Source organism: Prionailurus bengalensis, chromosome B2, assembly GCF_016509475.1.
Source record: "Prionailurus bengalensis isolate Pbe53 chromosome B2, Fcat_Pben_1.1_paternal_pri, whole genome shotgun sequence".
In the NCBI taxonomy this organism is placed as follows: domain Eukaryota; kingdom Metazoa; phylum Chordata; class Mammalia; order Carnivora; family Felidae; genus Prionailurus; species Prionailurus bengalensis.
Genome location: NC_057349.1, coordinates 17,947,799 through 18,091,309, shown reverse-complemented (window position 1 = coordinate 18,091,309; position 143,511 = coordinate 17,947,799). Strand labels below are relative to the sequence as shown.

General features: G+C 41.8%; 4 protein-coding genes across 9 annotated transcripts; 2 read left to right on the top strand and 2 right to left on the bottom strand.

Annotated features, from left to right (window-relative positions):
* Positions 1–15,996: 15,996 nt before the first annotated feature.
* On the bottom strand, positions 15,997–29,277 carry CB2H6orf52 (chromosome B2 C6orf52 homolog). The gene is made up of 4 exons (XM_043593133.1): positions 29,185–29,277; positions 24,150–24,581; positions 19,767–19,812; positions 15,997–16,351 (listed from the first exon to the last, which is right to left on the bottom strand). The coding sequence occupies exons 1-4, from the start codon at positions 29,275–29,277 to the stop codon at positions 16,203–16,205; spliced, it is 720 nt and encodes a 239-aa protein (XP_043449068.1). The 3' UTR covers positions 15,997–16,202.
* A 241-nt stretch (positions 29,278–29,518) lies between these two features.
* Positions 29,519–44,476, top strand: PAK1IP1 (PAK1 interacting protein 1). Its single transcript, XM_043590837.1, has 10 exons — positions 29,519–29,704; positions 32,200–32,365; positions 35,921–36,041; positions 36,117–36,191; positions 36,725–36,777; positions 37,182–37,327; positions 37,422–37,519; positions 39,866–39,965; positions 40,965–41,084; positions 41,468–44,476. Exons 1-10 carry the CDS (start codon positions 29,621–29,623, stop codon positions 41,666–41,668), a joined length of 1,164 nt encoding a protein of 387 aa, XP_043446772.1. The 5' UTR covers positions 29,519–29,620; the 3' UTR covers positions 41,669–44,476.
* Positions 44,477–49,518: 5,042 nt separating this feature from the next.
* Positions 49,519–56,857, top strand: LOC122489244 (transmembrane protein 14C). Its single transcript, XM_043590835.1, has 6 exons — positions 49,519–49,634; positions 50,628–50,695; positions 51,014–51,090; positions 51,941–52,042; positions 55,360–55,447; positions 56,360–56,857. Exons 2-6 carry the CDS (start codon positions 50,673–50,675, stop codon positions 56,412–56,414), a joined length of 345 nt encoding a protein of 114 aa, XP_043446770.1. The 5' UTR covers positions 49,519–49,634; positions 50,628–50,672; the 3' UTR covers positions 56,415–56,857.
* A 16,564-nt stretch (positions 56,858–73,421) lies between these two features.
* Positions 73,422–128,926, bottom strand: MAK (male germ cell associated kinase). Of its 6 annotated transcripts, none has more exons than XM_043590830.1 (16): positions 128,818–128,926; positions 122,176–122,500; positions 114,329–114,383; positions 113,541–113,662; positions 108,758–108,837; positions 105,795–105,927; positions 102,148–102,319; positions 101,004–101,171; positions 96,804–97,109; positions 92,451–92,623; positions 89,336–89,484; positions 84,148–84,279; positions 81,443–81,517; positions 78,733–78,852; positions 77,392–77,421; positions 73,422–74,977 (listed from the first exon to the last, which is right to left on the bottom strand). In XM_043590830.1, the coding sequence occupies exons 2-16, from the start codon at positions 122,274–122,276 to the stop codon at positions 74,823–74,825; spliced, it is 1,971 nt and encodes a 656-aa protein (XP_043446765.1). In that variant the 5' UTR covers positions 122,277–122,500; positions 128,818–128,926; the 3' UTR covers positions 73,422–74,822. The 6 variants fall into 6 exon arrangements, with proteins under 6 accessions (XP_043446765.1, XP_043446764.1, XP_043446766.1 ...); XM_043590829.1 differs by lacking the exon at positions 128,818–128,926 and adding an exon at positions 128,656–128,809; XM_043590831.1 differs by lacking the exons at positions 77,392–77,421; positions 128,818–128,926 and adding an exon at positions 128,656–128,809.
* Between the last annotated feature and the right edge of the window lie 14,585 nt (positions 128,927–143,511).

The window sequence follows — 143,511 nt, the reverse complement described above, 5'->3', positions numbered from 1 at the left end:
GCCGCATATAATGGCCAGTGGGTACATGAAAAGACACTCAACATCACTGCCCCTCAGGGCAATGCAAATCAAAACCACAATGGGATATCACCTCCCACCTGTCAGAATGGCTATTATGAGAAAGAAGAGCTTAGTGCTGGGGAGGATGTGGAGAAAAGGAAACCCATCTACACTGCTGATGGGAATGTAAATCTGTTCAACCATTATGGAAATCAATATGGAGGTTCTTCAAAAAATTAAAAATAGATCTACCATATGATCCAGGAATTCCACGTCTGGGTATACGTTCAGAAGCAATGAAAACGGGGCATCAGAGAGATATCTGCCCTCCCATGTTTACGGTAGCATTATTCATAGTAGCTAAGATATGGAAACAACCTAAGCGTTCATTGATGGATGAATAGATAATGAAGATGTGACGTATGTAGCCTAAGAATCTGCCCAAAAAAAAAAAAAAACCTTTTTGGATCCATAGGCAACATCAGTAATTTGTTGGATATAAAAGCATTACGTGTAAGTGAATGGTGTTCATATATACAAGCAAAGAATATTCAGAGCAATGATAAAACGCTAAGGCATTAAGGATAAATCTAACAAAAAATGTGCAAGGCCTTAATAGATAAATTTATACATTTTATTGAAAACTTTATATTTTAAAATTTTATTTAGTTATCTTGAGAGGGGAGAGGGATTAGGGGAGGGACAGAGAGAGGGAGAGAGAGAACCCAACCGGGGCTCAAACCCACAAGCTGCAAGATCATGACCTGAGCCAAAACCAAAAGTCGGACACTCAACCAACTGAGCCACCCAGGTGTGCCACATTTTATTAAAAACTTTAAAATGGAGTGATACACAATTTTCATGGATTGAAAGACTCCATATTTTAAGTATGGCAACTCTCCCCGATTAATTTCTAAATTCTATGCAGTTCCAATAAAAACCACAGCAGGATTCTTTTTTAAATTTTTTAAAATATTTATTTATTATTGAAAGAGAGAGTCAGAGCGTGAGCGGGGGGGGGGGGGGGGGGGGGGGGGGGGCGCAGACACAGAATCCGAAGCAGGCTCCAGGCTCTGAGCTGTCAGCACAGAGCCAGATGCGGGGCTCGAACTCACAAACTGTGAGATCAAGACCCGAGCTAAAGTCGGACACTTAACCCACAGAGCCACCTAGACAGACACCCCACAGTGGCATTCTTATCAGAACTTTGAAGCTGTCCCTGGTATTAATTTGCAACTAGAAGAACCCCAAACTGGATGTCTGTATTTTAGTTCTATTTTAGTTGTCTTTTCTTTACTAACTGCTTTTCTTAGGTGTTAGTGCTTCTGTTTATTCAATCTGGGGATTCTCCTTTGTGTGTCTGTTTTAATTTTTTTTGATATTCGTTAGTATGTCTGCTTCTTTATTTTTAAGATTTCTTGTTCTCCTGCCTCCTACTCCCCCTAAGCACCACGGGTTATTCAAATACAGCACAACTTCCTTTTCCCGGACATTTACACCAAAGGCCAACAAACTTTTTCCGTAAAGTTGCCGATAGTAAATATTTTAGGCTTTGCAGGCTGGATATGGTCTCTGCCATGTATTCTTTGCTTTAAAAAAAAAAAAAAAAGTTTTAAATATAAAAACGTAAAATGTAAAAAAACCAAAAAAACAAAAAAACAAAACCACCATAGTGAGCTCACAGCAAATACAAGATAGCCCCAGGAGAGTTTGGTCATGGACCATGGTTTGCTGACTCTTTTTCCGATTGTCCCCTCGTTCCTCCAACCTGAGGCAAATGCCTCTTTCCCGTTGCTTACCATAGGTGGAAGGTGAAAGAGAGGACTTCTCAGTTTCCTCAAAATTTAGTTTTCCAGCCAGTGACACTGACATTTGCCCAGAGCCCTACCTTCTTCCTCTTGGGCACTCCTGCTGTTTCTGTGCCTGGCCGTCCCAGGACCCTTCCTACCCCGACCAGAACGCATGGCTTCTATAAGCTTTGAACACGATTTACTGCTCTCTGTCTTCCAGAGGACGCCCTGATGTTACTCCTATTGTTTTCCAGTGTTGTCAATAACTGATTAAGTCTAAAAGTATGGGTCTTTTCTAAGAAAGAGAGAGATCTTTTCTGTCATGGGTAGGATTCAGGGCGGGAGGGGAGTGTCTGCAATGTTTAACCAATCTCTACTATTTTCTAGGAACATTTTCTTCCCAATTGCCCCGAGCCTCAAAGCAGTGTCCTCAACAGCGACTTAGACTTAACTGTGAGTGTAACTAATTTCTCTGGTATTTTTCCTTATATGCTATTTCTCTCTTATTTTTTCAAGTGGATTAATCTCTTTACTTTTAGTAATCTCTATGCCCAAGCTGGGGCTTGAACTCACGACCCTGAGACCAAGAATTGCATGCTCCTCTGGCTGGGCCAGTCAGGGCCCCCATTTTTGTCTTAGATTAATGTTTTATTGAATTGGAGTATATCCTTGGATAACTTTTAAATAAAGGTTCTGAAAGTGGTATAAACTATCTGAGTTACTGGGCTGATTTCACTCTTGAATGATAGATTAGTTGCATAGATAATTCTGAATTTAAAATAATTTCCCTTGGAGCTTTGCTTTGATCACCTTCAGCAGCAAGTGTCAATAAAGAGGAATGTGTTACCTATGAGACCTTTATCTTTATAGGTAATCTATCCTCTCTCCTTCTCTATATAGGATCTTTTAGGATTTGGGGGCACCTGGGTGGCTGAGTCAGCTGAGCGTCCAACTTCAGCTCAAGTCATGATCTCATGGTTCGTGGGTTTGAGCCTGGCGTGGGGCTCCATGCTGACAGCTCAGAGCCTGGAGACTGCTTCCGATTCTGTGTCTCCCTCTCTCTCTGCCCCTTGCCGGCTCGTGCTCTGTCTGTTTCTCTCTCTCTCTCTCTCTCTCTCTCTCTCTCTCAAAAATAAATAAACATTAAAAAAAAAAAAGAATCTTTTGGATTTTGCCTTTGACCAGGAAGGTATAAAATATCGTTAGGAAATGACTTCATTTGTGTTAATGATGTGAGGCGAGAGTCTGAATTCAATTTTTTACATGTAGATATTAGGTTATTCTAGTATCATTTGTAAAAAAAAAAAAAAAAAGATTATTCCAGGGTGCCTGGGTGGCACAGTTGGTTAAGCGTCTGACTCTGCCTCAGGCCACAGTCTCGTGGTTTGTGGGTTCGAGCCCCGCGTTGGGCTCTGTGCCGACAGCTCAGAGCCCGGTGCCTGCTTCGGATTCTGTGTCTCCCCCTCTCTCTCTGCTCCTCCCCTGCTCATGCTCTGTCTCTCAATAATAAATAACTATTAAAAGAACATTTTTAAAAATTAAATAAAACAAGATTATTGCTTCCTATCAAATTTTCACGGCAACCTCGTTGGAAATTAAATGACCACAATTATAAGGGTTGATTTCCAGACTGGCGATTCTTTTCTGTTGATCTGTCTGCTCTGGGACACTGCCACATAGTCTTGATTACTATCACTTTGTAGTAACTTTTGAAATAGGAAGTATAAGTCCTCTAATTTTTTTTCTTTTTCAAGATTGTGTTGGCTGTTCTGAAGTCATTGGCTTCTTAGGCTCAATCTACTCCTTTCTTTCTGTCCTTGAACTAAACATAATTAAAGACCTTTCTGGTTTTTTTTCAAATGTTTACAAGCCTTAGTTCATTCAGGATCACAATTTGTTTTCCAAGTGCTTACATGGGCTCACACAATTCATTTTTATTTGCATGTCCTTCTATAGCTATCATTTTTAAAAAATATTTGTACGCTTATTTATTCATTTTGAGACGGAGAGAACATGAGTGGGGGAGCACCAGAGAGAGAGGGAGACAGAGAATCCCAACCAGGCTCCACGCTGACAGCGATGTGGGGCTCAAACTCACGAAACTGTGAGATCATGACCTGAGCCGAAATCCAGAGTCGGACACTTAACTGAGTGAGCCACCCAGGCACCCCTATATCTATCATTTTAGAACCAGGATCATCAAATGGTCTTCATATAAGTTTAATAAGCTACTTCTCACTTTTCTTCACGGGAGCGTTTCATGGCTGTGTTGTCCGATTTTTGTTCTTTACAACTTCCCCTCTCCTTTTGAATCATCTTTCCTTGGAGAGCTTCCGGTGATAAAATTAGATGCTTCTATTTTTTTTTTTCCTGAACTTTCTGAAATTTTATATCCTAAAGTCGTGCCCCAGGGTTCTTTCCTTCATTGTCATGGGCCGCTGTTTGCTAAAAGGCCCCTGACTCTGCATGTTCCTGGTCATGCTTATGAGAATTCTCTCTCCTGTAACCCGTGGCCTAGAAAACAGACACAGGACAGTCGGTTATGAAGCCCAGATCTAGGCCCTTCCATTCTGGTAATGGTGGACACAAATGGTGACCACAAATGGAGGAGCCAATAAGAGACAAACTAATTTCATCTTCCCTAGACCTGGGGGCTGTGTAGCCTAGGGAGCTTTCAGAAAGACCAGGAATTCCTTCACCGACAGTGGTAACATGCAGGGACTAAATGTAGAAATGCTGTCAATAGCCTTCCTTCTAGTCAAACGTTAGTAAATTATCACAACACACCAGATACCATGATACAAATTCCCTCTTCTTCAAGGTCTTGGACTCCTTTACACACCATCTGCTGAATACTCTTTTTTTTTTTTTTTTTTAATCAGAGCCGAGGCCGACCAAATGGTTATCTTGGAACTGATCAGAGGGCTGGGCAATCTCTGAGTTACCGGGAACCTACTGATTCCATCCCAACTTTATGTGACTTCCTAAAAAGATGGACGTTAGTACATCTTACTTGGCTAAGTGAACTGCCTTCGAAATAAAAAGAGAGTTTGCAAAGTTGGCCAAATTAGCAAACTGAAACATAAGAAATTCACTTGCTTTCTTGGACTATTTCTAAGAAACATAATGGGGGACGGTCTTCCTAACCTGAAGTGTCCGTAAATAATCGGAACACGAAATGTTCACTATAAAAGGCAAGGTGGGAGGGGCACCTGGGTGGCTCAGTCATTAAGCATCTGACTCTTGATTCAGCTCAGGTCATGAGCTGAACCCACGGGTTCGTGGGATTGAGCCCCGCATCCAGTTCCCTGCTGACAGTGCAGAGCCTGCTCAGGATTCTCTCTCTACCTCACTCTCTGTTTCTCCCCCCCCAAAAAATAAATGAATAAACTTAAAAAAAAAAGGCAAAGTGGGAAAAGTAGTTTCAGCATATGTGACTGACAAAGATTTAATATTCTCTGTTTATGTGAAGAGGGCAGTTATGAATCAATGAGAGGACTGTCTCCATGGAAAATTGCACAAATGACATCAACAGGCAGTTTCCCAAAGAAGAGGAGGGTGTGAGGGGAGTTGAGTCCAGACCACTCCACAGATGCTGCCATGGAAATAACCAGGAGAGAGGAAGGAGACGGTCAAGTGGCAGATTTAGTATTTATGTGTGAAACTCTCTAGTTAAAAGGGAACCTGACAGGACCCAATCTCCCCAACTCCTTCTTTGTCTTCGAAAGATGATGTGTTTCCAGTTTGGGTGGGGGGAGTATTGTTGGGATCATTTCTTTTCCTCTACAGAATAAGCGTGTATGACATGTATTATAAGAATTCATCGAGATGTAGGGTTTTTTGTACCTCAGCAATTCTTAGATTATGTATGGTCCCTGGAGAAGCATCAGCACCACCTGGGAACTTGCTGGAAATGCAAATTCTCAGGTTCGAGCCTAGATTTATACAATCAGAAGCCCTAAGGGGTATGAGGAAAGTCATGTGTGTTTAATTCGCTGGCCAGGTGATATTCTGATGCATGTTCACCTTCGAGAACTGCTGTCATTGCTAAAATCTTCCTTTATTGTTTCATGAGAAATCCAACTAAGTGGCTTAAGTGTTTGAATCCCTGTTGTATATATTGTCATATTTATTAAAATGCTAATGACATATTACATTTAAAAAAATGAAATCTCGGGGCACCTGGGTGACTCCGTTGGTTAAGCATCTGCCCTTTGATTTCGGCTCAGGTCATGATCTCATAGTTCATGAGTTCAAGCCCTGCATCAGGCTCCATGCCTGCTTGGGATTCTCTCTCTCCCTCTGTCTCTGCCCCACCCTCACTTGTACTCGTGCACGTACACTCTGTCTCTCTCTCAAAATAAAGAAATAAACTTTAAAAAATAATAAAAAATGAAATCTCTAATGTATTAAATTTCCATATCTCCTTAAGTAAAAGATGAACAGAGGTGGACCAGGAAGAGAGTGGTTCTGGGTTAGTTGGTTTGTCTGCTTTTTTTTTTTTCTTTTAAAGTTTATTTATTTATTTTTTTTAATTTTTCTTTAATGTTTTATTTATTTTTAGTATATGTGCTGCCGAAGCGAGCACAATGTTTTATTTATTTTTAAGACAGAGAGAGAGAGCATGAGTGGGGATGGGGCAGAGAGAGAGAGAGAGACACAGAATCGGAAGCAGGCTCCAGGCTCCGAGCCGTCAGCACAGAGCCCGAAGTGGGGCTTGAACTCACAAACTATGAGATCACGACCTGAGCCGAAGTCAGACGCTCAACCGACTGAGCCACCCAGGTGCCCCTAAGGTTTATTTATTTATTTATTTTGAGAGAGCACACGTGCTAGCGGGCAGAGGGGCAGAGGGGCAGAGAGGGAGAGGGAGAGAGAGAATCCCAAGCAGGTCCTGGGCTGTCGGTGCAGAGCCTGACTTTGGGCTCGATCCCATGAACCCTGAGATCATGACCTGATCTGAAACCAAGAGTTGGACGCTTAAGCAACCGAGCCACACAGGCGCCCCACAGGGGATGTAAAGGCGTTTAGAATGATAGACTCTAGCTAGAATAATTGTCTGGGTCACAGAGCAAGTGGTCAAGAATGAACAGCTCTGAAAACATGCCAGCAGATCCGCAGTAACTATTTCATCTTAGAGATTTATTTATGTTTTTTTAATATAATTTATTGTCAAATTGGCTAACCAACAGCGAGTACAGTGGGCTCTTGGTTTGGGGGGTAGATTCTCGTGATTCATCACTTACATACAACACCCAGGGCTCATCCCAACAAGTGCCCATCCCCCATTTTCCCCTCTCTTATCTTAGAGCTTTAGAGTTTTAGGCTCTCGGGATCTTTGGAAATCCTCTAAACTTCCTCATTTTATCGATTTGGAAACCAAGAGCCTAAATGACTTGCGGTGAGAGGCAGAACCAGGAACAGAACGTGGCCATCCTAACTTGGAGTGTAGGATTTTGTCACTATAACGTGCTTCCCCTAAAATCTAGGGTTTTTTTGTAGTAATAACAACATAAACCCCAGAAATCCCTTGTACTAGGAGATCGCTGTAAATGCTAAATTTGACGAGCCTTCTCCACTCATGTACATGTTTGTTTGATGCAGGACCATTTATAAAATTCTTTGGTATATATAGTCTTCTCTGCTTGGGCATCCCCCTTAATGGCTATACAAATAGGAAAATGATCTCCTATTTGTGAAACACAATAGAGGTCCTCTCTGGTTTTGTTCTCAGTCACGTTCAAAGGAACAGTCTGTGGAAAGCCCTTCCTCCCTACACCCTTCCCCTTCCTCTCTGTGCCAGAACCCAATAACTCATTTTTCTCAGTCAGTGGTTTTCACAGCTGGGTGACAAAGTCTCACTGGTCCTTGGCAAAATAAGAAGAAAAACAAAGCGTAGCAAGTGTTTTCTAAAGCTGGATTTCTTAGGTTTAAAGTGCTGTCCTTTTTTGAAAGTAAGTTCTTCCTCTTTTGTTTTGACATTCAGATGCCATATTTAAAAATGAAATGATGGGAGTGGATGATGGAAATCACTAAAATAATAAAACCAAGAGTTGGCCATTATATACAGATTTCACTTAAAAATTTTTGTTCTGATCCATGAAATCAAAATGTCTGTGAGAACAACATCTCCAGCCATTGGTCCTTTAAAAGTACTTCTTAAAATAAAATAAAATAAAATAACATTAAATTAAATTAAATTAAATTTAAAAATTAAATTAAATTAAATTAAAAAATAAAATAAAATAAAATAAAATAATCTGTGATGAAAAGCCAGTTTTTTTCGCTCCAATCAGTTGCGGAGCGATGTCTTTGTAAAAGATAATGAATAAGTTATTAGAAATGCTGCAGCAATATTAGATTGCTATAAAACTTTCTGTACCTGCTCAGTTTCTGGGTTAATCTTGCTGCAGATCGGCGAGGAGTTGGAGGACCAGCACAGGTCAGCAGAACACATTTTCAGTACACTAAATGTTTAATTTACAGCATAACACTCTTTACAACACCAGGCCCTGCAAAGGTGTGATGGGTAAAGGGGTTCTACGGTCCAATCCATTCAGGAAACGCTCAGAGCCTTTCACCTGCTGATATGCGGAGTAATATTACAGTATTTCTTGAACTTATCTGGCCACAGAACTACCACTCCCTTCTTTGGTAGTTCATCTTTTTTTTTCTTTTAAGGTTTTATTTTTAAGCAGTCTACACCTAACGTGGGGCTCAACTCACAACCCTGAGATCCAGAGCCACGTACACCACCAACTGAGCCAGCCAGATGCCTCAAGTAACTTTTTAATGTCTTTCTCTGAACTCTGGCGTTCCATAGATCACAGTTTGGGAAATAGCGCTCTGGAACATAGCATATGCCTGTCACTTGGAGGAGACAACTCATGTCACCTTCCTCATGCTAACTTTCCATTTGGGGCTCCGAAATGAGCCGTACCGGAAACGTGTGGATGTTTTGGTGTGCCCACACTTCTTCCCATGACTGCACCTCATTAAGAAGCAAAATTAATCCAGTGTTTTCCACTCCCTGTGCCAACTGATATCACTTGTGAACCTTGTTTCACTTCTATTACTACACCTGCTGTTCCAGTGAAACTCCTGAGCCTTGATAACCTTTCCCCTTTCTCTTAGCCCAACCAGTTCCTTCCTGTAGCCATTTTCCCTCATGCTTTTCTGTTGTGCCCGTGAATTCCCCACTTGGTTGTCAGGCAAAGCCATCTTCAGCCTTTAAATTCTTCCTTTACACTGTTGCCAGAGTCTTTTTAAAAGCCCCAAATCCCGGCTCAGGTCACGATCTCACGGTTCGTGAGTTCGAGCCCCGCGTCAGGCTCTGGGCTGATGGCTCAGAGCCTGGAGCCTGCTTCAGATTCTGTGTCTCCCTCTCTCTCTGCCCCTCCCCCGTTCATGCTCTGTCTCTCTCTGTCTCAAAAATAAACATTAAAAAAATTAAAAAAAAAAAAAGCCCCAAATCCAAGCATGGCATGCCTCTGCTTCCAATGCTTCCCTACCTTCTCGTTAGAGTCCTTTGACAAGGGACAAGAGCATCTGAGCCCCATGCCTCCCAACTCTGGACTATCTCCGCCTGCCATTGTGTGGTCAGAACCTGGGAGCCCTTCAGGTGAGTTTCACCGCAGGGTAGGATGGCAGCTAAAGGAGTAAGAGAGATGAAAAAAGGCTAGAGGAGCACAGGACATTTTGAGATCAGACTTCCCAAGGGGCTAGCAGCATCACCTCTGGGATACCCTAGGTTTCTGTCAAGGTGGACAGTTGTGGGGAGGAAGAGAGCAATGGATGGCTTCTAAAGTTCTTCCAAAGTTCTACCTTGGACAGAGGAGGTACTTGACAAGAAGGGACTACAAGAAGAAGAGTAGCTTCTTTGGAAAGGATGTAATGACCTCAGATCCACTGGGAGAAGGGAAGCCCTTCACTTCCAAAACTTCCAACTATACACACGGCATAACTATTGTGCCGTCATAAAGCACGGTCGTAGGGGCCACAAAGCCACTGACAACTTTAAGGAAGTCCCCTCACAATGAACATCGAATCACCCAAACCCTTGCTTCCTGAACTATACAAAGATGGTTAGTTGAAACTAAGGTACAATCTGAGACAATAGAAAACAAAATAAGATCGACTACCTCCCATCAAGATTTATTTCTACACCTTGATCCCATTAGAACTCCCACAGCACTCTGTACATCTCTGGGGCATGCATTACATTTTATCTTATATTTTAGCCGTTTGGGAAGTTTCTTCAGCTGATGAGCCTTTCCAGGTATGATCAGATGCCTGGTTCATCTTGCAAATCTAAAGTATAATGTATAATAATACGTGCTTATCGAATAAATTAGTGCTATAAATTTCTACGACTTCTCAATTTGAAACTTCCGTTCTCCACAGAATTCTATTTCAGATTCACCCCTGCTGCTCACACAAACAAATGCAGTTGATAGATTCACTTGCAATGACCTGTTCATTGAAAATGAAGAAAAAGCATATCTTGTATAATAAATTTACTCATTTTAGCAAGTCCAAAGAATCTAAAATGCCTTCTTTTTCAGAAATGTAAGATGTTTTTGTTTTGGTTACCATTTTACTGTGTGTGTCTTGATGTTGTGTTCATGCATGGTCACTGTTACCAAGATATGAGTGTCTACGGACCTGTGACTTAAAGTGGATCTGTAAATCTTCCAGCAAGTTTGCTAACAAGTTTGGATTGGAGTCATAGCCATAGGAATGCCTAGAAGTGAGGATTCAAGAGAGAGCCCTAAATCAAGTTGAAGTCCCAGTGGAGCCAGATTGGTATTTGCTCCCAAATTATGAGCTACTTTTTCAAAAATTTATTTCTTTAAATTCCAGGTAGTTAACATACAGTGTAGCATTGGTTTCAGGAGTAGAACCCAGTGATTCATCGCTTACGTATAACACCCAGTGCTCAGCCCAACAAGTGCCCTCCTTAATGCCCACCACCCATTTAGCCCATCCCCCCACAAACCTCCCCTCCAGCAACCCTCAGTTTGTTCTCTGTATTTAAGGTTTGCTTGCCTCTCTCTTTTTATCTTATTTTTTCCTTCCCTTTCCCTGGGTTCCTCTGTTTTGTTTCTTTTTTTTTTTTTTTAATTTTTTAACGTTTATTTATTTTTTCAGAAACAGAGACAGAGCATTAGCAGGGGAGGGGCAGAGACAGAGGGAGACACAGAATCCGAAGCAGGCTCCAGGCTCTGAGCTGTCAGCATAGAGCCTGACTTGGGGCTCAAACCCACGAACCGCGAGATCATGACTTAGGCCAAAGTCGGACGCCCAACTGACTGAGCCACCCAGGTGCCCCGCATCTGTTTTGTTTCTTAAAGAATATGCTACAAATAATAATATACAGTAAAACCTTGAATTGTGAGTAACTTGTTCTGTGAGCACTCTGCAAGACAAACATTTCTAACAAATTTTAACTTGATAAATGAGCGATGTCTTGCTAAATGAGTAGTACATGATGCCGGGTGTCACATGATCACAATGTTTCTTGAAATTCGCTTTGATATACAAGTGCTTTAGATTACAAGCATGTTTCCCGAATGAATTATGCTCGCAAACCAAGGTTTTACTATATTGCAATTAGAAACAGTAATCTCATTTTGGAATATGTGCTCTATTTTCATCATAGATCTTGCCTACGACACATTGCAGACCTGTGGCCAGCCTGTGAACTTGCAGTAACAATATCTTCAAGGTCACTCCCAAGGCAGGTAACATTACAACAAATTTCAATCTTCTGCACTTGGTACCTAGTCACAAGTGGCTTCTTCCTAGTGTTTAACTATAAATCTAACCCATTTAACCAAAGTCATTATGTATTTTGTGGGTTGTCCCAGTGAAGGAGATAAAATTGGGTGCCTTTTCCCATCTTCATGAGAGGAGGATCCAACTATTTCATACATGGATAGAAAGTCATCGTAAAGCAAAGCAGATCTTTCTGGTTGTGTCAAAAATCACTAGGTGACTGGATAGTCATAGAAGTACAGGCCAAGATGGGGCGCCTGGGTGGCTCAGTCGGTTGAGTGACCGACTTCGGCTCAGGTCATGGTCTCACAGATTGTGAGTTCGAGCCCCACATTAGGCTCTGTGCTAATAGCTCAGAGCCTAGAGCCTGCTTCCGATTCTGTGTCTCCCTCTCTCTCTGCCCCTTCCCCGCTCATGCTCTATCTCTCTCTGTCTCAGAAATAAACATAAAAAAATTTTTAAAAAGAAGTATAGGCCAAGAGCCTTGTTATCCTAGGAGAAAGGTCCTAGGAGAATTTTGAGAGCTTTGTGAAAATTGGTCTTACTTCTTAGCAGAAGAATTGGTCACCAGGAAGAAAGAAGACAGTGGAACTGGCCCTTGAGGTGGTGATCCTCTGGGTCCTTCCATGGCCAGATGGCATTTGGGGAGTGTGCTAGTGAGCTGAGAACACTGATGGCCAAGAGCCCTATTACTCGGAGCTCAGACCAATTTCTCCCAAGTGTCGTCATAAGAGAATGTAATTCCTAGACACTGCTTTGCCTTCAAAACCTGGGACATTCATATCAGCATTATTTGCAATGGCTGAAAGGTGGAAGCAAACCAAGAACGTCCACTGACGGATGAAGGGAGAAACAAACTGTGGTGTATACGTACAATGGAATATTGCACAGCCATAAAAAAGGATGAGATCTTGCCATTTGCAACAACGTGGATGAACCTCGAGGGCATTATGCTAAGGAAAATAAGCCAGATACAAAAGGTCACGTATTATATGATTCCATTTATATGAAATAGCCAGAATAGGCAAATCCATAGAGACACAAAGTAGAATGGTGGTTGCCAGGAGTGGAGAAGCAAGAATTGTGGATGTAGTATTGACATACTGAGTTTTAAGTTTTGCAGGTTGAAAAGAGTTCTGGAGACCAATGGTGGTAATGGTAGTGTGTCAAGGTGAATGTACTTAATATCACCTAATTGCACAGTTAAAAATGAGTATGACAGGGGCGCCTGGGTGGCTTAGTCGGTTGGGCGGCCGACTTCGGCTCAGGTCATGATCTCGCGGTCTGTGAGTTCGAGCCCCACGTCGGGCTCTGTGCTGACAGCTCAGAGCCTGGAGTTTGTTTTGGATTCTGTATCTCCCTCTCTCTGACCCTCCCCCATTCATGCTCTGTCTCTCTCTCTATCTCAAAAATAAATAAACGTTAAAAAAAATTTTTTTTAATGAGTATGACAGTAAATTTTACGTTATGTGTATTTTACCACCCCCCCCCCCAAAAAAGAAGAAAATTAAACCTGCTGCAAAAAGTGTTCTGTTCCAGCACCTGTGAGGGCAGCCACTGCAGAGAGGTCAGTTCCCACCCCCCAACCTGGGCCAGATCTTCACTAGAGCAGGTGGGAGCTTTGCCACCCCGTAACCCCAGTCTCTACCTTTCTCTAGAGCTGAAAGCCCAAAACTTACCCTCCAGTAACAGCAGTAAATTCATGAAGCCATCCATCTCCCCTCTCCCATGTCTAAATCCCTCCATGGGAAGTGCATGAGTGTAAGCACCGTTTGATTGAATGTGACGTTTCTTAACATGGGTAAAAGAACAATCCTTTACACATCGGGTCGTTTCAGCACGCCTGTCGGCACACAAGGTGAGTAATCAAGTAAGCGGGAAGATGCACTTAATGTGAAGCTCAAAAGAAAGGTCTGTGCTGCAAACATATGTGTGGGCTTCTGGTACAGGAAGTGGATGAACACATCCTGAGAAAAATGTAGACAGAGCATGTGTCCTGGGAGGTTGTTAACTAGCAGAATGGAAATAGAGACCGCCACCCAAGTCTTTCTAACCTGCCCACATGGGATGACCAAATTAAGAACTTGATTAAATTCAGACACTTTGGGTTGCAATGAAGGAAGCTGAACAAACAAGGGAATTGCATCGGACATGTAGGGATTCCTGAAAACAATAGTGTGCAAAAAAGAAAAGTGAGAGAATACACAGCACCTGACTCTCTCCTGCTAGCCCTTCTATCTGCTTCTCTCTGTAAATTCACCATATCCCACAGTAGGAGACATTGCTACAGCAGCTCCTGGGCCCTATCTCTCCTAACTTCACCACCAGAGAAGGACTGTCTTCAGAAATTCGAGGAAAGATCTGATGGATTGAACAGGGTCGTGAGATCACTCTGGCCAATCAGCTGAGGCAGGTACTGTGGCTTAGGCTGCATTGGAGCCCAGGGATAGAACACTCATCAGTTGTGATCAAAAGGAAGGGTCACCAAGGACAGGAAAGACGTCACCAGAATCCCAAGATTTGAGTCAGAAAAAGATTTCCGAGAAAAGATAAGTTGACTGACAAAACCAAGTGCCGACTGTACAACATGCAGATTATTGAGTCAGAAGCCTGTTTATAGAAGGTACAGTGGAGAAAGGAGGTAGTGAGGCCAGCCACATCCCCTCTCCCTCGGGTTCTGAAGACAGATCACATCTCAGTAATTACGGGACTCCTGCTGGGCTGTGGCTTCTGCTGCTGAAACCCTAACGGAGTTCACTCAGGGAAAGCCGAAGCATTCCATTAGGTCTCAAAGCACCCCACAACGATCAGTGTATACCGCCAGATGCCCACCCCCTAGTCAGCTCTCAGCACCTCCTCCCTCTTGCATCACAAGAAGGAGCCTAATCTTCCCAGTCCCCATCTCCATGAAGGCTACTTAATGAGAGGCAAGGGTCTGTAGGTCCACACAATCCTAACCTTGCCTCATCAGACACTGGGGATTCCATCCCACTGGCCCCCTGGTTTTCTTTTTCTTCCTAGAGCAAAACATAGCAGCACCAGAAATTAAGACATTTTTCCAAGCAGTCATCTCTAAGAATGGAGCACAAGTTTCCATCTTTGGTTTTCTTACCTCTCTACTTGTAGCACGGAAATATCGCCTACCCTTGCTCTCAGGGGCTCATCTGCTTGGACACAATAACCACAAACAGAACTGCAAAGTCCACTGTTGATTACCTATGGCCCACACTGATCCACAAAATAGGCCCAATGGGGGTTATCACAACCAGTTAGATGACTGACTGTTAACCCCCAGCAGAAGGACTGAACAGGTCTGACCACACCAACCAGTGACTGATGATCACTGTTTACCCAGAACTTTAGTAGACGCATCTAACTACACCAACCTCTGGTATTTATGTAAACAATGTTGATGCTCTGTGAAGAGCTTTTTGTTCCTCTCTCTCTCTTTTAGAATTAGAGCTCCTGCCCCTTTTTGAGGTTGGAATTTGTTCCAATTGGCAGAAATCGTTGCGTTTCACACTCCCTTTGCCACTGTCTGGTTACAATCACGAGAGGGGTCCTTTGCTGCTCACACTACACTTTGTCCCCATCATTGCTAATTTGAAAATTCGGAAGAATCTGTTCATCTCCAAAGGAGGTGTCAGGCCGTTCTTGCTTTCTCTGCCCCACGACCCAGCATTTGCTACCTCCCAAGTTACCCTCATTCCACTTGGTATTAGAGAATGTAAAGACATCCTCGTGCTTGGGCTGGATGTTTATCCTTTCACAGGATTAATAGTGACCACCAGAAGGAAAGCAGTGGCAGTCTGGACTATTCCAGCCACAGGACGGGAGACTGTTCACCATATGCATTTATGCTGATGCTTTCATTTTATCTTTCACTATCTTCTTCTAAATCTAGATCTTCTGAATCAAATGTCACCAACTTCTGCATGTCATAATATATATTGCCCCACCAAACCGAGCTTCAATTACAGAGCAGCCCCCAAATTTTCAAGCATAACCATTCTCCTGCTAACTTCTGGCCATCAATTGCCATCAAGCCAGATTATGGGATTCCACACTCTTTACCCATTTACACATCTATCCACTAATGCCCCAACCAGAGGCTCACCTCTTATTAAACCTATTTTAAAATGTCATTTAAAAAAAAAAAGTTTATTTATTTTGGGAGAGAGAGAGTGAGAGAGGGAAGAGAGAATCCTAAGCAGGCTCCATGCTGCCAGTGCAGAGCCCAATGTGGGACTCGAACTCATGAACTGTGAGACTGTGACCTGAGCTGAATTCAAGAGTCAGTTTCTTAACTGACTGAGCCACCCAGGGGCTCCAAACCTATTTTCAAATGTCTTACAGTGCAGCTTACTCTACCATGATAGTTATGTGACCTCTTCTGGCATTTATTTAATATAACGCACTTCCAGAAATGGACATGCTGGTAAAGTTTATTTACATTACATTCTATCATGTCAGTCACATTTAAGTCCTGGAGATTTGTATTTACATATAGCATCGAGTACATTCCTGGCAGATTTCTTTTTGTCTTAGCAAAACAAAAACAAAAGCAAACAAACAAACAAAAACCCCAACAAAACAAGATGCAATTGACCTGACAGTTGGGTAGCTTCATGAGCATCATGCTTCTTTGGGGGTCTCATCTGGGATTTTAGAATGAACCGTATCCAAAGGCTGCCAGTGGCAACTCATGAGAGAGTCATAGAGTTCCTCACTTTTTACCATAAACTCCTTGTTCAGTTCTTCAATATTCAAATGAAGATCTGGATCTGCAGAAGCCAATAACGCATATGGAAAAAAAAAAGTGTTACAGGACACATATTAGAAATGGCTTGAAATGAGAGTTTCATAAAAACATCAGCAGGAAAATATTGCAGACGTTTCACGTTAGAGTTTTTAAACTGCGCGTTTCCTTTCAAGAAGATTTGAAAATACAAATGGGAGCTGGGAAAGTAGCATGACCAGGCTCAACCAGCATCCCTGTGGTGGAAGAGATGGAGAAAATGGACGGATAAAGAGATGTTTTGGAGATGGATGGACAGTATTTGGAAATGGGTTCAATTTGGGGCAAAAGAGAAAGGGAGGGTCAAGGATGAGCCCTAAGTTTCCAGCACGAGCACCTGGGTGGACAGGACACCAGCCAGCCAGGACTAAATCCCCAGAACGGGGCTTTGAAACAATAAACATGTTGCTTTATTTGCTTAATTAGCAGATTGACGTAAGTGAATAAATTGTTTATAGCAGCCCATTCAGAAACAGAGGGGGGCACAGGCTTCCTTCTCTGAAACCTGGAACCCTATGGTGAGGTGGTATTAAGTTACCATGAAAGTGTCAGACCTAGATATTCATTCCAAGTTGTCAGGTTTCCAAGGTGCTGAATGCCATCCGTTTTTTCCTCTCCTTGTACTGAATGTAATTGAAGCAGCCCTTGCTGTGTTCCTCTGTAATGTTTGCAAGCCTTAGCTCATTCAGGACCATAATTTTTACTTCCTAATACTCATAAGGGACCTCACTATTCATTTGTATTTGTATGCCTGTCCTGGACTGAATATTTGTGCCCCCTAAAATTCATGGAGACACTTACTTCCAATGCGATGGTATTTTGGAGATGAGGCCTTTGGGAGATAATCAGGGCTGGATGAGGTCATAAGGGTTGGGCCCTAGTCTGATGGGATTAGTGCCCTTATAAGAAAGGACACCAGTGATGATGTTCTATGTTTCCCCCACCATATGAGGACATAATGAGAAGGAAGGTGGCCATCTGCAAGCCAGGAAGAGAGCCCTCACCAGGCACTGAAGCAGCTAGTACCTTGATATTGGACTTCTCAGTGTCCAGAACTATGAAAAATAAATTTGTTATTCAAGCCACCCCGTCTGTGGTATTTTGTTACAGCAGCCTGAGCTGAATAACATCCTTCTGTGATTTTTTTTAGAACCAAGATTATCAACCGTCATCATAGGCCTAAAGCATCATATAAGTTTCATGAACTACTTCCCACTTTTCTTCCCTGGAGTCATTCGTGACTGTGTTGTCTGATTTTTATTGTTTAGAGCTTCCCCTCCCTTTTTATCTTTCCTTTGAGAGCATCTGGTCATAAAATTAGATTTTTTTTTTCCTGAGCTTTCTGAAATTCTCTTAAGGTCATGCCCCAGGGTTCTTTCCTTCACTGTTATGGGCAGGTGTTTGTGAAAAGGCTCCTGACTTAGGTTCCTGGTCACAGGAAAGGTGTCAGGCCCACATCCATATAAGTACTGCCTGTCCTCTAACCTGTGGCCTAGAAACAGACACAGTATGGTCAGCTATGAACCCCAGATTAATGATTTAGGTCCTTCCAGTGACATTGACCCTAGTGGTAGAAGAAGCCCATAAAAGACAAACGAATACATCTTCCCTAAGCCTGGTGGACCTCTAGACCAAGCTAATCCAGCAGCCCCTATCCACATGTGGTTATTGAGCACTGGAAATGAGGTTAGTCCTTATCAGAGAGGTGATGTAAATATGCACTGCATTGCAAAAACTTGGTATTAAGCTTTTTAAATTCCTGGGGTGCCTGGGTGACTCAGTCGGTTGAGCATCCGACTTTGGCTCAGGTCATAATCTCACAGTCCGTGAGTTCAAGCCCTGCATCAGGCTCTGTGCCGACAGCTCAGAGCCTGGAGCCGCCTTTGGATTCTGTGTCTCCTTCTCTCTCTGCCCCTCCCCCACTTGTGCTCTGTCTCCCTCTGTCTCTCAAAAATAAACAAATGTAAAAAAAATAAATTAATTAAAAAAAAAGATTTTTTAAATTCCACTTATTTTTATATTAATTACATGTTTAAATGTAACCTAATATACCTGAAATATTTCAAGCATTGAAATTAATTTCATGTTCCTTTTTAGTTGTTTTTTTTTAATTTGGCTACTAGAAAATTTAAAACTCTCTATGTGGTTGGATTTGTGTTTAAATCACATTTGCCCTGGACAGAACTCCCCCCACTCTACGAAGAGCTTATACTAACCACCAAAATTGCTATTATCTGCCAGATGAAGTTAAGACACTTAAAAACAGTTTAGAGCTATTGTCACACTTTGTAGGAGGTTCGTTTTCACATCCCATTCCACAGATGGGGCCCTGATGTCCTAGAGGGGAATTTGCCTGGAATTACAGAGCTTGTCAGGGAGATTTGAACCCAGGCCGTCTGCATCCAGAAAGCACACTTATTGTGGGTCTTTCTCTGTCATTTTTATACCGTCCGCAGGACTGGAGAAGGCAGGGAGAATGGATTCAGGCTTTAACCAGAATGAAATTCCCCTGAGAGATGGAATGCGTACCTTTTATTCACATTTCAATCAAATGTATTTGGATAAAACTAGAACTCCCCCATAGCATTTAAAGATTTCTTTTAAACATCAGTTTCATTTCATTTGAACACTGAGCACCTGTTGACTTGCTGACTTTGTATTAGTCACTGGGACTACAAAGACAGCTGTTCTCACCTTTGATGCAGTCACGAGGCAGTGGGGGGGGATTGGTCTTGTGGGGGTCCCCTGGGGGTGGAGGAACCCACCAGACGGCCATGTGATAACACAGGCAGGTGGTAAGAAACTGGCAAAGGTGTTCTCTCTGAGAGTCTCTTCTATTTTTCTTGCCTGTAACTTAAGTAAAACAAGCCACACATTTTCTCCCCTTCCTCGATTAATAATAGGGTCCTGCTCTGGGCATTTCGTGCCCCTGCACGTTCTTTCTTTCAAAATAGATCAGGAACTACAAGGAGCACTGCGTAACCCTACAGATTGGGCCTGTGAGGTCCCCCAGGAACCAATAACCCTGAGGGAAATTAGGAAGCCAAAGTCACAGTGATCACCTCCTACTTCTCCCCTTAAAAATCAAAATTAAAGCATTACTAATCCCAAAGTTTAAATTTATGGAGGAAACTGATCTTAAAAACAATTTATTGTCTTTTTATTGTTTGGAAATGTCCCCATTTCCTAGTCCTTCAGAAAGACCCAAACAGGTGGTTTAGCTCAAGCTTCCCACAGAAACAATTTCCAAAAACCAGATGAACTGCTGAAGAAAATGGCTTACGCAACCTACGTAGGAATTTTCCAGTAGAATCTCTCGGTTTCGAGCCAGTTGAGTAATGAGTAACCTTGGGAATGGATTAGTTTTGTTTTCAACCATGGCAACACAGGGTTTACGTTACCTTCCAGTGGGTTTTCATCTTGCTTTTCTGCCAGAGCCGTGCTTTCCTACAAAGAAATCAGTATGTTAAGAAAAAAAATATTTACTATCAACACACGCTTTTAAAGAAAACACTGTCAAAAATAATATCTAAGACACTGAACTCCCTTTAGATCAAATTTGTTTTGAACTTTGATTTGAAGAATCTTTAAGTAATAATGACCACAGCTATGAAATAGGTAATCTGAGTCAACAGATGAAAAGTCACAAAGGAGGAGCATTCCCTGAAGCTTCTGGAACTAACTGGCATCCTAGGGCCTGGGCTAGGAACTAGACACCAGGGACCCTGGCATCCAGACTCCACGGTCCCTGCACTAAATGCCCAACTCTCTGTCTGGACCTCTGCCCCTATTTCCAGATGATGACTTGTAAAATCTTCACGAGCACATTCTCCCTAGAGCCTTCTAATCACACCCGGACCCCACAGCTCAGCTAAGGGCCAGGACAATAGGTGCTTAAGCAGATAACAGAGACTATAGAAGAGCTAACCAGTCAATGAGAGAAGTAAATTCGAGAAGCACTCCCCAAATAAAACTTGTTTGGTTAACCCAGACCCTATTGGCTCTCCTGGGACAGGGTAAGTTTCTATGACTCCTCTCCATAGGCACCTGTTGGGGAGTATTTCTGTTAAAGATGTACAGCTGTTCTGAGGAACCAAGCCATCCAGGAATAGCCCAGGTAGCTCCTGGGACCCAATGAACTTCATGAAGCCTCCCTTGCTAAGAAGAACAAGTTTATACTGAAAACCAAAGAGCCACTGTCTCTTCTTTTCAATCTGTCAGAAAGCATCCCTCCCTTTCACTCTGAAATAGGTCCTGGTTTGGAAAATAAATTATGTAGTTACCATAAGTTTCATCTCACCATTGGTGTATTTTTTCCTATTTAGAAACAGCTAAGACAGCCAGAATCTGGGCTTAAAGGAGGCCTTTCTCATAACACAATGCCCGAGTAACCTCGCATTTCCTCCTTTGCAACATGTGCTCAGGTAACTGTGGATCTCACCTGACCAGGATGCAGGGAGCAGGTGCTCCATGGAGACAGAGCATTCTCTCTGGTGTGAGGGTCACCTGGGCAGTAAGTACCTGCTGTTCTTGAAGAAGGGCACATCTAGTAACTTTTGCAAGTGGTTTTGCTAGTGTTCTGCTAGCAGAGTGCTAACTCTGCTGGTGGGAGTGTGGGACCATTGTGCTGAAGGAGCCCAAAGACCTGAGAGTCATTTTGAACACATCCACTCCCTCTGATCTAAAGACACAATGTCAAAACGCACAGGGCTCTTGGGAGGCTAACCTCTTACCCTGGAGACACAAGCATTAAGAACACCAGCGTGCCCCAGAGGGGGAAATGGACAATAGAGCTGGGACATCTGGCAGAGGTCATCCTTTCTTAGGCAAGAATAAAGCGAGGGCACTCGGGAGTGAAAGAGGCCCACGGCAAAGCCTCACCGTTGTGAATACTGCTGAACAGCTTCATAACTGGGGACTCCCGCCAGGAAAGCAGGCAGGTGGCACAAGTGTGCTAACCACAGCCACGAAAGTGGATAGATTTCTAATTCTTGACACTGTGTGTTAAGAAAGGAAGGAGGGAAGAAAGAAAAGAAATAAAGAAAGAGAAATAAACTGCATGTTACGATTATAATTTGACAGGAGAGTGGGATGAAAATCCCAGCAGGTGTCAACAAAAACAAGAAAGGGTCAGGGGACAAGGAGACAAAAATGGTTAATTTCTTTTAAAAATTTTATTTATTTATGGGGCACCTGGGTGGCTCAGTGGGTTAAGCATCTGACTCTTGATTTCAGCTTGGGTCATGATCTCAGGGTTCGGGGATTTGAGCCCCGAGTCGAGCTCTGTGTTAACGGCACAGCGCCTGCCTGGGATTCTCTCTGTCCCTCTCTCTCTGCCCCTCTTCTGCTTGCCTGATTTCTGTCTCTCAAAATAAATAAATAAACATTAAAAATGTTTTTATTTATTTATGTTTCTTTGTTCCTTTGGTGGTGTTGTTTCTTACTATCTTTTCTTTCTTTGGTGTTAATTTTGTTTTCTCATGAGTGGGCAGAAATCAAGAAATACTTTCATTTTTGAAGTTGATAATGCAGTCAAACCTATACTTCTCTATTTAAAGATAAGGGTAACCACAGGAAGACACAGAGACTATCTCCCAAACTAGCGAAAAAGAGAAGGGGTAGAAGAAAAAAATGTGCTAAAACCTCAGGTAATATAGCAAAATTTTCTTTTTAAGTGATGCAACATCAAACATCTGCTAACAGGGTAAAACCTGACCTGGGTTTAAAAAGAAAAAAAAAAACAAGAAATATAACAAGATATTTTATATAGAAGAAGGCATGCCTAAAACAGACTTGAAAAATTGAAAATGAAAGTTTGGGGAAAAAAAAAAAGAAGATACCAAGCAAATGTAAGTTCTAAAAACTGAGGGTTGAAATATTAAATCCAACTCTGGGTTTAAGGTACAGGCCATCCCATGAGGAACACTAGGAAGCAAACTGCAGAGAACACTAACACTTTGACTGCTCAGTGCTAATTTCCATAATAGGCAAGCATCTGCACAGTCAGATAAAAGGGGGTATAACTAACAGAAAGAGAAGTAGACAAAGAACATCGATGAGGTCACAGAACGCAGGTATCATCAGGCAACAGCTTAAAAGGTATTTGCCCTCAGTGATAGGCAAACGCCTTCCACACCTGTCACGTTGGTAAATTGCACACGGAGAGGCAAGCACACTCACAACAGCAATGAGAAGTGTAAACGTAGGCAGGCTTTTTGGTGAGTAATTCGCGATCTGAAATTTTCAATGTTATATCCTTTAATCCCGACCTTCTACTTCCGGCAATCTATCCTTAGGCAAAGAACACTCTGACAAATGCTTGGAGATCGGTAAACGTTTGTTGAAGTGCTAAGAACATTTAAAATGTTAGCCCTCAACGGATGAGCTAATATCACAGCTCGTCCAAATGGGCAACTTTTAAAGAAAGCTCTTTCAAAGGGGGGACATCTCGGGGAGGCTGGGTGGCTCAGTTGGTTAAATGTCTGAGTCTTGACTTCCACTCACGTCACAATCTCATGGTTCTTGAGTTCGAGACCCTCACCGGGCTCTGTGCTGTCAGTGTGCCTCTGTCCCTCTCTCTCTGTTCCTCCCCTGCTTGCGCGCATTTGTGCACTTGTGCGTGCGCGCTCTTTCTCTCTCAAAAATAAACATTCAAAAAAAAAAATTAAAGGGGAACATCTGCTAATGCCACCTGCCAGCAGAAGCAAGGAGTAAACCAGTATGTACTACACAAGCTCATTCTTGTTCAATTCTCCGCAAACAGAAATAAAGCCCAATCACCCTGATTTAGCAAGAGTAGAAGGGAAAAATCTAGAGGACATAGGTGCCCTTGAACAGGGGTTTCTTCTAACTGGGGAGGAAATGGGGAAGAGGAAAGGGACAAGGACGGGGGAAGCTTTCTCTTATTCTAACACAGAAATCTGTGCCATTTCAGAAATAGCTCGCATTAGTAACCAAAACATTAGAACAGTTCTTTTTAATTTTTTTAAAATGCTTATTTAATCTTGAGAGAGAGAGAGGCAGAGTATGAGTGGGGAAAGGGCAGAGAGAGAGAGAGAGAGAGAGAGAGAGAGAGAGAGAGAGAGAATCTGAAGCAGGCCCCAGGCATGGAGCTGTCAGCACAGAGCCCCTAATTCACGAGCTGTGAGACCATGACCTGAACCGAAGTCAGGCGTTTAACTGACTGAGCCACACAGATGCCCCTGGAACAGCTCTTAAAAGCATGTTCATGTTTTCTGCTATTACAAAACAAAAAACTACCTCTAGTCCTATTTTAAGTGTTTAAGAGTAAAATCAAGGGGCACCTGGGTGGCTCGGTGGGTTAAGCCTCTGACTTTGGCTCCGCTCATGGTCTCACAGTTCATGAGTTCGAGCCCCACGTCCGGCTCTGTGCTGACAGCTCAGAGCCTGGAGCCTGCTTCGGATTCTGTGTCTCCCTCTCTCTCTGCCCCTCCCCCAACTCACACTCTGTTTCTCTTCTCTCTCTCTCAAAAATAAACATTTTTTTTTTTTAAAAAAGAGTAAAATCAAATGAGTGGTAATCTAAAATTTAGCAGTAAGAATTTAAGCACGGACTTCATCAGCCTATTAATTTTGTTTTTGGAAGACAGTGATGACTTAAATTGTGGGCAAGTCATCAGCTTTTCCTCTCTGGCATTAAAATGGGGAGCAAAAGCCATGGCTGTGGGAATTTGAATGAGAGCATCCGGAGGTGTGAAGGTAGGAAAAAGATACTTCCATGCTGGGCTAACGGACGACACAGGATTCATTTCAGGGAGGGGTACCTTAGGTGTGACCAGACTTGCAGCTGGGCGTCCGGAGGTCTCACGCACAGAAAGGTTGTGTCCATCTCTCTCTGCTGCACAGCCGTAGTCATAGCCAGAGAGGGAGTAACCGCTGTGCTGCTGCTCAAACCAGCTGCCCGATTGGTAACCCAGGCAGGGCTGGAACACAGGCTTCCCCCTAATGAGCGGAGGGGAGACAAGAATGACATCACCAAGCAAGGTAGAATCACTCAAAACTCTTTCTTCTTTCTCAGGAGGCTGTGGTAAAGATGATTTCTGCGTTAACTGTTTAAGGACACCAATTTCCAAAGCGATGGTTTGGAAATTGCCAAAAAGCACGGAAGAAACAGAGCATGGACGCCCTTCATTTTCACTGGGAGTAGGACAGACCAGCTCACCTTTGCCAGTGCCAGTAATAAGTACTTGGTTGAGCTATGCCACAGCCTGCAAAACTCTCCTGCCCAGCCATTTATCCAGAAACTTCGCAAAAAGAGACCAGGTATCCACAGTTTTTATTCGGGAGGCAATAACTCCAGCTCTGGGGGCTAAAGCCTCTCACCCAGCAAATCTCTCTCTGGACTGCCAGAGAGAGCAATTAACATAGGAGCAGTTCCTGCTGGGTGATGAATTGCTTGACTTTTGTTACAATGGGGTTAAGGCATGGGTGGGGTAGGAGTCTATAGGGGTCACCTGGGGGGACCTTCTGCACGCTAGCAGCTGACTCTCCCAGCTCCAGGCCCAGAGGAAGGCAGCTGAAAGCCAGCGGGGACACAGAGGAGTGCGTGTCCAGCAACTGTGAAACCCACTGAAGTCTCCATCCCACCCTCTACAATTATTGAGTCATTTTTAACAACGAAAACCATAAAAGAAATACCACACGTTGATGTTTCCCTCCTCAGTTCACTTACCTGCTAACTATTGGAAGCAGCAATTAGTGGACTTTTTTTTTTAATAGCTCTTGCAGGTTGAAATCATTACCCCGACCAACCGGTGGAAAGAAGTCCTAGAAGGAGCACGCGCGCACGCACGCACGCGCGCGCGCACACACACACACACACACACACACACACACACACACACACACACACACACACTAACCTACCCTCTTAATGTGGGTACAGGAAAACATTTTAAAGAAATAATACTGTGGCTCAAAATTATTTAAAAACACCAAATGCAGCATGCCTTCCCAAATTTCAATGTGCATATGAATCACCTCGGCACGTTGTTTAAAACGTAGGTTCTGATTCCATAGGTTTGGATTAGAGCCTCACTCAGATTCTGCCTAAGTAGCCAGCCTACACAGTGTCCAAATGTGAGAAGGTAACTTTTGAGTCCAAATAGGGGCACTTCGGGTCTGGCCATTTCCCTGCAGCTTGTTAATAAGTGCTTGATGTAGTCTATATTTGCCGGTGTTGTAAAAAATAATAATCATGAATTCAAATCATTCAGTTATTCACCCATTATTTACTGAACAGCTACTTGTGCAAAGCAGGGTGATAGAGTGGGGCCTACACTCCAGATGTCCCCATGGTTCCTGGGAGAGGTTACTGATTAGTAGCTCTGCCTCACCTTGCTGGGTGCCAGCCACTATTCAGTTTCCTTTTCTTCCTTAATAACAAATCTCAGGGGCACCTGGGGGGCTCAGTCAGTTAAGCGTCCGACTTCAGCTCAGGTCATGATCTCATGGTTCGTGGGTTCGAGCCCCGTGTCAAGCTCTGTGCTGACCGCTCACAGCCTAGAGCCTGCTTCGGATTCTGTGTCTCCCTGTCTCTCAAAAATGAATAACGTCAAATAAAAATTTAGGGGGGAAATAACAGCACCCTGATTTTTTTGGGGGGCAGAGATAGGCCTCACTAAAAGACATTTCCTAGTTCCCCAAGCGCAGGTAGATGTGGCCGAGCGGCCAAAGTCTGGCTAATAAGATGTAAATAGAACTATTATAAGAGGATTGAGGACAGCTGTGTGGGCCAAGGGTGTTTGCTTAACTGGAAGGAGGCGTGTGGTACTCCACCCTTTCTCCGGACCTAGTGCTAGGATTAGAGATATGATGGCTGGAACCCAAACGCTGCACCTATTTTGGCCTATGAGGTGACATAAAAGGGGAAGCCATACACCGGAATATAGGATCTGAAAGAGAGAATGTGTCTGGGTGCCTGATGACTGAGGACTCCTTGTACCAGCACTAGATTGTCTCCCTCCAGATTTCTTTTACTTACGAGATAAATGTCTTGTTTAAGCCACGGCTGATTTAGGTTACTGTATGAAGTTAAACACAATTCCTAACTGCTAGAGCAGCTTAGCCTTCAAATAAAACCTATCTGTTGAGGATTCTTTTTGTAAAACTTTCATCAGTGTTTTGTTCCTTCTCTTTAGAGCTGGATTTTGTAAAAGGAAAATCAGAATGTTGCCTATAAATGGGTGAGCGATAAAGCCATCGCTGGAAAAGAAAGCAGAAGTTAGACGTTTATAATAAGGTGGTTACAGAGGCTGGGGAAGGGAGAAGTTAATGACGCGTGTCTGAATCCCCCAGCAGCGTGGCAGGACCTGGGGACAGAGGACCAGGAGCAAAGCTCCAGAGAAGATGGACACTCAGGGGCTTTGTTGATGACAGGGACAAGGAAGGGTTCACAAATGCTGTTTCGCTCTTTAAAAGCCCCAAAGGCCAACTCCTCATATTTCACCTGTCTTATTCCCGTGAAGCAGGTGAAGCAAATTTATACCAGGACAGACAATTGGCCAGTGTCCAGGGGGACGTAGCCCACTCTCGGCTTCTACGTGCAAAGGAGACAAAAAGTCCTCTGGGAATATGCACATGTACCTCTGTAGTCCTAAAAATTAAGACTTGCTACCTGCCACAGTGAGAAAGTGGGGGGGCGGGGAGGGGTAATTGAGGAGAAATATGAGACTCTCATATTTCTAACATGGCTGATCTTTCTCTGCTGTATCTTGCTTTTTAGCACAGCATGTCCACCTTACTACCCACCCCCCCCCACCAAAAAAACTTTCTTCAGCAAACCAAACAAAGCCAGGCACTCCATAAATATTTGTTGAATGAATGAATAAATCAACACACAGCTCAAGTGTAAAAAGCTTTTTGATCAATAATTTAAAAGCAAAACTAAAAAAAAAAATCCTGTTGTGCTCTAGTGTTAATGAACTCTTAACAGTTGGTTGTTTCTTGGCAACTGCAGTTTTCACAAGAAGAGGATTAAATGGTTTTTTGCATCCTGTGTTTGGAAAGAGACCAGGAGGTTTGCAGGAAGTATGCTCAGTTCGAATCTAGTTGAACAAGTATGTAATTTTGTATTGTTTTTCTTTAGACAGTGAAAAACTGCTTTATTTTTCTTCTTTGTTAAAGAGAAAGTTTGAGCCCAAGGAAATGTAAAAAGTAGCAGCATTATAGGTCTACTGTCCCTTAGCTGGGTGGTTTTGAGTTACCTTTCTAGACCTATTTCACATTTATAACCTCAGACTGGATTAGTGCATTAAAACAATTTTTTTTAATGTTTACTTTTGACAGAGAGAGAGAGAGAGAGAGAGAGAGAGACAGAGTGTGAGCAGGGGAGGGGCAGAGGGAGAGCGAGACACAGGATCCAAAGCAGGCTCCAGGCTCCGAACTGTTAGCACAGGGCCTGACGCAGGGCTCGAACCCACAGACTACGAGATCATGACCTGAGCCGGTCAGAAGCTCAACCGCTCAACTGACTGAGCCACCAAGGTGCCCCAGGATTAGTGCATTTTAACTTTAGAGGCACTAATCCTTTTGAAAATGTAATTAAATTTTATCAATGCTCTCCTTCAAAAATGTACATAAACAATTGTGCATCTAATTTCAAGGGCTGGAGAGCCCTCAGAACTTATCCATAAACTGCCCTAGAGCGGGATCACCTGGATAAATGCTTCTCTATGGTCTTCTGAGCTCGAGAATCGGTTCCGACGATTTCTAACAGTTTTCAAGATAAAACATGAGACTTCAAAGAAATGTCCTATTCACTCATTCTTTGTCCCATGCCCAGCCAACATCCATTGCACCTATTCACACCCCCCTCACTTTGGTAGGTCTCTGGTGGACACAGGAAAGAGATGGTAAATAGGAAAATAACTTAAATAGTAAGATAACCTGACTTTTTTTTTTTTTTAACATAATGAAGATAACCAGCACGAGGCGAAGGAATTAGTTTAAAACAGTGAATGACAACATGTGTTTCCGAGACAGAGGGTTAGTTTGACGACAGCATTTTCAGTGCCTGGGGAGCGCTTACACGTGGAGTCGCTAAAGCCTGCAGAAGACAAAGCCTTCCCTGAGTTGCAATGACACCCAAAGCATTCAAAGAGTAATCATTTCTACAAGACCCAAACCAGCGGAAATTAAAACAAACACGAGTTAGACACGTAGCGACAGTTCAGAATACCAGAGAAACACATAGTCTTGAAAACAAAAGGGTCAAAGTGCTGATCCTGTAGGATCCTGTAGGATCAGCACTAAAGCGGGGGTTGAAGAACTGACGCCGAGGATGCCATCCGAATTGCTGCTTGTCAAATTCACCTGCCTTCGCCTTTATGAGACTAATTATGACGCTTCAGGATTTACTCCGATTTGTGCAAAGCTGTCATTTCAACAGACCTCTGAATCTCCACACGTTATGAGAATTGCAAATGCTAATTAAGGTGATCTTGGCTTTCATGCATGTTTCATGTGGTCCCTAAACTGCGGGGCGGGGGGTGGTCAAAGTGAAATGGGAGATCTCCTTTTGGTACATTCACCTACAATGACTGCGGACTTCGTCCTCAAGCAGCTCGTGTTATCACTTCAGGTAAAGCGTCCTCCTCCCTCCCTGGGATGTGCCGCGACGCTGGCCAATGTGACCCCGAAGTCAGACAAACCAATCAAGCTAGAAGGAAAGGTGTGCGGCCTGCTTTAGAAGCCGCTAACCATGAATGCCGACCCCTCTCTGCCCTGTCACGAGAGAACGTGAGAGACAAACGCTTGCTTATGCTGCCTGCGCAAAAAGGAAACCCAATTCCTGCCCACCGTCTGACAGCCCACAGCACAGCGGGCTCGGCACTCAGCACGCGACACCGCCAGGGGCCCCGCCCAGACCGGAAGAGGTCCAGCCCTGTTCATGACGTCACGGAAATAAGGGGCTTCCGCAGAGGATGTCCCGCCCCATTCCCCTTTAGACCTGCCTACCTCACAGCCACCTAGAATATGCCTGCTTGCCCCCAACATTTTTCTCCTCGCCGTGAGAACTTCCTCGTGTGACATCCTTTCTTTTTTTCCTTTTGGAAGTTCCGCGTGATCTTTGAGCTCTGAAACCGCTTCCACGGAGGCAGGCGCCCTAAAGGCAGCCCTGCGCCCATGACGTAATTTGAGCGCCGACGCAGGAAGGACCCTACTTGCTCTGGCATCCGCTTTCGTCACTGTCTCAGCTGAGCGGCGCTGGTTGAAGGAGCACGTGTACTGCTGAATGGAGCTGGTCGCTGGTTGTTACGAACAGGTCCTTTTTGGGTTCGCAGTACGCCCCGAGCCAGCTGCAGGCGGCGACCACGAGGTAAGAGTGCGCTCCGGGAGGGACCGCGGGAGGAGGGGCGCGGGAAGGTCTGGTCGGGTTCCCGCACGGCCGTGGTAAGCACATCATCACAGGTAAACACACTGATCTCTTAGGGATTAATTGATGAATCAAACTCAAACGTATAATTTAGCTTTTTAAAACCTGGAGTAGGCATTCTCGTAAAACGAGATCATGTTTGTTGGGTTTAGTAGACATTCTGGCCACGGTGCAGGAAGGAAGCTGGCAAATGAGTCCGTTGACAGCCGGTGTACGCGTTCAGGATTTAAAGAAAGAACAGTTCGCTTTTACTGAGTTTTTGTCCTTGAATTTGACAAAATGTTAGATCTGGGTCGGGTTAAACCTCTCGTTGATAGTGTCTCCAGTTCATTCAGTGTTTTTGAACCCTTACCACGGAGCCGTTAATTGGTAGTGGAGGTGCAAAGAAGCCAAAGGAATGGGTACAGCGCTAGAGAGCTTGCCGACATAAGGGCAAAGGAGACAAATGCGTGGAGGGAAATTACAACAAAATAGAAGTATTTTTACTGGATGTGTGAGCAGAAAGGTTAAGTAAATTGCCGTTAGTCAAACAGATAGGACATACCCAGGATTAGAAATAAGATCTCTTAACTTTTAATCCAGTAGTATTTTTCCCTAAGCAAACCTAAGTATCTCCTAGAAACCCATTCTTTTCAGTACTTCTTTGTGAAAAAGCCAAGGTGTCAGTCTTGAATTAACCAGAAAACTGGAGGGATATAACTTGAATAATTACTTTGTCTCCTCCTGCTTATTAATCTTTTTGGCTGGAAGGTGCCATCTCTTGAATCTTTTTTTTTTTTTTTAATTTTTTTTTCCACGTTTTTATCTATTTTTGGGACAGAGAGAGACAGAGCATGAACGGGGGAGGGGCAGAGAGAGGGGGAGACACAGAATCGGAAACAGGCTCCAGGCTCCGAGCCATCAGCCCAGAGCCTGACGCGGGGCTTGAACTCACGGACCGCGAGATCGTGACCTGGCTGAAGTCGGACGCTTAACCGACTGCGCCACCCAGGCGCCCCTCATCTCTTGAATCTTAAAGATGATGCTATTGTGTTCTCTTTGTAATAAAGTCACTACATTGTTCCAGACACGTAGTGGTCTTCCCAGCAGCCTCCTGAGGCAAATACAGTTATCCCCATGTTACAGATAAGGAGCCTGAAGTTGAGATAGGTTAAGTGACCTGCGCAGTGCCACACAACTAATATTGGGAGACCTGGGACTCAAGTCCCTAGGTGTCTCTGAAACATGAAGCTCTTATACTACCCGCTGCTGCTTCTAAACCGAGACAGACCAGAGCTCAGATAATCAACATTCTTTCTGTAAAGTGCACAAGCAAAGATTGTCTTTGATTTATGGTCATAGCAGCCCCTCAGGAATATTGTGCCTTTACTCAAAAGAGGCTCCCTTGGTCCTGATTGATGGAAGGACTGTCTGATGCTGTAGTTATTTAGAAATTAATTTGCAATGACACATCTTAAGTGTGTTCAAAGAAATCTGATGGATTCTTCTTCTTCCGTGGTTTGTTTGATTTGCTAATACTCCTTTTTTAAAAAAACTTTTAATGTTTATTTTTGAGAGAGACAGAGTGCAAGTGGGGGAGGGGCAGAGAGAGAGGGAGACAAGAATCCGAAGCAGGCTCCAGGCTCTGAGCTGTCAGCACAAAGCCCGATGTGGGACTCGAACCCACGAACCGCGAGATCATGACCTGAACCGAAGTCGGACACTTAACTGACTGAGCCACCCAGGTGCCCCAATTTGCTAATACTTCTTGATGCGTCTCCCTCAGTTTGAGGTGTGTGTGTGTATTCAGCTCTCTTATTCCTTGCACTCAACCATTTCACTTATTTGGTCCAAAAGTTGCATATCAATAAGCATAGAGTTCTTGAGATCTCATCATTGGTCATTCTCTAGGGCTTATTTTAGTACTAATGGAGACACAGTGTTTATCCTGTTTATTTTTCTTCATAAGACTTGTCATTTATACTCCTCTCTATGTGATACCGTATTTATTTACAGTTTGTCTCTCCCACAGGGATGGCAGTTACATTAGAATTACGGCTTTCTTCACTGTTACATATCAACTGTCCAAAATGATGCCAAGCACATAGTAGTCATTTAGTATTTGAACGAATAAATTCAAATCAAATCTGAACATTTGAATGAATGAATAGTGAAGTCTCACATATAAGTACATATATGAAGGAGTTAAGGATTGGAATAGGACCTTAAAGTAATCCGGGCTCCATAATTGTTTTGGAGTCTTGATTGCCTTCCTGTCTCCTTGCTGCCTGCCTTTTTTAATTCTCAGGGTCTTTGTTTTTCTTAGTCTGCTATCCTTGCATAGTTTTTTCTCAATTTGTAAGTATCCACTGGTAGTTTTCATGGATTGTGGAACCACTTATGTGTTTCTGGAGAACTGTGATGTGATTGTGACACTGATTGCGTGTTTTACTCTTCAGCAAAAATGGACTCCTGTGGCTGACTTCACTCACCATGCCCACACTGCCTCCTTGTCAGCAGTGGCTGTAAATAGTCGTTTTGTAGTCACTGGGAGCAAAGATGAAACAATTCACATATATGACATGAAAAAGAAGGTAGACCATGGGGCTCTAGTGCATCACAACGGTAAGAAAATTATATCCTTTAAGACAATGGTGAGGCGTCATTACTTGACAATTTGACTTGAGTTGAACAATTCATTAAGTGCCTATTACATAGTAGATTCTGTGCTAGGAAATACAGAAATGAAAAAAAACATGTCTTTTGTTTTTAAGTTCTTCACGGTCCATATTGAGAGACAGAAGGGGGGCACTTAACTGCATCTGGAGGGAGTGGGAGGAAGCAGAAAGTTCCCTAAAATGACATCTGACTGAATTATCTTAGAAGAGAAGTGCCAGTTGTTAGCCAGGTGAAGTTTTCAAGGTGGGAGAGAGGACATCCCAGGCAGAGCAGGAAGTGCACGGAGCACAGTAGCAGCCTCATGCTGATGGCTGACTTCGTTGAGGGAGTACCACGTACCCAGCAGTTTGCCAGTAAGGTACAGTTGCATCTTCGGCTTCCTAGAAGAGAAAACCAAGACTCAGGATGTTTTGTGAGTTGCCCATAGTCACAAAACAGTGGAACTGGAACTCAGACCTAGGTCTGAGCCCATGTCGTTAACCACTGGGTGCATGGGGACCTGCAAGCAAGTCGGTATTATGAGAAGGTTAGAACAGAGGTTAAGGTGATTGGGGAATTAGACAGGCCACGTCCTGGATGGTCCTTGAGAAGAAGAGGTTAGGGATTGAATGGTAGGGAGGGGCGGTGTGGGCTTGAGGAAAGTGCTGGCACCTGGCATACAAGAGAGATGTTGACCAAGGACAAGCAGAAGGACTAGTGAGAGTCTGCCTGATTGAAGTTGGAGGCTGTGGCCCGAGTAACATCCGTTTGCACTAAGCTCCAGACATTTTTGTGGGGAGCAGAAAGTTACCCGGTACCCATGCAACAGAAGGATTGATTTACAAAGGATTTTGATGAAAGATGGTTTAAGTTGTCAGTCTAGAGAAAATGGGGTGTTAAGGGCCTGCAGATCTCTGAAATAAAAAAGCAGGTGGAGTGAATGAAGGGGGCAAGAAGGGGCTGGTGAAAGGTGAGGTTGCAGGCAGGGAAGAGATTCTTCAAGAGTTGTAATGTGGAGCAACTCTAGGTGGTAACATGTCCTGGGTGTAGGTGCGAGGGACTGAACTAGAGAGGAAGCAAAGGTCACTGGAGGGGAGGTCAGGGCCTGGTGATTCTCCAGTCATGCTTGGGTTTTCCACACTGATGGTGAAGTTGTCCAGGATAGTGGTAGGATTTAGGAATAGGAAGACTGAATAGGTGTGTGTTTTTCCAGTATTGAACATTATTCTGTTTTTATTGTATTTTCCCAAGGCACAAAGAATGAGGTTTAACACGTGTTCCAGAAGGGAAATGGAAAGGAAGAACTCAAAATAGTAGAATCAGATATGTGCTTAGTTTGGGAAAGCTCTGCTCAGGTTGTTGATTTCCTGCTATTAAAGGGAGATAAGACAGCTACGCACTGGTTTCTAGCAGTAATTTAGAGAGTTCAGTGTCTTTCTCAGATGGTCCTTAGCTACTTTGACAAGTTTTTGCTTTTCAAGAGAAGCTAGACTTTGAGTGAGTTCAACATATGTTCTTTTTCCATTCTGCCTCCTATTCCCAGTTCCTACAAGAAAGTCCTCTCTCCCTTAGGTGTGGAAGAAATAATTTAAATCAATCTGGTCTGCCTAAAGCCATTGGTACAGGTGTTGCACAATAAGGATGGGACTTACTTAGAAGGAGTTTGGATGCGGGTGCAGTATGGTTCCTAACTTCCTTCATTCTTTGTATAACTCCTGTTTATCTAACAGTTGGTAATAGATCTTTACCAAGGTAGGAAATAAGTTGATAGAAAAGAAAACGGGCAAAAGTGGCTAAAGACTCCCACTTTGATAAAGTTGTATGTTACCCCAATATATTTGGGGATGGGGCTGGGCGGTGTGCAAAATTATATTCATCAGAGATCTTTTAATCTTTCCATATAAAGGACAAAGTAAAGGACTCACCAGGAGGTGGCAGGTGAACAACAGTGACCCAAGGGTTCATATTCTTATTTGAAAAGGACAAGATAGTAAATATTTAGGCTCTGCGGCCATATGGTCTCTGTTTTGATTGCTCAGCTCTGCTGTTGCAGTGCAGAAAACAGCCATAGACATTTGGGAACTGAACAAGCAAGTCTGTGTTCTGGAAAACTGCATTTATCAAAACAGGCCACCAGTCAGATTTAACTTAGAAACAGTAGTTTGTTGACCACTGAGCTATAGGAAGAGTAAGCTGATGGACACAAGCTTTAAAGGATAGGGAGTTTTATTTGAGGGTCAGGGTATCATACGTTGTCCATATACAGGGACTGCTTTTGGGGGTCAGAAGAATGCTGGGTTCCTCTATCACCTTAACCTCCTTCCAGCAAGGTTAATATTTGAGGCCATAGAACATGTTTGTCTCTATCTCAAGAGCTGTAGAAGAAATTCATGGGAGATTCAGATTTTAATTTTTGGGCAGAGGGGAGTGGAGTTGTTTGTGAAGAAGTTGAAAAGCTGTAGGAAAATTTGTGAACCATGCAAAGGAGATTACAGAAGGCATAGTTGAACAGTAGAACAGTTTATAAAATTGTTTTAATAAATTCTTTGTGTTTTAAGATTTTAAAAAATTTTTAGTTATTTTTTTTAAAGATTTTATTTTTAAGTAATCTCTAAACCCATTGTGGGGGCTCAAACAACCCCGAGATCAAGAGTCATCTGCTCTACCAACTAAGCCAACCAGGCGCCCCTGTAATAAATTCTTAGGACAGTGAATGAAAACTGTAGAAATCAAATAGAAAACAGCTCTGGAGTGATAATAATTGGATTGTGGATGATTGGGTAGCTAACTAACTGATTAGAAAGTAATAATCATTCCTCTCTTCTCTTTCAATAAAGAAAGAAAGGGAGGGAGCCAGGGTGCCTGGGTGGCCTCCAACTCTTGATTTTGGCTCAGGTCAAGATCCCAGGTCCTGGGATTCAGCTGTATTAAGTGTGGAGCCTGCTTGATGCTCCTCTCTCCCACTTGTGTTCTCTCTCTCCCTCTCCCTCTCCCTCTCCCTCTCCCTCTCCCTCTCCCTCTCCCTCTCCCTCTCCCTCTCCCTCTCTCTCTCCCCCCACCTCTCCCCCTCTCTCTCTTAAAAACACACACACACACACACACACAATGCAAAAACAAAAACCAAAACAAAGAAAAGGGAAAGGAAAGGAAGAAGTCATATGGTTGTATATCTTGGTTTGTTCCCCAAATTAGCTGGTTTATTAGTTGGTTTTTTTGACTTCTGCTCAAATAATCCTAGCCAGCCATCTCCTAAATTTATGATTCTGGACCCATAGAGCAAGTAAATGAACCGATTAGCTCTAGTCTGTATCTACAACTAGAGAAATTCTGTTGAAAGTATTTGCACAGCCTTGAAATTGTATGTTCTGATATGAAAAAATTAATTTCTTCACCTAAGACTTTAAGGTTTATTTCACTAATGCTGACGTTAGATTTTTACCTACCACAGCATAGCCTTCAAACCAGAAATGGAGTTTGCATTCAAAGTGAACATTAAGTTGGTCTATTTCGGTTTTTCCACAGGCACGATAACTTGCCTGAAATTCTATGGCAACAGGCACTTAATCAGTGGGGCAGAAGATGGAGTCATTTGTGTCTGGGATGCAAAGAAATGGGAGTGCCTGAAGTCCATTAAAGCTCATAAGTGAGTCTAGCCCTTTCCCATTGGTGGTCTCCAGGTACCAGTCAAGTTGGGGGCTAACTGTTGGTTTCCTTGTAGAGGACACGTGACCTTCCTTTCTATTCACCCATCTGGCAAGTTGGCCCTGTCTGTGGGTACGGATAAGACATTGAGGTAAGTCATTAATGCCAAGAGCATCTTTTCTCAGTTGTGGTCTTTGTTCTCCAAGTACAACAGCAGGAACCTAACCATCAGGGTATTTTTTACTACAATAATTAGATACACTTCTGTCTTGTGTCCTGGCTGTCAGCTACTTAGAGATACTGCAGTACAAGGAAAAGCTGAAAGCCAGTGAACCTTTTCATGACGGTAGAGGAAAAAAAGGACAGACTCTGTGTTCAGACATACACATTACATCCCAGTCATTCATTCGGAGTTGGGAAGCAAAGAGGATGGTCCTATAAAGCAATGTTTTAAGAGGTGAAACCTTTTGAAAATATATTAAACATTTTAAGTAGATGAAAGGGGTGTGGGAATGGATGCATTAATCTTGTTTAATGGTAAATATTTCCAGTGTTGTTGTAAGAAACATGACAGTTCCAAATAGCGGCATCTGTAGTAAATTGTCATTTGAGTAAGTGTTCATTACGCTTACCTTTACACCTAGTAAAAGTTACCATGCCATAAGTGAGCTTCCTGTTTTGCAGAACATGGAATCTTGTGGAAGGAAGATCAGCATTCATAAAAAACATAAAGCAAAGTGAGTACTTTTATTTGGAATGTTTTTTATAACTTGATGGAATATGAATGTAGACACACGCATTCTTGTGTGCGTGCGTGCTCACCTTTCTTTCCCCTGCATGATGGTGGTTACCTCCTAGAGCAATGCTTTGGGTTACTTTTCCCATTTTCTTTTTTTTCCCATTTTAGATTGGGATTCTTGTTGTGACTGTGTCACCTACCAGCTCTCCAACCTTTGATGATTCTTTAATCCAGTTTATTTTCTAAACCTTAACTTGCAAAATATGCATCAAAATTTCTTATGAAGGGTAAATAGGACAGTGGATGTGAAATGCATGGTATAGCTATTTGCTATTTTTGTTATTACTCTGATCATTGTTTATGAAATAAAAAAAGCTTTTTTTTTTTTTTTTTAACTTGCAGATGCTCACATAGTGGAATGGTCCCCAAGAGGAGAGAAATACGTAGTTGTTATGCTGAATAAAATAGATATCTATCAACTTGACACTGCATCCGTTAGTGGCACCATCACAAATGAAAAGAGAATATCTTCTGTTACGTTTCTTTCAGTAAGTGATGAGAAATCAGTGGTGGAATCTTAGTGTATATGATGATGGTTGCAATTGTTGATGACATTCCGGGTATTCTTTTTCTCTCTTCTAGGAGTCTGTCCTTGCAGTGGCTGGAGATGAAGAAGTTGTAAGGTTTTTTGACTGTGATTCACTGATGTGTCTCTGTGAATTTAAAGCTCATGATAACAGGTATTTTTTTTCCCTTGCCAGTCTCTATGTGTATGTGTGTATGTAAGTGTAGAGTCTCCAGTAAGTGTCACGTATGCAATAGTTTCATAAGGTAGGGTGCATTCCTACATATATATGATTTCTGGAGTCTGAGAGGATGGTAGAAATGTCTTGGCCTTAGTGCAAAAGTAGGGAAGTTGTCATCAGGACTAGTGATTTGCACAAGATGTTTTTCCAATAATACTAGGCTTGGGGCCTAAAATCAGTCATATTTGAAGAGGAACAAAAAAAAACGATCTTGAGCTTTGCCAGGATCTCTCTTGTCCTTTTATTTTATTCCTCTTTTCCACTTCTCCCTGTGCACACTACTTGTTTTTCCTGCAGGAGAAATATGTGACAGCAATGACTTCTGTTTTATGCCAGTCTTTCTTACCTGTCACTGCTCACTGTATCTCTGGATAGACACTGCCATTCAGAGTAAACGGCTAAGTGACTTGGCCAAGGTTACCCCACTGTTGGGTGCTGGAGCTGGGATCCAAACCCAGTCCTGTCTGCCTCTGCTTTTTCTACTACAATTTTGGGAAGGGTGATAATGCACTGTTCTACTTTAATGTGCTTCATTTACTTGTCCTTTTATGTCTTAAGTAAGTCCTAGTTTTTACTTTCCAAATAGCAGTTTTTAAGAAATCTCTTGGCAATACTCAAATACTGCAGTGTACCGGCTCTGGTTTTCCCCTGCATTAGGAAGTGTTCATTCAAGGCCATGTCAAAGGTACTTAATAACACTAGTACACTTAAGCTAACACTTAGGATATTTGGCTGTTTATTCATTTAACAAGTATTCATTGAGCATCCATTAAGAACTGCACTTAGTATTTAATGATGAATGGAAAAGATAAGTTGCATTTAGTGGCTCTAGTTGTAGAGCAACAGACAGACGATGAACAAGTAGGCAGGTAATTAGAACAGGAATAGAAATGTGTGCTTTAAGAATAACAGACATAACTTGCACAGTTTGATCCAGAAAGGGGGAGGGGGTAGGACTTGAGAGGGGTAAAAGGGAGCCGTTTCTGAAGAGACGAGCGATGGCACGCAGTCACCTGAGGGAGGAAAGAGCTGGATATATTTTAACAAGAGATGGAAGAACGTTGTGACTAGATCAGAGTGAGCCAAATGGTACATGGCCTTGTAGACTGGTGAAGAGTTTAGATTTTAGCTAAGGGCCTTTGTAGATTTTTTGTTTCCTATTGTGGAAAAATGTAAAGGCCAATAGACCAGTTTAAAGAAGCAACCCCCATAGACCCACCACCCAGCTTCAGCAGTTGTCAGTTTATGGCCAGACATGCTTTATATATACCCCCATACCCTTCCTCCTCTCCTGTGTTATTTAAAAAAAAATTTTTGGGGGGCGCCTGGGTGGCTCAGTCGGTTGAGCACTGGCTTCAGCTCAGGTCACGATCTCACGGTCCGTGAGTTCGAGCCCCGCGTCGGGCTCTGTGCTGACAGCTCAGAGCCTGGAGCCTGTTTCGGATTCTGTGTGTCCCTCTCTCTCTGACCCTCCCCCATTCATGCTCTGTCTCTCTCTGTCTCAAAAATAAATAAACTTAAAAAAAAATTTTATTTTAATGTCTATTTTTGAGAGAGAGAGAGAAAGAGCCAAAGCCATGATTGGGGGAGGGGCAGAGAGAGGGAGACACAGAATCCGAAGCAGGCTCCAGGCTCTGAGCTGTCAGCACAGAGCCCGACATGGGGCTTGAAACCACGAACCGCGAGATCCACCCAGACACCCTTATCCTGTGTTATTTTAAAAAAGATCCTAGTTTTGTAGGATTTTAAGCCTGGGACTAACATGATTTGATTGATAGTTTTAAAAAATTGTTAGCAAAAATGGAAGCAGAGAGACCAGTTAGGCTCCCTGGGAATCCAGAAGAACAGGGGTAGTGGCTTAGACTAGGGTGGTGGCATTGGAGGGGCGGTAGAAACGGGTGCGTAGGAGGAAGCCCATGGTTCGTTTCCGTTGTCTTACTTGGCTCTTCATACTGAACTTGGAGTATCTTGAGGTGAAGGACTTTAAGTATCTTTATGTCATTTGTGATAACCTAATTACTTATGGTTGTCATGATCATCTTTTCAACTTTTTCTTAACATATGGTTAATAATCCACTTTATCTTAGAACTTAGACCCTGAAAATGGCGCACTGACTGATGGGGATGTGAAGCACAGTTCTATTTTAGCACCGTTCCTTGAGCAGTTTGGAAGCACTTGAAACATTGAAAAATCGAGAGATTGTGTGCATAGAAGCTCTACAATGGTATTGTACTATCTGGAAGAAAGGATCCTTTATGGTGTTAATATTTCTATTTTAGGATAAAGGACATGTTCAGTTTTGAAATTCCAGAGCATCATGTTATTGTTACAGCATCAAGTGATGGTTTCGTCAAAATGTGGAAGCTTAAGCAGAATAAGGTTGGTGTCTTAGCACAATGTGAATGCGCTTTAATGCAAGTCTTTATTATCAGTATTGTTTTGAGTTAAGTGAGGTGGAATATTTTCCAAAGGTCATAAGGCAGAGATCTTTTTAAAAACCTGAGATCTCTTCCACGCATGATTGATACTCATAGTTTTAAAGTTAGGGTTCCAAGAGCCACGGTGGGGGTTGGTGTTTTGAGTCTCAGCTGGCAGGATATGAGAACTCGTGCTTTTTCAATCAGAGAAATGCTGCTTTCTTCTCTTTTGTGTGTAGATTGGTGTTCTCTGTAAGATTTTGTTAGATAAAAATGCTGCCATTACTGGGGTGCCTGGCTGGTCGGTAAAACACGTGACTCTTGATCTCAGGGTTGTGAGTTTAAGCCGCATGTTGGGTGTGGAGCCTATTTAAAAAAAAATACTGCCATTACTAAAAACTCAAAAATTCCTGATCAGTAATCTTAGAATAGTTTTGAACCAGATAAGTGGAAAATTACTCCCTTTAGTGGTCTCACTCTTAACAGATTTTCTTGTTTTTACTTGTTTTGCTTGGTTCTCTTATAAACCCATTCTACAAATGTAGTTTGTCGAGTGTGTGCTTTGTGCAAGATTCTTTGTTAAAACCTAGAAATGAACGAGACACGATCCTTTTCCTTGGTGAATTTACAATTTCTGAATATTCAGAAAGTGCCTTGCGAAGGGCATAGTCAGACCAAACATGGATCAAGATAATGGAATTCTTCTAAACAGTGTATTTTATTCTCAAGAAAATATAGTAAGTTTTAAATTAAGTTCACTCAGGGGTGCCTAACTGACTCAGTCAGTAGAGAATGCGACTCTTGGTCTTGGGGTTGTAAGTTTGAGCCTCACGTTGGGTGTAGAGATTACTTAAAAATGTAAAATAAAACCTTTGAAAAAAAGTTAAGTTCACTTGATTATGGAAAAAGAAAAGTATTTAAAATTCCCCCATGTTAAGAATTCTTCTTTCTTCTGTTTTAGAAAGTTCCTCCATCTTTACTCTGTGAAGTAAAAACTAATGCCAGGCTGACATGCCTTGGAGTGTGGCTAGACAGAGTGACAGACACAAAAGAAAGCCTTCCTCCGGCTGCAGAGCCTTCTCCTGGTAAGTGAAAGTGATTGTTTTTTAATAATTTGTTAGCTCTTGAATTGTTGAGGTGGAGGACATTCAGATAACTTCACTTCATCATCAGGTTGTGTTTATTTCAAGAAGGAAAAAGCAGTCTTTCAATGCACTGTCTCGGGGCACCTGGGTGGCTCAGTCAGTTAAGCATCTGACTTTGGCTCAGGTCATGATCTCATGATTCATGAGTTCGAGCCCTGTGTCAGGCTCTGTGCTGACAGCTCAGAGCCTGGAGCTTGCTTCGAGTTCTGTGACCCTCCTTCTCTGCCCCTCCCTTGCTTGTGCTCTGTTTCTGTCTCTCAAACGTAAATAAAATATTAAAAATAAAATAAATAAATAATGCACTGTCTCTTGTGTTTTAGTAAGTAAAGAAGAGTCCAAAATCAAAAAGGAAGCTGGCAATATAGTGCAGGAAGAAGAAAGGCAGTCCAAAGCTAATACGAAGAAATGTGGTTTAACTGATGACAGTAATAAGCCAACGAAAGGAAATAGCCTGGTGTCAACCAAGAAGAGGAAAATAGTAGAAATGTTGGAAAAAAAGAAGAAAAAAAAGAAAATATGAGTGATACAGTCAATCCCACATTCCTTCTATGAGAAAAACTTATTAGATGGAATCATTCTTTTCAAATGTGCCTGCCTCCCCTCCACGAGTAAAAGCTAGAAATTTCTTCTTTTGGAGAAGATGTACAGCTTAAAAAAACAGACAAACACATTTAGATGTTTTCTATTTTTATTTTTTATTTTTAACAATGGTAAAACAATTTTTGGTAGGCAGTGTTCTATTATGTATTATATATCGTGATATATAGTATGTTAATGTGTAATATATAATTTTTACCATTGTATAAAGCAAATAAAGATCTTAAAATATTTAGTTTAAAATATGCACAGTTTTGAACACATTCTTTACCAGAGATGGATAAAAAAGTTGTTTTTCAGATTTTTCTCCTAAATGGGGGAAGAATAAAACTTAGCCTTCCTTTGGCTTCTTCAGATGATTCTAGTACTTTTAATGCAGATTTTGATCCTTTTCGTAACCAAGGTATAAAAAGATTTTCATACCAGTAAGTATATATTAAGACCAACTCAAAACTCATGGACACGTAAAATATGTATGCATAAAGTGTATGCTTAAATTCAGGGCTATGTCCTTAAGAAGGTTCTTAGATTGCCAAACCTCATCAGACTACTCTGCTTCCACGCTGTGGATGAGAAGATAATTGAAGGTTTGGAAAATGACATTTTCAGGGTATGTTGTTTTTTTTCCCCCATCTGTTTCAGGCCAACAAAAACAGTCATTTAGTTAATCCAATAAAGATAATCTTAAATTCAGCCTGTTAATTATAATTTGTCATCTCTCTCTTCCTTGCCCACCCCCCCCCCCCAGTAGATTCCTGGGTATTTTGAAAAGACACATTAATAGAGGATTCATAGATGTGAATTAGCTGACCAGATGTCAAATACCTAAGGCTGACAGGGGAATCCCTCCTGTTCAGGCAAATTAAAACCTCAAGCATTTGGGCACTGGAATTGCCACTCACTTCACAGGAGGAAATCGTCTAGGAAGTGAGCCAGAATCCGTGTCTGACATTTCAGGCTACCTCCTCGTTAACTTCAGGCCTAAAAACAAAGATGAATAATATAGATTTGGGTTTTTTATTATGTTTTTGTTTAAATATTTAATATTTTTAGAGCAGTTTGAGGTTTGTTTATAACAAAAGGGAGAAGGTGCAGAGATTTCCCCTGTACCCGCTGCCTCTACCATGCACAGCCACACCTGATATCTACATCACTCATTAGAATGGTACGCTTTTTACCAGGGATGAACCTACACTGACGTGTTCGATTCACCCAAAGTTCATGGCTTACCTTGGGGATCACTCTTGGTGTTGAACACTGGATGGGTTTGGAAGAATGACCTATTATAATCCACAGAGCATTTCCACTGCTCTGCAACAACTCTTGTGTTCTGCCTGTTCATCTCTCCCCTACCCAGCCTTCCACGATCACTGATCTTTTTATGGCCTCCATGGTTTTGCCTTGTCCAGAATGGCACGTATTTAGAATCCTACAGTACTGTATCCTTTTCAGATTGGCTTCTTTCACTTAGGAATATGCATTTAAGCCTCTTCTGTGTCTTTTCATACCTTAATAGCTCATTTCTTTTTAATGCTCAATAGTATTCCATTGTGTGTGCCACACATTACCACTCATTCACTGCTGGAGGACATCTTGGTTGCCTCCCAAGTTTTGGCAGTTACGAACTTGCCATAAACATTTGCAAGTTTTGGGGTGGATGTGTTTTCAACTCCTTTGGGTAAATACTAAGTAGTGTGACTGATGGACTGTATGGTGAGTGTATGTGTAGGTTTGTGAGAAACGGCCATCCTGTCTTCCAAAGTAGCTGTACCATTTTTCAGTCCAGAACATTTGTCAGTGTTCTGGATCTTGGCCAATCTTGTGTCTAGTGGGATCTCGTTATTTTAATTTGCATTTCCCTGAGGACCTACGTGGAGCTTTTACTATGCTTATGTGCCATCTGGATATCTTTGGTAAAGCATCAAGCTACTTGGCCTATTTTTTAGTTAAATAGTTTCCTTACTATTGAGTTTTAAGAGTTCTTTGTACTTTAGGGGCACCTGGGTGGCTCAGTTGGTTAAGTGTCCGACTTCAGCTCGGGTCATGGTCTCACAGTTCGTGGGTTCTAGTCCCGCATCAGGCTCTGTGCTGACAGCCTAGAGCCTGCTTCAGATTCTGTGTCTCCCTCTCTCTCTGACCCTCCTCCACTCATGCTCTGTTTCTGTCTCAAAAATAAATAAAAATTGTGCATATGTATGTACACACACACACACACGATTTCTTTGTATTTTGGATAGCAATCCTTTATCAGATGTGTCTTTGAAAATATTTTTTTCCCTGTGAGTAGCTTGTCTTTTCATTCTCTTGATAATATTATCTTTTGCAGAAGTTTTTAATTTTAATGAAGCCTAGCTAATCAATTATTTCTTTCACAGGTCATATTTTTGATGTATCTAAAAAGGCTTCACCATCCCCGAATGTCCTCTAAGTTTTCTCTTAAGTTTCTTTATGGGAGTTTTACAGTTTTGCATTTTCCATTTAGGTCCGTGATCCATCCTGAGCTAAGTTTTGTGAAAGATGTTAGGTCTGTGTCTAGATTTTTTTTTTCTTTTTTTTTTTACACATAGATGTTCAGTTCACCATTTGTTGAAGACACTATTTTTGTTTTGTAGTATTGTCTCTGCTCCTTTGTCAAAAATCGGTTGTACAGTTGACTCTTGGACAATGTGGGTTTGAACTGTATGGGTCCATTTACCGATTTTTTTTCAATAAATACAGTATTGTAAATGCATTTTCTCTTGTGTTTTCTTAGCATGTTCTTTTCTCTAGCTTTATTGTAAGAGCACGTATATAATTCACATATAACATACAAAATATGTGTTAATCAACTGTGTTATCAGTAAGGCTTTTGGTCAGCAGTAGACTTTTAATTAACTTTGAGGAGAGACAAAAGTTAATATGCAGATTTTTTGACTGCCTGAAGGGTCAGGGCCCATAACTGAGCTGTTCAAAAGTCATCTGTATTTGTGGTGGTCTATTTCTGGGCTCTCTATTCTGTTCTGTTGATCTACTTGTCCTTCCCCTCTATGTACAGTCTGCACATAGTCTTGGCCATCTACATGTCGAATTATCCACTTTGATACTTGTGTCTGAGCAGATTCTCCTCCCAGGTTCACTCTTTCCCAATTCAGAATGCACCATGTCACCTATATCTCCCCCTCCTTTGTTCACTAGCCCTGTGCCAGGCGCTACCCTAGATTCTGGGTGCTGAAAGGAAAAGTGTGATCCCAGCCTAAAGGACGAAAGTTGGTAAATAATTAATTACACATTACGTGAACAGATCTGCCTGGATGACTCTCCTGTAGCCTGAAACCTTTTTGAGCACCCCTCCCTTCTTTCCTTTTGTTGAACCACACCCTTAAGTATACCCTCGGTGCATAACATCCTTGATCTGCCCTGCAAATATGACTGACACATACCTATTCTTTTTTTTTTTTTTTAAGTTTACTGATTTTAAGAGAGAGAGTGTGCGAGCAGGGGAAGGGCAGAGAGAGAGAATCCCAAACAGGGTCAGCGCAGAGCCCAGCGTGGGGCTCGAATCCATGAATCGTGAGATTATGACCTGAGCCTAAATCAAGAGTTGGACGTTTGCGCCGCCCAGGCACCCAGTTACTTAAAATCTGAATCCAAGTTAGTTAACATACAGTATAATAATGGTTTCAGGAGTAGAATTTAGTGATTCATCACTTACAATAACACCCAGTGCTCATCACAAGTGCCCTCCTTCTTGTTCATTGCCCATTTAGCCCATCTTCCCAACATCCCCAAGCAACCCTGTTTGTTCTCCGTATTTAAAAGTGTCTTACGGTTTGCCTCCCTCTGTTTTTATTTTTTTCCTTCCTTTCGCCTATGTTTGTAAGTGAAATAAGTCAGAAAGGCAAAGATATGATTTCATTCATATGTGGAATTTCCGAAACATACCTAGTCTTTAACATCCTCCTCTTGAGTGGTCCCTCAGCACATACTCTGTTGCAGGATTTTTTTTTTTTTTTTTTTTTTTTTGGCCTCAATACCCTGGGGTTTGTTGTCTCGACGCTTTGAAGTATGAAGAAGTGGACACAAAATGAGCAGCAGGCAAAAGTTTATTCGCGTAGAAGATTAGAAAGTAAGACTAGGGGGCGCCTGGGTGGCTCAGGTCATGATCTCGCAGTTTGTGAATTTGAGCCCCGCATCCGGCTCTGTACTGACAGCTCAGAGCCTGGAGCCTGCTTCGGATTCTGTGTCTCCCTCTCTCTCTGCCCCTCCCCTGCTCACTCTCTGTCCCTCAAAAATAAAAGTTAAAACAAGTTTAAAAAAAATAGTATGAAATGTCTCTTTATAGATGGGGGGTGGGGCATTTGGAGGTGAATACCCACAACAATAGGTAAGGATCTTTGTTTTATAATTCTGGTCAGCCCTCCCTCCCCTTCCCCCGGGTTCCTTCTTAGGTCCCCCCTTTATTGGCGAGAGAACTCTCGGTGCTGGGTTGTCCGTTCCTGATTGGCTCGATTCCATTGTACGAGGGGTGCTATGTGGCCATGTCATTCCTTGTGGGTCATACCTTTTATGGTCTGAGGGGAACCTGAGAGGGAGGAGGTGGTGACTACTACATTCTTAAGAGGAACCGTATGCCGGAGGGAGTTTTTCTGTGGTCAGATGCTCCCAGCATTGTCCCCAAATATGTGTTTCCACACCCAGGGACCTCCGGTCCTCACCTTTCCCTCTCTGCCTGCTGAATCCTATCTTTTCCTATCATACTCCCTGCCCCTGGCACTCGAAAAGCAAGTCTTCGGGCGAGTGGGATCCAAGAGACCTACTTGTCTTGTGGTAGCCAAAGGAACACTCCGTCCACAAGCCCCCTACGAAGGGGCCATTTCTTGTCAAGCTAGACTTGTCAGCCTTTTTGTTTGGTCTAGCGGCTCCTCTGGTCTTTGGCGGTCTTTTGGCATTCACCTCCCTTTCGCAGAACACCTGTAATGGCCTGGGATGGTCAGGGGCCGCTTGACTGAGGACTTTAATAAAAAAAAAATGAGACGTGAGTTTTTAGACAAGGATAAAAGGGCATTTCTGGCAGAGGAAATGGGGTGCTGTCTCAGCTAAGAGACACTTAGCTGCGAGACACAAAAAGCTGCTCTGGCTAAACAGAGGGCACGGGGCTGGAGTTTTAACAAAGACACAGGTGCGTCGGACAGAAGAGAACCAGAGCTCAGAAAGGGAGAGGGTGCAGTCAGGGCCATCCCTCCGTCTTGTCTCCAACTCCACGTGTTGTCTTCACGCTTCTCTCTGCAGACCAGCCTCTCTTACTCCACATCTGTGCTCACTCAGTCCATGCTCATTGAGCAGCCGTTGTGTGCCAAGCACCGTTCCAAGCGCCGCATAAACATCCTTCTCAAAGAACGTACGTGCTGGGTGGGAGGATGACTGTGCAGTCAGTAAGTTTTACAGCATACTGTATGTGGAGGTAAGCGTCATGGAGAAAAATGAGCCGTGGAGGGAACTGCGCAGGGATTGCAGTTTTAACCCAGATCATCTGGGAAGGCCTCACTGAGCAGGTGACCTTGGAATGAAGACAAAGGAGGTGAGGAAGTGAGCTGGGAGATGATCTGGGGAGAAGCTCTGGGCTGATGAAGCAGCACGTGCAGGTGCTCAGAGGTGGGCGCGAGAAAGGGGGCCATTGGAGGGATCTGAGCATAAGGATGACACAACTGACTCATAACAGGAGTGCTCTGGCCACTGTATTGAGAACAGACGAAAGGAGTTAGGGCAGCTCTGCCATTTATTAAGGCCAGTGGCCATGTCCCTATTAGGTAACCTCTTTCTCCTCTTGTGTTTGAAAGCAAGAGATGATAAGAGTCTCTAGTCCAAGGGTTGGTATGAAGATTAAATGAGTTCATCTACGGAAAGCACTTCATGCAGTGTCTGGCTTACAATGAACACGCCGCATGTTTTCTTTCTGATAAATGAGGTCCCAGAAGCATGTGGCAGATAGGGTGGGTTGAGAACGCAGGCAATATTTTTTCATAACCTCAGTCATCAATTTCCTGGGGAAAGGTTTTATTGATGGATGATGGTCCTCTTCAAAGCTACAAAATACATCCTGAACACCTAGACACTGGTATTGTAGATCCTCAGTAGACGTCAGGTGAAACACTGCAACCGGGAATTTGTTTTTGACATTTTTGTTTTGGGATTTCTTAATGTGTGAAGTCACACATGAATGAGGTTCCAAAAAGGGTCAAATAATGCTGAAACTGAGGCACTATTCCTTCTTCTTCACAAGCTCTTCTGTTTTGGCCGACGGACTTTACTGCTCTGGTTATGTGCGTGGCTACGTTTGTCTGTCTACCAAACATGGCCTGGACCCTAGGCCTCTGTGAAAGAAACAAACAGAAACAACGTGTTAAGAAGCCCCAGTGACCAGAGGACTAAAAACTTCTCCCTCACACGATCTTGGTCACACTCCATTGACACATTTGTGGCTCAGGGGTTCCTAGCTGAGAACTGAGCTATCTCCTAAAATGTTAATGCCAATGAGAAACATTACTGAACACAAATCGTTAATTTGGTTTACTCTGTAACTAACTGAAACAGAGCAGAGAGCCAATGTATTTGACAATAAATTTTGGGACTACACACAGAGAAATGGGGTGTGCTACGGGTTGAGGAATGACGAGGCAACACAACATAAAGGTGAGGGTGTAGGTTTTGAAAGACCTTACTTCAAATAACAGCTCTACCAAGTACTACAGTTGTAGGTAATTAACTTAATCCTCTGTGGTTCAATTTAAGTCTAAACGACAGGGGTAAGATCATGGTGGTGATAACTAAGGTTTACGTATACACCTGTATCGGGAGGCGTGCATCCCTAAGTCCATTCCGAGGTGGTTAAGATAGGTCCCGTTGTGGGTTGTTAAGCGGAGTCTTCCAGTAATTTGGTGAGGATCTGGCATACTAGAATTACCAATGGTTCTTCTTAGTCCTTATCTGCTTTGGCTGGTAAGAATCAGCGATGGTAACCACAGGGTTCAGTTTGGGTATCTGAAAGGTTAAGAGATGTTGCAAGTGAAAAGTTTTTGTTTTGGAAGATGTGGGAGCTGCGATCTCCTTTTTTCACTGAAGACTGTATTTATAAGATTTATCTACGTTGATCCTTACAGGGGATGAAGGGGAGAGAGACGTCAAGGATAACACCCAAATTCTGGTTTACAGCGATTGAGTGGTCGCGCAGGAAACGCAGGGAAGAGAGGCAGATCTGGAGAGGGAGTGGAGATGATGTTTCGTGGACACTGGCGCATACTGCGGTAGTAGGAAATTATATTTCACTTATCCTGTCCCTTCCTTTAAGCTGCTTCTCAGATAATAATAAAGCCACATTATTGTCTGGCTTGTGGCCACCAGCTCTGCAGGAAGAAAGTAGTTCTTAACCATGGCAGGCAAAAACCGTGATTCGGGGAGTGAGAATCCTCCCGGATGGCATGCCTTTGGTTTACACCAGGAAAACCTGGCCCAGCTCGCGAAGCCACTTGCGAAGACCCGACTCAAATTCTGGGTTTCAGGCAGGCTGCTGGCGAGCCGAGCTCCGAAGGCCGGTCAGCACGGCCTGAGCGACGATTGGAACACCGGCGTAGGGACTCCGGGCTCGCGCCGCGACTCTCCGCCCCACCTCCCGGACGCAGAGCGCTCGCCTCGACGCTTCCCCTCAAGCCCCGCCCCAGGCGTCTCCCGTTCCTGGAACGCATGCGCGCGCGGCGACACCTCCCCCTCAAGCCCCGCCCCATGCTCCTCCCCACCCCTCGGCCCGCCTTGCTCTCGGGACGCAGAGCGCGTCGCGACGTTTCCGGCGGGGCCCGGACTCCCACGCCTCGCCGCTGGTACCCCGCGGTCGACCGGTGCAGTCGTAGGGGAAAGAGGTTCGGTGCTTGGGAATTAATTACTATTTTATATCATTTTGACTTGTTTGGGGTTATATAAGAGGCTTTGCTGCCGCCTACTCGTTGTCCCCCAGATCCAGGCAGGGGTTTTAGGCTGCGTCACAGTTTCCTTTCTAGTCGTGCATTTTCTGCTTTCCTTAAAGTAGTCGTGAATCTTGCAGAACCCCTGAGCTCTGGAGGCCAGTGCTTACCAGTGTAGCGTAGCGGTGATTAGTTTCCTGGGGGTTTTATTGCTCTCGCTGCTTGAAAATCTCGCTGAGTGCTACTTGCAATTAATGACTGGCACAATTCCAAGTAGCCCCTGCCCGACAATTAAAAATTTAAACAAAAGGTTGTATTGCTTTCAAGTTAAACCATACCAGATGCATTTCTTTGCCAAGAGCGAAGTGTTCCACGTTAATTATGATTTGGACTTTCCTGTATTTTACCCCCCTCACCGTCCCCAGTCTAACAAGAGTTAGGAATTGGGTGCAAAATTAAATAGCTGTCTGAAAGTTTTGCACATGTTGAGTTTCGAAATAATTCAGTTCTTTGGGCAGGAGTGGAAAGGGGTAACTGAAATAGTCGAATTAAGGTTACAGGAGATTCTTAGTTTCCGATTCAGTAATAATTTGGTTAGCCGATGAAAAGGTAAACTTATCACCTGGACAGAGCTGGTCCGTGAATTTTGCTGTTTCCTGTAGTCCTGTGCTATTGGAATGGAGGTTATTACCACAGTGGTTGGTATCTGCTCAGCATTTACTAGCGGCTGAGCACTTTTACTTATTATTTTGTTTAATGCCCACAGCAGCTGTAGGAAATTTGTACCATTATCCTCATGGTACAATGAAGGAAACTGAGGCTTAGAGAGGATGGGAGCTTGTCCATTACTTCTTAGCTGCTAAGGAGTGGAGCTGGAACTAGGATCCACTTCTTTCTGACTGCTAGAGAGACGTGCTGTTTACCACCTCTGATCCAGTCCCTCGTTCCCAGGTGCAGCAGGTGTACTCTTCTGTCTGGTTGGAGTGGAAGAGAACAATGCAGAAGGACTCTGGCCCGCTGTAAGTACACAGTGAATGGGAGTAGAATAGCCAAGAACTTCTCAAAACCAGAGCTTCTTTCCTGATCTGAAAAGTGCACTAAGCGTAGAGTGCCGGACAGCCTGGGGAATCAGAGCATTGGTCATGTAGGCCGGGAACCTGAGTTTGAGTCCCGGCTCCGTCACTGACTCCAGGCAAGTCCTCTAACCTCTAGGATTTATTTTCATTTGTACAGTGATATGACTGTTCTGGAATGATGACGTTTTAGTCCCATCCTGTGATTGTGGTTTTTGTTTTTTAGACATGGTTGGCACTGGTTTCTTACTCTTTCATTTTCAGAGTGCCTTTACACTGGATTGGCTTTGGCTATGCAGCACTGGTTGCTTCTGGTGGGATCATTGGCTATGCAAAAGCAGGTATGGTTTGTAGCTACCTGACCTCTTAAGGTCTTCACGTTGTTGCTGGTAAAGAGTAAGTCCCCGGGGTCTCCAGAGTTCAGTCTTGTTTGAGTCAGGTTTGCTTGAAGCCCTCTAGCTGGAGTGCAGGCTTCTTTTCAGTCCCGTAGCTGCCCCTGCACTTGCTTTCCCATTATCTGGCTGACCTAAGTCAAGCTTCTTGTCTACTCCCTTGTTCTTGGTGTCTTTATCTAAGATGCCGGGCAGGAGTGGTAGTAGATTGTTATTATCATCGACTACCACACATCTGCCTTGACCCCAAGGTGTTATTATCTCTGTGCTCTTTGGAGTAGGCAGAAACCTCTTTTCTCATCAGGCATAGTTCTATCAGCAAACCTGCTGTTTCTATCTCTTTCCTAGCCTGCATTCCCCACCTTACACACACACACACACACACACACACACACACACACACACAAACACGCGCGCGCACCAGAATTCTTGCTCTCCAGGTTTTGTTTTGTTTTAATTCACTGCCCCTATTTCCTCCTCCTTTGGGGATTTGCCTGAGGTTCTGCCTGTGGACAGTTCCAACGCTTGACAGGTTCATCAGGCCTGGTTAGGAGCCCTTCTTTGCTCCCCAGATGCAAGTGTCTGCATATTAAAAAGGAGAGGAATAATGTGACGTTACCCCGACTTCTCCGTAAAATAGCAAACGCTGCAACACATTTTCCTGCTTGGGAGCTCCTTGGTTATGAGCTGTGTTGAGAGAAATTCTCTTGGCTGTTTTCCCCTGGAGGGAAAGGAAATCTGGTGACTTCTGTTAATGAGTGTCTGATGTTATAATGCAGGACTGTTTGCTTCTCTGCAGGTAGCGTCCCGTCACTGGCTGCTGGCCTTCTTTTCGGAAGTTTAGCAGGCCTGGGTGCCTATCAGCTGTCTCAGGATCCGAGGAACATTTGGGTTTTCCTAGGTACGTCCGCTTCCCTGTCTCTCTGGTACAGTTATGTATCCAGAACATTCTACCCAAAGGCTCTGGTTCGGTGGCATGTGGCAGGATCTTCACATGAAGACAGTTTTACTACTTCTGCCCAAGTGCTGGGGAAGTTTTAAAATTGGGAGTGGGGAGAGTGGTGCTGATTTCTGTTTACTTTCTATTTACGGAATACGGAAAGGTTTTCATGCCTCCAGTTTAGGTCTAGCCAACAGAATTAGTATTAAGCTTGTACGAGGCAAGTAGATGTCTCGTAATCATCATGTCTGCCCGCTGAAGAGCATGTGCTTGACCGTTACTGGAGGATCACGTGCCTGGGTGAGGTTTGCCTCAATAGTGCGTTTGTTTGCCTTTGCAAATCACGTGTTAGCCCTTTAAAACTAAGCTGAATGTCTGGCATAGGCCTTGCCTTCGAGGAGCCTTTACGTTGAGTGACGCTGTTGGGGTGACTGCGGGGCTGCTGAAGTGCCCCGTGAGCAGCCCACACAGCAGCACCGGGGAGGAAGATCATTTCTTATCAGCGTGGCCTGGGGTGCATTTTCACTGAGCTCTCCCCACACATCAGCCATTCTGCTGGGAGCGTGGACATCTTGCCGTCTCCCCAGATATGCAGAGTGGGAACATGTGCGGTGCCGGCCCTTAGAAGAGTGGTGGGGAGAACAAGTGTGTTGACCGAGTGGCTCGTACAAGTCGGCACGGGTTGGGAAGGGAGGTCGCGGCGGCTGACTTGGGGCGTGCCCGTGGAAGGAGGAGGCGCCCCGCTCTCAGCTCTGCCTCCCAGCTCCCTCACTCAAGCTCCTGAATGACTTTCAGGCTTCCTTTATCCTCGTGTCTGATTCTACTCCTGCTCTCAGCAACTGCCCTCGCTGCCTACGTAAAGGAAAACAACAGTCATCACACGGAGGCTCCAGCATGCCGTCATCACCCAGGCCTTCCACTGTGCTGTTTCTCTCTCAAAGGCCAGTCCCTCCACCCACGCTTTGGGTCTCCTCCCCACCTTCTTGGGGTGTTATGCTGCCAGAGATGTCATCTCTTATTTGTGTTCCGCCCTGCGGGTGGATCCCTCCCACTCATGTTCAAAGGTGTCCTCTCTTACCCATTAAAAAAGAAAGGACCTCTCGTGACCCCGCTTCCTTCTCCAGTTGCCTGCCCTTCTTCTTCCCTTTAGCAACTTCCCTAAAACAATCCGTTCTACTCCCTGTTTTTACTTCTTCACCTCTCACATTCTCGACCCCCCTTTTTGTGTCCTTTGTCCATGGAAATAGCTTTCCCTGAGCCTGTCAGTGACCTGGATTTTCACAATCCAGTGTATATACTTTTAATGTTTATTTATTTCTTAGAAAGAGCGTGCGCCTGAGCTGGGGAAGGGCAAGAGAGAGAGAGCGAGAGAGCGAATCCCGAGCAAGCTCCACGCTCAGTGTGGAGTCTGACGCGGGGTTCAATCCCATCACCCTGGGATCATGACCTGAACGGGAATCAAGACTCAGATGTTTAACCAGCTGAACCACCCAGGCAACCGCACTACATTTTTTTTTTTTTTCCAAAGTTTTTAATTTATTTTTGGGACAGAGAGAGACAGAGCATGAATGGGGGAGGGGCAGAAGGAGAGGGAGACACAGAATCGGAAACAGGCTCCAGGCTCCGAGCCATCAGCCCAGAGCCCGACGCGGGGCTCGAACTCACGGACCGCAAGATGGTGACCTGGCTGAAGTCGGACGCTTAACCGACTGCGCCACCCAGGCGCCCCAACCGACTACATTTTTTAATCCTCATTCTAGTTGGCCTTTTAGCTTTTTCAGCATAGTAGACCAAGCCGTTTTCCAGTCTCCTGTTTTCCTTCTTATTTTCTCATTCTCTTTTGTTGACCCATCTTTCTTCTTGGCCATTAAATATTTAAGCTCTTAAGACCTGGCTCTTTGTATATTTTTTTGTTTGTTTTTAATTTTTTTAATGTTTATTTTTAAGACCGAGATAGAGCATGAGCGGGGGAGGGGCAGAGAGAGAGGGAGACACAGAATCCGAAGCAGGCTCCAGGCTCTGAGCTGTCAGCACAGAGCCTGATGCGGGGCTCGAACTCAGGGACCTTGAGATCATGACCTGAGCCGAAGTCGGACACTTAACCGACTGAGCCACCCAGGCGCCCCATATCTTCTTTATACTGTCTTGCTTGACAGTGTTATTGGGGTCTAGGCCTTAAATTACCATTGAAACGGAAAATTGATTCAGAAAGGCATCACTCCTCCAAGCTTTACTCATAAGTAAAGGTTGTGTGCTTGAAATCTTGTCTCCAGGCATCTGCCCAAACGTAACCTCATGTCCTTACAAATGTGTTTGGTGCCAGTGTTTTCCATCCATTTGGATCTTGTCCTCCTCCCATCTTTCTGTCTCCTTCAGCAGTCAGTCCTATTTGCACTACCTCCAGCCCATATCCTGAAGTGTCTCCTTCTGTGTCTCCATGGCCACCGTTCTCATCCCAGTACCACTTATCTGGCCTGCATTCTTGAGGAAGTTCTTCAGTGGTATTCCGACATGCTCTGGTTTCCCTCCGGATTGTTCTCCATGGAGCAGCTCGAGTTCTGATTTTACAGTCCTCTTATGTTCATGTATCCCTCTGCTTGGAATGCTTTGATGGCTTCTCATTGCTCTTGGGCTGAAGAACATAGTCCTCCGTATGGCTGTCAGGGCTCTGTGCTCTGGCCCCTCTTCCTCACTGGCCACAGTTGAGCCTTGGGTTCCCTCTCACCACAAGGCCCCACCACTGTTATCCCCTCTCTTGGAATGTGCTTTCTTCCCCCTTTTAGCTCTTCGCTCCTTTTCAGATCTTGGCTTTTTGGTCTTCATTTCCTCAGCAAATCCTTTCCTCGTTTTCCCGAATTGGCGGGACCCTCTTAGAGGCCTTTTATGATGGTAGTTTTGCCCTCCAGCACCTAGTGCAGTGAGTGCATGGGAATACATGTAATAGGTCTTCACATGCTGACTAGCAGTGCATACAGTTAAGGTAAATACATCAACAGGGAATAGAAGAAGACCTACCGCAAATGTGGAGAAAACTATGGCGGAAGAATGGTGGGTAGTGAGGCCGGAAAGGCAGGTTTGGCCCAGATGGTGAGGGCCTTATATTCCAGTCTTTGTACTTAGTCCTACAGGGCGCGGGTGGCCACAAAGCACCCCCAGCGCTCCCCCAGCGTGGAGGAGATGGTATGAGAGGGGATCTGGCCCTTGAAAGGTGGGTGGGACATTGGTTCTCCCGTATAGAAGGTGTAATGATACTCGATTCTTTCTGTCTTTCCCCTCAGCTACATCTGGAACCTTAGCTGGCATTATGGGGATGAGATTCTACCACTCTGGGAAATTTCTGCCTGCGGGCTTAATCGCGGGTGCCAGGTATTTTCTGTTCCCTTGCCGTTCGTCACCGGGATGGAGTTGAGTTTAGGGCCCCAGATATGCCGTACATTCCAGAATTTACTTGTGTTGGTATACCTGATGCTGGACATCAACCGGAATGATTTAATTTACACACAAATAGGAGAGGCTGTGAAAACAGTAGTTGATTTGATGTCAGAATGAAGTAAGTTCATGGCTTTGCTGTCACGTTTGCAATCTGGTCCATCCTGGCTCCTGCCTACGTCAGAAGGAGCTTCAGGCAGAGCCCTGACAGCGGCTCTTTCTGTGACTTTCAGCGTGCGTTCCAGATTTCTTAGATGTGTGGGTGTCCTTTATCACTGACCATTTTGTTAAAAGGGAGTTTTGATTGAATCCTGCTGGCTAACTTGAGTTACAAAACTCAGACCAGGTTGTTTTTAAAAACGTTTTCCTTACGTGTGATAAAGATACTCTGAGGACAGAATTTTAAAAAATCTGTTCGAAAGAAGATCACTAACCTGACTTCAGTCATAGTTATGCTGTCAGGCATAATGCTTTATAGTCCGTGTACACCAAGGTCAAGAGCAGTAAACTGGGAGACTGGAAATCTACCATTAACTAGCTCGGTGACCCCGGAGAGACCTTGGTCTTTCAGCCTGCAGTTTGCTCATCTCTTTGAATTATTGGCTGTGAGATCAGGAACTCCCAACTCACACGTACCATTTTGAGGCGGGTGCAGGGCAAGACTGCCCCTTGGCATGTTATTTCTTTCATGTTTCCAAGAATGAAGGCTCCACCTCTGCCTGCTCGGCCTCGGCGTCTCCTCATGTAGTTGCGAAGGGCCTGTAGTCTTAGTTTCTTAAAAAAAACAAAACAGTCGAGTACCTGTCGTGTTCTTTACCTGATGTGTTTTTATGTGTTTCTTTTGAACAGTTTGCTGATGGTCGCCAAACTTGGAATTAGTGTGTTGAATAGACCCCATCAGTAGTAGTCATGTCCCAGCCTGAACTCATGAAGATTTTAAAAACTTCTCCAATATCAGTGTATTAAGAGAAGCAAGTGCAGCATTTTCACATATTCTGACATTTTACTTAAAAAAAATGACAGTGAACTTCGCAGAAGAAATCGTTCATTTCACTACAGCCTTAAAGAGGTGGTAGTTTGTAACCCAAGAGCTCCTTATTACAGTTTGATTCTTGTGTGTTGATGTTCTCTCTTCTTTCTGTGTCTCTAGGTAAAGCCTCAAAGGGTAAAACGTTAGGTATCAACTTTGGGGACCCCCCCAAGCCCTATGCCCTACTCAGAACAGTGTGAAAAACATCTGTTACGAGCTTTAGGGTTTCTGTTCTTTGGTGCATCTTAGAGCACAGACCTACTTTGAAATTATGTCAAATGAAATATCGATGAAAATAAAATTTACCATAAATAATATTTTCTATGGTGTCTTCGTTGCCAGAGTTGTCTAGAACATAGACTGGGATGTGAATGGCAGGAAGCTATGGGAACGTGGAAGTGTTCTGTTAATGTTTTATTTAGTAATTATGTATTTTGAATAATTTAAGAACCAAGGAAAGCTATGTATGATTTGATTGTACATTGCATCGAAGCTTGTTTTAAAAGTGATCTTTAGTGAGGATTTCTAAGGTTAGGACTGTGTAACAACAGCAACAGAATGAAAAAGAAAAAAATGAAATTGTGGTTAATTAGCTAACCTATAAATGTGAAACGAAAAGACCTGTGGGAAACTTGAGTTATCCAATTTGGTCTCTACACACATTAACTGGGTACTGACACATTTTCACTTCACTTTCCTTTTTTCAGCATTAGAATTAACTCCATCTGGTCCTTCTTACTTTAGCTTCCCCCTCTTTCTAAAGAAAAGGGATATTTGCGGCTTCCCTCCTCCCTAACTGCTGTTGGTTGTATTTATAGTGTAATTCAGGCACTTACTGATCAGTATCATGTGTCTCCTTAAACTCTTTGAAAGGAGTCCTGGTTTTCTCATTCTCGTTTTATGTGACATGGTTTTGACATTTCTGCTTGGGCCTGCTCTTCAGTCGTAATGCCTGGAGCTCTGCACAAGTTGGGTGTGACCAAGGTACCGTGTCTGAGACTCTGCATTTCTGTTAGTGCAGCTGGGATCAAAATAAGATTTTTGGACTGCCCCCCATCACAGCAGTGACTCATTACGCTTTTGGTCTACTGAGACTTCAGGTCCTTTTCTTGAAGGCTGCTATTAATAACTACTCATAGATCGGAAGGGGTTGTTGCTTGATGTCACATACTTGCAAATACATTGATGAAATTACAATGCCCCATTAATTCCTGGCATAGTCAGTAATTGCCTTTTATCCTGTAGTGCTACCAAATTCATGCTTTAAATTATAAAGACAAATCCATTTACAAATAGTTCATTGGTGTGTGATAGGATTTCATGCCCTGGTGGATCGGATTATTATGAACTGTTCCCAAACATTAGTCTTTTATGGCCTAAAAGGAAAACAGATAAAATCAGGTAGGTAGAACATTGCATTTATGTTTTTGATATTTTAAGAATGGATTTTTATGGAAATGTGTTGGGGAGAAAAGAAACAACTGTTTGTAGTTAGTGTTACAAAGGTCAGACCTGGGTGTTCTCTTGAGCAGCAAAGAGTGGTGTGCGTATTGTATATGTTCAGAGAGCTAACCTTCATCTTCAGTGCTTTTTCCCCCAAAACCCTGCTATGTGAGGGCCAGGTGGACTTGTTCCCCAGGTGTTTGAATCCTATGAAGTATAAGAGCAGAAGCACAGAAAAAAGATTATTCTAAAAACAAACAAACAAACAAACAAAAAACCCCCTCAATACTCATTCTGTATTTATTCATCAGACATATTTTGGGTTCCAAGCTAGCCTTTCTATGATCATTTTGATAAATAGCTTCTTGAAATATGGTTAGATTCATTTAGTAATCCTCATCTATATTTTCTGTCTTCTCCATCTGAGCCCAGCCACATAGGCATGTATGCCAGTGACATGTGCATGGGGCCACCCAAAGCTGCCATCCGTCCAGGCTTTCGTAGGTAGGATTTTGAATCACCGTGTTGGCCTCAGTTGTTCATCTGTTGTGGAGTGTTTCCAAAGGCACCGATTTTGGTCACCTTCAGTTCTAGCATCAAACTCTGAAAACGGGGGTCCCTGGAGGTGGGAATTTATTTAGGTCCACAGCAGATCCCCGTGTAACTGTTTGATCCCAGTGGTCAGCTCCGAAAGGTTTAAGGCTGTCCACAGACTGGGGTTAGAGGGTGGGTGGGATGGTCTTCAGTGCCTAGCCGCCCAGGTAGTGCCCTTGCCAAGTTTCTGTTGCCCCTTCCTTGCAGAGTTTCCCCAGTACTTCCTGTCCTAAGATTGTGCTGGGTCCTAGAAGGAAAAGAACAAGCGATGACTTGCCTTCTTGGAATCTAGTGGAGAAGACTGAAATCTAACCACCAGAGGCAGTAATAGGAATAAATGCTTAATAGAGGTAGATGGATACTGCAGCCAGAGCACAAAAAAAGGGAATGGTCAGTTCTGTAGAAGGACTCTAGAAGAGATGATGGTTGAGCCACGCCTTGAAAAATGAGGAATTCATAAACAAGGACTGACAAATGTTGCAGGAAGGGAAAATATGCACAGTGCCTCAGAGGCATGACGCTATCTGGCACAGTTGGGCAACAACAAGTCGTGTGGTTATGACCAGGACAGCAGGACATGAGACTGAAAGGCAGAGGTCATATCTAGATGACCTTGGTATCCTAGGCCAAATAATTTGGACTGAAACCATTTTTGTCTTCATTTTTTTTTTTTTTTAGTTTTGCTTCTTATTTGTGGAAGTTCTCTATTTTTGATGGGTACTAATCCTTTGTTGTGTATTGTGTTTTCCCCCCAGCCTATTGCTTATTGTTTAGCTTTGTTTATAGTGTCTGTACATTTTTGCATATTCAGATCTGTTACTTTGCTTTATAAAGCCCTTTCTCCAAAATTATAAAAATTAGGTATTAGGTAGTTAACAAAGTTATTTAAAATTGAAGCAAAATATGCTTGTGATAAAAAATGGATGTAGGGCACCTGGGTGGCTCCGTGGGTTAAGTGGCTGACTTCGGCTCAGGTCATGATTTTGCAGTTCGTGAGTTCGAGCCCAGCTCAGAGCCTGGAGCCTGCTTTGGATTCTGTGTGTGCCTCTCTCTCTGGCCCTCCCCAGCTCGCACTCTGTCTCTGTCTTCTCTCAAAAATAAACAAACATTGAAAAAAATGCATTCAAGACAGAAAGGTAAACTGTAAAATTGTCTTTTTCTCATCTCAGACCCTTAATCTCTCAGTGTAAGGGGTAACCATTGTTATGCCTTATTTATTGGCCCAGGAATTCCCTGGATAGATTATTATTTCCTGTGTTATGTTATCATATAAACGTATCCTTTTTTGCTTATGGTTGACGTAAATCAGCGCACAGCAGAAATACTACACTCTTTGCTGCACTGGACTATGTTTAACAAAGCTTTTCCTATCTGGACATAGAGACCTACCTAGTTCACCTTTCCCCTACTGATAGAAAAGTACTTTGTTTAAAAAAGTCTTTTGCTGTTCATGCTGAGCCAAGGTACATTACCATCTAAATCACAGTGCACCATGCAAATGAATGTATATAGGTGACATCTCTAAAAGCTGAGTCCAAGCAGATGAGCATTTAAAGTTTTAATTGTCCTCAGAAGAGTTGGAACAACAATGGTTGTAAGATTTTGTTTCCCCATATTTGCTAATGTCATGTCTTGTGAGAATTTTAAGCTTTGGCAAGTTAAATTAGGAATCTGCAAATGGCCAGATAGTAAATATTTTAGGCTTTATGGGCCATACTGTCTCTGCCCTAGCTACCCAGTTCTGCCATTGTAGAGTAAGACCCGCCAGAAACCATATGTAAACGAACATGGCTGTTTATAGACCCTGAAATTTGGATTTCATATGATTTTCATATATCATGAAATAGTAATCTTATTTTTTTCAGCCATGCTATTTTGATTGAAAACAAAAATATTGTTAGCATGCTGGCTGCATAAAAACGGGCACAACAGACCAAATTTGACTCACTAGCCATAGTTTGCCAATCCCTTGATCCAAGCCAAAAATATCTAATTGTTTAAATTATTAATAAGTTATTAAACATTTTTTCATGTTTATTGACCAGTGATAATGTATTTTTTCTGTGAGCTGCTCTTTCTGTTTTTTGTTCCTGTTTTTGTTTCTTTTTCTCTTGGTGTGTGACTCTATATATAAAAAAGCTTGTTCTTGTTTTGGGAGCACCCGGGTGGCTCAGTCGGTTAAGCGTCCGACTTTGGCTCAGGTCATGATCTCATGGTTCGTTGATTCAAGCCCCGCATCAGGCTCTGTGTTGACAGCTTAGAGCCAGGAGTCTGCTTCAGATTCTGTCTCTCTCTCTCTCTCTCTCTCTCTCTCTCTCTCTCTCTCTGCCCCTCCCCTGCTGAAGCTCTCTTTCTCTCAAAAATGAATAAATGGTTAAAAATTTTTGAAAAAAAAGCTTGTTCTTATTTTCATTTGTTACTTTCATAGTTTTATTTCTTAGGTTTCTATTTTTGTTGCCCTTAGAATTTACTTTTTTGTGATGTTTCAAATTAGGGATCTTTCTGAATTCTGTTCTCCAAAAAAACACATTACCCTCAATATTGTTTATTCAGGTGATATATCCTTCTCTCGTTGCTTTGAAATGCCACCTTTACCTTGTACTGAATTTCCATATTTGAGACTGATTCTGTTTCTAGTATCTTTCATAGATTTACTTATCTCTGTCTCAGTGCCAAATTATATTCATCACTATAGATTTACATATATTTTGATACTTGGTAGTGCACGTCTGTCTTTGTTCTTCAGATTTTCTTTGACATATTAATATATAATTTTTCCAGATAAATCTGGAATTAGCTTTTTTTAAAAAAGATTTTAGTTTTGAGTAATCTCTACACCCAACATGGGGTTCGAGCTCATGACCTCATAATCAAGAGTCACATGCTCTTCTGACTGAGCCAGCCAGGTGCCCCTAGAATTACCTCTTTATTTTTAAAATTTACTTGGGATTTTTGGTATGATTGTACTAAATTATTGGTAAATTTTGGAGGAATTGAAAACTTTAAAATATTTATTCTTCAACCCAAGAACATTGCTTGTCCATTTAATTTTTTCCTTGAAGTTTAATTAGTATATAATATTCTATTAATTTCAGGTGTATATCATAGTGATGTGATATTTTTATACATTATGAAATGATCCTTGTAAGTAGTTATCATCTATCACCATACAAAGTTATTACAGTATTATTGACTATATTCCCTAGCTGTACATTACATCCCATGGCTTATTTTGTAATTGGAAGTTTGTACCACTGAATCTCCTTCACTTCACCTCCCCCCCCCACCCCCCCCCACCAGGACCCCCCCCCCTTCAGTAACTTCCAGTTTGTTTCCTGTATCTCAGTCTGTTTTTATTTATTTTTTTAAGATTTTTTTTTTTTTTAAGTTTTTTATTTTGAGAAAGAGAGAATGAGTGGGAGGAGGGGCAGAGAGAGCAGGACAGAGGATTTGAAGTGGGCTCTGTACTGACAGCAAAGAGCCTGTTGGGGGGCTCAAACTCATGGACCATGAGATCATGACCTGAACTGAAGTTGGATGCTTAACTGACTGAGCCACTCAGGTGCCCCAGTCTGGTTTGTTTGTTTGTTTTCCGATTAATTAATGTTTTTGAGAGAGAGTGCATGTGAGTGGGGAAGGGCAGAGGGAGAGTCAGAGAATCCCAAGCAGGCTACACACCCAGTGCAGAGCCCAAAGTGGGGCTCCATCTCACAAACTGTGAGATGATGACCTGAGCTGAAATCAAGAGTCGGGCGCTTAACCAACTGAGCCACGCAGGTGTCCCTGGTCTGTCTGTGTTTTGTTCTTTGTGGTTTTTAGGTTTCGCATACAAGTGAAATAGTGTGGTATTTGTCCTTCTCTGACTTCTTTTACTTAGCATAATATTCTCGTGGTCCATCCATGTTGCCACAAATGTCAAGTATCTCGTTTTTTATGGCTTAGTCTATTGTGTATATACACACACATACACACACACACACACACATACACACATCCCACATCTTCTTTATTAATTTCTCAATAGACACTTAAGTTGCTCCCATTAGCTATTGTAAATAATGCTGCCATGAAAATATGGGTGCATGTATCTCTTTAGATTGGTGTTTTTGTGTCAGTGCCCAGAAGTAGAATTGCAGGATCGTATTGTAGTTCTATTTTTAATGTTTTGAGGAACCTCTGTATTCTTTTTCACAGCGGCTGCAACCAATTTACATTCCCACCAGCAGTGCTCAAGAGTTTCCTTTTTCCCACGTCTTTGCCAACACTTGTTATTTTTTTGTTTTTGATACTAGCCATGTGTGTGTGAGATGGTGTGGGATATTTCATTGTGATTTTGATTTGCATTTCCTTGATGATTATTGATGTGGAGCATCTTTTCATGTGTCTGGCAGACATGTATGTATAACTTTGGAAAAATCTCAATGCAAGTTATGCTCTTTTTTAATAGGGTTATTTGTTGTTTTGATATTAAGCTATATAAGTTTTTTATATACTTTAGATATTAACACCTTAATCAGATACATGATTTTCAGATATCTTCCATCGTTAGGTTGCCATTTCATTTTGTTGGTTTCCTTCACTGTGCAAAAGCTTTTAAGTTTGATGTAATCCCATTTATTTGTTAGCTTTTGTTGCCCTTGCATAGGAAACTGGTCCAAAAAATATTGCTAACACTGATGTCAAAGAGCTTACTGCCTAGGTTTTCTTCTAGGAGTTATGTGGTTTCAAGTATTGTGTTTGTCTTTAATCTATCTTGAATTTATTTTTGTATATGGTACAAGATAGTAGTCTAGCTTTATCTTTTGCATGTGGCCGTCCAGTTTCCCCAGCACAGTTTTTTGAAGAATATGTCCTTTACTCATTGCTTGTTCTTGCCTCCTTTGTCATAGATTGACCATATATGTGTGGGCTTATTTCTGGCTTTCTGTTCCGTTCCATTGATTTATGTGTTTGTTTTGTGCCAGTACCATACTGTTTAGTTTACTATAGCTTTGTAGAATAGTTTGAAATCAGGGAACATGATGCCTTCAGATTTGTTCTTCTCTCTCAAGATTGCTTTAGCTGTTGAGGGTCTTTTGTCGTTTCATATAAATATTAGGATTCTTTGTTCTAGTTCTGTGAAAATGCATTTAACATTTTGATGGGGATTGCACTGAATCTGTAAGATTGCTTTGGGTAGTAAGGACATTTTAACAATGTAATTCTTCCAACCCATGAGCCCAGTATATTTTTTCATTTATATGTGTCATTTTCAGTTTCTTTCATCAATATCATACAGTTTTCAGAGTACAGGTCTTTCATCTCTTGGGTTTTATTCCTAGGTGCTTTGTTCTTTTTGATGCAGTGGTAAAGAGGGTTGTGTTTTGTTGTTGTTTTTAAATTTTTTTTAACATTTATTTTGAGAGAGAGAGAAAGCACAAGTAGGGAAGGGCAGAGAGAGAGCAAGACACAGAATCTGAAGCAGGCTCCAGGCTCTGAGCTGTCAGCACAGACCCTGATGCGGGGCTCGAGCCCACGAACCATGAGAGCATGACCTGAGCCAAAGTTGGACACTTAACCACAGGTGCCCCAGGGGTGTTGTTTTTTAAAGCTTCTTTCTGATAACTCATTATTAGCATATAAAAGTACAGTTGATTTTTGTGTGTTAATTTTGGATTCTGCAACTTTACTGAATTCATTTATTTGAATAGTTTTTTCGTGGAGTCTTTAGGGTTTTCTATATATGTTGTCATGTCATCTGCAAATAGTGATAATTTTGCTTCTATTTTTCCAACTTGGATCCCTGTATTTCTTTTTCTTATCTAATGGCTGTGACTAGTACTTCAGTACTATGTTGAATAAAAGTGGCAAGAGTGGGCATTCTTGTCTTGTTCCTTATCTTAGAGGAAGCTTTCAGCTTTTTGCCGTTGAACATGGTGTTAGCTGTGGGTTGTCATATATGGACCTTATATGTTGAGATACATTCCTTTTGTACACTTTATTGAGAATTTTTATCATGAATGGATGTTGAATTTTGTCACATGGTTTTTCTGATACCTATTGAGATGATCATATGATTTTTATCCTTTGTTTTATTAATGTGGTGTATCATGTTGATTGATTTGAAGATGTTGAACCATCCTTGCATTCCTGGCAAAACTCCCACTTGATCATGATGTGTGATCCTTTGTATTACTGAATTTGGTTTGCTGATATATTTTTTTTTTAATTTTTTTTTCCAACGTTTATTTATTTTTGGGACAGAGAGAGACAGAGCATGAACGGGGGAGGGGCAGAGAGAGAGGGAGGCACAGAATCGGAAACAGGCTCCAGGCTCTGAGCCATCAGCCCAGAGCCTGACGCGGGGCTCGAACTCACGGACCGCGAGATCGTGACCTGGCCGAAGTCGGACGCTTAACCGACTGTGCCACCCAGGCGCCCTGGTTTGCTGATATTTTTTGAGGACTTATTTATCTTTGTTCATATGGGCTATTAGCCTACAAATTTCTTTTTTTGTAATGTTTTTGTCTCATTTAGGTAGTAAGTAATGCTAGCTTCATAAAATGAGTTTGGAAGTGTTCCTTCCTCTTTAGTGTTTTGGGATAATTTGATAAGGATAGTTACTAACCCCTCTTTAAATGTTTGGCAGGATTCATCTGTGAAGCCGTCTGGTCCTGGATTTTTGTTTTGGGTGGCTTTTTTTAATTGTTTTGATTTCATTATTTGTAATTGATCTATTCATATTTTCTCTTTATTCATTATCAGTCTTGGAAGGTTATGTGTTTCTGGTAATTCATTTTTTTCTAGGCTTTCCAGTGTGTTGGTGTATAATTGTAGCAGTCTTTTATCTTCTTTTGTATTTCTTTAGTGTCAGTTGTAATTTCTCTTCCATTTCTGATTTTATTTAGTTGGTTCCTCTCTCATATTTTCTTGATGAATCTGGCTACAGGTTTATCGATTTTATCTTTTCAGAGAACCAGCTTTTGGTTTCATTGAGCCTTTTTTTTTGTCTCTATTTCATTTATTTCCATTCTGATCTTTATCATTTCCCTCCTTTTACTAACTCTGGGCTTTATTATTGCTGATTTTGTTGTTCTTTCTCTAGTTCCTTTAGATGTAAAGTTAGTTATTTGAAATGTTTATTGCTCATTGCTATAAACTTTTCTTCTAGAACTGCTTTTACTGTGTCCCATAGATTTTGGAAAGTCTTGTTTCTATTTTCATTTGTCTCAAGATATTTTTTGATTTTCTCTTCGAGTTTTTTGTTGATCTATTGGTTGTTTAGTAGCATATTATTTAGTCTCCATGTGTTGTGAGGGTTTTTTTTTTTTTTTTCAGTTTTACTTTCGTAATTGATTTCTAGTTTCATACTGTTGTACTTGGAAAAAATGCTTGATATGATTTCAGTCTTCTTAAATTTATTGAGACTTATTTTCTGGCCTAATGTGATCCTGGAGAATGTTCACTGTGCACTTGAAAAGGTGTATTCTGCATTTTGGGGATGAAATGCTCTGTATGTATCTAACAAGTCTATCTGGTTTGCTGTGTTGTTTAAGGCCAGTGTTTCCTTACTGATATTTTTGTCTCAATAATTTGTCCATTAAGGTAAGTGGGGTATGAAAGTTTCCTGTTATTACTGTATTATTGTCAGTTTTCTTCTTTATGTCTGTTAATATTTGTTTTATAAATTTAGGTACTCCTGTGTTGGGTATGCAAATATTTGCAAGTGTTTTATCTTCTTCTTGGATTGACCCTTTTATCATTTTGTAATTTCTTTCTTTGTCTTTTGTTTCAGTATTTCTTTTAGAAGTCAGGGTTTTTTTTTTGTTGTTTTTTTTTAATGCTTATTTATTTTGAGAGAGAGAGTGCACATGCACACACAAGCAAGGAAGGGGCAGAGAGAGAGAGGGAGAGAGAGAATCCCAACCAGGCTCCAAGCCATGAGTGCAGAGCCCGACACGGGGCTCAATCAATCTCACAAACCATGAGATCATGACCTGAGCTGAAATCAAGAGTTGGACACTTAACCGACTGAGCCACCCAGGCACCCCTAGAAGTCAGTTTTGTCTGATGAATATTGCTACTCTAGCTTTTTGTTTCCATTTGCGTGGAAAATGTTTTCCATCTCTCCACTTTCAGTCTGTGTGTGTCTTTAGATCTGAAATGAGTCTCTCGTAGGCAGCATATAGGTGGGTCTTGTTTTTTATCCATTCAGCCACCCTGTGTCTTTTGATTGCAGCATTTAGGCCATTTAATTTAAATATATTAAAGAAATCATTGATAGATGTGGACTTACTGCCATTTTGTTCATTGTTTTCTGGTTGTTAATTTAGTTTTTTTAATGTCTTCATATATTCCTTTAGTTCCTTGTATTTCTATTAAGATTATTGTTGGATACTGTAGAGTTTTGATGAATGGTAACTTTTTTAAATTAGGTAGCAATCTGAACAAAATGAATTGACACTACTATAAATGCCTCTGCTGATCCACTCAAGCATTACCTGCGTTAGGTTTTATTAGCTACCATTTATCTAGTCCTATGGCTTTATGTTAAAGTTAGAAATACTATGGGACGCCTGGGTGGCTCAGTCGGTTAAGTGTCCCAACTTCGGCTCAGGTCATGATCTCACAGTTTGTGAGTTCGAGCCCCACATCGGGGTCTGTGCTGACAGCTCAGAGCCTGGAGCCTGCTTTGGATTCTGTGTCTCCCTCTGTCTCTCTGCCCCTCCGCTGCTTGTAGTCTCTCTCTCTCTCTCTCTCTCTCTCTCTCTCTCTCTCTCTCTCTCAGAAAAAATAAACATTAAAATTTTTTTTTTTTTTTTAAGTTAGAAATAACATACTTGGAGTTACTGACAAGATCAACATTGTTCTGGAGACGTTAGATAAAGCAGTAAAACTATGAGAAATAAATGAGGTCTAAATTAATAGTGGAAAAAGAAATTAAACATTTTAAATGGTTAATATATGTCTATCTAGAAAATCCAAGAGAAACAATTCAAAACATAATAAATTAATGAGAAAGTTCTATAAAGCAGCAAGAAAGAAGATAAACACTAAAATCCAGCAACTTTCTGTTAACAGTCATACTCTGCTCTCTCCCATACAATTGCTAATACTGAAGTCTAAGCCTCACCATCTTCTAGTAGAACTCTTTGTTTTCATGATTTGGCCCAACGATTCTTTCTCTTCTGCCAGGAGGCAGAAGTATATTTCAAGTATATTTAGATTCCTAGACCTAAAACCATTCGGTTCTCTCTCAACATTTAAATTTCTTTAGTCTCACGAACGTCCTTTTCTTTTTCTTAACACCCATAATAATTTGCCAATATACAGTTTTATGCATGCTTATTTAATGTGATCAGGACAAATGACCCTTTTGTCACCATCGTATATGCTACACTTTAGTACGTAATGGGCACTTAGTAAATGTTTGCTGAAAATATAGACTGATCCAATCTTCTTTTTAAAAATGGACTTGGGGAGCCTGGGTGGCGCAGTCGGTTAAGCGTCCGACTTCAGCCAGGTCACGATCTCGCGGTCCGTGAGTTAGAGCCCCGCGTCAGGCTCTGGGCCGATGGCTCGGAGCCTGGAGCCTGGAGCCTGTTTCCAATTCTGTGTCTCCCTCTCTCTCTGCCCCTCCCCTGTTCATGCTCTGTCTCTCTCTGTCCCAAAAATAAATAAAAACGTTGAAAAAAAAATTAAAAAAAAAAATGGACTTGATTTTTTAGGACCATTTTGAGAAGATAGTACAGAGTTCCCATATACCCCACTCCCCATCCAGTTTTCCTTGTTATGTTAGCATGATACATTTGTTACAACTAATGAGTCAATGTTGGTACATTAATTAAAGTCCATATTTTGTTCAGATTTTCTAAGTTTTTAAACTAATATTGCTTGTCTATTACAGAATCTCACCTAGGACCGCATGCTACATTTAGTTATCATGTCTTCTTATGCTCCTATGGCCTATGATTGTTTCAGATTTGTCTTGTTTTTGATGACTGTGATAGTTTTGATCAAGTGTTTTATAGAATGCTCTTTTGTTAGAATTTGTCTAGTGTCTTCCTTACGGTTAGACTGGAGTTCTAAAATTTTAGGAGGAAGGCCACAGAGGTCAAGTGCCATTTTCATCACATCCTATGAAGGTCACATATATGGATATAGTATCATTGTTGATTTTGACTTTGATCATCTGGCTTGAGGTAGTATTGTCAGGCTTCTCCACTGTGAAGTTACTCCTTTTTTCCCCCTTCCCCTACTGTACTCTTTGAAAGGAAGTCACTATACATACTCTGTACTTAAGGATTGGGAGTTGTACTCTACCTCCTTGAGGGCAGAGTATCTACATAAATGACTTTGAATTCTGCTGTTTGGGAGATTTGTCTCTTCTCCCCTACTTAATTATTCACTTGTTTATATCAGTATGGACTCAGGGATAGGTATTTCCCACTTTGGGTTATAATACAATATTTCTTTATTAATTTTCTTTCTCAAATTGTTGCAGTTTTGGCCGTCGGGAGCTCTTTCATTTGGCTCCTGTGTCCCTTTGACGTAGCCCGTCAACATAGGCTTCTTTTGCTTGCTTGCTTTTGCTTTTGTTTTTTTAGAACTTTGTTCCTTTCTAGCACTGTAAGATCCTCCAGTATCATCTTGTGTATTTCATGCTCAGCACTAGAATCAACCATTTCTCCAGACTGGACAATGGTATCAGAAATCAAGATCTGGAGCTAGATATGCTTGTTGCTACTGGGGTGAAATCTTTTATTTGATTATATCTTTAATCTTTTTAATTTTTCATTTGTTATTTTTTCTAATTTCTTAAGCTAAATGCTCAAATTCAGCATATTTTCCGTGTTCCTAGTTTTGTTTTTTGTTTTTTTTTCATAAATGGATCCATTGTATACTTTTTTTCTCTGAGATCTGTTTTGGCTGAATTTTGCAAGTTTTAGAGGCATGTTGTTCATTTCTAAAGAGTGTTTTTTACTTTTCCTTTTTGAATCATTGTTTAGAACGATATTTTTAATAAGTGGATAAAATTTGGAGACATATACCCTTTTATTATTATAGTCTAGTTTTATTAAAATGTGGGAAAAATGTGGCTTATGTATTTCTTTATTTGGGAGATTGTAATTTTCTTTGTGACCTAATATAAGGTCAACTTTTTGTGAATGCTATATATATTCGAGAAGTGCATGAATTTTTTCCTTATTGGTTGAAGTATCTCTATATGGTATGTATATCAGATAAACTTTGTTTACTGTATTATCCAAATACTTATTTACTTATTTTAGGCTTCTAGATCTGTTGAGAAATAAGCCTCTTACTCTGACTCGGTTGTTTTTGTTTTTGTTTTTGTTTTTGTTTTGAGAGTGCACACCTGCATGTGTGAGTTGGGGAGGGGCAGAGGGAGAGCGAGAGCTAGAAGTTTAAGCAGGCTCCATGCCCAGCACAAGCCCAATGCAGGACTGATCTCACAGTCGTGAGATCATGACCTGAGCTCAAGTCAAGAGTCAGACACTAGACTGACTGAGCCACCCAGGCGTGCTACTCTGATTGTTTTTATATCCGTTTCTTCTTGTATTTATGATAAATCTTGCTTCATATATTTATCTTGTTTTAAGTTTTATTTGGAAAAATTTCAAATCTACAGAAAAGTTTCACTAATATTCATAATTACTCATATAACCTCTACCTAATTTTAATTCACTTGTTAACATTAGGTACATTCTCTCTCACTCTATCTGTATCTATACATGTGCCTATATTTTATATATATAAACCATTCAGTTGTCTCAGCATTGAGTTTCTTTAGTCTCTATAGTGTCCTTTTATATATGTAATGTAAAATATAAGCATAGATACAGTAATCCTCAACCAGATATTAGCAAATTGAATCCAACTGTGTATAAAAGGAATTACATATTATGACCAAGTGGAATTTATTCCAGATATACAGAGCCGATTCAGCATTTGAAAAGCAATTAATGTAATCCATCACATCAACAAGCTACAGAGCAAAAATCATATATATAACCAATGATGATAGCAATAGATGCAGGAAAAGCATTTGACAAAGTCTAAAACTCATTCCTGATAAAACTCAGCAAACTAGGAGTAGAAGACTTCCTCAGTTTGATAAAGAACATCTGTTTGATAAAGTAACATCGTACTTAATGGGAAGAAACTACATGTTTTCCCACTAAGATCAGGAACAAGACAGGGATGTTCACTCTTGCCTCAACTATTCAACATTTTACTGGAAGTCCTTGTAGTACAATAAGACAAGAAAATAAAAGATAAACTGGGAAGAAAGAAAGAAAACTTTGTTTGCAGATGACATGATTGTCTATGTAGAAAATCTCAAAGAATTAACAAAGAAACTCTTGGACTTAATGAATGGTAATAAAAGGTATTAGGTACAAAGTTAATACACAGAGTCATTTGCCTTCTTATATATGAGCAATGAACAATTTAAATTTGAAATTAAAATATAATACCATTTATATTGATGCTAAAGAAGAAATGCTTAGGAATAAATCTAACAAATATTTATAAGATCTATATTAGGAAAACTACAAAACACTGATGAAAGATGTCAAGATGACAATAAATAGAGATGGTCCATGCACTACAAGAAGAGAATATTGTCAAGGTGCCAGTTCTTTCCAACTTGGTCTAGATCCAGTCCAACACAACCAAAATCCCAGTAAATTATTCTATGGGATGTTGGCACCTGACTCTGGTTTATATGGAGAGGTAAGAGACCCAAAGTAGCCAACATAAAATTGAAGGAGAAGAACAAAGTTGGAGGACTGATGTTAACCTGACTTAAAACTTCTGTAAAGCTATAGTAATCAAGACACTGTGGTATAGGTGGAAGAATAGATACAGATCAATCGGACAGAATAGAAAGCCCAGAAATAAAGTCAACTGATCTTTGATGAACTAGCAAAGGCAGTTCAGTGGCGAAAGGATAGTTTCTTCCAAGAAATGGTGCTGGAACAACTGGAGATAAACATGCAAAAAATGGAAAGAAAATTTAGACATAGACCTAACAAACGTGAAATAGGTCACAGATATAAATGTAAAATATAAAACTATAAAACTCCCAAAGCTAACGAGAAAATCATAGGTGACCTAGGGTTTGGTGATGATTTATTACATACATACAACACCAGAATTATAATCCATGAAAGAAAAAAATGACAAGTTGCATTTCATTAAAATTAAAAATTTCTGCAGTACACAAGACACTGTTAAGAGAATGAAAAGATAAGCCAATGACTGGGAGGAAATATTTGCAAAAGACATAATCTGATAAAAGTCTGTTATCCAAAATATACAAAGAACTCTTAAAACTCAACAGTAAGAAGGGGCACCTGTGTGGCTCAGTTGGTTAGGCACCCAGCTCTTGGTTTCAGCTCAGGTCATGATCTCGCGGTTTCGTGAGTTCAAGCCCCACATCAGGCTCTGCTGGCAGTGATGAGCCTGCTTGGGATTCTCTCTCTCCATCTCTCTCTGCCTCTCTCTCTCTCTCTCTCTCTCTCTCTCTCTCTCTCTCTTTCAATAACAAAACAAAGGGGGCGCCTGGGTGGCTCAGTCGGTTGGGCGGCCGACTTCGGCTCAGGTCATGATCTCACGGTCCGTGGGTTCGAGCCCCGCGTCGGGCTCTGTGCTGACAGCTCAGAGCCTGGAGCCTGTTTCAGATTCTGTGTCTTCCTCTCTCTGACCCTCCCCCGTTCATGCTCTGTCTCTCTCTCTGTCTCAAAAATAAATAAATGTTAAAAAAAAAACAACAAAATAAATAATCCAGTGTTTAAATGTGTAGAAGATCTGAATAATACTTCATAAAAGGAGATACACAGCTGGAAAATAAACATATGAAAAGGTAGCCCACATCCTATGTTGTCAGGGAACTGCAAATTAAAATGACATACTGCTGCACACTTATAAGAATGGCCAAAATCTAGAACAGACAACCTGCCAACACCAAGTGGTGGTGAGTATGTGGAGCAGCAGGAACTCTCATTCACTGCTGCTGGGAATGCAAAATGGTGCAGCCACCTTGGAAGTAGCCTGCTGCTTTTTTACAAAACGAAATATATTCCTACCAGGTAATCCAGTAATTATGCCTCTTGAATTTACGCAGATGAGGCGAGAACTGATGCCCACACAAAAGTATGCAATGAATGTTTCTGGCAGCTTTATTTATAATTGCTCATCCTTGAAAACGAGATGATCTTCAGTGGGTGAATGGATAAACTGTGATGCATATATACAATGAAATATTAGCTAGCAGTAAACAGACATGAGATAAGCTAAGAACAGACATGGAGGAAACTTAAATTTTGAAAGAAGGCAGTCGGAAAAGGCCACATACTGTATGATCCCAACTACATGACAATTCTGGAAAAGGAGCACAATGGAGACCATAAAAAGATTTGTGTTTGCCAGAGGTTTGGCGGGGCGAAGGGGCAGTGGAGAAGAATGACTAGGTGGAACATGGGATTTTTTATGGCAGTGAAACTAATCTCTGTGATACTGTCACGGTCGATATATGCCATTATGTATTTTGTCAAAACCCAGAGAATAGACAACACAAAGTGTGAAACCCTAGTATAAACGAAGGACTTAATGTACTCATACTGGCTCATCAGTTACAGCAAATGTCCCCCACTAATGCAAAGTGTTAATAGGGAAAATTGGGGAGGGGCCCTTAAGGAGAGGTATATGGAAACTCTGTACTACCCAGTGAATTTTTCCATAAATCTAAAACTGCTAGAAAAACAAAAGTCTATAATTAAAAGAACAAATAGGCCTCAGAGTAGAAGTATAAAGTTTAAAAGTGTAAAGAAAACACACCAGTTAACTATATTAATTTTAATATCTATCAAGTGTAAAATCTTCCAGCAACACAAAATAATTTTTTAGCTTTGAGACACTAATTAAAACTGTACAAATAGATATAGCCATTACCATCATCATAAATTACTCTTCAGATTTTAACAGTTTTCAACAAGGTGAGCTGAATCTTCTATACAAAAATACCGTATTACTATTATTTATGATGTCTTTGGATAATGTCCACAAGATGATGCCAATTACATTAGCATTTGTTACAAAGTCAAAAAACATAAAAATTACAGTTGATAACAGCATTATTCTTTAAAAAGAATATACAGTATTAATGTTCAGTCCATAAAATGGCAAATTTAAATATAGTCCCAAGTTCAAGATGTCTCTTTTAAGTACCAGTTTAGAAACAGAACTAAGAAAAAAAAAATTGTACTAAGTGAATCACTGCTATAGCAACTGAACTGCATTTGCTCTTGAGAGTAAATATCAAGGTCGGAGCCAGGTCAGCGACCTGCAGTGCAGCAAGAGTTTGCTTTGGGCGAAAGCTGGCGCACCTCATCTTTGTGTCTGGTAGGAACATGGAAACAAGGTATTTTGAAAGTGTGATGAGCAAACATCACAGTTTCAAGAACTCTCTTAATGATGTAAAGATGAGAACCTTGGTTGATCTGGGAGTCATTAAGCCATTGAGGTTGATAGTCACCACGAATTCACAGGAGTTGTGTTGGTCAAAGTCAAACAATAGACTCTTTCTCCACTAACATCGGGTGTCATAATTTTGAAATCTTTATGTTAAAGATAAATTTATTCCGAAGAAAGATGCTCCGCTCAAGAATTACCACTGCTTCCATAATTTCAGAGTAGAAAACCAGATGATAAATCAGCATGCTCTGCCATTGCCAAACTGGTAAGATAGAGCCTTAGCCAAATACGAGCTCTGATTGACAGACCACTGAGGTTGCCATTAAAAAAAAAAACAACAACAACCCAAAACCAAGCAAAACAAAAACACCTCTGAGGCCAATCAAAATATTAATTAATTTAGGCAAATAACAGATGAAAACGAAAACATTCTAAACACTTTCTGGAGGTCTTTTTAGAAAAGTGTCTTATACTTAGTAACTATTAATTGGTAGATCAAACACTTGATACTTTGGCAAATAGTTTATTCAATACTTTGTAAAGTCCTACCCGTACGCGTGTCAGCGCTGTGGGCAATTGATGCTAAGAAATTGGATTTCATTTGTAGGAAAGAAAGAAAATAGTAGAAGATGATTTTTGCTCTGCAGAGTACCCACTACTTCATATTGCTTCCAGAACTCAGTAGAAATAGACATCTGTACACATTTCCCAGGGTCTGGGACTTGCATGGACTCTATGGAGAATGCTGTGGGGCTTTGCACCAGACTCCTACCGGTGGCCGCCATATTTGGCCACCCAGTCTGTCCTTCCGTGCACTGAGGGAACCGGCTGCACACGGTTCACAATGTTAAGATTCTTGGCCGTAGGATTGTAAGTAGGTCCTGAAAACTGCCCTCGACCAGGTTTTGTGTTCCAGGTGTATTCTGGAAGAAATCAGAATTGGAAGTTAGAACTTTATTCATTGGATTGTCAAATTGAAACTAAGGCAGTTTAAATCTTTTCATTTCATGGGGGAATTTTGAATTTATCTTTAAAAGATTAGTTCAGTGGTCTCTAAGGGTTTTTTTTTTTTTTTTAATAGTAAAATGAAAAACTCTAGTGTGGTGTGATGTTGATACAGAATTCTCAGTAGCTCACTGGTTTACAGTTCTGACTACTGCTGCTGCTTTTGTGGGTTCACTCAAATGCCTGTCACACTTAGGTTGGCACCATGAATTAGGATGACCAAGAAAATTCTTGGTTCAGGTTGAACAGGCAATAACCCACAGTGTTATTAGTGACTTTGTAAAATCACACAGTGGTTACATCTGAATAATACTGGAGTGTAATACCCACTATGGAAACTTTATTTGTAATTGTGAATCCTATAAAGCTTGGGCTTCATGGAGCTCCACAGATGGGATCCCATAGTAGATTTCTTTTAACCATGAAAATGTGGTTTTTAGAAGCAAGAGACTTCCTTTTTTTAATTGGGAAAATGAAGGGCGATAACAGAATTCCTTTAAAAGGTGAGCCAGTCCTAAGATCCCAAACCGTTCATCGTAGGGTCTGCTTTATTCATAAATTTGGCTGATTAAATATTTGTGAAATTTTGATTTGTTAAATATTTGTTATCTGAACAGCTTACAAGCTAGAATTGCTTAAACATCTCAAATGACAGAGCAGTAAATCATTTTGCAGAGAACTTTAATGACTGGACTCTTCTCCAGTCCTTCCTTCGCCTGCCCTCACTTCATATTTACGGCTGAGTACCATAGATGTTCTATCTGAAGAGGGATGTTTGATCCTTCAATTTGGGATTTAAGTATCGTTTCACACTCTATGGTGGCTGACACTCTTGGATTAAACTAAATGTCAATTTTGAGACGAGTCTGACCATTTTGCACACTGAACACTACCCATACTGTATTCACTTGCATGGTTTCCCTGTTTTGTTTTGTTTTTCTTAAACTTTCTCTGTAAAACTGGCAGTGGAGGGGAAATTATGGGAGCACGTGGGTCTGCTGCTGACCTCAGCTTAATGGGAATAAAGCATTAAGTGAGGAACTGCCCTGGGGATAATCACCTGGTCGGTCCTATCATCCTGCCCTGACCAGGTTTAAAATTCTCCAGGTTCAAGCCGATAGAAAGCCACCTGACAAGGTGGGTTAATAGCCAATTAACCCTGAACTGTGAAGGAAGAACTGGTTAAACAGTTAACCAGGTTTTCCAGGAACAGCCCTTTTGTTCTATCCCACGGGAGTGTGGACACACACCAGTCTGTTGAATTTGTGAAGGCTGCAGACCTAATGGGCCTGTGGGTGGAGGAGAGAGCAGGTGAGAGGGAGGGAGTGGAGCAAGGAGGAGAGAGAGGCAGAGAGTCCCCTGGTGAGTGATTTCAGAGATGGGAGAGGGGACAGGAGAGGGGACGTAGTCTTCAGCTAACAGTTGGGCGAGCCTCTGGTGTTGCAACATGAGGGATTTGGGGAGTAACAGAACTTTTTTCCCAGCTCATGACCTAGCTAGGTCAGGTCCTGAATGCATTTGAGGGAAACCATGTCCAGGAAAACGTTTTTAAAACTGCTGAAGAGGCAATCATTTTGCCAAGATTTCCTTTCTGAGAAATAATAATTTCAGGACTCAAGCACCCTTGGTGAAGAACTCAGCAGCTGAGGAGCTGAGATCCGGGGGGCAAGGCAAGAAACACTTTTGTGTCAGCTGGACCTTGCCCCGCGCCTCCTTAGAGTGGGGCAGGCAGCCCTCTCACGCTTGCTGTGCCCTCTTTTTAAAAACAGCACGTGTCCTATCAAGGGCATTTAACTTCCTGCAGAAAATGTTTGCCAAAGGAAAGATGTTTGCCTGTGATCCGTGCCCTGATTATGTAACCTTTAGCAAGAAGTAAAATCCGTGTAAAATGAAGACCGTAATAATAGTACCTTCTGGAGTAGAGCTAATGAACATAGCTCACTTAGAACAGGGCCCTCCCTGCCCTTGCAAAGGGTGGCCGGCCGTGGAGGGAAGAAGTCACTCCTCATAGTCCTTGTTACCACAAGGCAGGGAGTCGGGGAGGAGGTGTTGAGAAGTTTGGGGTGAGAGATTACATGGGGAAGCTGGAAGAAATTAATTCGATTTTTCTTCTCATTTAATCCTGGGGGCGAGGCTGGGGAAGAGCAGAGAGGAAGGCTATGAGAGAAGGGGAAATAGTCGAGGAAATACGGTAATGACCTGGTTTTATTCTTTTGTGGGAAACTCTCACACCAGCGGGAGTACTGAAAGACAAATCTCTTACAGAACAGTGTTTTCCTAAGGATTGGCATTGACCACTTGAGGACGATTAATATTTACTTCTTTTTTTTACCTTTCCTCCTATCACCATCTGTAGGAACATCTGATGAGCAGAGGAAATGAAGAGATGAAAAGTTATGAGAAAGCATTTACTTAAAAAAAAAAGAAAACAGGAACATGCATGCTAATCTGACAGAATGCTTAATATACAAAGGCCTTCAATATCTTGCAAAAATCGTTTTTTAGAACGCCCACTTTCACTTTCTAAGAGCAGACACTTAGGTAACAAACCAGTTTGAAACATTCTGATTTTCTCCTCTTCTTCTAAAAATTGCTACTAAGCCATGGCTGCTGACTCATTGTCAGGCTGGCTTAAAATACCTGAGGCTTCAAAAAAAAAAAAAAAATCTATCACTTGCTGTGTATAATGTGTTTACTTACATATTTTGTTTCAGCAGAAAGATAAGCGATGCTTTTCCCAGATAAGGTAACTAAGTACTGTTTGAGCAGTGCTACTGTGGTACGAAATCATAAATGACAGAAGTCCCGTGCTTCTCACAGTTTTAGCTCCAACAGTGTGAACTTTAGAGGTTGGACTTCAGAGAACTTTAGGGTGTGAACTCTAACCAGGAGTTTGAAGCTGGGAGGGAATTTATACAACTCCCTATCTTCCCAAACTTCTGACTGTCTGCCTTAATGTTTAAGTGCCTTCCTGAGGACTTCTATTTTAGAGTCGTTTTGAGAGCCTTCATAGTCAGACCTGGTCAAGCTCAAGTACAGAATCACCACCACGCCACCGCAGGGCACACAGCCTACTTGGTGATAACCGGAGGGCGGGAGAATAAGCCAAGCCTCCACCATCTACTACCGGTGCAAAGCCAGAGCCAGGGTGGGAAAGTTCTGCCACGGCTCCCTTCACTCTGCACAGGAACTGCCTGTGGAGTGATACACGAACAGCATCTCCGTGTTTATGAAGCCCCCACCCTGTGCCAGGTACCGACCAGGCGGGCAGCTCTGAAAAATGCACCTTCTTTACATCCCGTTGGGTCACACAGCATGTTCTCGAATTTCACAAACCGGCTCCTCTCCCAGCTCCACCACTTAGGAGCTGGGTGACCCTCGGTCCGTTACTTGATGTCACTTTCCTCCTCTGTAAAAGGTCTACCTCATCCAGTCTTGTGCAGGTTCAATGGCATAATCCGTATGCCTTGCCAGTCACCACTTTGTTAAAGGCAGCTCTTACAAGAGACTCGCAGACCGCACCTTCAGAAGAAGGGGCATTTTGCCAAAAATCATTAGAACTGTGTTAACAAGGTGAGTGAGACTAATTTAAAAGTCTCCGCTTGGGCAAAGTGTATAAACTCAGAAAAAGCTCCTTTCTGGTCAGAAATCTTAAAAACTCTAAAGTTCTTACCTGTAGTTGTTGCACCGAGAGGTGCTAAGTGTATCCTCTGGCCAGCTGACCCCACTTCTTTTTTGAGAAAGGAAGGAATGTATCCTGACTGATTGTAAGTAGCATAACTTCCAAGACTTCCTAGTGATGTATCACAAAGTTTCATAGTCAGAAGGTGAAAATTTTACAGCACCCGAGAGTAACTTGAATACTACACGCCTACTAATTCTAGATTCTATTTTTTGAGGACTGACTCTATTCCAAGCACTGTACTATGGCTTTAGAGACCATCCTATTCAGTCCGTATAACAACCCTTTGGGATGTATATTTTACCCACACCTTGTGGCTCTCAGAACTTGCTTAAGTTATCACGGTAAGTGACCAGGTCAGAATGAGAACCCAAGGCTGTTTGCCCTGAACACACCAGGTTTTTTTTTTATTTTTATGACTCCACTCTTACCCTGAGAGTATGTCTCCTGCCAGGAAGCCCCCATCCCTGCTCTGTGCTTTGTCTTCGTTCTGTAAAATCACTATCATGACCGCACCTACTCTCATAGGGTTGTTGTAGGGATTGAATGAGATGTAGGCAAAGCACTTAGCATAGAATCCGGTGTTCAGTAAACGTCAGCTGTCGTCATCGTCATCCTCATCGCTATTAGTGAATGATCAACCTGGGGGCAGTAGAGTGAGGGGCTGAAGGAGGGAAATGTAGAGGCAGGAGACAGGAGGTCATTGCTATAGCTGAAATGAGTAAGTATGAGGACCTGAATTCAGGGAGTCACAGAGGCAATGGAGAAGAGAACGGAGTGGGTATATGGGGTAGGAGGGGGAGGGAAAGAGGAATATAAACCCCTAAGTTTGTATCTTAGGTGACTAACAACAGCAGTACAGGAGAATCAGGTTTGTTGGAAAGACATGATGGCCATGGGATATTTGAGTTGTAGTGTTGAGCAGGCCTGGAGATTTGGAATGATCAAGCTATGGCAATTATGGGCTATGGGCTTGGAGGAGCCAGCTCAGAGGGACTGTGGATGTGCAAAGATCCAGAATGGAACCCCAGGGAGCTCCAGCATTGAGGGAAAGGACAGAAAAGGACCCCGTGGAGAAGAGGGAGTAGGGAGGGTAGGTGATGGGAGGAGCAGGGTCTGAATAGCCAAGAGGATACAGTGTGCAGAGAGAGGAGGGAGGCCAGAGAGGCAGAGGTCTGATGGGATTTGCACCACCCTTGGGATCTGGCCACTAGGATAATGTCAGGACCTGGCAGGAGCTGTTTCAGTGGGCTGAAGCCATCTGAGGACAAAGGACAGTGAGCTGAAGGGCAAACTGGAAATGAGGGAAGAAATGGATGTAATTTCTCCTTCGAGAGCCTAGCCGTGCAGGAGAGGAGACAAGTGTGTCAGCAAGGAGGTGAAATGAGGCTCAGATCATGGTGGTGGTTTCAAGAACTGCTTGCTTGGCAGCTATGACTGAAGCATTTTTCACAGTGTTACTTGTTCGCAAGTCTGGACTCTGAACTTCTCGTCCCTGAGTCTGTCACAGCGCTGTGCATAGTAGGCTCCCAGTAAGTGTCTGCTCTTGAACCAACAAACGTCAAACAGCAGCGTTGTCGCAGAAATAGGATTTTACACAGTGAGCACGTTATCAGCTTATACAGTTTTAACACTACTGAATATAAGCATGATCGCCTCCCTCGAGTGCCCATTCAGAATCAGCAGTCAGCCCTCTACTTTGAAAGATTTTTGAAAGAAAGTTCAAGGCAGTGATCACGTTCAGCAGCAGCTTCAGAACATTGCTCTTGGTTTCCTCCTTCTCACCAGAGCAGACACTTACTAAATACTTACTGTGACAAAAATCCTAGGTATGGTTATATAATAATACATTTCCTCCATTATTATTAATAAATATTATTTATAAATAAGTATTATTTATAAATAAATATTATTTATAAATAAATATTATTTATAAATAAATATAATAAATATTATTTATAAATAAATATTATTTATAAATAAATATTATTTCCTCCATTTTGTAGGTGGGGAAACCGACGTAGGGAGCCTAAGGAACTTGTCCACAGTCACAAGGCCTACTGAGTGATAGTATGGGGATATGTCCGATTCTAAAAGTCGTGTGCCGAATAGTTAATAGGCTGCATCTTACTATTACAAGAAGAAGTTGCTACGGAAAAATGCACAGAAAAGGAAATTTTCTTAAATTACTTTGGCTACGTAGTTTCGAAGTGCCTTGTGAGCTGCAGATCTTTAGGCTGGAGTCAATAGCACTGTTGACACCAGCGACCTTGAACCCCCAGGAAATCTACCGCCTCTATTAATCTGGTTAGCTTTTAATGTTAAATGATTGCTAACACTTCAAAAATGAGTTTCAGAACTTAAAAAGAAGTTTTGCAGGAATACCGATTACGAAATAAGGAAATCTTTTAATTCTTTTCAGATTTGCTTCACTTATATAAATTGTCATAATTAGTTTAAGAAGATGAGCATAGAACTTCCTGAGAGCATGTTAGTCTTAGAATTCCAACTACTGAAGACTGGTGTTTCTGATGATGTGGAATGCTTCTCTTTATCCTAGTCCTCGTCTGACTTCTCAAAGAAGGTGACCTTGGCCTTCATAGTGGCCTTGTATGGCAGGATGCAGAGCAAATGTGGAAAAGAAAAGTGGACAAGGTATTCAAAGAACAAGTTGTACTCATCTAGAATGCCCAGAAATTACCTTGTGGGTCCTCTAATTTTTCAGGAAAACTTTCATTACATGATAGTTTTTCAATTGGTTTAATTATGCTTTCCTCTGAAGAGAAGGCAGGTAGAAAGAAAGAATGAATAATAAGAATGTTTTAGGAAAAGCAGAGAAAAAAATTGATTGATTAGATGATTAATGAAAAGATCAGGAAGAACCCTTAGCATGAGAAAGCATTCTCATGTGTGGTCACAGCTTTCATCTGATGCCAGCCAAGTATAGATTCCCCCGAGACTCAAAGTTGTATTTAACCATAACTCATTTGTATTGGTTCGGTGGATATTATTTTAAAATACTGGCAAAAATAAGTGAATTACAGTGCTGCAGTGTTTGACGCTTAAAATGTCCACAGTGTTAAGATTAACGTCACATCAGAATATCCCAGTAGATGGGGCACCTGGGTGGCTCAGTCGGCTGAGCGTCCGACTTCAGCTCAGGCCGTGATCTCATGGTCCGTGAGTTCGAGCCCCGCGTTGGGCTCTGTGCTGACAGCTGGGAGCCTGGAGCCTGCTTCGGATTCTGTGTCTCCCTCTCTGCCCCTCCCCTGCTCACGCTCTGTCTCTCTCTGTCTCAAAAATAAATAAAAGCATGGGGTGCCTGGGTGGCTCAGTCGGTTGAGCGTCTGACTTCAGCTCAGGTCATGATCTCACAGCTCGTGAGTTCGAGCCCCGCGTCAGGCTCTGTGCCGACAGCTCAGAGCCTGGAGCCTGCTTCGGATTCTGTGTCTCCCTCTCTCTCTGCCCCTAACCCACTCACATTGTGTCTCTGTCTCTCTCAAAAATAAATAAACATTAAAATAAATAAATAAATAAATAAAAACATTAAAAAAAAAAAAAAAAAAAGAATATCCCAGTAGATTACCATAGTGATCCTCAGGTGGTTTTTGGGTCCAATACCAGAAAACTATCTATTTTTTAAAAAGAATGCTTTACTTCTTTACACATTTTCAAATGATATGTAAGATCCTTCATCATAAGTTTTATAGTTCCAAAAGTTGTCCTTTGTGGCATATTATAATTATTGACATTTAAAAATAAAACTATTCCATCTCTCCTTTAACTGTAACCAATGGAATCTAAGTACCATGGTGATTTAAGGAAATTTTTTTTTAATGTCTGTTTATTTTTGAGAGAGAGAGCATGTGCAAGTGGGGGAGGGGCAGAGAGCGAGGAAGACACAGAATCTGAAGCAGGCTCCCGGCTCTGAGCTGTCAGCATAGAGCCCAGTGTAGGGCTTCAACTCATGGATGGTGAGATCATGACCTGAGCCCAAGTCAGATGCTTAACCAGCTGAACCTCCCAGGTGCCCCAATACCGTGGTGATTTTATGCCCACCAATACTGACTTACAAAATACATGAACATATTCCTTTTTAACAGCTGGAAATTTCACATTAATCTCATTTCTCTCTAAAATTTTATTTTCATTCATGTTGAAGCCCAGATTTTATCCAAATATAATTTTAGGTTAAGAAAAACAAATATAAGTTTAGGCTTAAAAGTCTTTAAATTGACCACTCAAAAGTATGTATAAATTGAAACCTTTAAAAATTTTTTTTATAACCATAAGTATGTTAAAATACTTTTTTCCTGGATTAGGTTAGTTATAATTATGACAATTCATTGTATGTAGTTAATCAAAAAAGCTGAATAGTATAAATTTTGATTACTAAACATTAAAAGGCATTATTTTGGGGGGAAATTCATCTCACTGAGAAAGACGGCAGCTTATTCAAGCTGTCCGCGTGTCCACAAATGAATGTTGCTTATTGCTAAAATCAGGTTTCAGGACCAATTCCGTTCCTTTTTTCTTGTTCCTTTTTGGAAATGTAAGCACTGAGAAACCTTGTTTAACATAAACAGATAGCTGGGAATGAAAGGTGTTTTATTACAGCTTTGTCACCACATTCTGTGAATTCTATTCAGAGTTCTAGACCAAAACTCATACAGTGATTTTAAAAACGAGTTTTGATTATCTGTCAGCTAATAATTCAATTAGGCTCTTCAGTTTTGTGAAGGTTACCACAAAATTTGGAAACCACTTGACTTCAACAGGACTTGTTCCCCAGTTATCACAATTACTCGCTCCCTCAACATTGTTCCCAACTTATGAATCTGTCTCTTGGATTGGCACCCCAGGTATAGGTGATATTTTTACACTTTGGAGAAAAAGGAAACAACCATAGTAAACAGGCAGTTTGTCTTTTGAAAGTAGGAGCATAGAGACACAGCTCAGGGAGATCCATTTTAGGGAAGAATCCACATGGAAGTCGAGATCTGGCACATGACTGTCTTAAAACCACCTGTGCTCGGGGCGCCTGGGTGGCGCAGTCGGTTAAGCCTCCGACTTCAGCCAGGTCACGATCTCGCGGTCCGTGAGTTCGAGCCCCGCGTCGGGCTCTGGGCTGATGGCTCAGAGCCTGGAGCCTGTTTCCGATTCTGTGTCTCCCTCTCTCTCTGCCCCTCCCCCGTTCATGCTCTGTCTCTCTCTGTCCCAAAAATAAATAAACGTTGAAAAAAAAAAAAATTTAAAACCACCTGTGCTCAAGTACCAGTTCGAAAACTTTGGTGTGCCCCCCAAGGTTATCTCAGTTGGAAGAAGGCAGCTGCAATACAGTTAGAAGTCAAAATCTGCAGAAGGAAAGCAATGTAAATTTATACTTTAAGTGTGTTTTTACTTTACCTGCGTTGCTCCTTTTGAAAGCAAGTTCTGCCCCCATGGGTCCCAATGACTTAGGAAATAACTGATTACTCCAAGTATATGGGTTTATATCCTTTCCACTGGCTACCAAGGACACATTCTTGGGATTTACACCTTAGAAGAACAAAATCAAAGTAGTCATTTGAAAAGTTAGGGTGTGATCATTAACTGGACAGATAAATACATAATGCATTCAAATGAAGACTAGAAATAAGTTGGAGGCGAATGGAAATAAATTTATGTTACAATGTAGCAGTTCCTTCAATAATGTGGAATCCTCACAGTGTGTTTTGCAAACACAAGGTATTTTCTATAATACAAGTAATCATTGAACATTGGACATCTCTGGCTCAATATCTTATAAAAATTGAGGTGGTACAAAAATTTTCTTCAAACTGACTTGTTTTAAGTACGTACTTAAAAATACATGGATATGCGCCAGACCCTTGAGGAACACTTCGTGTAGCCAGGAGAATTGAGAGCTTGCATGTGGTGTGTGTGTAAAGATCTCCGAAACTTATTGCGTATTAGACAATAATAAAATCTAAACTCTTTATGATTTTCTGAAATCTGTGAAATGTGGAGGCAACTTTAGACTTTGGTACTAATGGTCAAAGGGTGGTGTTTTAACTTATTCTTAAGAGATTTGAAAACTTCCTGAACTTCTTTTCACTGATAATAAATTGGATGCAACTTACGAGAAGGTAAAGACATCACACAGTCTACGTCTCTGGGTCGTACATGTGTTTTCTTTAGCAAATACAAGAGAAATACTCACCAAGGACTACCATTAATGTAGGAAGTTAGCACCTCTTTCCGGACAGGATGAGCTCTGGCTCTTCAGAGAGTGAACTCCTCAGCAAGGTTTCACATTTATGAGACATATAATAATATCCCTTGTTTTGAAGCCATAAAAAGGCCAGGCTACTCTGTACTGAGCCTCAAAGTTACCAGTCATCAGTACTCTAATGAAACACTCCTCCATGTAAATAATTTGCCTTTCTTATCGCATAGAGCTCCTTATGGATTTCGGATTCTGATAAAAGACCTACCAGTAGAACTATATATCATAGGCACTTGCCTGACAGTAAAGAAGATGCACTTACTAAAAAGGTAGCAATAACTTGTACGAAGAAGTCAACACAAGAAAATCCTTTACCCCCAAAGACAAGGCAAGGTAGGGGGGAAAAACTAATCTCCTTAAATGAGCAGTTTTCATAAATGTAGTTCAACAAAGAATGGGCCCTGAGTAGTTAAATTATTTTGTTAATCCAGTTAGCCTTCAGATATCCCTAGTTTTTTTTTTTTTAAGTAAATATATCCATTAGCAAAGACAATTGCTTTAATTTTGTCTTTTTGAACATTCCAGATTTCTTGGAAATTGACACAATCTAGAAGGTGAAGTCATTTACATATTAGTTTACAAGCTTTTACTGGGCACCTTCTATATACCAAACACTGATAGACAGAGGTAGAAATGAATATACCATCACCCCTTGCCTCAGAGGAAAGTAAATCAGTGAACACATATCTACTGAGCACCTATCACATGCCAGGCATTGTGTATGGCATTGGACAAAAAGTGGTGAGCAAAATAGTGTCTACCCTTTTGGGTCTTAACAATCTAAGGGAAGGGAAACATTAGCAGTTACAAATAGGTAATTAATGGTATATAAATTGTTTAAAGGAATCTGGTGCTGAGAGGGCAGGCAAATAACAGAAGAAACTTTCTTTAAAAGTCCCACCAGTCTTTCTTTAAAAAAAAGTAATTTTAAGCTGAAATGTGAATCTGATTAGGACTCGGGAGGGGGTGGGAGCTGTGCTCCTGGGAGAGGCCACAGTGTAGGCTGGGGACCCAAGATGGGAAGGAACCCCGAGACATTCCATGGATGGAGAAAGAAGTGGGACTGGCACAAAATAAAGCTGGAGAAGGGGGCAGGGGTCAAATCAAGTAGGGATTTGCGTGCCAGGTTAAGAAATTTAAAATGCAGTGGGAAAGGCAAGTGTAGAAATAACACAGCACGTTGAATACACAGGGTGGAAGGAAGGACAGAGGCGATAGACGGACTTGAGAAGGAGCAGGGTTTCAAAAGTGCTGTGGAAGGAGCGGCCCTCCCCGCCTGCGAGGTGGCATCGGTTTGTGCCAGAGAGCCCAGTTCTGGGAGCAGGGAGTGAGACCAGAAGGCACCCCCAGAGATGGTTTTCACTTCCATCGCACACTCTGCGACTCCCTTATGCGATAATTAAGTACCTAAGGCTTACAGGGTGAGCGGAGAGGTGAGTGCAGTCCCACTGTAAGTAACAGAAAACAGTCTCAAAGTCTTGCTCCAGTAAACAGCCGGTCAGTAGCAGGTCAATAACTAGGACTCTTGCGTCCCTCTCCCTGCAGGCCAATGTCACAGATCTGCCAAGTCTTGTAGAATAATGCCATGCTGCCCTGAAAGTATATGGTACATTTCTAGAGCTCCCATGATCCTAAAGATTGACGCTTAAGAATCAATTGATGCTTTTATGCTTGGCTTTATGGTATTAAAAAAAAAAAGTCCCCAAACATATTCTTTTTTGTTTTTAATTCCTAAAGATACTTAATTATAAAAATAACTATGGATCGTAAATGTCAAGCATCATTTCTTATTTCGGTTTCTATCCTCTGCAGTCATCGCTGGCTCATGACAGGAGCTCAGTAAATGTTTGTCTGAGTGACTGAACTGAGCTCAATTCTAGTTTCAAATCTCATCCGGCTCTAGAGGGGCATCTTCAAGGCAAAAAAAATGCCAACAGAGGAACAGGAAGACTCAAGTTTAGATTTCAAGCAGTTCTAATTTCAAGTCTATTTAGGGTCTCAATTATAGCCATGCTTCTGACCCACAGTAATTTGCAGGATCGGATAGATCTTTCTAGTTAAAAAGGAAATGACCAGACCAGTTTCAGGTATCCTGAAATATGTCCCAGAAAACCACATTAGGGAGCAGAACTATGAAAACAGAGTGCTTTGGATCCATTTATCCTGATAAAAACTTACAGTTGCCTTTCCCACCGCCAGAGGGCTCCCTTGTACAGATAAGAAAATATCGATTTGCTATAGGATTGATTTATGTTTAAACAGGGGAAAATATCCTCCATGAATCTGTGTTCCGGGAATTTTGTTACATCCCTGCTTTTGCAGCAGGATCGGAACTCCTCATGGTATCAACACCAAAATGTCACAGCGAAGCATCTCCAGAGTTGTCTACCTGTTCGGTCACTAACTTCTCACCTCTCATCACTTTGCAGCCCACTCCAGCCTCGTTCTCCCTCACCATTCCAGACTGAAACTGCTCGCCAAGTTTCAGGTCCTTCAGGGACCTCCCCACTGTTCAGTTTAATCAGGCATTTCTGTCCCTTCTCATAACCGCTAAGCAGCAAACTCTTTCAGGGAAATGGTTCCTTCTCAGCTTCTGCAAACCCCCTGTTCATGGTTTTTCCCCCTCAGCTGCCTGGCTCCTTCCTTTCCTCTCTCTCGAGTCGTCCTCCTCCTCCTCCTCTACTGCTACCATCGTTCCCACTCACAGTCTCTCTGTAGGTGATCCTGTTCAATGCATGGACTTAAATACTGTCTGGGCGTCGCCGTTCTCTGTAGCCCAGGTCCCTCCTCAGTGTTCCTGGCTCTTTCCTCCCCCCTCCTGCATGGCCTCTCCACACTGGAATGTTTCACAAGCATCTCGACTCTAACAGCCCGCATGCAAGCCTGACCACCTCTTTCCCGCCCGTTCCTGTTCCCCGTCGGTCTTCCCCATCTCAGAGCATAGCACCACCATCCACCTAGGATTCAAGCCACAAACTGGCTTTTGCCTTTTTCTTTTCTACAACATCCATCAGCAAGACCATTTCCAAAATCTATCAGGAGCCCTGCTCCCTCTCAGTCATCATCCTCGTTTCCCTGGGGGGCCACAGTGGCTTCCAGCTGGCCTCCCTGCTTCTGGTCTTGCCCTGTGTGATCCACCCTTTACACAGTCTTTTTAACACATATGTCACATGTCACCACTCACCTCCCAAGGCTCCCCCCAAAGGCCTCCTTCGGAGCTGGAATAAACCCAAAATTCCTTCCCCTGCCCTCACGGCACTGTCTTACCGGAATGCTGCTGGCTCTCCCACCTCACCCCTCCTCACTCTCTCCTAAGCTCTTGTAAAATCTAAATGTGCGGCCTGTTGTTCTACTCAGAGAAGCCAGTGTCTTTCCCTCCACCTAAAACTTCTTTTCTCAGCTCTTCATCTTTCCCTCTTTTTGGACTAAAGATAAATCTGTATAGATATATGGTCACTTAAAAATTGATTCCCTTTTAGGCTAGGTTGAATTTAAACTTTTCTTTTTAAAGTGGACTTTGAGGAAAAAATGCTACCCGCAGGCGTGACATAAACTACCCACCATCTGCCTAGATCTTTCTCCTAAGCTCTGGATTCATATATTGAGTCGTCTCCTAGATAGATCAACTCAGATGTTCACTAGACATCCCGACCCCAACTCCCGAGATTCCCTAGTTACGCACATCCGTCCCCTCCTGATCTCCCCCTTTCTCGGGTAAAGTCACCCCCCCCCCCCAGGGGACAACACTGATTCCTCCGTTCTTTACCACCACCCGTGCCCATCTGTCAGCAAGTCCTGTCTTTCCACTACTCAAATACATGGAGATTTTACCCATTTCTGTGTCCACGTTCACCATTCTGGAACAAGCCATCACCCTCTCATTCCAGACACGTGCAGTGGCCTCTTGAGCCCCTAGTATGCTCTACCCACAATGATCTTTCAAAAACACAATCCCGATCATTTAGGAAACAGTGTAAAATGCTACATTTTATAAAATGGTGTCGCGGGGGTGCAGAATTGTTTTAATAAAACTTAGTGCTTGCTAAAGGCATAGCTTTGGCGGGAGAGGGAAGTTTTTTTTGTTTTTGTTTTTGTTTTTGTTTTTGTTTTTGTTTTTTAAGCCTATTCTCATCTTTTTGGTTGCCAGGCACTTCTTGAGCAGACTTCCCCGAGGCAGGGGACCCAGAAAGTACTTGGGAACAAGCACTGACCAGGCTGAGCCGGCAGAGAGCGCTGTTTCAGTGGTGCCCTTTCTGCAAATATTCCAGGACGCTTAAGCCTGACCCCTCCCCTAGTTAGCATGAACGTTGTATGTTCTCTGCTCACCTGGAAGGTATCTGGATTGCTTCAAGTAGTACTGCTTAGCGGTGGAAGCAGTCGACAGTTCAGAATCCGATTTCTGGGAAACGGCAGCGGGTAAGCTCTTGTTTTCCCCTGCTGACTGGTGCGAGGCTGAGGGCACCGACTCTGGAAGCCTTGAAAGTCCACAGAAGGTGGCATCACTACTTGAAACATGAGACGACGGCCGCTACGGCGTCCCCCACCCGCCCCCTGCGCGTCTCTTCAAACCGGGCAAGGCCACCCCACTCAACACGGTTGCCGTCAGAGTCCTTTTGCTGACTCTCCCGACTTCTCCCCCGAAAGGTATCAGGCAGCCTCTGGAATCATTTCTGATACCAGCCATGATGTGACAGAAAGCCTTATCGCCGAGCAGCAAACTGCCTGCGTCTAATGTTTCTGGCTCCCCAGCCCCGGCTGCGGTGGTGGGTTTATCCCGTGGGAGGCCGTCGTGGCCACCGTCCCTGCCTACTCACGTAACGTCTGATCAGTAAGGCCGTCTGGGTCCCCCTCGGAGGCTGACGCTGGCCTGGCTGGCCCTCTGAGCTGCTGGCTGCCCCCGCCCGCACAGCGGTAGTTCTAGACACAGGCAGGGGGCCCCTTTCATTCGAAACGGCCCCACCCGTTCCTGCCTCCTTTCCCTTTGGCTCAGCCCATTGCAGTCATGCCGGCCGCTGAGATTCGCCCCGCTTTCAAGACGGCTCATTCCAGAAAGCCTCCTCTCCTCGAAGTGCTCTGCTGCCCGTAAACAGGACTTTTGAGCTCTTTGCAGGCTCGTTCGTTAGCAGCACTCCGTGCACGCCCTGCTCTGATGTCATGCTGACTCGAAGGTCTTATTTCTGCCGCTATACGTTTGATGGGCTGCAGACAGACCACATCCTGTTCCTGCCGTGGCTTAATACATCTCTGTATTTAGTAAACGTCTACTGAGCGTGCGCGCAAGTATAAACATCTTGCTTTTGTTGACTTTAAAAGAGACAACCTCATCAGTAAAAGTTGCACACTTTAGCATTGGGTCTTTTGTATTCTTTATGAGGAAGCCTAGGCCGCCAGAGGAACTGAGCAGACAATAGCAGGGTCCATTCAGTGCGCCGAGTGTTTGAGCTCTTACTGCTTAAGAAATAGTGTGGTGCAAAAAAAGAAACAGAGGTCTAGTTTGGGACTAGGCCTCGTCCGACTTTAGGCAACCTGTTCCTTCAACCTGTCTGACTCTCAGTAGTCTACTCTGCAGATAGTTGTACTGGAGTATGAAGATTACAAATTAAAATTTAGGTAGGCGCTTAATAAATGGAAGTATCTTAATCATTATTGTTATTATGTCTAAATCGTATAAAGCCATTTGAAGATACCAAAAAATAAAAAATGGAAGAAATACATTAAAAATTGATTGTCATACAGTTTTTCGAACGAATTTCAAGAGAAAAGGAATAATTGATGCTGAAATTTATCAATCATTTCCTTGCCAGAATTAAGTATGTGGACTACAAACTCGATCTATAGGTTTGGATTCAAATATCTTCTACCCCTAAAAGTACGTGATAAAATTCAGCTGGAATTAGAACGTCATGGGTTAAAAAAAAAAGTTTTCAAGTCATCTACAGACTAGGCCAATGCAGACGCGAAGAATTATTTTTAAAAAAAGGAATTATATAGCTCTCTACACGTCTTTAGGATGTTGACATCTTTAAGCTGACATCTATAATTTCCCATCGTAAATTAAATCATTTTATTTCTTGTTTCTTGTTAACAATAGGTGGAAAACAGTAAATAATTTATAAAGTGAAATATTATGAGGATTGACTGTAATTGGAGCATTTCATGGTACGACTTGATAAAGTAAGTCTTAACTTATTCCCTTATTCCATACCCTTATTCCATAAACACTCTGAATCTTCAACAAATTATGTACAATGTATATAGTACATTGTATATAGTACAATTGTATATAGTACAATGTATATGTGTACAATGTATAGGTTTTGAAAAATCAGTTTCACAGAACATTCTAGTACACTTAAAAGAATAAGCATCACTGGGTCCTGGCGCTTTAGTGGTTCTGAATCTCCGTGCTTTCCAACACGTGCTTTCCAAATAGGCTAAAATTCCCTATTTCTAAGGTGGGCTTTTCCCTTGAAGAGAAATACTATAGGACAACAAAGCCTTCCAAGTGGAAGGTGTCGGTCTTCTGACTTCTCCTTTTGCTTAGCATCTCAAAAGTTGTTTGGCCTTCCTGCCACTCACATATGAAAATGCTAAGGGGTGTGACTTTCCACGGGGGGATTAGGCAGGTTTGTTCTCAAGTTCATGTATTTTAGGGAAGGGTCCCTATGGAATTTGAGAAACTAGAAACGTATTGACTGAGGATTATCCAAGCATAGGTCCCCCTCACAGAATCTCCATGTACCTTCAGAGATATGTGGACCCCAAGGGAATGCCAGATAGCTATTAGATAAAATTCCCTGCCTCCTGCCAATATGTTTTTCTCCCTATTCTTTTATTCCAGAGAGAGAGAGAGAGAGAGAGAGAGAGAGAGAGAGAAAGAGAGAAAGAGGGAGAGAGAAAGACAGTATTTCCCCACACATTGGTTCACAATGTTTAACCCGCCCTCACCTCAAAGGTGAATAGTGCACTCATGAATACTTGGCTTAGAGAAAGACGGGGGGCTGCTGGAGATGTTAAACTTCCAGGAAAAGTTTAGGAAGTGATCCCAAAGGTTTAGAATAGCAAACAAACAAATAAGGGAACCTGAACGCCATCAGAAGAAATCATTGCCTCTGTAGGTTGTGCTTTGCTTTCTTCAAATAGGCATGCGGATTTCAGATGGGAATCGTGGGATCGTATTTCATCAGGGTACGCTCAAAACTTAACAAGAGCCCTTCCCTCCACGCGCCTGCAGCACTCAGCCATTAATACTGAGCATCTTTACCGTGAGAAGCCAAGATTCTTACCTTCCCAGAGGTACGTGTACAGATTTGGGGTTTATGGAAGAGAACAATAGTAAGCTACTTATTGCCTTTAATGTCTCCCTGCATTTGTATGTCCTGAGTGACATAAAGTTGACACATGATAAAAATAGATTTTCCTGAGGGATGTGAAATCTTACCGGAATGGGGTATCTTTTTTCCTCTTTTCTTTGAATACACCCATGCTCGGCCGCTTGGAATAGGAGGCTCCAAGATCGTAATCCTCATACTCTTCCCAGCTGTCTCCAGACTTGAACACCGTCTGACCCCAGCGCCTCCTAGCACTTTTGTGCCCCAGGGTACCATTTGGCTTCTGTGGTGGAAAATCAGTCATCATCATCTCTAATCATTTGCTGAATGCCTTTTGTGCACAAGCTACTCTACCTTATACTAAGAGTACCTGATCTCCAGGGGCCTTCCATATCGTTAAGATAACACGTACACGCGTTGAAAAGTGTTAACAAAAATAGGTAGCACGTGCTAAAAACAGGATAGGAGTTGCGAGGAAGGAGAGATCTCTGACATTGGGTTGGGGGAGGACTCGAATACTTAAGGATCAGAACTGCTCATCGCTGTATAATTTGGAAAACTGCCATGTGTGACTGTCTCTTTGGGCAAGTGACTGAACGTTTCAAAGGCTCGGTTTCCTCCTCCTTAAATGGTGATGTGCAATGTTTATCTAATTAGTGTTTCTGAATTGAATAGTAAAATACATCGGAAGTCCTTAGGTTAGGGCCTAACACGTGATGAGAGTCACTGAGTTAGCTGGTGCGATCGTTACTACTATTATTGTTGTCGTTCCAGAGTTTGGAAGAGGGAAAGAGGGTGACTTTCTGATAGAAAAGTGCCAGAGCTAAAAAGTGAGGAGATACAGGCAGCATTCCCGAAGGCCAGACTCTTCAGATAGGAGGCCTTTGCAGTTATACTGGCATGCGGTGGCAAGGGCAACAGATTCCTAGTCGTTGGAATGCTCGGGAAAGAACACGTGTGCTCTTAACAAGGAATTAAAGGCCTGCGCTTTGCATCTATGTGAACAGATGTGAGAGAAGAGTGTGGCAGCACTCTTCGCAGCAGTGTGCTTCAATACCTGAAGTCCCAGCTGCCTTTGCAGCTGTTTGTAGCCATGTGACACAATCTAGCCAATGAGTCGTCAGTGGAAGTCTACTAGAGGGATTTCTGGGACAGCTAGCATGACATGCCAGGGTTTTGTTTTGCTGTTGTTGTTTTTTTTTAATGTTTATTTATTTTTGAGAGAGAGAGAGAGAGAGCTCAAGCGGGGAAGGGACAGAGGGAGAGAGAGAGGGAGACACAGAATCCGAAGCAGGCTCCAGGCTCCGAGATGCCAGCACAGAGCCCGACGCGGGGCTCGAACTCACAAACTGTGAGATCATGACCCGAGCGGAAGTCGGACACTTAGCGGCCTGAGCCACCCAGGGGCCCCATCACTCTTCCCTCTTCTAGAATGCAGATGCCATCCCAAAGGGACAGCAGCCATGTTGTGGCCATAGGAAGGAAAGCCGCTTGCTAAGCATGGTACAACAGGAAGGCAGAAGCGGTCTGGTTCCTTCTACAAGCTGCCGCAGCCCTGGTCTGGCCCACCCCTGGCTTCTTGTCATGTGGGAAAGCAACCCATTACGGTTGGAGCCTCAGTGGTCGGGTTTCCGTCGTAAGTCACTGAGTGTAATCCTAATGGATGCAGAGAAGGAAAGGCAGGAATCATTTCAGGACGGGGGCCCTGGCAACAGAAATAAGGAACGAGGAGGAAGACTTGGCTTGGATCAGAGAGTGGTTTTATTCAAATTTATTTGGGGTGTTTTTGGGGTTTGTGAACCGAGGAGTCCAAAAGGCAATTGAAAATTAGGGAATTTGGAAGCAAGGTCAGCAAATACAGTTATCTCTGGAGCACGATGTTGAAAGAATGGATATACTATTGCTTGGAGCCCGTGGTGTCACAGTGATGGCCCATGGCGAAAACGGTATTTGCCAACTTCTGTTATTGTTTTCTTTGCCAGGGAGAATGAGCTCTAGACTAAGGAGAATAAAAAGCTATCAGGTCCCAGATAAGCAGAGCTGATCAAAGGTTACACTTAGCTGAGTTTGAGGTTCTGGTTTTGGTGGAATGGTTTTTTAGGGTGCTGAGTCTGTGTGCTTCTGAACAGTGTCAGTAACGTCAAGTCGTATGCCTGAGAAGACCGGAAAGGGGCAAATGTACGTAATTTTTGTAACGTAGAAGGTGGAGTTTTGCCGACTCCACTGTAATACGTTTGGTATAGGGTGAGGACAAAGATTCGAAAATCAGTTGCTAAAGGGAAAGTTTTTGAGCATCAAGGGAAAGGAGTGGCAGACCACGTAGGCAACCATTTTTTATAAGAAGCACACAACGTATGTAGTCTGTGTGGCCTTCGGCAAAATGGGTGACAGGGTCTTTCAGGCTATCAGTGAAGCGACAAAAGGACAACAAGGCAGGGTCAGTACTGCTGACCCCCCCCCCCCCAATTTATAACCCACGTCTAATGTGATGGTATTTGGACAAGTGGCCTTTGGAAGGTAACTGGGGATTAGTGCCCTTATGAAAGAGACTCCAGAGAGCCTGCTTTCTCTCTCTGCCATGTGAGGACAAAGCAAGAAGGTGACATCCACAAACCAGGAAGAAGGCCCTCCCTAGGAATCAAATTGGCTAACGCTCTGATCTTGGACTTCCCAGCATCTAGAACTGTGATAAAATAAATTTCTGGCTTAGAGCCACCCAGTCTATGGCATTTTGTTATAGCAGACTAAGTACGTAGTTCGGTACTCTGACCAAGAGTGCTGCCAGTGGGTCAATGTCCATCTAGAAGAAAGTTCTAGTGGCCTGCCCAAGGGCTCGCTGCCATTCTGTTCATCATGAAGGTATAGGGCTAGGGTATTGGGTACTTTAACTTAGTGCATACCAGGGCGGGGCATAGTACATGGCACTTAGTAGATACTCAGTAAATTTTCTTTTCCTCTCAGTATGAGTCAACATTTGATGCGCCTTCCAAGAAAAAAACAAAAATGTAATCTTTGGTGGCATGAGTGGATGGACCTCTGGTTCGGGGATGTTGGAGGTGATTCACCATGGTTTATACTCCCTGCCTGCTGTTCACCTCTGGTTCTGGCAGCCTCATTCTAACGGGGAAGCAGGATGGTAAGGGGGACTCAACAGCTCCTTCCTACCCAGGAACCAAGGATTACTCAGTCATTGGTGAATGATGTCATGTGCGGAGCACATGGGGGAACCGGGGATGTTTCTCCTAGAGAAAAGGGCAGGCAGTATAAGGGCTATTTTCAAATATCTGAATGGCTGCCTTTCTCAAAGAGTGATGAACTTTTATTAAAAGCTAAAGAAGACCAGAGTTTAGCTCAGTATAAGGAAGAACTTTCTAATAGTCAGAAATGCCCCAAAGGTGATGTGGATTCCTCAGGACCCTGGGGGTGCTGAACAGAAATAATGTGGACAATTATTCACTCATTTGTTCAACAGATATTTGAGAATTTACCGTGTGCCAGGCACCATTCTGGGTTTGGGGCCTGTACTGATGAACAAAACAGACAACATCCCTGACCTCATGAAACTTACATTCCAGTAGGAAGAGCCAGATAATAAACAATACACATAAGATACACATAATTAATTGTATGTTAGAATACGTCAGGGCTTTGCGAGCAGGGCTTGCTTCTATAGGGGTGGCAGGAATGAATAAGGAACTAGGCAGTTTTCTTTGAGATCTCAGTCCTACAATGCCCATAACGCAATGCATTTGGGAGTATACATCTTGAGGAGCCAGTAATATGGCACATGACAAGCTCCCTGAACCGACCAAACAACCAAAGTCGGAAGAGGAAGTTTTTATACTATGCCTGACACTTAAAAAAAAAAAATCTGTTCATGTTCAATAGTATTTAAAACCAGTATAAAATTACTGTTAAAATCCTTAAGATTTTAGGGTCAGCTCTCTTGAGTCCCATATTCTATTAAATGCTTTCAGTTCTTCTGTAAGTAACTGTTAAAGTCTGTAACATCAAAACTTTATTACATTAGTTTTGGTAGTTTTTCTTTTCATAAACCATATTAGAATTTTAAGTTATCTCATGCTAAGCCCCGGCCAGAGGAAGCAAGGACTTTAACATAGAATCATATTTTACATCTTAAAAAAAACTTTTTTTAGGGGGCGCCTGGGTGGCTCAGTCAGGTAAGCGTCCAACTTCAGCTCAGGTCATGATCTCATTGTTCCTGAGTTCGAGCCCCGCGTCAGGCTCTGTGCTGACAGCTCGGAGCCTGGAGCCTGCTTTGGACCCTGTGTCTCCCTCTCTCTCTCTCTCTGTCTTTGCCTTCCCCACTTGTGTGCGCGCTCTCTCTCTCTCTCTCTCTCAAAAAGAAACAAACATTTCTAGGCATTTTTAGGAATGCCTAGAAAACAAAAGCCTAACCGCACCAAACTACTGCATATAAAGGATCTTCACGGGCTACTTACGGCCGGCATGTTTTTGACGATGCTCGGAAATAGCGTCTGTGGCTGTTTCTGCTGCTTTGGCGCTTGCAGGACACTCGTGTTCTGTGGTGGCTGGATGGACCGCAGTGGCTGGTGGCTGTTCTTCGGCTGCGGCTGTCTGACAGTCTGCTCGTTGATGTCCGGCAGAGGCTCAGGTTCTAGATCAACTAAAGATGGCTTCGGCTCTGGTGGTTGCACCTGCTTACTGTTTAAAGATTGTTTTGATTCCAGATGATGTGAGGAAGGGCCTAATACTTGACCAACTTGAAAATACGGGTGTTTCAGTGCCTACAAAAAGCAGGGAAATAAGAAATGGAAAACGGTCTCACCTACATGTATTGCACATGAACCACTGACCGGCGGCGAGCTCAGCATATAGAACTAGACTAGATAAGCTTCAAAGACTCAGAAAGCATCCAGTTTTCCCTTACGTGGTACCTTCAAAAAGAGGACTGGGAAGTAACGATTTAGGAAAGAAATTTCTTTTAAAAAGCAAAGTACAACATAGTAGGAAGAATGTCAAACTCACATGTAATTTTAACATCCAGGCAACACAACCGTTGTATTTAAAGATTCTGTATGAAAAAAAAAATCTAGCTTATAAACACTGGCCAAATTTGACGCGATTCATTCAAACTAAAATGCTAGATACTGATCATGGTCCAAAGGCATTAGGAAATGAGTTAAGAAAACCTATGTAGTTCATTTTCAACGGTTAACTTTATCACATTATATAAAATTCAGGCCTACACTTAGCCTAAGGATAACTACATACCTACTAGCAATAAAAAAATTCTAAGAAAGGAGATGACAAGTGAATATGTTTTAGAGTGTATTATAGCACTATACCAGATATTTATGGAAAGAAAATATAAATAATAAAAAATGATCACTGAGGGTTTTTTTTTTAATTTTTAAAAACGCTTTTATTTATTTCTGAGACAGAGAGAGACAGAGCGTGAGCAGGGGAGGGTCAGAGAGAGAGAGGGAGACACAGAATCTGAAGCAGGGACCAGGCTCTGAGCTGTTGGCACAGAGCCGGACGCGAGACTCGAACCCACGGACTGTGAGATCGTGACCTGAGCCGAAGTCGGACGCCCAACCGACTGAGCCACCCAGGTGCCCCTGATCACTGAGTTTCAACTAGTTCAGTCAGCCACTCGCTGCTGCTGCATGGAGGCGGCGGGTGGAGTGGAGGACCCCTCAGGACTGTCTGGGGACATGAGCTACAGTAGAGGTTCTCAACTGGGGGCGATTTGTCCCCTCTGGAGACATTTATTTATTGTCACAATTCGGGGGTGGGAGGCACTCCTGTAATCGAGTATAATAACAGGACAGCCCTACAACAGAGGTGATCTGATCCAAATGTCGGGAGCACCAAGGTGGATGAAAATTGACCTAGAGAACGTCCGAAGTCTTCTGTGCAGCTCAGCTGTGGAGGCTGAGCCCCTTACCAGTAAGCCTGTGCCTGGATTAAGGGGGAAGGCTCCCAGTTCCGCTGTTTGTGTCTGTGTGGGGGGCAGGGGGAGGGGAGGGAAGGTGGGAGGGGGTCCTTGAGGTCGCCCAGCCCTATTACCCTGCACATCCTGCCCTAAGCTGGTCCCCACCTGTGTGTGAGCACAGCCCTGACCCACAGTTGGCTGCTTCTCAGGCCTGCAAGGGCAGTTTTGGGGGGGACAGAAGTAGCTCTGTGCATGGCCCCTGTATCCTACAACTTCCATCTCTCCCTAACTAGGCCTCCCTGCTTCCACTAAAAAGCAAGGCTATGACATAGTGGACAAGAAAGAGGTTAAGGGCAGGGAGGTGGATTTCGGCGGAGGCAGAAAGAGTTTTTAATTCTGTGATGTCCCCTACCACAGCTGGTGTCCGTGTTAATTACACTGACGTTGCTAAGTGGAGCTCTACAAACACAGACAATTTAAATACAGCATTGCGTGACACACAGAAGGCACTCAAATTCTGCATTAAGTCATATTAATTAGTGCGTCAATACTCCTGAATTTGAAATGGGCTAGAGAGAGAGAGAGAGAGAGAGAGAGAGAGAGAGAGAGAATCCCAAGCAGGCTCCACGCTGCCAGCATAGAGCCTGATGTGGAGCTTGATCTATCAACCATGAGATCATGACCTGAGCTGAAACCAAGGGTAGGATGCTTAACTGACTGAGTCACCCAGGCACCCCTTTCTGTGACTTTTTAACATGTCTCATGCCCATTCTTCTTTTTTAGGTAAGAGTTAAAGAGTTTTATTGCATTTTTATTACAAAAGTAGCCAATATTTAGAAACATTAGAAAATACACTGCCACATTTGTTAAAAAGGTTTGTGGCTATTTGCCTTCTAATCTTAAGATTTTTATAAGAGAAAATTTTAATTTTATGTGATCAAATCTGAGCTTTCCCTACACAGAACAAACTGTTGGTCACCCGGGGGGGGGGGAGGGAGGAAATAGGGGGAAATCAGTGAAGGGGATTAAGGAGTGCATTTATCATGATGGGAAAAAAAAATCTGAGTTTTCCCTTTGTGGCTTCTTCTATTACTTCTATTCTCCTCTATTTCTTAGCCTGAGATCAGATACTCACCTATAATTTCTCTAGTTCTTAATAGTTTTGTTTGTCCTTCTTATTATTTAAACCTTCTGTGATTTACTTGAAAAATTGAGAAGTATGGTGAGAAATAACCTAAATTTACTTTTTTCCAAAGAATTAACTAATTGTCCCAGTGATGGTACCCCTCCCCCCCCAATTTGTGATGCCATATGTACCCTCTGCTGACTTACAGCTTTTGCAACTCGGAGCTGTCTGCCCATTCGTATGCTAGTACCTTCACTGTTGTAATTACTATCACTTTACAGATTGTTTTAATATTTGATAGGGCAAGCTGTCTGCCCCACCACTGTCCTCCAATTACTTATTCAAACCTGTCTTGACTATTCTTTCCCATTTGTTCTTCCAGTTCACCTTTCGAGAACATTTCTCAACCTTATTTCTGAATAATGTTTTGGTAATTCAGTTTTTTTTTTTTCTTATTTTGGAGAGAGAGAGTGCGAGCCGCGAGAGGGGTAGAGAGAGAGAGAAGGAGAGATAGAGGATCTTAAGCAGGCTCCATGCTCATTGTGGAGCCCAAAGCGGGGCTCGATCCCACGACCCTGGGATCACGACCTGAGCCCAAATCCAGAGGTGGATGCTCAATCGACTGAGCCACCCAGGTGCCCCTGTTTTGGCAATTGTAATACTGAATTTATATTTAAATAACAATAAGTATACGCTAAAGCTTAGATTTTTTAAATCTAAGCCCTTTGCAAACACAACCATGGCATTTTCAAGACTGCGACTCCAGAGAACACCTGTAGGATGTAGAAGGGCTAGTCACAGAGGAGCCAAGCGAGGGTACCACCTGCTGCCCTCTGGTGGGGGCTGCAGAGTGAACAATATTCTAGTCCTATGGAGGGATGACACTGTTGTGTGGAGTGAACAAGGACCCACCTCTAAACCACAGGAGAGCACAGAAAATCTGTTTCCTAGCTGAAGAGACGCCTCTCTACTACCAGTGATGAGTTTCTTCCTAATTCTCTGTCACATGCCTGAATTTTTTTTAAATATATTTTTTAATGTTTATTTATTTTTGAGAGAGAGAGAGAGAGAGAGAGAGACAGACAGACCACGAGTGGGGGAAGGGAAGAGAGAGAGAGAGACAGAATCCTAAGCAGGCTCCAGGCTCTGAGCTGTCAGCACAGAGCCCGACGCGGGGCTCAAACTCACAAACAGTGAGATCATGACCTGAGCCGAAGTCGGATGCTGAACTGATTGAGCCACCCAGGCGCCCCCTGAATTTTTATCATTAGAGAAATTGATCTCTTTCAGCCTCAACCTCATTTGAACCGCCAGACACAGAACATCATTGGTGTGGCTGTCTTCTCAATTCTCCCAGGCATCTTGTAGGCCTAGAAATTAATTCATGACATATTGGATGCCTTAGGGTTTTGGGCTTACTTCTCTTGGTAAAACCCTGGTTGAGAACAGACTTGTCTTTGTAAATGAAAATATTCCTGGTATTGTAAACCCTCAAAACAAAAAGGGAAGGGAAGGGGAGGGGAGGGGAGGGGAGGGGAAGGGAAGGGAAGGGAAGGGAAGGGAAGGGAAGGGAAGGGAAGGGAAGAAACACTGTACCAGGGGGATTCATCTTACCTGGCTTGCTGTCGGTCGCTTCTTTGGATCCCAATTTAACATTTCAGTCATTAGCTGAATAGCTTCATTACTGGCGTTGGGAATAAGAGTTTTTAAGTTTATAGGAACACACTGGGGAAAGCGGAAATTCATAGAGGATGCAAGCTGGTACCCTTCTGGCCAGTCACTCTATTTAGGGAATATATAAGTGGGTGGGATGGGAGAGCAAAAAAAGAAAAGAAAAAGAAAAGAAAAATGGTTTTTAGTAATCAATTTTAAAACACAGAAATAATATAAAATCACTGGTTTATGAAAATGTTGGTGTTGACTACCATAAATAGATGAAAGAATGAAACACCAGACCACGTATACAATTCAGTGCTACGGAGAGTATAGAAGGAATATAGAACTGTTAGGAAAAAGTGAGAAGGCACTTCTATGAATTGCAGAATATCCAACTCTTGTCTGGTGTTTGGACCTTGAGGATGATATCCAGGTGACTTTGAATAAACAAGGACAACTGATATACAAAGCGGCTGATCATCCCAAAGACCCTTATTATATGTTATATACATCCCATCCAGTGTTAAAAACTGCACATAGCTGGGAAATGACAAATTGCAGTAAATCTCTAATAACTGTTTACTTGTCCGATGTTAACTACAAGGCACATGTGAATACAATTAGGATGTAATGATAATGATACATATTTATTAAGTACGTATCAGAAAGTAAGGTCTAGCTGAATGCAATAGTTAATTGAAAAGTAGTCGGTTCAAGACATCACATGTCCAGGGCAGAGGTACATAGAAAGAAACACGAAAAGCTTAAGCGAAAATGGTCCAGGACACCTGGGATTAATGAGGCGATGCCAATGAACATTCACAGAGCAAGTAGGAGAGTCTAAGCAAGGATATCTATGCAGTCAGCAATGCTAAATATAGAGTATTCCCTTAAGTTCTTAAAGGCAAGAATCTTTTCTTCTTTAGTCTGGTGGGGACTCTGGCTTCTCATCCCACCCAATTAAAAAAAAAAAAGCATTATAAGAACAAATAACCATTAAAACATAAGCCTATTTGAAAATGAAAGATATCAGATAGCCAAGGTAAAAGTTATAAATAACCAAAAGTTATAACAACTTTTTTGTTATAACGAGAGTACTCACTTTTTTGGGAGTCCCTAAAACTTGGCAAATCTTAAAGATTTCATCGACCTCGCTTGTCCCTGGGAAAAGTGGTCTTAATGTATACAGTTCGGCCATTATACTCCCTACAGCCCACACATCAATGGGAGAGCTATAAACTGAAGATCTTAATAAAACTTCAGGAGCACGATACCTATGAAAATGGAAAACAAAAGAAAACAGGCCAATTTGACTGTGGGTTCAAAGACGGCGTGGCAGTAAGGTTCTATTCTGTTTGGTCACGCATTTCAACCAAGGGATCGTCATGAAGTGCTTTCTGTGCATCTGGCATTTATACAATGTGTTGGGGTTACGTTGGACGTAACATATCTTCCCTAACCACAAACAGTTGGTGGAGCTGGAGACAAATTTAAATGAAGTGTCCGAGTGGCCTAAGATAGGAACTCAAATGAATAAATATGGAAATGCTGTAAGACACCGTTGGGGGTGGCGGGGAGAAGGGCTCTGAAGGGAAGCAGATACATTCTGAATGAGAACAGTTGTATAATTTTACCAAGCATTGTGTCCATGCTATATTTATATGAAGGATAGAAAACAAAAGATTAGCAAAGATTGTCCCTAAGTAGTGTGGGTTTTTTTTCCTTCTTTTTACTTATCAGTCTGAAAGTGCTGATTCCTTCAACTGATTCCATTCCCTTAACTAACATGTATTTTCATGGAGAAAAATACACTATTTACGAGAGCAAAGCTACCTGGTAGGAAATATTCTCCCTTCTCACTTCTTTTTTTCCATATTGAAATGTGTAGATTTTTCAGCCCAAATGTGTCACAGTGTGTGGTTTTTGTTTTGTTTTGTTTTGTTTTGTTTTTTGCTTCTATCCCAAGTACCTTTCTTTGACAGGTTTATTGAGATATAACTCACATAATGTCATAATAATAACATACAACTCTCCATTTAAAAGCATATGACTCAGGGGCTTTAAGTATATTCGTGGAGTGTGTAATCCATCATCACAATCAACTTTGACCATTTTCATTGCCCCCCAAAGAAACCCCATACCTCCCCCAAAACCCTGTATTCCCAGCGCTCTAGCTTTACCAGTGGAACCACACGCTTTCTGGTCCTTGGTGACTGGCCTCTTTCACTTAGCATGTTGTCAAGGTTCGTCCATGCTGTGGCACGTATCAGTATTTCATTCTTCTTCCTGCCGAATCGTATTCCATGATATGGCCCTAGTATACCTTATTTATCCACTCACCAGTGGACGGGTACTTGGGTTGTTTCCAAATTTGGGGCTATTATAAGTAGTGCCGTTGTGAACATGCATGTGTAAGTTTCTGCGTGGATGTGTGTTTCCATTTCCTTGGGCTACATACCGGAGAAATGTGTGTGTGGAGTTGCTGGATCACGTAGTAACTGGATGTTTAACCCCTGAGGAACCACTGACTCTTGCACCATTTCACGCTCACACCAGTGATGTGTGAGGGATCCGGTCTCTCCGCGTCCTTGCCAATGCTTGTTACTATCCCTTGAGCTTTTTGTGAGATAAAATTCATTGTTTTGAATGTTTTGCCAAGTTTGGATGTTGAAAACAAGTCTCAATTTCATTCCGTTTCATTATGGAACCTAAATTTACCCAGATGAAAACAGATACTCAACCTAAAACAGAACTGAGGTTCCCCCATATCAATTAGTGCTGACTCCAATCTTCCAGTTGTTCAAGAAAAAAAGAAAAAAACAACCTGAAAGTCTCTGACTCCTTTATCTGACACCCCACATCTGATTCACCAGGAAGTCACGGTTGCGCTGCTTTAAAAATACCACCTCCGTGGCCACCAGATCCAAGCCACTGTCACTTCCTGCCAGAATTACTGTAACAGCCTCCTGCCTGGTCTCCCTGCTTCTTCCCTAGCTCCTCGGAAACCTGTTTTTTTTTTTTTTAATTTTTTTTTTCAACGTTTATTTATTTTTGGGACAGAGAGAGACAGAGCATGAATGGGGGAGGGGCAGAGAGAGAGGCAGACACAGAATCGGAAACAGGCTCCAGGCTCTGAGCCATCAGCCCAGAGCCCGACGCGGGGCTCGAACTCACGGACCGTGAGATCGTGACCTAGCTGAAGTCGGATGCTTAACCGACTGCGCCACCCAGGCGCCCCGCGGAAACCTGTTTTTAACAGCAGTGAGAGTGGTACTTCGAAGGCATGTCAGATCATATCACACCTCTTCTCAATACCCTCCAGGGGCTCCCCAGTTCGCCCGCCCGGATTAACAAGCCACCACAGTCCTTACAATGACCTGTAAGGACCCATGAGATCTGGCCACTCCATACCCTCTGTCGCCTCATTTCCTCCTACAGTCGTCCCTGTTCATTCTGCTCTTGGCAGAATTCACGCATGGCGCTCCCGTCTCAAGGCCTTTGTGCTCAGCATTTTCTCTGCGTGAAAGCTCCTTCTTGCCCTGGCCTCTCCTTCTCAGCGAGAGCCTCTCTTTACAATAGCAACGTGCCCTGTCCTTCCCCTACCCACCCAACTCCCTGTCCCTCTCCATATTTTATTTTTCTCCATAATAATGTATCACCACCTGATTTACCAATATGCTTGTTTTTCCTGGAATGTAACACACACACACACACACACACACACACACACACAGAAAAGTGCATGTATTGTAAGAGGGCAGCTTGATGGATTTCCACAAATAGAACACATCCACTGACGCAGCACCAAGTTCAAGAAAAACTGAGTGTTGTCAGCATCCCAGGAGGTCCCTCTCCCGCACTCACTGTCACTATTCACGTAACTGCTACCCTGACTGCTGACAGCATACATTAGGTTTCACTTTATATAAGTGGAATCCTACCATATGTACTTTTTTCCTGTTTGGCCTCTTGCTCTCCACATTATATCTGTGAGACTCAGTCATACTGTTGTGTGTGGCTGTAGGCTTTTCATTCTCGTTGCTGTAAAGCATTCTACTGGGTGAATATATTCCACTGCTCCTGATGGACGTTTGGGTAGCTTGCAGTTTGGGACCATTACATGTCTTCTGATGAGGATGTGCATGTCTTTCTGTTGGTAATGCATGACGTTTCTTGGTTTTTGGGTTTTTCTTTTTTTACGTTTATTTATTTTTGAGACAGAGAGACGCAGTGTGAGCGGGGGAGGAGCAGAGAGAGAGGGAGACATAGAATCCAAAGCGGGCTCCAGGCTCTGAGCTGTCAGCACAGAGCCCGACGCGGGGCTCGAACTCATGAACCGTGAGATCATGACCTGAGCTGAACTTGGATGGTTAACCAACTGAGCCACCCAGGCGCCCTGCCCCCCCCCCCATGATGTTTTTATTTGTTTATTGGATGTCATGTAAGCAGCATGAGACAGAGATTTTTTTTCTGTGACGTTCACTTCCGTGTTCCCTGTGCCTGAGATAGAATCTAGCACATAGTACGTGCTCAACAAATGTTTGTCGAATGAATGAAGCAATTAATGAAATCCTTTTTCCTTCAGAATAGTCATGACCCAATCCTTCTTTCTCCACAGAATGCAAAAGTCAGTTTTATATTTTGTTTTAAATACTCTATATGGAACCTCCAGAAAGCGATGTAACGATCTTTTGTGGTAAAATTTCAACACAGACATAAACCTCTACAGAATTGCATGAAACTACTCACCATCGGGTAGATACATAATCAGTATATGGTGGCTGTGATCTTAATTCCCTTGCAAGTCCAAAATCAGCAATTTTCACAAGTTCTGGGCCCATACAAAGCAAGTTTTCTGGTTTCATATCCCTATGAAAAAAACCTTGGGAACAGAGAGGGAAAACAATAATTGATCATCACGTTTAAACATACTTGAAACCTAAACAAAATATAAGTGAACTTCTCTGTTGTAATTAGGAATGTGAACTTAGGAAAAAAATAAACCCTAACTATTCTCTAAAAGGTGATGATGGCAGGCACCCTGCGTTCAAAATATATTGGCAAGAAAGTTCCCACTGTACCTAAGGTCATTAAAAATTCCCACTTAACACATATTTCTATTTGTGAATCCGGTAAGTTCAAGCACTGAGCTAGACACTGGCCACATTATGATTATCTCCATTAATTTGCACAACCACCTTAAGGACGTATTATGGTCACTGCTGTGCCGCAGATGAGGAGGGGGAGGGCAGAAGAGAAGGAGCCTAATCAAAGCCCGAGGAAAGCTGCATATTCAGGCTGACGTCACTTATTTGAAAAGTCCATTAAACGAAAACGCAACTGCACCCACTTTAGCCAATTCTTTCATTTGCAGTTGTGTTATTTACCAGCTCAGTTCTCCCCTGGTAGCTGCTTTATTGAAAAGCCCAATAATTATAATGGTTATTTACCAGTTCAGTATGTAAAATAAACGGTGACTGAAGCTGAAAGGCAGGTCAGTGAACGCGAGGCAGAAAACCCAGGAAGAAGGACATGAAAACCCTCTTCGTACATTTCTAAGGGCCATCTAAAGCACGCCGGTGACACACGGGTGGCCTGTATTCCAATGACCTTGGGAGGCGGGAGAGTCAAGAGGGGGCCTGGTCCCTTGTAGGATCCGCTGTAGGTGATCACTGTGGGAGCGGGTTTCACGTAGCTTCAGCCTGAACTTTTTAAGCCGAGTTTTAAGCCTAAGCTTTTCTAATTCCTTCTAAGCCAGTGCGGGCTCGACATTGGTGACATCACAGCAGTTCTGTACCCAGTGTCATCTGGTACTTCTTACTCAAAATAGCTGTCGAGATCCATTTCACAAACTTCCAAGGGAAATACACTGCACTTTTTTTTTTTTTTTTTACCGCGGAGACAAGAACAGGCACACAGGTGGTGGTGAGTCGACTGACATAATCCGTAAAATCGTAGAGAATCAAACCAATTACATATTTGTACAGTAGAGGTTTTCCCCATTCTCACTAATATAAGGATATTGGTAACATGGTCCTATTTTAACTAAAATATTAGTGTTATGTTGGGACAGCCGCTGTGTTAAAAATGTTTGCTCAAAGTAGTACATCTGAGATGCTTGTCCGCTGTAGCAAGAATAATGTAGCTTCTGTAAAAATATCTATTGTTCTTGGAGTCTGGCGTCCCCAGTCACTGTCATCAGTTGTGGAGCCAACTGCACATCATTCGTGTTCTTTACTTTTAATTTGTCAACCCCCAGGCCAACTTCTTCCTGCAATCTCTTATGCTCTGACGTGGCTGGGAGTTCCTCCTATAGACCCAAGGAATCTAAACCAATTTTATTCCTAACCTAAAAAATATCAGTAAATCACAAAAGTCTTTCCAAAAATCAAATAACTCATAATGCTTTTGATTTTTCCGCACATTGGTTTCTACTGGCATAAATTAACTCAGGCAAATATCACGAGTTTCCATGCTGGTCAGTATTACAAAATGGGCTGAAGATGGAAAATCCATTATGAACAGTTAAAATAGCATATGTCCTCTATTTCCATGTAATTAATAAATGACTGGCTTTTACCAGTGGGTTGTAGTATGTTACCGTAGGTTTTAGACGTTTAAAGGACCAAAAAGTGGGATTCAGGAATGTTCTGACAATGCTTATGTGGAATACATAAATAGCATTTTTATCTATTTATTTAAATGCTTATTTATTTTGAGAGACAGAGAGAGAATGTGTGCTCACGTGAGTGGGAGAGGGGAAGAGAGACAGGGAGAGAGGAAATCCCAAGCAGGCTCTGCTCTATCAGCACAGACCCTGATGCGAGGCTTGATCCCACGAACCGTGAATCCATGACCCGCACCGAAATCAAGAGTCAGCTGACTCAGCGACTGAGCCACCCAGGTGCCCTTAAATAGCATTTTTAGATATTAAATTATCTCGTGTAACAGTTAAAGGGGAAAGTTTCTCCTTTCATATCTTCTCATATAAACTATGGGATGAAACGTGAAAGGAGACTGATGCTGGTGATTTCCAAACGCCTCCGTTCAGAACACAGCGGTGGTCTAGCACAAACCCTTCCAATTTAATATTGGAACATCTAGTGATTCTACACAAATGTTCGCTAAAAACTTTCATACTAATTATGTTAACTTTTTGGACTAATTATTTTGGTTTGATAGGTATATAAAAGACTATAAATGAAGATCACATAAATGAGACATTCATAAAAATAAGACCAAACACTTTCCTTAATTTCACTCAAAGAACAGAACCGGCAACAATATGAAACACAAAGAACAGAAACAACCAAATGTAAATACTAAGGAAAACTATAAAACACCATAGCATGGGCGCTTTAAACTATTTAAACGTTAATAAGGAGTCATGTGATCAAAGCATTCCGATCTTTTCCAAAAGAAGGGCATTTTGTTTGCTTTGTTTTCATTTCCAAGGTAAAATCAGGGCAGGCGATTATAGGATGGGTTTATTGTAACTGGGACTAACAGCTGATGATCAAAGTGTTAACAAATTCTGCTCTGGAGGAAGATAGTTAGAGATTACAGAAATACCATTGTATATAGTAGGCACATACTCCGAAGTTGTAGTTACTCAATAGAACGTTATTTAACAGTTTATGTACAATTCCTGTACGTGACCTCGTGACCTTGACAGTCATCTAAAGAGGCAGGGAAATGAAATTTAAACCTACCATGTTTGTGGATGAATGCCAGTCCTTGTAATATTTGATACATAATATTTCTGATGACTGACTCAGGGAACAGCTTGTCTCTGTGAAGACACGAACAAATAAACAGTCAAACAGTCGTGTAACTCTGTTAACCAACCAACCAAAACAAACAAGAAAGGAGATGTTCTTCCTCCCTCAGAGCCCCTGTTAGCCTCATGATACTGGTTAAAGGTAGCTCTATAGCTGTTGAAAGGTTGTAAATTTGAAATGTGACCATTAGAATTTTTGTTTGTTTTGATGTTCGGTAAAAACTCAAACCCAGTAATGAATGTATCTGCACGAATATTCAATAGCTAAATTTTAAACTGTCCCAAGAGAAGCAAAATAAATTGGAAAACTCCTAATAGTCAAGTAAGCCAGGTGTGCAAATCTGTGTGATAGAGGCTTTAAGAGTTTTAGGGGCATAACTGCTTCAGTTCTGTATTGCCTACTGGTACTGTCCAATGGAAAAATATATTAAGAGCCACAAATGAGAAACACTTATGTGTTTGCTTTTTTTCTAGTAGCCACATTAAAACAAATGACACAGGTGAAATTAATTTTTAACAATATTTCATTTAGTATCTATACCAGGTATCATTTCAACATGTAGTCAATATAAAAATTATTAATGAATTTACTTTTTTTTTTGGACCAAGTTTTCAAAGTCTGGTGTGTATTTTTATTTTACCTTTAAAGAACATCTCAGTCCAGACGAGCCACGTTTCAGGAGTTCGAGAGCCACATGTGACTACTAGCTACAGTATTGGACGGTGCAGCTTTATATGGTATTTACATAAAGACCCTAATAAAGCCTAAATTAAGACTGAAACATATGAGTTGTTAACATGAATTAATTCTCTTTGACCCTGAAACCAAGCAGTGTTTTAGAAGTAATCATTTTAAGCTTTTAAAGCTCATCATAATTTCAACATTTTCTAACATCTTTATCACAGCATGATTGGGTTAGAGTGGGTTTTTTTTTTATGTTTATTTATTTTTGAGAGAGAGAGAGAGAGAGAGAGAGACGGAGAGTGAGCGGGGGATGGGCTGAGAGAGAGGGAAACACAGAAGCTGAAGCAGGCTCCAGGTTCTGAGCTGTCAGCACAGAGCCCGACGTGGAGCTCAAACTCATAAACCGTGAGATCATGACCTGGGCCCAAGTCTGATGCTTAACGTTTGACTGAGCCACCCAGGCACCCCTGGATTTGAATGTTTATTCAAAATGCTCTCAACATATGGAAAATGGCCTATTTCTGAATATTGCATTGTTAACTATATTATATGCTCATGTAATGTTCTAAAATATCTCACCAAATGGGCTGAAAACACACAATAGAGAAAGATACACACTGATCTTATATAAAGCTTGAAAATACTATTGATCATATATTATTGAAATATTTTTTTAAGTAATTTATTTATTTATTTACTTATTTATTTATTTATGTTAGTAATCTGTACACCCAACATGGGGCTTGAACTCACGACCCTAGGATTAAGAGTCACATGTCTTTCCAACTGAGCCAGCCCCATATTATTGAAATATTTTTAAAATACATTTTAAAAGAAACAAAATATTTTTATCCTTGCCAGCAATTTAAATTATATAATGAATGCTATAAATTAAAGGTACAGTTATAGCATCAGAGCAAAGGTTTATATATATTGGCCTTCAGTTAAAATAGAAAAAAAGATTACGTGAATAAAAAAGGCTTTTAAATAAACTTGATCCTCAAAATAATGCTTCAGGAAGTTAAGCTACCAAAAACAAAGTGTAAGAAAGCCACTTAGCCTCAAATAGCTCTTTGCCATGTACAACTGTTGTTAAATTTATCCCTTTTACATTGAATAATCATCAAACAGTATCATTTTTATTTCCACTTAATTTAGAAATCATGAACTAAATCAGAACTAAATCATGAAATTCCAAACTTGACTATTTTTATTGTTCCTTTGCTATCGTATTATCCACTCAGCACAGATTTATATATTTTTTTTTTTTTTAATTTTTTTTTTTTCAACGTTTATTTATTTTTGGGACAGAGAGAGACAGAGCATGAACAGGGGAGGGGCAGAGAGAGAGGGAGACACAGGATCAGAAACAGGCTCCAGGCTCTGAGCCATCAGCCCTGAGCCTGACGCGGGGCTCGAACTCACGGAACGCGAGATCGTGACCTGACTGAAGTCGGACGCTCAACCGACTGCGCCACCCAGGCGCCCCGAGATTTATATATTTTTAAAATCAGATGAAAGTATAACATTTTAAATATTTATATTTACTTAATATCTTTTTTTAAAAATATCTTTTTCGGGCGCCTGGGTGGCTCAGTAGGTTGAGTGTCCGACTTCGGCTCAGGTCATGATCGGGTGGTCTGTGAGTTTGAGCCTCCTGTGGGACTCTGTGCTGACAGCTTAAGAGCCTGGAGCCTGCTTCGGATTCTTTGTCTCCCTCTCTCTCTGCCCCTCCCCCACTCATGCTCTCTCTCCGTCTCAGAAATAAATAAACATTTAACAAATTCTTTTTAGGGGCGCCTGGGTGGCTCAGTCGGTTAAGCGTCCGACTTCTGCTCAGGTCATGATCTCACGGTCTGTGAGTTCGAGCTCCGCATCAGGCTCTGTGCTGACAGCTCAGAGCCTGGAGCCTGTTTCAGATTCTGTGTCCCCCCTCTCTCTCTGACCCTCCCCTGTTCATGCTCTGTCTCTCTCTGTCTCAAAAATAAATAAACATTAAAAAAAATTAAAAAAAAAATTTTTTTAAATATATCTTTTTCTTCCACAACTATATCTCAATATATCATTTCATACATTTTAAAGAGTATGGTTATTAGAAGCCAAACATTTAGGACTATCCATCATCACCTGATTAAAAAACGATTTTGATTTTTCAGTATTCTGGTCCAATACGAATCCATTTACATGTATAACTTTTATATTACGTTTCAATGTTACATAATTATAATTTTTGTTTTTTTATCCATTCATAGGCATTTTCATATTCATTATAATTATCACTTTTAATGACTACAAAATAATCTCATCAGTATGATACAGTATAATTAACGTATTCTCCCCGATAGTTATTTCTTTTAAATAAAAGAGAGGAGGGGCGCCTGGGTGGCGCAGTCGGTTAAGCGTCCGACTTCAGCCAGGTCACGATCTCGCGGCCCGTGAGTTCGAATCCTGCGTCAGGCTCTGGGCTGATGGCTCAGAGCCTGGAGCCTGTTTCCGATTCTGTGTCTCCCTCTCTCTCTGCCCCTCCCCTGTTCATGCTCTGTCTCTCTCTGTCCCAAAAATAAATAAACGTTGAAAAAAAATTTTTTAAATAAAAGAGAGGAGTGAAGCATGGTATAGCCATTTAACAGAACATACTAACAATAGTAACTGAAGATTATGTATCAGCAAAACAAAACACTTGTAAGTGAATCAATCAAATAAAAAAGTTATCACCACTAAAACTGAAACTAAGTAAAAAAACCCATGCAGGCCTGTTTCCATGGGCCAGAAAGAACTGGAGAAAAATAAACACTGATTTGAGGGGTTGAAATTTTCTTTACCATTATTTTAACTGCTATTAATGATAGGACATTAGCCTGTGGAGCATAGCAGGCATTCAATAAGTATGTTTTGAAAGAAGGAAAAATGTGATTAAAGAAAAATCCACTCACCATCCTTAAGGATTACTTTGAGTGGGTATGTATGTGTGTATGAAAGAGATACAGAGATAGCAATCAGCATTCCACTGGGAAGTGTGTTTATAAAGTATTATAGGATCTTTTGTTGAACACCTCTGCCTTTAAAAGTGGGTACAATGGGGGCGCCTGGCTGGCTCGGTTGGTTAAGCATCTGACTCTTGATTTCCGCTCAGGTCGTGATCTCATGGTTGGTGAGATTGAGCCCCGTGTGGGCTCTCCACTGTCAGCGCAGCAAATAAACAAACTTAAAAAAAAAAATCAAGATAAATATTTCATATAAACACACACACTATCTATACTTTTTGAAACAAAACCTGTCTACAGTTGAATGCTCAGTAATAAAACTGGCCTTGGACAAAATTGAGAAAATGTTCATTGCTTCATTACTCTCTCCGGCACTTTGTGAAAGGTTCATGAAAGGAGGGAGGAAGGAAGCAAGTTTCATGAAGGGATCTAGTAAGTTCATTTATTAGAACATTTAAGTGAATGCTAAGACTTGATTTCCCAAGAAATCCTCATTTTAATTTCTAAACGTGTGAAGAGAGAGAGCTTCAGTCATGTGCCACGAGCTCGGGGAGGTAAATATTTTGCTGGTAGCTACTGGTCTCATGTGGGAGATTAATGTCCATTTTACCTGCTTTAAAAAAAAATGTTTACTTATTTTACAGAGACAGAGAGAGACAGAGCACATGAGTCGGGGAGAGGCAGAGAGAGAGGGAGAGACAGAATCCCAAGCAGGCTCTATGCTGTCAGCACAGAGTCTGACACACGGCTCGATCTCATGAACCATGAGATCCGGACCTGAGCTGAAGTCAAGAGTCAGACGCTTCACTGACTGAGTCGCCCAGGTGTCCCTACCTTGACTTTTATGAGATGACACCAGAAAAATGGTGGCTGTGTCAGAGCTGGTTCTTCTTCGAGTTATGAGGATATCAGCTAATTAGTTTAGATTCACTCTCGGGGTGACCAACCCTTCGTGCTGTAAAGTGTGACGTGTTGAAGGGATCCAAGGAACTCAGAGAGGAGGTAACAGGGAAAAAAATCATGGTTTTTGTAAAATAAAGACATACCTGTCTTTCATTAATTGATAGAGGTTTTCTTTCATATATTCAAATATAAAATAGAGATGATCATTTTCTCTGATAACTTCTTTTAGTTTGATCACGTTGGCGTGGTTAAGCTTCTTCAGAGACTGCAGCACAGCAAATACGCAATAAAATTCTTAAAGCCAAGTTATAGAAGTTGGCAAAACCTCATCAGTGCTACCTATGATAATTACCTTAAGTGATCTTCTGAACTCATTAATGAATTAAGTTTCAGTGTCTACAATATTTTACATGACTAAGTTAAAGTAAGCAGTGATTGTTTCCAGTAATGAATGGAAGGGCAAACATAAACAGTTGATGTTACCCACCAAACGTTTCAATCTGTCACTTTTGTCTCTCCCGTCTATTCAACAGGTTTAACTTTTTTCTGACTTAACTGTGTGACATTCCATACAAATGTCTCCACAAATGTATCCAGGTCATACAGCATAACGTAGAAAGAAATGGTTTGTAGTTGTTAAAAGTTGTCTTTCCTTTGATAGCATGAAGGAAAGTGCTCTTTTAAAAGTGAGAGTGTATACTTTCAAATATGAGGGTAGAGTTATTTTCTGTTCTCCACTGACATTTGGATGGGGAATGAGAAATTACTTTACGTAGGAAGATAAAAAAAAAAAAACATAAGAAATACAGTTATCTTTGGACTGCTTCCTACAAAGAACAGAACAACCCCTTCAGCAGCCATCTTCAGAAATGGGACAGGGTGAGGCAGAGTTAAGGCCTCCTTGGGTTCTTTCCATCCGTAGGCTTTTTACCTTAACTTCTCTCAAGTTCATACATTCGTCCCAAGAATAGAACTTTCTCTTCATCCTGAAATAAAATAAGACAAGTTTAGTGTACAGGGACAGGATTTCCAACACCAAAAACACTGTTGGCTTTCTTACTCTAGTTTCCATTTTGGGCAAGCTATGATCTCTCTCTTCCTCCTCCTTTAAAGGGAGTCACCTCCCTTCTGTATATCTCAAGGCTGTTTGGTACAGGTTCACACTTAACGTCATACCTGAAATTCTGCTTTAAACACAATGGTGAAAGTATTACCATTAATCTTCCTTTCTGGGTGAATTCTCGCATGTCTCTAATCAGTTGATTGTGTTTTTCTAACAGAGCCTCTTCCAAATCTCTTTCTAGAACTTAACAGATAAATATGAAACACTGAGGTGGAGAGGGGAAGGAAGTCATAAATTTTGGGAGCAAATGTAGTAAAATAATTTGATCTGACAAATTCTGTATCATTACCCCAGCTTTAAACAGGAAGCCCATAAAGTTAAGTGATTCAAGTCAATAAAAATTCAAAAGTAACCAAACCTTAGAAATAGCTTTCTTTTCAAAAAGATTTTGTTCTTAATTTTTATTCTTGAAGTATAGTTGACATACAATGTGGTATTGGTTTCAGGTATGTAACATAGTGATTCGAAAATTATGTACATTATGAAATGCTCACCATAAGTGTAGTCCCCATCTGTCACCATACAATGTAACTACAGTATTATTGACTATTCCCTTTGCTGTACTTTAAAAAATTTCCACATATGCGTGAAATCATATGGCATTTGTCTTTCTCTGATTTATTTCGCTTAGCATAGTACTCTCTAGCTCCATCCACATCGTTGCAAATCACAAGATTTCATTCTTTTTTAATGGCTGAGTAATATTCCTCTGTGTGTGTGTGTATAATTATCACTTTATATATATAATTTATATAAATTTATGTAAGTGTAAGTATATGTATATACGTATATAAGTATATTTATGTATACTTATATATAAGTTATTATACAAAATATATAAATTATATATAAAATACATAAATATAAGAATATATGCTTATATAAAATATAATATATATTATATAAAATACAATAACATATAAAATTATATCTAATATATAATATTTATACATGTATATAAAATATATATTATATACTATATACAAATTATATATATAAATTATATACTACATATAAATTATATATATAAGTTATATATATATCTATAATTATCACACACCCATACATACATATATACCACATCTTCTTTATCCATTCATCTATCAAGGGACACGGGTTGCTTTCATATCTTGATTACTATAAATGATCCTGTGGTAAACACAGGGGTGCACATATCTTTTCGAATTAGTGTTTTTCATTTTTGTGGGGTAAATACCCTGTAATAGAATTCCTAAGTAGTATGGTATTTCTATTTTTAATTTTTTTTTATTATTTTTTTAACAATTATTTATTTTTGAGACAGAGAGAGACAGAGCATGAACAGGGGAGGGGCAGAGAGAGAGGGGGACACAGAATCTGAAACAGGCTCCAGGCTCTGAGCTATCAGCACAAAGCCCGACGCGGGGCTCGAACTCACGGACCGTGAGATCATGACCTGAGCCAAAGTCGGACGCTTAACCAACCAAGCCACCCAGGCGCCCCTCTATTTTTAATTTTTTGAGGAACCTCCCTACTGCTTTCCACAGTGCCTGCACCAGTTTACATTCCCACCAACAGTGCACAAGGGTTCCATTTTCTCCACATCCTCACCAACACTTATTACTTCTTGTCATTTTCATTTGAACCATTCTGACAAATGTGAGGTGGTATCTCATTGTGGATTTGATTTGTATTTCCCCGATGATTAGTGACGTTGAACATCTTTCCGTGTGTCTGTTGGCCATCTGTATTTCTTCTTTGGAAAAACGTCTATTCAGGTCCCCTGTCCATTTTTTATTTGGATTGGTTTTTTTGGTGTTGAGTTGTATAAGTTCTTTATATATTTTGGGTATTAATTCCTCATCAGATATACTATTTGCAAATATCTTCTCCCATTCAGTAGGTTGCCCAGAAATAGCTTTCTTGAATTTTGTTCTTCACTTTCCCTCTTCCATCCCAGTGTTACCATTAGGGATAAATATACCAGAAGTAATAAAGTAATAAAGGCAACAAAATAATTCCACTATATACACCGCAGGTAGAAGTTGTATTTTTACATGAACAGATTTTTAGTCACCGTGCAAAATGGGACACGAGAAAAAAGAGGATTCACGTTCTAAAAAAAAGTTTCCTCGTGTATAGAAATTACAAGGCTGGATTATGAAAATAAAGACCCTGTATGCCTTGCTGCTTTCATTTAGTAGTATAATCTCCTACTGATATGTTCTAGAAGATTCTCAGGAAGCTTAAGTCGTCTTTATTGATTAAACTAATTCCTGTAGGAATTATTCAGAGCCCTTACAAGAGTGTCGTACACAAGGGTAAGGAAGTGAGTAAATGAATGCAGCACGCCACGGTAGCTAAGAATGTGGCCTATGGGGTATCTGGGTGGCTAGGTTGGTTGAGCGTCAGACTCTTGATTCTGACTCAGGTCATGATCCCAGGGTTGTAGGACTGAGCCCACATCAGGCTCTGCGCTGAACGTACACCCTGCTTAAGATTCTCTCTCCCTCTCTCTCTGCCCCTCCCCCTTGCTCGTGCACTCTCTCTCTGTCTCTGTCTCTGTCTCTGTCTCTCTAAAGTAAATAAAATGAAAAAAAAAATTTTTTTAAGAACGTGGGCTGTGGCATTGCCCTGCTGGATTCAGATCCTTGCTCAGTGGCTTACGGATTGTGTGACCTTGTACAGATGGCCCATTGACGATTCTGTGCCTCAAATTCTGTAGCTGCAAAGTAGAAACCACTGCCTATGAAAAGGTTATTGTAAACTGCTTCGTTCAGCACTCAGTAAATACTGGATGGTCTTGTTTTTGCCAATATCTGTGATCAGCGACAATAAGACATGAATGGCATCACTGCTATTATTTCTAAAATATCCTTAGTGGATCAGAATTTCATTTATACTCATTAAGGTGCTATGCCCATCTAATCATCTATTCCCAACTAGTCATCTTTTTTTTAAAGTTTATTTATTTTGAGAGAGAGAGAGCACATGCAAGCAGGGGAGAGGCTGAGAGAGGGAGAGAGAAGAGAATCCCAAGCAGGCTCTGCACTGTCAGCACAGAGCCTGATGCGGGGCTTGAACTCACAAACCGTGAGATCATGACCTGAGCCAAAACCAAGAGTTGGATGCTAAACCGACTGAGCCACCTTGAGTCCTCCCCTCTCCTCAAATGTAAGGTCCTTGGGGACACCCCCACACGCCTAGAGCAGTTTTTGGCATACAGTAAGTGCTCAATAAATATTTACTACATGAATGGATGAATTTCTGTGCTCACAGATGGGCTCATGAGGAACTATCCCACAAACAGGAGACCCTCAGAAATAGAATTGCCTTTCAAGTCCTTAAAAAGTAGAGAGTTTAATAAATAGTTTACATTGAATGAGATAAGAGGATCTTACTGCTAACCACGAGAATGATTGGTGTTGCAGCTTTTTTTTTTCTTAAATGGCAGCAGATAATACAAGGTGATCCATAATACATGTGATCCATTTCTAGCCACTAAGATGTAAAATTTTTTCTTAACGTTTATTTATTTTTGAGAAAGCATGAACGGGGGAGGGTCAGAGAGAGAGGGAGACACAGAATCTGAAGCAGGATACAGGCTCTGAGCTGTCAGCACAAAGCCTGACACAGGGCTTGAACTCCCGGACCATGAGATCATGATCTGAGCTGAAGTCAGGCGCTCAACTGACTGAGCCATCCAGGTGCCCCTAGCCCAGACCTGTTTTGAATGCAAATATTCAGTTACCTATAGGCGCCTTAAAGCTACTATGTCCACAAGTGAACCCAGCTTTACCACTAAGCCTGTGATTTCCCCTGTCATGGAGAATGGCACCACCACTAGGCATTTCAGCAAGAAGCCCAGGAGTGAGCCCGGACTCTTCCACGTGCTTTCCTCCTTTCCGCCATGCCCAGTCACCAGTTTCTACAGAGCCTGGCTCCTAAATGTCTCTTGAGTGCTTCCACTTCTGTCCATACCCAATGCTATCTTCCTAGATCCGGTCACCACCACCTCTAAACACGAGGACTACACCAGCCTCCTGACTGGCCACCTCATGTCCAGCCTTGACCTCTTTGATCAAGTATCCGCTCTTTTGCCAAAGGGACCATTCTACAGCAGTATTGGATCGTATCGACTCTCCTGCTTAAAATCCTTCATCGCCTTCTAGTCAAGCTACACGAACTCATTTGTGACTTCACCCTTTAGCCTCATGACCCTCCTCTGCCGCACTCAGAACCTACACTCGGGCCACCTACCCTTCTTTCAGCTGTGCAGCCCACGCAAGCGTTCCTATTCTCTTGCCTCCCAGCCATCATACATATTATCCTTGCTGCTTAGAGCATTCTTCTCCCTCCTCTTTTTCTTGGTATTTTTTCCCCCTCACTCTTGAGATCTCATTTTCTACGGGAAGCTTCCAGCATATTTCTCCAGCATCACTTCTCTGTGCTCCCCTGGGACCCATTATTCCCCCATGAGAAGACTTACCATATTTTATGTCATAATTTGGCCAATCTGTTGGTTTTCCTCACTTACATTGTAACTCATCTATCTCATTCCCATTTCGGCCTGAGCACCAGTGTGGTGGGAGCTTAACAATTAATGTGCTGAATGGACATTTAACTTTTTCTCAAGCCTTCCACATGACTCCTCCTCCTTCTCATTCATTTTTGCTGTGTCCTTACTTAAGTTAGGAACACGGTCTAGCACATGGTTTGACTATCGAAAAGCCGCTCTTTCTTTCCTCTTTACTAACACAGCTCAGGGTACAAAATGCTCAGCGAAGTAGTCAGCTTCCCAGCCTCCCTCCCGAATAGCCGGGTGCTCTATGTGACACGCTTCCGGCCAATGAGAAGTAACCAGAGGTCTTCTGGATGGAGGTGAGGTGCCTATTTTCTGAAGACAACAGAACTTAGGTCTGTGAAAACAGCATGCACAAGCTACTAGCCCTGGGCTGCCTACCTCCAGACTTTTTATTATGTGAGAGAAATAAATCTCTAAGTTACTTGTTAAGTTAAATGCCTGTTTAAGTTATTTGGTTAGGGTTTTTTTTTTTTTTTTTTTTAATTTCAACCCCCAAAGCATTCCTAAATTATATGCATATGGCCTCTTCTCAGCCCTCAAATGAATTTGACTTCTTACAGTTTTAGACGCCTCAGTGCTTTCAAGGCTCTACTCAGATCTACGCAGGTGAGGCCTCGTTCCCCATTTTACGAACTGGGACCGTGAGACACACACGTGATTTTGCCACCCGCAAGACACGATGAGCATTGTGTAAAATAAAAACACCGGTAATAATATTGCATGATTCCACCGAACCTCATCTCCGTCCTCATGTTTTACCCACTTCCCGGAGGCCACAGCTTTCGTGAGTTGTATGTGTTGCTTTCCAGGTCTTTCAAACCATTTTATATATAAATTTACGTATAATGAAGTATTTGTGTGAGTGCATACAATTATTTAATCTACAAATAGGGATGATTTCATCTCATTTTGGCTAATACTTATCCCCCCTTTTTTTTCTCTTATTGCATTAATTAGGTCATCAATGCAATCTTAATTAGTAGAAATATGGCAAGCAGTCTGGCCTTAAAACCAACTCTACGGGCAATACTTCTGATATTTCGACATAAAGATGATGCAGCGTATAAGTCTTATCAAGTTAGGGAAGTTTCTTTTTATTCCTATTTGCTAAGAGGTTTTTTTTTTTTTTTTTTTTTTTCCCCAGTCATGAATGGGTATTGAATTTTACTAAGCCCACTCGGTAAATATTTCATTTCAGTTATGGTACATTGTACATTTATTTGATAATAATGGCTACTGTCAATATTTTATAAAACTATTTCCTTAAACATGTAATATTTTAGATCATGACATTTTAGAGTTTTCAACGCTTGATGAGCATTTGTTAAAGCATTTAAATTTCAGATTGCCATCACTTGGCTGATTTGGCAATTGGTCTCCAAGACTCGTTCTGAAGGAAGGCGACGGCCACGTCATGAGAATATTCAAGCGACCCTCTGTGGAGGCCCACGTGAAGAGGCCACTTCTCAGCCAGTGAGTGAGTGTTCTGGGCTAAACTGTGCCCACCCCTGCACACAAACCCATATGCTGAAGTCCTAACCCCCAGCACCTCAGACTGTGACTTGATTTGGAAACGGGCCTTTACAGTGGCAGTGAGGGTAAAATGAAGTTATTAGGGTGGAACTTATTCCAGTGTGACTGGTGTTCTTACAAAAGGGGGAAATTTGCACACAGAGATATGCACGGAAGGAAGATCATGTGGAAGACAGACAGGGAGAAAATGCCATCTAGAAGCCAACGAGAGGGACCTCGAACAGATCCTTCCTGCATGGCCCTCAGAAGGAGCCAAGCCTTCTGACACCTTGATTTTAGACTTCCAGCCTCCAGAACTGAAAATCTGTACATTTCTCTCGTTTCAGCCGCACAGTCTGTAGCTTCTGCTTTGTTACAGCAGCCTATTTATTGGCTACATTTCCCCCCACCAAATCCACGTTGAAGTTCTAACTCCCAGGAACTGAGTGTGATTGTATTTAAAAGACAGACTTGAACGAATTAATTAAGGTTACGTGAGGTCTTTAGGGTGGGTCCTAATCTGATATTACTAGTGTCCTTATAAGGAGATCAGGACACCTTGAGAGGACACAGGGAGAACACGGCCATCTGGGAGCCGAGAAGAGAGGCGACGGAAGAAACCAACTCGGCTGACGCCTTCATCTCTGACTTTCAGCCTCCAGAGCTGTGAAGAAGGCAACCTCCTGTTTCAGACACTTGGTCTGTGCTCCTTCTTTATAGCAGCCCTAGGAATCTCATCTAGTGAGCCACCTTCGAAGTGGACGCTCCATCCCAGTCCAGCCTTTGGATGACTGTGACTCATGAGACACCTGGAGCCAGAACCGTCCAGCTAAGCTCCCCCGAAACTCCTGACCCACACAAAGTGTGAATTAATAAAGGTTTGTTCTTGTTTTAAATCACTAAGCTTTGGAGTAACTTTTTTACGTATAATAGATACGAAATACGATAGCTTAAGAAGGTAAGTAAGTTGGGGCGCCTCGGTGGCTCAGTCGGTTGAGCGTCCAACTCTTGACTTCAGTTCAGATCATGATCTCACGGTTCATGGGTTCGAGCCCTGCATCCAGCTCTGTGCTGACAGCCTAAGAGTCTGCTGGGGATCCTCTCTCTCTCTCTGACCCTGCCCCCACCCCACCAAATCAATAAATAAACTTAAAAAAAAACATGATTAAGTTAATAATAGTTAATTCTATCTCATTGGTAAGCTTAGGAAAGTACCATACGCCATTCAGAACTCGACTGGTCCTATGAATACCATCTTTCAAGGCCTATTAATTTAAAGCAATCATATGCTCTACTCTGTACTCAACTTTAAATTCTAAACACTTTCCAAACATTGCCTTCAGTTTCAGTTCATATTTCTCATGCATAAAAAGCAGAGCACTTATATTTTTCGATCATTAATGTAGCCGGACAAACCAGAAAACTGAAACAATGTGCGTGGGGAATCCCGTTTGGCAGTGTTTCTCCAGAACGGCAGTCCGAATTAGCCAAACAAGCATGGGGTCCGAGCTAGACCTCTCTCTAAAGAAAAGGCAAAGAAAGATCGGACGTTCAAAGTCGGCTGCGTCGCGCACGGTACCTTTTGATGGCCACCAGCTCCCCAGATTCGTTACTCTTGCCCATCAGAACGCTTCCATACGTGCCGTCCCCCAGCTGCCTCATGGTTGTATATCGGTTCATCTCGGAAAAATAATGCAACAGAAGTTGTTGACTGAGACGACTCCCTTGTTGAATATAAACGTAAGTGCTTCCTTATTCGTCTTTTTCCCTTGGACTGTTGTTGCTACACTGGTGACAGCTGTGTCATCGTTAAACACAGGCTCTTGCCCAAGATTACGTAGGTTCATGAAATACAGGAATAAGGAATCTGGCAAGGAAACGGTGCTTTCATTCTTACGAACACCCTATAGAAGAAAGAAAACAACAAGATGAATAAAAGGAATTTTCATTAAAGAATCTCTTCAAACATCTCCTGGTAACCTAAGCACGGGGAAGAATTATAATATGTATGCCAGTATGCTAACCATTTGTCAGTCAGTCCTTTGTGCTACGTGGAATGGAGTTCGCGGAAGCAGACTGGTAATACTCATTTATGAAATCTTCATTTCCATGGCACTGTGTTATTTATCCCATGAATATTCAGTAAATACTGGCTGAATTTGTATGATTCCTTTTATACTGAATATAACCTACATTATTCCAAATCAGGCACTGGAAAATCACCATCTATTCTATATCCATTCTTTGAATCAGTTTTTGCATCACATTTACTTGGCCCATGATCCCTTATGTGAAACTCCTGGGCCAGCTGTACTCGGAATCCAGGAATCTGCACATTTTAGAAAAGTCATATGGTTGGGGCGCCTGGGTGGCTCAGTCGGTTGAGCGTCTGACTTCGGCTCTGGCCACGATCTCCCAGCTCGTGGGTCTGAGCCTGGCATCGGGCTCTGTGCTGGGGTCAGCTCGGAGCCTGCTTCGGATTCTGTGTCTCCCTCTCTCTCTGCCCCTAAGCCACTTGCATTCTATCTCTGTCTCTCTCAAAAATAAAGAAACATTAAAAAAATTTTTTTTAAGTCGTATGGTGAATATACCATATGTTATGTAACACTTCCCAAACAGCATTTTAATCTAGCTGTAGAAAAATATCTGAAAAGTTCACCCACTAAAATAAATGAAGGCTATAATGGCATGACATTGTTACAAATTTATTTTAAAAGTTTTCATTTTGGGGACACCTGAGTGGCTCAGTTGGTTAAGCATCTGACTTTTGATTTCAGCTCAAGTCCTAATCTCATGGGTTGTGGGTTCGAGCCCTGTGTAGGGCTCCTTGCTGAGAGCACAGAGCCTGCTGGGGATTCTCTGTGACCCTTTGGCCTTCCCCTACTTGTGCTCTTTCTCTCTCTCTCTCTCAAAATAAATAAACATTTAAAAAAAATCTGTCATTCTGTTATACAGCTTGTATGACAGAATGTTATATGCTTAGTTGCAGACGATCATAAAATGCTGGGCACCATTAAAATAGTTGGTGTTAAAATGCCTGTTACAATTTGGTGCTTCATTCAAAGATTCCTTTTCTTTCACTGTAACACTGTTTCATTTCCACCAAATAAAATCATAGGAATCATTTCTCTATTATGTGCAGAAGTTTAGGACCCACAGAGACATGTCGTAGTTGGCAAAGCACCCAAAGCTTCCAAAAGAAGACTTTCGGGAAAAACAAACAAACATGTGCAGGGAAGGACAATAAAATGGTGTTGTTTCCCAAGACAGGAATGTATTTGTCCACAGGAAATGTGGGAAGAACCCTGGGGGGCTTTTAAATGACAGGGAGTGTGTATTTGTTTACCATTTATTTTACTTCATGTAGATCATAACCCCTTCAAAGTCACGTGTGATGTAGATCATAACCCCTTCAAAGTCACGTGTGAATTAATGTAGGTCGTGCTAACTCTGAAGCCAGGATCTTAAAAAAGAGATCACGGCAGTAGTGGTAGATTCCATATCTACTTAGAGGTCCTTCCTCAGCTTAAGTCTGAGCTACTGGGCTTAATGGATGCCAACAAATGACTCCCCATTTGCCTAAAAATGAAGTTTTTTGTAAGTGGTCTTTACATTATACTATACATGGATTCGAAATACTAAGGCATTAGGGGAGCCTGGGTGGTTCAGTCGGTTGGGTATCTGACTCTTGATTTCAGCTCTGGACATGATCCCAGGGTCATGGAATTGAGCCCCAGGTCAGGCTCCATGCTGAGCCTAGAGCCTGCTTGAGATTCTCTCTCTCTCTCTCTCTCTCTCTCTCTCTCCCCCTCTCCCTCACTCCCACTCTTTCTCTCAAAAAAAAAAAAAATTACGGCATTAATATAGAGTGAACACTCCTGCACAATTCCTGACACAAACATGTATTTGCTTTTCTTGACTTTTCCTTTATCTGTGTAAGGAAATTTATATTTGAAAGATCTTTTTTTTTTTAAGATTTTATTTTTAAGCAAGCTCTATTCCCAACATGGGGCTCGAACTCACAATGCCGAGATCAAGAGTCACATGCTCTTCTGACTGAGCCAGCTGGGAGCTCCTAGGTTGTTTTGTACCATGTGCTATGATTGAACAAAACATGGACTAAAATGTATTTATTCTTATCATTTAGAATGTTATTAAATCAGCATTTTGCAGTTCATTATCAACTGAACATTAGCAGTTGCAACACATCATTAGCAACATATCATTATGTTATGTTGCTTGACGCCTTTTCTAGTTACCTCATTTAAGAAGACATACACTTCTCTCTATTTTAAGGAAAAGTGTTCTCTGTAAGTTGATCGCTTCTGGTTGAGTAACAATGTAGAGAATATATTCATTGTATCAGTAGGATTGTAATCTATAAAATAATGTGTCTATAATCAGAGAATCCAAGATGGAGTCAGTCTAGTAACTGCATTAGGCTTGAGGCTGTTTGTTCTTTGCAGGGTGGTCCCCAACTTCTAAACAACCCATTCTTACTGGCTTTTACAATCACTGTTGCAGCTCAAGGAACCACCCCTGCCCCTCTTTGCCTCAAAACCATGCAGACTCTGCCCCACAATGAAAGCTGCCCACCCCCACCTCCACCTGAAGATTCCTAACCCAGTTCCTTACCCTAAAACATCCAGATGCTACTGAATGGAAATTGCTAGTGGTGCTCTCTACCCTACTAGACCCCAAGCCTGCATCTGGCCCCATGCTCGGAAGGACACTGGAAAATAACAGGCCAGAAACAGTGAAGGAAAAGAAAGTAGGAATTCAGGAGGAAGACAGTCTAAGTGGAGCTCCCTTACGAGAATGAATTCCTTACTTCAGAAATTCAATGGGATGATAGCATCATCTTTTCTTTCATGTTAATACCTCACTGAGGACAAGCACCGAAGGTCTGATGGGCAGGAAGTAATGTAGGCAATTCTGGAAAAGGACATATTGCGTGAGAAAGGAATGAAAGAGGGAGCTGCCCGGGTAGGAACAGAAAGGCAGAGGTGAGAGTGTGCAAGAAACAATAGTTAAAATTCTCCCTCGCGGTGACTTAACCCCCAAAAGTGGAATTAATCTTTCCTTTCCCTTCCACTGTTAAGACCAACCACCACCACCATCACCAGTGTTATTAGCATTACAGATCATTCACTCATTGATGACTTTCTGCACTGGCCTGGAAACCCCAACCGTTTTTGGAATGGAAGCTATAGAAACTGCATTCCAAGCCTAACCAACCACGTTCCAAATAAACACTAGAAACACAAGTTTGTTTGTTTGTTTTGGTTCTGTGTGTGTGGGGGGTTGTTGTTGTTGTTGTTGTTTTTGAGAGACAGAGCACATGCACGTGGGACAAGGGGCAGAGAGGGAGAGAGAGAGAATCCCAAGCAGGTAGCATGAAGCCCGACATGGGGCTCGATCTCACCGATGGTGACATCATGACCTGAGCACAAATCAAGAGTCGGACACTTAACCAACTGAGCCACCCTGGCGGCCCTGGGAACAGTTTATTTCAAGTGAAGGTGGCTATCCCATGGGGTCTGCTTACATTCAGGGAAGAATGAACAAGGGACTTGGCCGTTTCCCAGCCATGGGGTGAGTGACGAAGATTATGGCTATCACATTGATTTTCAAAAGGTCTGATTGGTGGCTCTCAGAGCCTCTGTCCAGTTTGAGCCCTGCTTAACCTTTACATAAAATTTTAGAAAGGCCTCTTTGGGTCATTTGAATTGGAAAATAAATAGTTCTCCAGAGTCAGAGGCTGACCATTCCAGCTGTCCCCTTATCTTCCCTGAAAATACAAAGACAAGGGCCTAATGGAAAGAGGCACAGATACAAGGCAAAAGGTTTTTCTTGTTTTTTAAAATAATTTCCCCCATGTATCTACTGACTGATAGCACGTAAACAACTGCTTTCATCGGTGTAATGTACTAAGGTCCTAAACGATTTACTAGTCAAAAGCAATAGATATAACTTAAGAAACATACATTGCCTATGGTCCCCAGTTCACACACAATAATATTTCTCCGTAGGTTACATTTATTCTTCTCTGTTCATCTATAGAAGACTAATCCTGCAAGACAGAGATGTATCAACACATCTTATGTATGTGAATATTTCCATCTGTAGGGTTGACTCTTGAACACGTTTCAACTGCACAGGTCTACTTACATGCAGATTTGTTTCTGATCAATACCATACAGTGCTGTAAATGTATTTTCTTTATGATTTTCTTGATAATGATTTCCTTTCTCTCATTTACTTTATTGGAAGAATACAGCACACAATACATATAACGTACAAGGTATGTGTTGATTAACTCTTTATGTTACCAGTAAGGTTTCTGTCAACAGTGGACTGTTAGGTCTTGGGGGTTTCAACAGTTATACTAGAATTTTCGACTGTTGGGGGCTCACACCCCTAATCCCTGTGTTGTTCAAGGGTTAAACTGTGTATATATTTCCATATGTATGTATATATACACAGCGAGGCAGAACACAAGTAAACATAATACAACTACGATCCTTATTTAACAGAACTGTTAGGAACTTGGAATTTTTTACAATAAGGCTACGATATTTAGTGACTTTCTATGGCTAAGCAAACCTTATATTTTGATTTAAAGAAAAAGACTTAGAGGCTCAATTACAGACCTACATTAAGTAAATACCCTTATAATTTCTCTCCCATTATAGTTTTCGTATTGTTATTTAAGTGTACAATTACTGTAAACTTAAGCCGTATTCTCAGGAGCTTCTGCCAGCTAACAGGGATTTAGGTAGGATTAAAGAAGATTAACATAGAGGGCAAATGGAGGGTAAAACTTGTCTGCCAATCACTGAACAGATAACCTTTGGAAGTCTGCAACTTGTCTTTGTAGAACCTACTGTAATTCTATCACTCCAAGGCTGGCATTACTTATATTTAAAAAAAAAAATAAATAAATAATAATAACGTCTTAAACATCACTAACTTGTTTGAAGAGCAAAACAGGAAGGAAAAGAAAGGATCTCAAAGTAAGACACGTATTTACAGAAATTAAAAGGAGAGTTTTACAATGGGAAAACAAAGCTGCCAGGGTTAAAAAAAAAAAATCGTGCCGTGTGCTAATATTCACCAGGTATTCCCAAATTAAACTAAACAAAGCAAAGAACCACCCCAACGCGGAGATCGAGCATCCTTGCCCAAGGCCAGCTTCGCTGGGGCAGTTAAGTGGCCGCCTGGGGGTGGAGGAGGAAGAGGGAGCTTCTCCCTTCCCCAGTCGCCGCGGTGAACTGGGGGGTGGGGTCACAGAGGAAAACCGAAAGGCTGGAGAGTAACTCGCTCCTCCTCCGAGGCTTTGACAGAATGAGCCGTTTTCTGAATGAAGGAAGTCCCACAACTCTGACTCTAGGAGAATTTCGTTGTCCTCGGGACAGATGTTTGTCTGCTCATTAAAAATGAGCACTTAAATATAATGAATCCCTTTGAGAACGGAAACGACAAGCCCCTAAAATCAGTTTTGTTGCTCCCCCCCCCCCCCGCCCCCGACTCTGTCCCTAAATTTGAAAATCGTATCTGCGGGAGGAAAGTTTTCATTAAGCCGAGTCTCGTCCTTTTTCGCTCACAGCGATTTAAAGCCTCCTGGGGCGGGGGTCCTGCGGGCGTGCGCCGGGATCCCGCTTTTACCTGGGAGTCCCTTGGGGTGCACGAATGAGGGCGGAATTTAGACCCAGTTTCTTTCTACCGCCTTTTTAATTTTAGTCGCTCGGAACTCAATTCGGCTGCCTTCCCGAGACCCGACCCCGCTTCTCACTCGCGAAAGCAGTTTCCCCTCCAGACTGGGGGTGGAGACTCGGGGAGTTGGGGGCGGGGCGAGTAAGGGAGAGGTTTGGGGGCCGGGTCCCTCAGACCGACCGATGCCCGCCGTCATCCTCCCACCCCGAACCTTCCCCGCCGTCGAGGAGCGCGGAAAAGTGGTCCGGGGGGCCTGGGGAGCACGGATCGCAGCAGACGCAGAAGGACCCCCGCCGCTCCACCCCCGCTCGCGGACCCTCCTCCCCGCCGTCCCTCCCCCTACCAGTGTCCAGGCCCCTTCTCTCGGCGGAGGTTGGCCCTCGTAGGACAGGGCGCGGAGGGGACATGCCGGGCAGGCCTCGCCGGACAGGCTGGGGCTGGGCTCGGACGGAGGGTGGCAGCCCCGCCGCCCGCTAGGGATTACCTGCCCGCACCGGCCGCTCACCTCGTAGGCTCCCTTGTGAAGCTCTGGCGCCTTGTGTGTTTCGTCTCCTAGGAAACCGCAGGGGTGCGCGGGCTGCTGCGCGGCCCGCCTGCTTACGCCCCGCCCAGAGAGGGCGGGGTCGGTCCGGACAAATCCCGCCCCGCACTTCAGGCCCCGCCTCCCTTGGGGCGGGGCTTCCGTCAGCACCTGGGCGCCTATTGAGTGAGCTAGTGCTCTCTGCCATTTGTATTTGGGGCTTGGGAAAGTCTTGATTACCTTTTCAGTGCTTTGTAGGAGGTTGGTTTGCCCTTTATTTTGTCTTGGTTTTGTGTGGATTCATTCCAGAAAAGAATTTGATTCATTAAATCTGGTTCTCGGACGTGGAGAGGGCAGGAGAAAGATACAGGTTGCCTGTACTTATATTGGTTTATGCATATACCACCTGGGGGAAAAGTTGCTTTTGGAGTACAGTCCTTTATATTAGTCAATGCTTCATGTATGTGTTATCTCCTAGGCCACACTTCTAAGTTTGTTTTCATTTATTCATCCAGAGAACCTTCTATGTATCAGTTACAGTGTTAGTGGTAATTCCAAGATGGACTAATGAAAGTGTGAATAAATGAGTAAATAGTAATTAGCCTACAGTTGTGCGAGGAGGGCAGACTGTTGTCATAGCAAAAAATGTCCAGATTGGCTAGGAAAAAGGGTCCATGAATCAGATGGATTGAGAATAGGCAGTGATGTACCCATTTAGTAATTATCTGTGAGGTCTCAGCCCTGGGCTTGGCACTAGCCAAAGTAAACAAGATGGATATGCTCACGGCCTTCTTGCAGCTTAAAGAAAAATAGGCAGGAAAGTAAAAAGCTTTTTAAGTTAGTTCATGGAGGTCTCACATGCCCAATTATGAAACCTAAGATTTACCATACATTAATGGGAGAACCGATGAGGAATCTTCCACAGATTCTTCCACATTCATATCTGCATTTCAGAAAGATCACAAAAGCAGCATTGGGTCAGGCAAATTTCAGCAGTGAATCTGGAGGCAAGAGAAAGAAAAGGAGGCAATTGCAACTCATCAGGAAGTAACAATGAAGATCTAACTACAGCAGTGATGATAAGCACAGAGGAGAAAGAGAATTCAAGGGCTATTTAGGACCATCTGGCTTCAGTGAGTGGTGGATAGTGGTGTCCAAAAGTTGAGAAACGTTGGCAGAGAAGCAGATTTGTAGGTGGAATATGGGGGAGATCATAAAGCCAGTTTTGAAAATTTTGAGTTTGAGGAAAATCCAAATGGGGATTATGAGAGGGTAATTTGAAATATAGATGTATCATTTAGGGTTATGTCAGAGCTAGAAGTACAGCTGAAGTCCAAGCGTGTAGATGAGATCAACTGAGAAGGAAGGAGAACATTCTGGAAAACCCCATACTTGAAAGAGTGGGGAAGAGAAATGGAGGTGAGGGAGTGAGAAGGACTGAAAAAGAAAACTCAGAGAAGTAGCAGATCCCCGGAAAAAAAAAAAAAAAGATATTTCGGAATGAAAAAAGGTAGGTTAAAAAAAAAAAGAAGAAGCAAGGAGGGAAAACAAGAAGAGGGCGGGATGGTAGACTAGATCCTCTGAAGAGCCTTCTTGATTTGAAACAACTCCATCATGCTTAAGACACAACTTTTATCTCATCGTTGCAGTAGGAAGAATGGAAGATCACCAAGCACTCCCAACTCCTTCTAAGAGGTACCTGATCCTCGACTAGGAGCAGTAAATACATGTGAAGGCAAAACTGGCCCGAAGGCAGGTTCACTTTCAGCACAGCAACAAGAAGACGAAGCCGTGGACCAGTGGCCATGGGGCCGAGCTGAACCAGACACTAGAAAATCAACCTGAGAAACTGGGAAGGGGCCAAAGTGGTCCCAGGGCAGTAGCGTCATCTAAATCCCAGAAGAAATAGACATGAACCTTCTCTGGAGAAAGCATCTTCAGTTTAGGCGTCCAGGTTTTTCACAAAAATACCAGCCAGTAGCCACATGAAAAACGGAGCTCCTTAAATGCACATTAGCAAAAAAAAGCAATAATATATTTAGGCTTTCGAGGATTTCAGACATTGGAGATATCAGCTTGAGTATAGAATAGCTATGCAGGCAAAGCATACAAGAAAGCATACAGAATCACAAAAATGAACAAAAAATTGAGCCGGAATATTAGAAAAAAATAGTTAAAAATAAACATAACCATTAATAACATACTTAAAAAAACCCAAACAAACAAGTGAGTTAAACAGCATGTTAGAACCAAAGAAAGAATTATGGAACTGGTCCAAAATCTGCAGAAACCACTCAGAATGTAGCACAAAGAGATGAGAAAGGAGATTTTAATGACAGACTAAGAGATGGGATGGAAAGGCCAAGAAAGTCTAATATATATCTAACTAGAGTCTAAGAAGTAGAGAATAAAGAGATTAGAAGAGAGGCAACTTTTGCAAAATCATGGCTGAGTATTTTCTACAACTGATTAAAGACATGAATCCACAGGGGCACCGGGGTGGCTCAGTTGGTTGGGCGTCAGACTTCGGCTCAGGTCGTGATCTCAGGGTTCCTGGGTTCATGCCCCGCGTGGGGTTCTGTGCTGACTGCTGGGAGCCTGGAGCCTGCTTCCGATTCTGTGTCTCAGCTGCAAAAAGAAAATATGAGCAAAGAAACTGACGCATGTATAAATGGAAAAGCATTCTCCGTGTAAAATAACAGTTATTCATAATTAGTAATAATAATTTTTGGAGTTGAAAATATGACCCACAATACAGGTTTCCCCTGCTATACAAAAGTAGAGTGTTCCCCTGAAAAGTTAAGCCGAAATGGCATAAAACAAAGACACAATTACCATTAATTTATATGGAAAAAAATTTTAAGAATTCCCAGACCAAAAAAAATAACCTTTCTTAGTTAGGCTTTTCTGATACTTTAGGATACATCTTGCTGACGGAATAAAATGTGCTCATTAGAATTGTTATTTAGAATTTGCTGGTGGCCTCAGGGATGAATATTTCAGTGGAGACACCTGGTTTGGTTGAAGGTATGCAGACTTTTGTTTTAATCTCTCTACCACATCTAACTGACAATGTTTATTATTTTTCTCTGGGCGAAGTATGTAGGATCTCTGCTACTCCATGTTTTGTTTTGTTTTGTTTTTCTGTGAAATGGGCTAATGATGCATAACTTTGAAAGTTGTTAGAGGAACTCAAATACTGCCCAGCTCATACTAGTCAGTCTTTAATATCTATCATGGCCCTTACAATTAACATCATCATCATCATCATCATATCATCATCATCTCTCTCTCTCTCTCTCTTTCAAAATAAATGAATAAATATTTAAAAACTTAAAAACAAAATCACTTTCTCCATGAAGTGCTCCCGGACCATCCCAACTACCTCACTGCTAATACTCCATGCACTTGGCTTTATTTTTTCTTTTTAGCATCTCTTACCATTTAATATACATTTTACTGGCTTACGTTGTTTTCTTTCTCCCTCTCCCACTGGAACAGAAGCTCCCTGAAGACAGAGATTTATGTATTTGGCCAACAATGGATTTGTCCCTTAAGCAGTCCCTGTCACACACCAGGTGTTCAATAAATATTTGTTGAGTGAGTAAACGGGTATTTCCTCTGGCTGCTCTCTGGGGAATGAATCGTAGGGGGGCAAGCGGGGAGTAGGGATGCTGGCTCATCAGGAGGCATTTGCCCTTGAATGGCTAAGATACGATGGTAGAATGGACAAGCGCAACAGCAGTAGAGACAGGGAGACTTTGCAGTGTCCAATAACAAAGTGATCCATCGATTGATTGATTCAGTGGATTGATTGAAACCTTAGCAACCTTAGAAATGCAAGTCTTTGAACTTCCTATGACAGAACTCACTGTCTCCTGCAATCTCAATTTGGGATGGTTCCAATGCTTTACATTGTCCTTTTATTGAATGGCAACATGTTACTTTGTAGTTCCTGACCATACTCTGAATTTTACCCTGTATGATCTGCAGTGGATCCCTTGTTTTTGCCTATCTAGCATTTACTCCTTCCTGTCAGGTATCCCTCAATATCCCCCTGGGGAGACACCTTGATCCTTTTGTCACTGTGGTTCAGCTTCCGGGATGTCATGTGAAGCCACTCAGTCTCAGAGATTGGCTTACGTAGATGGGCACATGATTCTGAGATACTGGGGAAAAGGTACCCTTTCTGCGATGCATCCTTAGCATAAAACGAGGGCCCAGACTGGCTGGGGGCCATCTTTGCTGCGTGTCCTTGCTGAAAATGAACACAGTCGAATGCAGAGATGAGAGGGAATGAGACCATTTCCAGACAACATTTGAGTACCTGCAGAAAGCTATCCCTGAATCTATTCTTGGTCTTTTCAACTGTAAGAGCCAGAAAATTCCTCATATTGCTTGCTCACTTGATTTTTCACTTCCATTTTCAGTTGAAAGCATTCCTTAATTATACAGGACCATAGAGAAGACTTACTTTGTGTCTCACATGTTGACCCTGCCAGTATTTGAAGTTAGCTGCTCCATCTTTCCATGCTTTCCCCCTGTCACCCTGGAATTCAGAGTGCGGGGACATCCAGCCCCCCTATTCGATCCCTCCCTCAATCTCAATGCCAAGTGTGTAGCCCTGAAGTTCAACGAATGACAAAGGGATCAGAACATTCCTGATTCAATACGCTTTTTACCACGCTGTCCTGTTTAGCTTTTTTCTCAGCTCCCAACTCTGATCCAGCTAACCTCAAATGATTTAGATTTAAATGAAATTATTTTCTAAAGAAACTTATCAACTATATAAGATCATGGTCAAATTTTAACGAAAGTCAAAGCAAATTCTACATGGTCATAATTTTAAGAATGACCCCACTCGCTTTATTTTTCTTTATAGCACATTACCACCTTGTAATATATGATATAATTAATTATTCACTGTGCCTATTGCTTGTTTTGCCCTCCATCCCCGCCAGATTATAACCTTCACAGGGCAGGGATTTCATGTGATGTGTTCATTGTTGTTTTTCTAACATCTGGAAGGGTGCCTGGCACGTAGTACCTGCTCAGTAAACATGTGTTGAATGCATGAATGAATGAATGAAAGATACAGATTCTGTCCTTGAGCAGTTCATGTTCTAAAAAAGGAATTTGCAGTTTTCCAGAAGAGCGTACCGTTTGGTAAGTGCTACATCTTTTAGGTTTGATTCAGTTGCATTTTTGTAGAGATATTCCTAACAAATTGTTTCTTGGATTTGTTTTTCTGAGCAACTGCTTTGCATTAGAAGCACTTAAAATTTTATCTTAAAAAAAGATAACATTTATGTTCGCTTTCTCAAATATAAACCAATTGGAAAACTCGGGGCCAGCTTAAAAGAAGAAAATAAGTATTGCTGTTTAATATTTTGCTGGATTTCTTTCCACTTCGTTTTTAAAGCAAAAATTTTATTACACAAAAAAGCTGGTATCACTGAAGAAACCAGTTCGTCAAGCAAAGAGTTTCCACTCTAAACAAAGAAAACCGCTCTATATCACCATGTAAGCAGATTTTCCACTATAGCAAGAATATGTGTGGATGTGTTGATTTTTCCCTGTGTTCACAGCCTGCAGCTTTTTACCAGAGCAAGGACATCGGTGTCATTCAACGATATACAACAGCATCTTGGCTAAGTGCACCTACCTCTGGGAGGTCCCAGGAGTGGCCAGGGAGGGCCCACATCTAGGAGATCAAAAGACATTAAGCCCCAAACACTTGATTGGAACTTTAGTCACAAAACAACCTGTGGATGACCCTAGCTGTCTCGCAGGGCCACAGGGCAGGAATGGGAACCTGAGATCCGGCCTGTCAAGAAGCAGCCGCTTGACTGCATGATGTTTAGCCAGACTATTCAGTTCACTTTGTTTCTTTCATGAGTAAGTCTAGAGGCTGTGGAGGAAGTAATAAATTATATCACTTCAAGTATGTTTGCTTTCTGTCAAATGGATTTGTGGAACAGATCTTTATCAATATGTTTTTGGGTCCAGCAACTTTGTTTATATGTTTTATTCACTGACTTAGAAGATTTTATCGTAAGATGATATATCATCAAGTTCCTGCCCCCAAATGAAGTTGAAAAAAACCTCTGAAATAAAAATGTAAAAATACTAGTGGGACATCATCAAGACAAGTGACTACTGACATTCCAAATTTCATTCCCAGCGTCTTTGGTTTTTTAAAAATGCATACTTCTTGATTTGGGTCACATTTAGGGGGTAGATTATGTTAAAAAAAAAAAAAGTCAAGAAACCAATGCAGGGTTTTTTTTAGGCACAGGAAGTAAATTTAAGCTTCATATTTTAAAAACACCACACAAGTCTTTGATTGGTAAGTATAGTTTTCAATCAACTTCATAAGGAGATTTTAGAGGTATTTATTTTTATATGTGTTTATTTGTCAAGACTTATAGTTTTGTTTTGTTTTTTAACAGAAAAGAGTTTGTTCAGTTCTGAATGAAAAGTTAGACTTAACCCAACCCACTTGGGATTTTAACAACTCATGCTTATTTTTTGTTTACTTGTGAACAATCTCACAAAGCCTAAATCTTGGATGAATCAAGAAAAGTAAAGTACTTTTTCCTGAGGATAAACGTTCACCGTTTCAGGAAAAACTGTAACTTCAAAGACTGTCAGAGCAGCAGAAAGCTGATTTACACTGCCAAATTCAGATGAAGTTCAGCCATCAGATGTTTCGAGGGACCCCAGAAAGTGGTTGGAGTGGGGCTGAAGAAAGGAGGATTGGCTGAAAATCCATAAAAGAGGGGCACCTGGGTGGCTTAGTAGGTTAAGCATCTGGATCTTGGTTTTGGCTCTGGTCATGATCTACTAGCTCGAAAGTTAGAGCTCCACACTGGGCTGTGTGCTGACAGGGAAGAGCCTCCTTGGGATTCTCTGTCTCTCTCCTTCTCTCTCTCTCTTTCTCTCTCTCTCCAAATAAGTAAATAAAATTTTTAAAAAATTAAAAAAAAAAAAGAAAAGAAAATCTGTAAAAGACCCTTAGATCTTATTCTCTAGCTCCCAACTAGAGACCGCCCCTCCCTTGGACAGTCGAAGGCGGGACACTGCACCTGTTGACCTAGGCAGATTAAGAGTTACTTGGATTCTCAGGAAGGAGACCTTAGGCCACTTTCTTTGCTGGGTTTCCAGAAAAATGGCCTCTGCCTTATGCCATAGGTAATAGATGAGAACATTACTCTCTGGGAAAGTGGATTGGAACAAGAAGAAATCCTGCAGATCCTGATAGTTAAATCACCTAGTTCACAAGTGCCACCCAACCAAGGAATGTGAGAAACTTGACGGAATTATCTGATTCAGAAGAAAGAAAAAGAACACAGGGAACGTTAAAAAAAAAAAAATAATAAGCAAAACAAACCAAATGACTAATATTCTCCAAGACGCAAATGGAAAGTGATGTGTCTATGAAACAAAGATGATTCTGTAAAAAGTAATAATCAGAAAACAAAGAACTCTTAGAAAATGAAACTAAGATAAGCAGAAATTAATAAAATAGTGGAAGATACATTAAGAAAAACTCTTGGGAATCAGAACAAAACAACATATAGTTCAAACATAAAATACACAGGAGAGAAAGGATTAGAAAATAAAAGGATCAAGTCTCTCATCTGATTAATGAATGTGGAGAAGAAAGAAAAGAGGAAACAGGATCAAAGATCGAAGAAATAATGCAAAATTATACAGAATTGAAGGACACTTGTTTTCACATTGGAAGATCCCAGCAAATGCCCAGTAAAAGATTTGGGAGTAGGGACATGAAGATACATCACTGTGAAATTTCAAAAAACAAAACAAAACAAAAAACTAGTGACAAATGAAAGATTCTAAAAGTTTCTGCAAAGATAAAAAACCAAAACCAAACAAACACAAAAACATGTCACAGGGCGCCTGGGTGGCTCAGTGGGTTAAGCGTCCAACTTCAGCTCAGGTCATGATGTCATGGTTTGTGGGTTTGAGTCCCACATCAGGCTCTCTGCTTGGGATTCTCTCTCTCTCTCTCTCTCTCTCTGCCCCTCCCCCACTTGCATGCATGCTCCACATGGGGCTTTGTGCCCAGGGCAGAGCCTGCTTGGGAGTCTCTGTCTCTCTGTCTCTGTCTCTGTCTCTCAAAATAAACATTAAAAAAACCAAACAAACAGGTCACACACATATGATCAGAAATCACAGTGACAGCTGATGCTGGAAACTGGGGAAATATCCAAGCAAACAAAAGACAGCAATGTCTTCAAAATCTCAGGAAAAATTGATTTCCCCCTTGAAGTTGACACTCTAGTTTGAGATGTGTGCTCTTTCTCCTAAAGAACCCTCCTATGCATCCTTTCTCAGGATGCTAAAAAATGTGAGCCACTGAAAGGAGAGATAAATCAGAAAAGGAGGTATAGGATCCTGGAATAAGAGAATCTAACACAGGAGAGAGGAAAAAACTCCCAGGAAAATGGTAGAAGGAAGAAATAGCAGTATAAACCTGTAGTTTAGAAATATGGTAATGCCAGAAGAAATACTTGAAAGATTTGAAAATGGTTGCTTCACGGTAGTGGGAATCAGACATAGGACAGGGTAGCTCAGGGACTGGTAAGCTTATTATATATTTAAATATTAATATATTAATATTTTATACCATTAAGTATAATAAAATATAATATATAATACAATGTACACAATGTACATAGCATATATGATATATTCTCTCACTACATATATATAAAATATATGTATTTTGTGTATATATTATATAAAGGAAAAAATACTTTTAGAAAAAAATAAAATTAGCTTTCAAAATGTAATGGCTTACGTGTAGGAGAGTGAAACTGGACCACTTTCTTACACCATTCACAAAAATAAACTCAAAATGGATAAAGGACCTGAATGTGAGACAGGAAACCATCAAAACCCTAGAGGAGAAAGCAGGAAAAAAAACCTCTCTGACCTCAGCCGCAGCAATTTCTTACTCAACCCATCTCTAAAGGCAAGGGAACTAAAAGCAAAAATGAACTATTGGGACCTCATCAACATAAAAAGCTTCTGCACTGCAAAGGAAACAATCAACAAAACTTAAGGGCAACCAACGGAATCGGAAAAGATACTTGCAAATGACATATCAGATAAAGCGTTAGTATCTAAAATCTATAAAGAACTCACCAAAGTCCACACCCGAAAAACAAATAATCCAGTGAAGAAATGGGCAGAAAACACGAATAGACACTTCTCTAAAGACATCCGGATGGCCAACAGGCACATGAAAAGATGCTCAACATCGCTCCTCATCAGGGAAATACAAATCAAAACCACACTGAGATACCACCTCACACCAGTCAGAGTGGCCAAAATGAACAAATCAGGAGACTATAGATGCTGGCGAGGATGTGGAGAAACGGGAACCCTCTTGTACTGTTGGTGGAAATGCAAACTGGTGCAGCTGCTCTGGAAAACAGGGTGGAGGTTCCTCAAAAAATTGAAAATAGATCTACCCTATGACCCAGCAATAGCACTGCTAAGAATTTACCCAAGGGATACAGGAGTGCTTGATGCATAGGGGCACTTGTACCCCAATGGTTATAGCAGCACTTTCAACAATCGCCAAATTATGGAAAGAGCCTAAATGTCCATCAGCTGACAGATGGATAAAGAAGATGTGGCTTATATATACAATGGAATACTACTTGGCAATGAGAAAGAATGAAATCTGGCCATTTGCAGCAATGTGGATGGAACTGGAGGGTATTATGCTAAGTGAAATAAGTCAGTCAGAGAAAGACAGATATCATATGTTTTCACTCATATGTGGATCTTGAGAAACTTAACAGAAGACCATGGGAGAGGGGAAAGGGGAAAAAAAAGTTACAGAGAGAGAGGGAGGCAAACCATAAGACTCTTGGATACTGAGAACTTACTGAGAGTTGAGGGGGAGCTGGGGAGAGGGGAAAGTGGGCGATGGGCATTGAGGAGGGCACTTGGGATGAACACTGGGTGTAGTATGGAAACCAATTTGACAATGAATTATATTTAAAAAAATGAATAAGATCGGGAAAAAATAATAATGAAAACATTTTAAATTACTAGGAAACTATTACACTCTTACACTTTGCTCGGAAGACTTAAAATGGGAAAAGATATGTAATTTTGCCTAGGTTCTTATATGAAGCAATTTGTAAAAATCAATTATTTAAATTATAACACGCTTTAGTTGTAAATTCATGTTAATATTATAATTGCATAGCTTCAAGTATTAACATAATGTAAATCTAAAGTTTCTATAAAGGCAAAGATAGTACGTTTAAAGAATTGCCACCAACGTGACTTTAAAATATGCCATGAACTTTCATTTTCTAATATTCTATAGCTATTCCTCAACATGGGGTTACATCCTGATCAACCCATCATAAGCTGAAAATATCTTATGTCCAAAATGCATTTAGTACACCTAGCCTACCGAACATCATAGCTTAGCCTAGCCTACCTTAAACGTGAACACTTACATTAGCTTAGAGCTGGAAACAATCATCTAACACAAACCCCATTTTGTAATAAAATGTCGAAAAAAAATGTAATGGCTTCTGTCACATTGCCAATTGCAGTGAGGATGTCAAAATACCGATTCTAAGGGATTCTTTATGTTGTCTGGCTTCTTAGTGAACCATCTTAGGGTAAGCTGAAGTATGTTTAGAATTTGAATCCTGGAAATATTTGCCGCTGAGCTAAGCCTACCCTGCTTCTGCTAGCTAAAGATAATTACAACATAAAGCAAAGGTGGCCCACAAACATTCACTTACGAGAAATGAGAGTTTGGAAAATGTGTTGCTTTTGTTTTTATTAGAATCGGAGACGGTAAACAATTCAACAGCTCCCCACTTCCCCACCCTGACAAACACAGTTCCAGATTTTTAACTTTGGGGCCACCTGAATTATATCAACAATGGCTTCATTTCCACATTCACTTTGTAAATACGGATTTAATTTATGCTTGAAGTCAAATGGGAAATGTTGGAGGAGGAATATCATTGAGTATGATCAGTGGGTTTCACTTGCTTTAGAAAGATCATTAAAAAAATTTTTATTTTTTTTTTAGTTTTTAGAGAGAGAGGAAGCGAAAGGGGGAAAAGGGACAGAGGGAGAGAGAGAATCTTAAGCAGGCTTCATGCTTAGAGTGGAGCCTGATGTGGGGGCTGATGTGACAACGAATACATCTTTTCATGTATATACTGGCCATTCACAGGTTTTCTTTTGTGAAGCACAGATTCCAGTTTCTTGGCAATTTTTTTATTGCGCTGTCTCGTTACTGATCAGCTTGAGTTCTTTACATATTCTACATATAGGTTCTTTGTCAGATACACATTTCGCAGATATTTTCTCTCTGTGGCTTGCTTTTTCATTTCCTTAACAGTGCCCTTTGATGAGCAGAGGTTTCAGATTTTGATGATGCCCCATTTATCATTTTTTGCTTTAGCAGCTAGTGGTCTTTGTGTTTTCAGAAATATTTACCCACTGCAAAGTCACAAAGATATTCTCTTGTGTTTTCTTCTTGAAGCTTTATTGTATTAGCTCTTACATTTAGGTCTCTACTACATCACTAATTAGTTTTCATGTACAGTGTGATGTGGGGGTTGCGATTCATTTTTTCCCCCAGGTGGATATCCAGCATACGTCAATTTTTTCAATGTTAAATCAAACTTAAACGGGGATAATGCTTTACTTGAAAGTGATGTGTTACACTTTTTATACATTGCTGGATTCCATTTAATGATATTTGGGGAAGGATTTTTCAATTATGGTCATAAGGGATATCGGCCTGAAATTTTTTTCTTGCAGTGTGTTGTCAAATTATCATATTGTGGCCATGCTAGGCTCATGAAAACAGCTAGGAAATGTTCCCTCCTCTTTTGTTTCCTGAAAACATTGGAATAGACTGGTTTTATTTCTTCTTTAGAAGTTTGATACTCTTCATCAGCGAAATCCCCAAGGCCTGGAGTTTTCTTTGTGAGACGGTTTCTAATTACAAGTTCATCTTCTTTAATAAACATAGAGGAATTCATAAATTTTTATTTCCCTTTGCATTAGTTTTGGTAAGTTTGTTTCCCAAGAAATTTTCTCATTTCATCCCAGTTGTATAATATCCTGGCTCTTGGTTGTTCATATTTCCTTATTATCCTTTTGGTGCCTGTAGGATGTGTGCTTTCATTTTTTAAAAACATTTGTGCTGGATGTAGAATTCTGGGATGACACATTTTTTTTGGCCTCTTATAATTTTGCAGACATTATTCTGTCCTTTATTATTTCTGATGAGATGTTAGAAACTACATTGATAATTTTCCTTCAATTTTTATCTGAGGATTTTAAGATCTTTTTAAAAAATTTTCAGCTATTTGACAGTCCTGGGCCCAGATATGGTTTCCTTCATATCTGTCCTTTCTGAGATTCACCAAACTTTTTGGATATGTCTCTGTGTGTTTTTCACCTGTTTTAGGAAACCTAATAGAATGTCGACTTTTGCTTTACGTAGTCAATTACATTGCCGACTAATTACCATGAACTTGTGAATGCTTGGTATTACACTTTTAAAGATGGGTTTATTTTAGTTTTGCCATTTGTTTTAGGGTAAATTCTTTAGAACTAGGATATAAGCTTTACTCCCTGTGGCCCTTCTAGGGTTTTGGTGGAAAGCCTGCAGTGTTGACCAGACCCTTCTGACTGGATAGCAGAGGACTCATTCCTCTTTCCAGCTGTCATTCTATGTTGGTCTACTTGGTGTCTCGTCTAGGCAAGTACAGCTCAGGGTTCAGGCAAGAATTTAAAGTGAGTTTATATACAGATTTGGGGCATCGTCTCTGTGGCTCCTTATTTTCCAAGACTCTGTCCCCATTTTCCAGGACTCTGTCCCCAGAGTCTTGTAAAATAAGGAAGCAGCCCCCAACTGCTTTGTCAGCCCCAGACTCCATCCTCTGAAAAGCCAAAAACATTGCAATGTTATGCTCTACCTCTAGATGTTCCTCGTCATGTGGACTATGGTGAGCTCTCAGGAGAGGAGTTGTATAAGCATGAACCACAGCCAGTGTGGTTCCTTTCTCTCAAGGGTCAAATGCCCTCCAATATCTACCTAAATCTGTTGAGTTTCCAGGGCCTTCAAATAATGAAATTTGATATTTTCCCAGAGTTTAGACCTGTTTACCAAGAGTTAGTCCAACACAAGCCACTCTACCATTTCTAGAACTAGAAATTCAAGAATTTACTTTGACATATTGATACTTCAAAAACTTCACAACAAGATTGTATTTTATTGACGCCCAAATACTTCTCTTTGGACTTTTATGAACTGACGTGTAGATTATGTAAAAGCAAATGTGTATTCTGATTCTCAACATAGCATCAAGATTTCGGTGATTGAATAGAATCAGTATTCTTGGAATTCTCCCATATATTCTCATCCTCATGTTTCCCATGTGTTGTTTCATCCTCAAATCATTGTCTTTTCAGTGGTTAAAGCCCAGTAGAGGTTTCGTTCAATTCTTTTCATGGGATAGAGTGTTCTAAAGTGTGTATGTTTTTAACTACCAGCATATTTCTTATCAAAGATTGGCAGTATATCCTTCAGTACATGATTACTATCAAGACAATGGCTGATCTAGCAGCTTCATGCTCCTTTAAGACTGTGCATTTCACATTTGAGCTTCTCGGTCCCTAGGAAGATAAGCATTCTTGAAGAGGATGCCATTACATGGCCGTCTCAGAACTTCCAGTTGATAATACTTGGCAAGCCTAAAGTTAATTAGGAAGCTCTCAACTTCTTAGCATTTAAAACCAGCAATAAAGTAGCTGGGAAGTAGAACAAGAAAAAATTACCCCTTGCATGTACCCTATTTTCCGGAAAGAAAAAAAATTGTGTTCTTTTAAACCAGTATCTTTTAAAAAATATCTTTGGTGATCCGAACAGAGGGGTTGGTGGGGTAATGATTGCTGTTGTGTTATATTCACGAGGAATTGCTAAGTAACAATGCTGTATATTGGAACAGCATTTTACAGTCTATAAATGCCTTGTATCACAATATGCTGATGATTCCCAAATTTTTATATCCAGCCTGTGCCTCTATCCTGAACTCTAGGCTCATATAACCAACTGCCTACCCAATACTTCCCTTAGAAATCAAAAAGCTTGAAATTAACATGTTCAAAACTGAGCTCCTCATACTCTCTCCTTCCGCCATTTCCCCAAAGTGCTCCTCCTTCTGCCTTCCCCATCTCAGCTAATGGCAACCCCATGATTTTAGCTGGCAGATTAATTATTTGATGTGTCACGCTCAAATCTTCTCTCTCTTACTCTTCGCATTTGCAAAATTCATAGGCTTTAATTTGTGATATGTCCTGAACTCGATCATGTCTTACCACCCCTGGGACCCGTAATCGTGGTCCAAACCGCCATAATTTCTCACCCATATTATTGAAATAACCTTCTAACCTGCTTCTCTGCTTCTACACTTACCCCTCATCAATCTATTCCCAACGTATCAACCAGAGCAATTCTGATAAAACACGTATTAGGTTAAAACCCTCCGCTCAAAACCCTCCAATGTTTTCCTATGTCACAGTTTTTATGAAGACTTTCAAGGCCCTACGTTACTTGTACTATTATCCCCTTACTTATCCAGGTACAGA

What these genes read in the sequence shown, in the direction of transcription:
- MAK (XM_043590830.1), bottom strand. Translation starts at nt 122,276, where the DNA reads ATGAACCGATATACAACCATGAGGCAGCTGGGGGACGGCACGTATGGA. An exon ending in TATCAATTAATGAAAGACAG is followed by an intron (nt 108,838 to 113,540) that starts GTATGTCTTTAT and finishes GTGTCTTCACAG; the next exon opens with AGACAAGCTGTTCCCTGAGT. An exon ending in TTTTAGGGACTCCCAAAAAA is followed by an intron (nt 101,172 to 102,147) that starts GTGAGTACTCTC and finishes TTCCCTAAATAG; the next exon opens with AGTGACTGGCCAGAAGGGTA.
- LOC122489244 (XM_043590835.1), top strand. Translation starts at nt 50,673, where the DNA reads ATGCAGAAGGACTCTGGCCCGCT. An exon ending in CAGAAGGACTCTGGCCCGCT is followed by an intron (nt 50,696 to 51,013) that starts GTAAGTACACAG and finishes TTTCATTTTCAG; the next exon opens with AGTGCCTTTACACTGGATTG. An exon ending in GAACATTTGGGTTTTCCTAG is followed by an intron (nt 52,043 to 55,359) that starts GTACGTCCGCTT and finishes CTTTCCCCTCAG; the next exon opens with CTACATCTGGAACCTTAGCT.
- CB2H6orf52 (XM_043593133.1), bottom strand. Translation starts at nt 29,277, where the DNA reads ATGAACAGGGCTGGACCTCTTCCGGTCTGGGCGGGGCCCCTGGCGGTG. An exon ending in GTGCTGTGGGCTGTCAGACG is followed by an intron (nt 24,582 to 29,184) that starts GTGGGCAGGAAT and finishes GCTGTGGCATAG; the next exon opens with CTCAACCAAGTACTTATTAC. An exon ending in CAAGTCTGGTCACACCTAAG is followed by an intron (nt 19,813 to 24,149) that starts GTACCCCTCCCT and finishes ATTTCTTTGTAG; the next exon opens with GAAAGCACGGCTCTGGCAGA.
- PAK1IP1 (XM_043590837.1), top strand. Translation starts at nt 29,621, where the DNA reads ATGGAGCTGGTCGCTGGTTGTTACGAACAGGTCCTTTTTGGGTTCGCA. An exon ending in CTTCTGTTACGTTTCTTTCA is followed by an intron (nt 37,328 to 37,421) that starts GTAAGTGATGAG and finishes TCTCTCTTCTAG; the next exon opens with GAGTCTGTCCTTGCAGTGGC. An exon ending in CTCCGGCTGCAGAGCCTTCT is followed by an intron (nt 41,085 to 41,467) that starts CCTGGTAAGTGA and finishes TCTTGTGTTTTA; the next exon opens with GTAAGTAAAGAAGAGTCCAA.